This window comes from Nicotiana tabacum, chromosome 4 (assembly GCF_000715075.1).
Source record: "Nicotiana tabacum cultivar K326 chromosome 4, ASM71507v2, whole genome shotgun sequence".
NCBI classification, from domain to species: domain Eukaryota; kingdom Viridiplantae; phylum Streptophyta; class Magnoliopsida; order Solanales; family Solanaceae; genus Nicotiana; species Nicotiana tabacum.
This window is the reverse complement of record NC_134083.1, coordinates 137384235-137528413: the sequence shown is the minus strand read 5'-3', so window position 1 is coordinate 137528413 and position 144179 is coordinate 137384235. Positions and strand designations below refer to the sequence as shown.

Genomic DNA, 144179 nt, shown 5'->3' with positions numbered 1-144179 from the left:
CTAAAAGGATTAAAAATAAATAAAAGCGGTAATGCATAAACGATTTTAAACATGTAATAATCAGGAAATTAAGCCAAGTATTAATTGTAAAGCAACCGTACTAAAATCACGAGACTCGAGAGTGCCTCACACCTTCTCCCGGGTTAACATAATTCCTTACCCGGCCTTCTGTGTTCGCAGATCATAAATAAGAGTCAATCTCCTCGATTTGGGATTTTAAAATAAAACGGTGACTTGGGATACCATAATAATTATTCCAAGTGGCGACTCTGATTAAATAATAATTTTATTTCGAATAATATCACTTTATTTGGAAAAACTCCCTATCCCTTGGGAAAAAAAAGGTGTGACAGCTCTGGAGACTTTGCTAGGGACCGAACCCAGAATCTCTGGTTCAGGGTTCAGAATTCGAGCTTAGATGACTTTTATACTTGGCTTTTGTTTATTATCCGATCTTACGTGTTTAGGCCTAATGTGCTAATTGCCTCCCTTTACCGCTTTGATATTGCCTTGAACTATATATAAAACTGTTACGACACCCTTCTTATCTCTGAGTCTTCTAAATCTTCTGCGAAGCATGCGCTTCGCGTGGTTTCTTTTCTGTTAGAGTTATATCCCTAATTTTTGAACGAGGATCGGACAAGTTGCAAAGCCGGTGAAGCTTCTATATTCCCGGTATGCTGTCCCCCCGGCTCGAGTTGTCCGCTCGGGTAGGCCAAGTCTAGAACAATACACCCAGGATTTAAACTTAGAATAACATAACCTCATGCCGGATCCCTAGTAGGTACGTTTGTTTGTATCACATATATTTGACTTTGGGGGCTCAACACAGGGGTTGGGTCTGTCTAGGACAGGTGTACCCAAATCAAAAGACCATCCTGATGTATTTTAACGTGCTACTTGTGCATTTATTTATTTCGGCTTGCATGTTGATCGGTTTCTGAAAATCCAAGAGTGAGGCAAGTGAGAAAAATTTACCCGGTTTCTGAAAATTCAGGTAGTTGAAAATCCCGAAACTCTGCCGAAATTTTAAAAAAGAAAGAAAGAAAGAAAAAGGATTCATTTAAAAAATAAGCCAAATATTTTCAAAAAATGGTTCATGTTTTTCTTACCGAACTACGCGAGTCTGATTCTCACCGGATGTGAGATACATAGACAAACCTCATCGGTTCTGGCCCCAATTTTTAAAAACTTCAAAAATATTTTCTTTTTCCTTAATTCCCTCTTTAGAATTCTTTCGTTGGAAAATCTTAAAAAAAAAAAAATTAAATCCAAAAATATTTTCCTTCTTTTCGAAGTCCTTCATTCGATAAAAAAAAAAAAGAAAAAAAAATTCAAATCAAAATCCAAAATATTTTCTTCATTCTTTAGAATTCATTCTTTTTAAAAAATAAATTTTCAAAATTCCATAAAAATAAAAAACTCCAAAAAAACAATATTTAAAAGTATTTATAAAAAAAATTAAAAAAAGAAAAGAAAAATGGGTCAGTCTATTCCCGATCTTTCCGAACTACGCAAGATGTGATTCATATTCCCACATGATACGTAGGCAACCCATATCAAGTTCGATCGAATGATTTTGGAAAAAGAAGAAAGAAAGAAAATCGAGTGAAAAAAAAGAAAGAAAAGAGTGACAAAAATAACAGAGAAAAACAAAGAGCCAAAAAAAACCAAAAAAAATCCAGAAAGAGAACTCTGTGTCTAGTTTGACAAAGAAAACCGCGAAAAATTTCCGTGAATATGCTGTCAAATGGCGCGAGCAAGCCGCCAGGGTAAAGCCTCAAATAGATGAAGCAGAAATGGTTACGGTCTTACTACAGGCCTAAGAGGCGGACTACTTCCAGAACATGATGTTCGCTATGGGTAATCCGTTCACCGAGGCTATCAAAATTGGGGAGATGATCGAAAATGGTTTAAAAACGGGCCGAATCTTGAGTCATGCTGCCTTTAAGGCCACATCACATGCCGTTATGAATGGTTTGGGGGGTTTTGATGAACAAAAACGGGAGAGAAGAGGGAGGCATGGTGGCTTCAAGCTCGGGGGAGGGGGGGGCACATGTCATTCAACCAATCATATATGCTTCCTAAGGTTCCACAACACTATTATCCCCATCAAGATACTTCTTTTGCCGTGGCACCGCCTCCCTATGCGATGATGAACGTGCAACCTTACCCACAACCATAACATTATCCACAAAATCGAGCTCCACCTCCCAGAAATGCCCGTCCCTACCAAGATCCATATAATCCCCAACAATATGTTTCCCAATATAATCCTCGCCCTAGAGAGCCCCTCAGAAGGAATTAGTTCACCCCTATTGGTGAATCATATTCAAGTTTGTTTCAAAAACTAATTGGGCTAGGTCTGCTGCAGCTAGTGGCCCCGAACCGGCCAAATCCCGAGTCCCCTTGCACCAAGCTGATGCTAGATGTGAATACCATTCTGGAGCAGTGGGACATGATACAAAGGACTGTTGAACCCTCAAAAGGGCAGTTGAAGAATTGATGATCCATCATTGAAAGCCACAGTAGCCATTGCCGCGGCAGAACAGAAACCTAAAAACAAGCGCCAAACCTGAAAAGTTCTCTGTCAGATGGGAGTCTTGGTAACCGGGCTTGCTATCTTTTATGCGTCTGGATTATTTCAGGGTGTAATCCGGACGTTTTACTTTTATTGTCTTACTTTCTGATGTAAACCCTTCTATCTTTAAATTTTTTTTAAAAAAAATCAAATCAAATGAAATTAATATTTTATTGTTTAGGAATGTCTTTTTTCTTAATCTTGTCACATTCCTTATTCTCTTTAAAGTTCTGTTAATGCAGGTTTTAATAACATGACATGCTTGCGGACTTCATGCCCAGATCCTAAAATATTGTCAGACCTCGAAATAATGAATCAAGAAGCAGAATGTGTTGAAGATAAGGCTTGTAAGAAAATAAATAGAAAATTGGAACGAAGTTGAGATTCCCTCTCTTCGGATCATTGTTGAGGCCGAGATTGAGGACAAAGATTGGGTCAAGAACCGATCGATCAATTGTACTAATTGATGAAAAATGATTAGCCGCAGTTTGCCACGGGCAGTTGTACCAACAAAGATGCCCGTGTCTACAACAAGAAAGTGCAGCCCAGGAAATTTGAAATATGACAACTCATTCTGAGACATATCCTCCCGCCTCATGAAGAAGCTAAAGGAAAATTGGCTTCAAATTGGAAAGGTCCATACATTGTAACGAGAGTACTGCCAAAAGAGAACGTTGTATCTGGGAAGCATCGAAGGAAATGTCCCTGAAACAACTATTAACGCAGATGCAATCAAAGGTACTATGTGTGATCCTATATATAGCATTAATATTCTCTGATTGGGATGACGAAGGCTTTCATTCTCGCTACCCAAACACCATTAACCTTTTTTGCCAACCCTTTGAGCCGGTTACCTTTCATTGATTACCCTCTTTGGAACTTGAAGATGTTATTAAAAAAAAAAGAAATACGAAAGAGAAGAAAAACAAAACAAAGAAAAAAAAGGAAGAAGAAAAGAAGAAAAAAATGAAAAAGAAAAAGAAACAAAGGAAAAGAAAATAAAAAACAAAGTTCCTTGAACTACGTTTGACTTGATTCCGAAAGGATACGTAGGCAGCCTCTCTCTGGGGTTCAGTCACACCAAATAAAAATCCTCATTTCCCCAAAAGTTAAAACTGGGCAGATGTTACAATGGTTCGGCGATGGTTTCGCCTAAAAGGTTCCAAAGTTATAATGCAATCCAAATCCTTTTTACCCAAATCCTTTTCAAGTCATTCCGATCAATCAACGAGAATGTTCAAAATTGGAGGATACAGTCATTTGGATCTGATGCAAACCAAAATGAGAGAAATGAAAATGAGAGAGTCTTGTTAGTGAAAACCCGCAAAGGGCACTATAAGGCGATGGTGAGAAGAGAAATGAGAGAGGTAAGCTAGTGAAAACCCATAAAGGGCACCATTGATTGAAAAAAGGATCCTCACAGTCACTGGCACCGACATAGTCCTGGCACCATTGATTGAAAAAAGGATCCTCACAGTCACTGGCACCGACATAGTCCTAGGCAAGGTTTCTTGGTTTCGAGCAAAAATTTGTGATAAATTTCTTAGAGTCGGACAGTTCACACAGATCAGGCATCCAGTCCAAAAGGCATGTCATGTTCATTGAAGTCCGCATGTACTCCAGATAAGTCCTTTATCTTCCCCGAAAAGGACACCTCTTGTCTAAATTCATTATCCATTCCATTATTTGTTTTTCTTTGAATCCCTTTCGGTCTAACTCTGTTACAAACTAAGGCAAAGAAGGGATGACAAGACTGATTTACAGGGTTCTCATTTGATACAAGCCAATATGCAAAAGGGCACCCAGCCTCGACAGGGGCATCAAGTCGACTCCGACTGGCAATGATTGTCGATGCCTCGAAGTCAAAGACTCTCGAAATAAGAAAAGCAAAATCAGATGCCCACAAAGGCAAAATAAAGTTGAAAAGGTTAAGTCCCACGTGTCTAACCGCCTTGGCAAAGTTTGAAAAGCCAAAGGTTCCCCAACGCTCTGAAGTTAAATTTAGAGGAAAGAAGTGAAAAGCCTACAAAGGCAAAATGAAGCTGAAAAAGGTTAAGTCCCACGCGACCAACCGTCATGGTAAAGTTTTAGAAAAGCCAAGGGTTCTCTGGGGCCAGAAATGAAGTCGGTATTCAGGGAACAACCAGTTGCAGTTGAAAGTAGCATCAAAGAAGACTGGCCGAGATCAAGTGACTGAAGCACTCTAGGCCGCAAAGCCAACCATTGTTTCAAACTGACAAATTGTTCTTTGTTTGAACCACAGGAAACAGGTGTAATCTAAAGCAACCTTGCAAGAAGCAGGTGCAACCAAAAAGAAAATCACGCGGAGACTGAAATAGCTCTGCAGCAACAACCATTCCAAAAAAGGGAAGTCTTCTCCAAATTCTTTCCCGCATTTTACTCATTCTCTTTAAAAATAAATATGATGAAAAGAAAGAAAAGAAAGAAAATTCAAAATCATGGTAGTATAGGGTCTCCACTCCCTAGTTGATGTTTTTAGACATAGGGTCTACACTCCCTAGTCGCTTGTCCAACATAGGCTCTCCACTCCCTAGTCTGCTTTTACAACATAGGGTCTCCACTCTCTAGTCTTTTTTTCCAACATAGGGTCTCCACTTCCTAGTTGATGATTATTTTAGACATAGGGTCTCCACTCCCTAGTCGTTTTTCCAACATAGGGTCTCCACTCCCTAGTTGATATTTTTAGACATAGGGTCTCCACTCTCTAGCCGGTTTTTCCAACATAGGGTCTTCACTCCCTAGTTGATGATTATTTTAGACATAAGGTCTCCACTCCCTAGTCGCTTTTCCAACATAGGGTCTCCACTCCCTAGTTAATTTTATTTTAAACATAGGGTCTCCACTCCCTAGTCTCTTTTCCAACATAGGATCTCCACTCCCTAGTTGATTTTATTTTATACATAGGATCTCCACTCCCTAGTCTCTTTTTCAACATAAGGTCTCTATTCCCTAGTTGATTTTATTTTTAGACATAGAGTCTCCACTCCCTAGTCTGCTTTTCCAACATAGGGTCTCCACTCCCTAGTTGATGTTTTTAGACGTAGGATCTCCACTCCCTAGTATTATTTTCAACGTAGGGTCTCCACTCCCCAGTTGATTTTATTTTAGACATAGGGTATCCACTCCCTAGTCTGTTTTCCAACATAGGGTCTCCACTCCCTAGTTGATTTTGTTTTAGACATAGGGTCTCTATTACCTAGTCTCCTTTCCAACATAGGGTCTCAACTCCCTAGTTGATGTTATTTTAGACATAAGGTCTCCACTCCCTAGTCTCTTTTCCAACATAGGGTCTCCACTCTCTAGTTGCTTTTATTTTAGATATAGGGTCTCCACTCCCTAGTTGATTTTATTTTAGACATAGGGTCACCACTCCCTAGTCTCTTTTCCAACATAGGGTCTCCACTCCCTAGTTGATTTTATTTTTTAGACATAGGGTCTCCACTCCCTAGTCTCCTTTCCAACATAGGGTCTCCACTCCCTAGTTGATTTTATTTTTAGACATAGGGTCTCCACTCCCTAGTCTCTTTTCCAACATAGGGTCTCCACTCCCTAGTTGATTTTATTTTAGATATAGGGTCTCCACTCTCTAGTCTCCTTTCTAACATAGGGTCTCCACTCTCTAGTTGATGTCATTTTAGACATAGGGTATCCACTCCCTAGTCTCCTTTCCAACATAGGTTCTCCACTCCCTATTTGATATTATTTTAGACATAAGGTTTCCACTCCCTAGTCGATGTTATTTTAGACATAGGGTCTTCAGTCCCTAGTCTCTTTTCCAACATAGGGTCTCCACTCCCTAGTTGATTTTATTTTAGACATAGGGTCTTTATTCCCTAGTCGCCCTTTCCAACATAGGGTCTCCACTCCCTAGTCTCTTTTCCAACATAGAGTCTCCACTCCCTAGTTGATTTTATTTTATACATAGGATCTCCACTCCCTAGTCTCCTTTCCAACATAGAGTCTCTATTCCCTAGTTGATTTTATTTTTAGACATAGGGTCTCCACTCCCTAGTCTCTTTTCCAACATAGGGTCTCCACTCCCTAGTTGATTTTATTTTAGATATAGGGTCTTCACTCCCTAGTTGATTTTATTTTTAGACATAGGGTCTCCACTCCCTAGTTGATTTTATTTTAGACATAGGGTCTCGCTCCCTAGTCGGCTTTTCCAACATAGGGTCTTTACTCCCTAGTTGATTTTATTTTAGACATAGGGTCTCCACTTCCTAGTCTTCTTTTCCAACATAGGCTCTCCACTCCCTAGTCTTCTTTTTTCAACATAGGGTATTCACTCCCTAGTTGGTTTTATTTAAGACATAGCGTCTCCACTTCCTAATCTTGTTTTCCAACATATGATCTCCACTCATTAGTTGATTTTATTTTAGACATAGGGTCTCCACTCCCTAGTCTCTTTTCCAACATAGGGTATCCACTCCCTAGTTGAATTGATCTTAAATGCAGGGTACACTACTCCCTGATATCTTTGCCAATATAGGGTATCCCATTCCGTGGCCACATTTTCTCAACATAAGGTACACCAATCCTTAGTTGAGACATCTTTTTGACAATAAAGGAACACCATCCAAAAAAAAAATAGCATGACTTTTTCGGGGTACACCACTCCCGGCCTTTTATTGCATTTAATAAAGAAGTAGTTTAGAATTTTGTTACAATAACTCATGAAATTTCCCTAGTGAAACAGGGGCAGAAAAATTTCGTTCGTTTGTTTGTTTTGGTATCTAAGTAGGTTTTACCTCGAGGCACATGGTTTTAGATGACCAAAAGAAGAAGTCTCAATTCAGAATTAAAAAAAAAAGAAAAAATTAGTGAATCCAAAATACAAAAGTAGTTGAAAAGATATGAAATGCTCAAGACATGACTGAAGCCACGAGCATTGGAGTCCCGTTTTGATTAGAAAAAGCTATAGAACAATGAACTAGAACTTACAGCTAGCGAGCATCAAGGTTTAGATCAGAGTCTGCATGAAGAACCGGTCAAGACTCAAGATCAAGTTTCAGAAGACTCATAGATATCAATCTTGTAACTCATAACTGATAGGCTTGTTTAGTTTCTTTTTTATTTTGATATAATAGTAGGACCGCGGATCGGAGTCTCGACGGAACCTCACTCGACTCCTCAACTCATCATTCCACCATTCTCCTTGAACTACACGCGACCTGAATCCCCTATAACCCAGGATATGTAGGATGTCCAAAACCAGGACTCGGTTGCATCCTATCTTTTATTTCTTTTCCTTTTGAATAATGGTTTGGTCAAAAATTAGTCACATGGCTCACCTAATCTTTGCCTAAAAACTCTTCATATTTCCAACCAAAGAGGGGCAGTTGTGAGCACCTAATTTTTGACTATATTTGAATTTTTATCACCTTCTACTATGTAAATATTTTCAAAAATTTAATATATATATTTTTAGCGTTGTTACATTTTTTATAAATAGGGTAAAAATTAATAATAATTTAAAAGGTCAATTATTACTATTAGTATTATTTATATTTTTATTTTTATTTTATCCAAAAAAAATTAAATATATATTTTTTAAATTTCGGATGGGAATAAAAAAAATAGAAAAAGTAGAAATACAGAATTAAAAAGTAAAAGTAAAACTAGGTGAAAATTGTTTAATAAAAAAGTAAAAGAAAGTGGAAATTTTTTTTAAAAAAGTAAAAGAATGTGCAAATTTAAAAAAATGAAAAGTAAAAGAAAGTTGGAATTAAAAAATAAAAGTGAAGGTAGCTGAAATTGTTTTAAAAAAAAGTAAAAGTAAGTGAAAATTAAAAAAAGAAAAGTAAAATAAATTTAAAAAAAAGTAAAAAAAGTGAGAATTTAAATATAATAAAAGTAAAAAAGTGAGAAATTAAAAAGTAAAAGTAAAAAAAAGTGGGAATTAATTATTTTTAAAAAGAAGAAAAATAGGAAGTGGGAATTCTTTTCAATTAAAAAAATAAAAAAATCCAAAAATTCCGAAATCTTTTCTATAAATAGAAGAGAAATGTGAGGAGAAAAAAAAAGAGAGAGGAGAGAGAGAAAAGAAGGGAGGAGGGAATTGAGAGAAATATATTTGCTTATTCTACGCTAAGAGAATTTCTATTCGTGTCATTCTTTCTTTCGAAAAATCCAGCAATCTATCATCAAAATCCAACCCCGAAACCAACTGGAAATCAAGCTTAAAAGCACGACAAAAACGAGCTAAAAACCCAGCGAAACAGTCCCCTTTTGTACAGAAAATAACAGCTCCAAAGTTGAGTCGTCGAGTTCGAGCTCCGTTTGTCGATTTTGGTCGAGGCTCCATTTGCGTCCTTGTCCATTATCCGAGCTTCAAAACAGTATTATAAAGGTCCATTTCTCCCATCATTATTTTGTTAAGATATTATACTTGAATATATAATTTGATCTTATTTAGCTTCATGAAGATTGAAATATTTTTCTGTATTAATTGTTAGGTCTCATTAGTTTTGTTAAATTTTATTAATTTTTTGTTTGATTAATATGAAGATTGATGAAAACATGATTTTTGGGCACGTAGTGAATGTTTGAACTTTGAAGATAAAATCCATGTCTGCTAGTTAAAATTGGAAAATGAGGTTTGGACTTTTAAAAAAAATATATGATTGGGCCCGGTGGTTGGGCTTTGCTTAATGAAGCATGTACTACTGCAATTGACTAATGAATAGTGGAGTAGTTTGATGAACTAGTAACTGTGCATAATCATTAATTGGCGTTAAAAAGCTAATTGTGCTATGATTAATTTTAAGTTATCTCGGCAAGAATAATTAAGAGCAAAAGCTGATCCTTTTCCACAATTGATTTCATAATTCATTGCCTCACAATAATCTCAAACTTAGGAGTTGAGCAAATTATGAACATCGTAGCTTGTTTTAGGCGCAATTAATAATAAATCATCGTGACTATGGGTACGGTTCCCGTGGCACGATCACGATACGTAAATCCCAACTCAAGTGCGCGTTTCACGCGACTTGACCACAACTTTAAATGATAAAAATAAACATATTATGAATCACGGGTGCGTTTCACGTGGCGTGATTTGCAATATATACCAACATAACGAGTGCGCGACAACGCGACTTGTTCAAATAAATTCCATAAATACTAAAAGGATTAAAAATAAATAAAAGCGGTAACACATAAAATGTTTTAAACATGCAATAATCAGGAAATTAAGCCAAGTATTAATTGTAAAGCGGTCGTGCTAAAACCACGAAAGTCAGGAGTGCCTCACACCTTGTCCCGGATTAACAGAATTCCTTACCCGGTCTTCTGTGTTCGCAGACCATAAATAAGAGTCAATCTCCTCGATTTGGGATTTTAAAATAAATCGGTGACTTGGGATACCATAATAGTTATTCCAAGTGGCGACTCTAATTAAATAAATAATCTCATTTCGAATAATGTCACTTTAATTGGAAAAACTCCCTATCCCTCGGGAAAAAAGAGGTGTGACAATAATCACTTTGTTTGTTGACTACGCTTGACCCTTTGCGCTCGGAAAGAGGAAGATGTGATCCTCTTTATCTTCAAATCTTCGTTGAACTTTGTAACTTAAAAGACATCACGAGAAATTCATAATGACCATAGCGAGTCCTGAATGCCGTCTTTAGAATATCCGAGTCCCAAATTTTTAACTGGTGATACCCGGATCTCAAATCAATTTTGGAGAATACCCTCCCTCCCTGAAGCTGGTCAAATAAATCATCAATACGCGGCAAAGGATACTTATTCTTGATTGTAACTTTGTTCAACTGCCTATAGTCGATACACATCCGCATAGTACCATCTTTCTTTTTCACAAATAGAGCTGGTGCACCCCAGGTGACACACTAGGCCTAATAAACCCCTTATCAAGAAGTTCCTGAAGTTGCTCTTTCAATTCTTTCAATTCAGCTGGTGCCATACGATACGGAGGAATAGAAATGGGCTGAGTGCCCGGCACCAAGTCAATACCGAAATCAATATCCCTGTCGTATGGCATACCCGGTAGGTCTGCAGGAAATACATTCGGAAAGTCTCGCACTGCCGGTACTGAATCAACAGTAGGAGTATCTGCATCAACATCTCTCACAAATGGCAAATATGACAAACACCCCTTCCCAACCATACGTTGGGCCTTCAAATAAGAAATTACCCAGCTGGGAACATAATCTAGAGAACCTCTCCATTCGACCTTCGGCAAACTCGGCATCGCCAACGTTACGGTTTTTGCATGACATTCCAGAATAGTATGATATGGAGACAACCAATCCATACCCAAGATTACATCGAAATGAATCATACTAAGCAATAAGAGATCAACTTTAGTTTCCAGTCCCCCAATAGTTACCAACATGACCGACACACACGGTTTACAATAATAGTATCGTCCACCGATGTAGATGCACGAACAGGTGAAACTAAGGAGTCACAGGGAATATCCAGATAATGAGTAAAGTACGATGATACATACGAATAAGTGAAACCAGGGTCAAATAATATAGAAGCTTCCCTGTGGCACACTACGTCAATACTTGTGATCACTACATCTGAAGCAATGACATCTGGCATGGCAGGAAAAGCACAGAATTGGGCCTGACTGCCACCTGATCAGCCTCCCCCTCTTGGGCAACACCTAGCTGACTGACCCCCACCCCGAGCTGGCTGGGCGGGTGGCGAAGTAACTGGTGCTGAAGTCATAGTCTGATTCCTCTGCTGCACTAGACCTCCCGAGCAACGAGGACACTGCCTCCACATATGCCCAAACTCCCCACACTTAAATCAACTCCCCGGTACTACTGGTGGTGAGGACTAAATCGGGCCCCGAGAACCAGAATAACCGCTAGAAGCACCTGATGCAAATGAACCCCGAACTGAAGGAGCACAGGACGAACTCTAGGCTGGAAAGGCACTGTGAGATGACTGACCCTGATGAGAACTGTATGAACCATGGCTGGATGATGCATCATAGTGAACTGGACGAGTCGTCTGAGTGTGTCTATAAGGACGACCATTGCCGTGGTAAAACTGACCCCCTGAAGGAACACCGGTAACCACCCGGTCCAAGAGGCCTCTTGGCCTCCCTCTCACCACGCTCCTGGCTACGGACTACCTCTATCTGCCGAGCAATGTCAACCACCTCGTCAAAAGTGGCACCAAATACCCTCTCCCTACTCATAAGCAACCGCAGCTGATACATGAGGCCATCAATAAACCTCCTAATCCTCTCCCTATCAGTGGGAACCAACCAAACTACATGACGAGCCAACTCAGAAAACCTCATCTCGTACTGGGTCACAGACATGCCATCCTGTTGAAGCTGCTAAAACTGTATGTGTAGCTCCTCCCTGCGAGACTGCGGCACGAACTTGTCCAAAAAGATAATAGAGAACTCCTGCCATATAAGTAGCACTGCACCGACCGACTTGCGCCTCTTATAAGCCTCCCACTATCTGAAGGCAGCCCTAGAAAATTGAAAAGTAGTGAACGAGACCCCACTAGTCTCTAGAATACCCGCTGTCTGAAGCATCCACTGGCACTTATCCAGAAAACCCTGAGCATCTTTTGACTCAGAACCGCTAAATAATGGAGGTTGAAGCCTCCCAAATCTCTCAAGTCTCCTCTACTCATCATCAGCCATAACGGGGACTACCGGGGCCTAAGCAGTTGCAACCGACTGGGCTGGTAGTGCCCTCGATATCTGAAGTCCCTGCACTACCTGCTCTGGAGTACGGGCAACAGGGGTATGAGTACCTCCCCCGTCCTGAGAATTAGCTGTTGCGGCCTGAACCGAAACCACCTGAGCAAGGCAAGTGCAAATAATCAATATCTGTGCTAGAGCCTTCTGAAGGCCTGGAATCACAATAGGCACAGCTAGTGCCTGAGCTGGCCCCACCTGCTCAACTATATCTGGAATCTGCTCTTGAGCTGGAGCAACTGGTGGTGCTACAGGTGCTGCTCTAACTGCTGTACGAGCTACACCTCGACCTCTACCTCGGCCCCGGCCTCTCGCGACCCTAACTGGTGGCATTGGTGGTTGACCGTCCGATCCGGTAGTATGTGCCCTCACCATATGTGAGAGAATAGAATAACAGAAATTTAGATTCTAGAATCAACAATTCGCACGACAGAATACAAGAAAGTGAAATTTTCCTAAGGGTTCGACAACCTCTCAAAAGATAAGTACAGACGTCTTCGTACCGATCCACAAGACTCTACTAAACCTGCTCATGACTCATGAGACCTATGTAACCTATCAACTTGTCACGACCCAAAATCACGCCTGTCGTGATGGCGCCTATCTCAATACTAGGCAAGCCGACAACCTCAATAAACCATAATTTCCACAAAGTTTGAAAACATAATATATAAATTCAATACAAAAAATTCTCACAAATACTGACATAAACACTCCCAAAAACCGGTGTCACTGAGTACATGAGCATCTAAATGGTAACAAAGTTTGACTAATAACAACACTGTCTGAAAATATAGAACAGTACAAAACTGAAAGGAAAGAGAATCAAGGTCTGTGGACGTCAATAAGCTACCTCGAAAATCTCCAACAGATAAAAACTCCGAGAAACTAGCAGCCGCTGTGTCCAGAAGTACCTGGATCTGCACACGAGGTGCAGGGTGTAGTATGAGTACAACCAACTAAGCAAGTAACAATACTAAATAAAGAACTGAAAGTAGTGATGAGCTTCACAACTAACTCCAATTAGAATAATTTCCAACATAAGAAGGTAGGCATGCTTTCAAGCTCCACATTTAAGGCCCAAATAGTAATTTCATATCAAGTTCAAATGAAACAAAAGATAATGTCTTTCAGAAGTTTCCAAAATAGTGATATATGACAGCTGAAGTGCAACAATAATATATCAATGCATCCTCTCAGAGCAACAGTCACTCCATCCTCCCATTCACTCCAACCACACAATCACTCTTTCCTCATAGTCACTCATTCCTCTCAATCACTCAGCACTCACACTCAGTAGGTACTTGCGCTCACTAGGAGTATGTACAGACTCCGGAGGGGCTCCTTCAGCCCAAGCATTATAACAAGCCAATCATGGCATATAATAATGAAACATGCTGCGGTGTGCAGCCCGATCCCATAAATATCCTCACAATTAGGCCCTCGGCCTCACTCAGTCATCAATCTCTCCAGTCTCTCGGGCTCTCAGAAATCATGATAAGCAGCCCAACATCAATGATATGATGCATTAATAATGAACAATAGAGACTGAGATGTCATATGAAAGTGAAACCGTGACTGAGTACAGAACAAAAATTTAAAAGATAATTCAACATGTACACGACCTTTGTGGGTTCCAACAGTGTCAACACGTGGTTTATACATGATTTATAGTTCAATTTGTCTAATACGTGAAAAAATGCACGGAAAAGAACAGATTATTCAACTACACAGTTTCATGGAATTGACTAAGTCACAATTCCTATGGTGCACGCCCACACGCCCATCACCTAGCATGTGCGTCACCTCAAAACCAATCACATAACACATAATCCGGGGTTTCATACCCTCAGGACAAAATTTAGAACTGTTACTTACCTCAAACCATGAAATTCTTTATTCTGCAATGCCTTTGCCTCGCGAATCGGTCTCCAAATGCCTCGAATTTAGCCACAAATAATTCGATTCAGTCAATACAAATTATAGGAATTAATCCCATATGAAAATACTAATTTTCCTACAAAAATCCAAAATTGCACCCAAAACTCGCCCGTGAGGCCCACATCTCAGAACCCAATAGAAGTTACAAAATATGAATTCCCATTCAACCACGAGTCCAACCATACCAATTTTATCAAATTCCGACATCAACTCGACCTCCAAATCTTAAATTTTTATTTTGAAATCCCTAATCCCAAATCCTCTAATTTCACCCCAAAAATACGTAATCTAGTCGAAATACTCAATGATAATCCAATATTATTGATTAACAATGATCACAAGTGACTTACCTTAAGTTTCCCGTGAATTCCCTCTGAAAATCGCCCAAAAACCGTGCTTGAAAGTCCAAAAATGACAAAAATGTCGGAACCCCTATGTTTTGTAATCTGTCCAGGAGTTCCGCTTATGCGGAAAAACTAACCGCATGTGTGGTCCCGCTTTTGCGGACATACTTCCGCTTCTGCGCATGCTTCGCTTCTGCGGACAAGAGTCCGCTTCTGCGAAGGAGCTTTCCGCTTCAGCGGTCTTGCCCAGCTCTCCTTGCCTCCGCTTCTACGCAACTAAGCTCACTTCTGCGAGCTAAATTCCGCAGGTGCGGTTACACCAAAAGGCCAAAATTTCCAGCAGTTGTTTAAGTCCAAATTTCAGTCTGTTAACCATTTGAAACTCACCCGAGGCCCCCGGAACATCAACCAAATACACCAACAAGTCCTAAAACATTATACAAACTTAGTCAAAGCCTCAAATCATATCAAACAATGCTAAAAACATGAATCATACCACAATTCAAGCTTAATGAAATTAATAAATTCCAACTTCGACGTTCAATGCCGAAACCTATCAATTCAACTCCGATTGACCTCAAATTTTGCACACAAGTCATAAATGATATAACAGATCTATTTCAATTTCTAGAATTAGATTCCGATCCCGATATCAAAAAGTCAACTCCCCGATCAAACTTTCAAGCTTAAATGTTTGTTTTAGCCATTTAAAGCCTAATTTAACTACGGACTTTCAAATAATTTTTCGGACACGCTCCTAAGCCCAAAATCACCATACGGAGCTATTGGAATCATCAAAACTTCATTCCGAGGTCGTTTACACATAAGTCGATATTCGGTCAATAATTTCAACTTAAGCTTTCATCTTGGAGACTAAATGTCTCAATTCATTTCAAAACCCAATCGGACCAGAATCAATTATTCCGGCAAGTCATATAACAATTGTAAAGTATAAATTGAGCAGCAAATGGAGGAACTCTTATAGCTAACGAAAATTGTTCCGCTTGATCCCACCTTGATATGACAGGGATCCCGCCGGAAATAACCATTCACAAGCTGAGCCTGGACCCAAAGTTCCACCCGGTCAAGTAGAAGAGGAGACCCCTATCTAAGGTCAAACATGCTTTCATCAAGGACGAGGTATCTAAACTTCTTAAAATATGGTCCATCCGGGAAGTTAAATACCCGGACTGGTTAGCAAATGTAGTAGTAGTCCCCAAAAAGGGGAACAAATTAAGAATGCATGTGAATTATAAAGATTTGAATAAAGCGTTTCCTAAGGACTCTTTCCTTTTGCCTAACATCGATCGCATGATCGATGCGACGGCCAGCCACGAGATCCTCAGTTTTTTCGACGCTTATTTCGGGTACAACCAAATTCGGATGGACCCGGGTGATCAGGAAAAAACTTCCTTCATCACCAAGTACGGCACCTACTACTATAACATGATGCCGTTCAGACTAAAAAATACCGGCGTCACTTACTAACGCCTAGTAAATCGGATGTTCGAAGAACAAATAGGAAAAAATCAATGGAGGTTTACATTGACACTATATTGGTTAAGTCCCTACGAGCAGAGGACTATTTAAAACATTTGCAGGAAACCTTTAGCATATTGAAGAAATACAATATGAAGCTGAACCCGGAGAAATGTGCATTCAGAGTCGAGTCCGATAAATTCCTCGGATTCATGGTATCCAATCGGGGAATCGAGATCAACCCCTATAAGATCAAGGCCATCGAAGATATCACTATTGTGGACAACGTGAAGGCCGTACAAAGGTTAACTGGACCTATAGCCACCTTGGGATGATTTATTTTGAGGTCATGAGACAAGAGCCACTGCTCTTCTCACTGTTGAAGAAAAGAATAACTTCTCATGGACCCCGGAGTGCCAACGGTCCTTGAAGGAGCTCAAGCGATATTTATCGAGCCTACCTCTGCTTCACACGCCGAAGACAGACGAACAACTATACATGTTCTTGGTAGTACCAGAGATAGTGGTTAGTGGAGTCCTGGTCCGCGAAGAGGAAGGTACACAATTTCCAATTTACTATGTTAACAGGACTCTTGGCGAGGCCAAAACTAGGTACTCTCACCTAGAAAAGCTGGCGTTCACTTTGCTAAGCGCCTCTAGGAAGCTAAAATCGTACTTTCAATGTCACCCCATATGTGTCGTAATCAATTACCCATTGAGGAATGTAATGCATAAACCCAAGCTCTAGGGATGGTTGGCTAAATGGGTCATAGATATCAGTGAGTATGACATCGAATATCGGCCTTGGACCGCCATTAAGTCTCAAATTTTGGCAGACTTTGTGGCCGACTTTACACCGGCCCTAATACCGGAGGTCAAAAGAGAGTTGTTGTTGAACTCGGGGACTTCTTCAGGAATCTGGACCCTCTTTACGGACGACACCTAGAACGCGAAGGGGTATGGACTTGGAATTCTCTTGAAACCACCTGCAGGTAATGTAGTTAGACAATCTATTAGGACTGTAAAGTTAAATAACAATGAGGCCGAGTATGAGGCCATGATTGCAGGTCTCGAACTTACCAAAAGCTTGGGGGCAGAGGTGATCGAAACTAAGTATGACTCCCTCCTTGTGGTAAACCAAGTTAATGGGACGTTTGAAGTCAGAGAGGAGCGAATGTAAAGATACCTGGATAAACTGCAGGTAACGTTACATCGGTTCAAAGAGTGGACTCTACAACATGTGCCTCAGGATCAAAATAGCGAGGCCGATGCCCTTGCTAACTTGGGATTGTCGGTCGATGACGATGAGTTCCACTTGGGGGCGGTCGTACAACCCATGATATTGGTAGTGGAAGAAGGTCATGCTGAGATAAACTCAACAAGCCTAACTTGGGACTGGAGAAACAAATATATAGAATATCTGAAGACCGGAAAACTACCTTCGGACCCTAGGGAATCGAGGACTCTGCGTACGAAGGCGGCTTGGTTCAACCTGTCCGAAGATGGTACACTGTTCCGGAGAACGTTTGATGGCCCACTCGCAATATGTCTAGGACCCGGAGACACCGAGTATGTTCTGAGAGAAATCCATGAAGGTACCTGCGGAAATCATTCGGGCACTGAATCGTTAGTTCGGATAATAATCAGAGCCGACTACTATTGGATCAACATGGAAAAGGACGCGAAGGAGTTCATACAAAAATGCGACGGATGTCAAAGGCATGCTCCGATGATTCATCAGCTCGGGGAGCTGTTACATTCCGTCCTGTCGCCTTGGCCGTTCATGAAATGGGGCATGGACATCGTCGGCTCCCTTCCATGGGCACCCGGTAAGGCTCAATTTATATTGTTTATGACTGACTATTTTTCTAAATAGGTGGAAGCCTAGGCGTTTGAGAAAGTCAGGGAGAAGGAAGTCATTGATTTCATCTAGGACCACATAATATGTCGGTTTGAAATGCCGACCGAGATCGTGTGTGACAATGGGAAGTAGTTCATCGGTAGTAAAGTAAGCAAGTTTCTCGAAGATCAAAAGAATCTTGTCAACACCATATCACCCTAGTAGGAACGGGCAAGAAGAGTCCATGAATAAAACCATACTCCAAAACCTTAGAAAGAGATTGACCGACGCCAAAGGAAAATGGAAAGAAATCTTGCTAGAAGTCTTATGGGCTTACCGTACGACCTCGAAGTCCAGTACCTAGGCGACCCCATTCTCGTTGGTCTATAGAGCCGAAGCTCTAATACCGGTCAAAGTCAGAGAATCGAGTCTTAGGTTTCGATATGCAACTGAAGAATCAAACAACGAGACCATGAATACAATCCTGGAACTGTTAGATGAAAGGCGCGAAGCCGCCGTCTGGATGGCCGCCCAAAAACAACGGATCGAAAGGTATTACAATCGAAGAGCAAACCTTCAACACTTTAATGTCGGGGACTTAGTGTTGAGGAAGGTCACATTAAACACCCGGAACCCAAACGGAGGAATGCTGGGACCGAACTGGGAAGGTCCGTATCAAATTATCGAGATCATGCGGAAAGGGTCGTACAAGCTCGGAGCAATGAACGGTGAGCGACTACCGAACAACTGGAACGTAACTCACTTGAAACGATATTACTGCTAAGGTACGACCCCGTTTACTTCTTTTATTTATTTACTAACACTTGTAGGTAACCGTCAAAGAACGATACAATTGTTTAGGCCTGAAAGCACGCATTACACTCTTTTTCCCTTGAACCGGTTTTGTCCCAAATGGGTTTTCCGGCAAGGTTTTAAACGAGGCAACAATAGATCGTGCTAACTTAGAATCAAAGATCGGTTGTCAACAGTATTCGAGGCTTCTCTATGATCGACCTCGAACACTAGGGGGCATCACATTCAGATAACGATAATGGCAAGGAAAGAAACTCTGTGCTCGAATAATCTAGGCTCGATCGATAGGATTTGCTGTATGGGCCAAACGGTCGAATGAACCTTGCCCACATAGACTGCCCAAGCCCTGACACAAATCTTGAACACATGTGTAACTTTGTATATTACGCACAAAATTGAAAAGAAGTTTCTACCTTGCGGATAAAATTTTTGCCCCTTGAAAATTTTTCTTTCTTAAAATTGATCCCCTAAAGACCTCGAGCCTAAAGGATACCTCACTCGGGGACTGCTGCCCAAGGCAGATTCGGATAGCCCGGAATAATGAAGCACGGGGGCACAAATCTTATTTAGCAGTGCCTGAACTTTAAAGGTTACGACCACCCCCATTCGGAAACGGTTATCTCGGTTAAGTCTGGATGACTCGGGGTGAAAAGCCCACTGGGAAACACCCGAACTAGAAAGGCTACAACCATTTTAAAATGGCTCGGAGACGTCCGAGACCCGTAACCAAAAAAAAGGGCCTTCAAAATTTCTATACCGGGTCAAAAGGCTACCCTAGGAAAGTTGTAATCTAAAAACTTCTAAATATTTTGGGGAAAGCTTCCGGTAATACCGAGCCCCTCACGAGTCTTAAACACAATAACATCGAGATCAAGACCTGTTCGAACCTCCGAACAAGACCTAATTATTACGTGCTAAGGCATTCAATATCTTTACAAACATAAGGAAAAAGGTGAAAGGAAACGAGCTTAAAAACTGTCGAATGGGAAAAAAGAGCCTTATATATATATATATGAAAAGATCTTTACAAAGTCCAGACGACCTCAACAAAAAAGTACAAAAGTACAAACACAAGAAAAAATCTACAGGTACTTAAATGGCTTGGTCTCCACCGGAGCCCGCCTCGTCGTCGAGACCATCGAAATCTTCTCCGCCACCGGATCCGTCCGAACCCTTGAAGTCTTCTTCGTCCTCGGGATACTCCAGCTTCTTGTCCTTGGCCTCGGCCTCGAACCCCCTAGCATTTTCGACCTAGGCCGACAAATCAAAACCCTGAGCATGAACTTCCTCGGGGGCCTCCCTTCGGGACTACCACTTCACATACTCGGTAATATCTTTCAGGCAGTCATGGGCTGCCTCGGCATCGGCTTTATACTGGGCCACCATCTCGTCGGCATCGGCTTTGGTAACTTCAACCACCGACTTGGCCGCCTTATGCTCCTCGGCAAGGGTCTCTCGATTAGAAACAAGGGTCTCTCGATTAGAAATAACCGAACTTAGCTGAGACTGGAGCTCCTCAATCTTTTGGGACCGTGCCTCAGCCTTCTCTCTAATCGCTCGAAGCTGGACCTCCGCCGAGGTCAACTGCGCCCGGGCAGTCTTCTTTTTCGAGGCTAGGCGGTCCATCCTACCTCTTCACTCTTCGGCCTCGACCTTGACATCATCCATCTTGGCTCGGAGCTGGTCGATTCGATCAATCTTCTATTGAACCTGCGGGTTCTGACCATTAGACATAGTTTCTAGCTCATCATCACTAACTTCTAAAAAATTTACATGTTCAACTAGGTCGGCACGTTCTTTCCGAGCCGCTTCCAACTCAGCTCGAAGGATCTTAGCCTCTCCTTCACGCTGCTCACTGAGAAGTTTGTATGTATCTCTCTTCTTAGTAAGCTCACTGACTTCGGCTTCGAGTTGGTTCAACTCATCCCGGTACCGGAGGAAAATTTCATGGTAAAACACCGAGGCCTACAAATGCGAAGAAAAATATTAGGATTATCAATGAATTGATTCAAGTATAAAAGGAGAAATTGAAATCATTGAGAGTTATCTAAAGTTACCCGGTTCAGCACATGTTGTGCTTCGTTGAACAGGCAGCACGCATCTACCTCGTTCATTTTGGCCTGGTATTCTTCGGTCACCAGGCACCGGAGGTAACTAGCCACCCCTACAGGGGCAGAAAGAACCCGGGCATCCTCCGAAACGGTAATGACAATGGACTGCTTCCGATCAGGATCCACACTCGGGGTAGGGAACCAGTTGACCAATTTCGTGCTCGAGTTAGGTCCACCTGCCCCCGAGGTCGGACTCTTCCTCGGTACCTCTATGTCACCCAATACGGTGACATCTTCTGTGGCGGTGGAATCCACGCCATCAAAAAATCAGCGAAGGGAGTCATCCGCTCCGTGGGCCCCCTTGTTGGGATGCTCTTTCACTTTTTGAGCCTCGTTGTACATGGACTCAGAGAATGAGGGCGACTTGGTGATGTCAATCACACCGAGTGCTTCCTTTGGGGAACTGCCCGTATCCTGGGAAGCCTCGGCCCCGGTCCCCTCGTCGACCTCCCTGGCTTGAGGCAGATCGGCCTCACGGATATCTGGTTCAGTAGCCCCCTGCTTTTCGAGCTGCGACAGCTCACGGACCATTAGAACAAAAGTTTCTTTTTTTCGGATCCGTCCCTCATCTGATAGAGCGAATCTAAAGCTAGTGCTCGGGCGCTGGTGCTTTCTTTTGACTTGCACACCATCCTTCTCCTTGTTTTCTTTTTCTTCGAGCTCGGGGAACTCGAATCCCTCTTTTTTTTCTTCTCTTCGGCCTGTCTCGGAGCAGGGGACTCGGTAGGTAAGTCCTCGCCACAGGTTGGAGGCCTCAGCTCGACATCCTTAGATAAACCTGCAAAAATGAAGTAAAGATAGTAAGGGCTTAATGTTAAAAGAGGGATCTTAATACTACCTACTAGGGAAAGAAGTCTCACCACAGGAACGAGCCTCCCAACGGCTCTTAGAGAGCTTGCGCCACGAGCGCTCGGAATAGGGCATCTGTGATACGATACCCTCGACCCACTCCTTGAGTTGAGGGACAGCGTTTGGGACCCGAGCAGCGGCTGCACCACCACAAAGCACCGATAAGAAAAAGAGAAGTAAGTGTAAAATCGACATTTGAAAGCAAATCGTACTTATGTGAGGTATTACACTTCTCGGGGAATGGCCTGTACTCGGCTGAGATTAATTCTGAAGTCCTCACTCGGACAAAATGACCTTGCTAGCCCCGATCCCGGTCCTCATCAATACTTGAGAACGGGGCTTTACTGGCACGTCGCACAAGCATTATCAGTCCCCCCGGAACATTCGGGGACTGTATAAGCGAAGAAGATGGTCGATGGTGAACGAGCACCCATCTATTTTGTTTACAAAGAACAGGAGGAGGATCACAATCCTCCAGAGCGATGGGTGAATCTGGCATAGGCACACGTTGTACCTTCTGCAAAAATCCAAAATGACCGGATCCACCGGGCCCAATGTAAAGGGATAAGTGTAAGCACTTAGGTATCCCTCGACATGGATGGTAATGTCTTCATTGGGGTCGGGGACCACTATGTCTTTATCGGCCCAGTTGCAGTCTTTTCGGACCGTGGGGAGGATCTCTTCGGTGATCGAGTAGATATATCTCAAGACCTTCTCACACCGGTCTTGTACGGAGGAAGGCTTTACGACCTTGAAATCGACATTGACCGAGCATCCCCCGGCGATGAATATTTTCAAAGGGGGTTTAGGTACTGGTTCATCGACGGCAGCACGCGAAACGGTCTCCTCAACCTCAGTAGCCGGTCGCGAAGTTGAAGGAGTTTCTTTCTAGGGAACGATCTTGGAAGTCTTTGCCATTTCTTTAAAAAATGGAGGAAAGTTTGAGAAAGGTGGAAAAAGAAAAGAATATTGAAGGATTAGACTTGTTGTTTTGAGATGAAGATGGGTAAAAATTCTTGCAAAGGGACTCGAATAACTGGGGTAAAAGTGCTAAAGAGTATTGAAATCTTAAAGATACGAGGGTAGAATGTTTGGATGTAAAGTTAAAATGAACAAATGTGTGGGTATTTATAGTAGTTCAATGGTGTTTTGCATCCAGGGACGGCCGACCGGCGGCTGACATGCATTTAATGCCATTACGACTTGACTCACGAGACGTTTCAGTTATTTTGTCATTCCTGTCACGGTGTATCAAAGTAAGAATCAAAAGCTCATGCCGTTTCTCGTCGTTTACTCTCTGAAAAATGAGGGGACTATCTGTATACGGGTGAAATCGAGCTCATGGTGCATCCTAGCATTTGATAAGATAAGCCAGGCTCGAGATATGGCAATAAGGGATCGAAATCGAGCCAAAGTCCCTCCGGGCTAGATCCCGGGGGCATGACGCCTGCCTTCGAGAATATCGAGGCCATGATCTCAGAATCGGTCCTAGCCTCGGACGACTTCGAAGAACGTTGTCACACAATCCAGCATAGCCAACAAAAGGCCAAAATATCTGTGACCGGCCGAATGTTATGGCAAGAATCTCGGCATGTATCGATAAGGAACCAGCAATCAACGAATTAAGAGATTCTTTTACCTTTTATAGAGTTGTACCTAAAATAGGACTCTCCTATTATATAAAGGGGGTCTAATAATTTATTTGACACATTGTAACATGCACTAAAAAGCAAATATATTATTATTTTCTTTGTCTCCGGCTCTTGTTCTTTTTCATCTATACCGGTCTTGGTGAGCTCGGTTCAAGAGGGACTATTTTATTAAGGCTGAAACTATCCAACTCGTATGGTTTGAATTTATTTTGTCTTTGCTTATTCAATAACAATTCAATTTATCGCTTTGTATCAAATTAATTCGCGTATCCTTAAAATCACTTATAAATTTAATTATTATCCTATTTTGAAGGTAAACAAGCTTCAATAATGTCATAGTATAAAGTCACAATAAAGTATACTTACTCTATATTATTTATGTAGGACGTTATCCAGTACTTGAAGAGATTGAAAAACAACGTTTACTTACTTATGAGAGAAAGTTTTGAGAATCTTTTTCATAGAATGTAATTGTAACAGATTCGAAATAGACTAATATTTCGCAGAGAGTAACTTCTAAAGTGTTGTTGATGATGTAGAGTTTGGTTTATAATAAACAAAGGTTTAGTGAAAAGAACTAACTAAAAATGGCAAAAGGCTAAAAAAAACCCAATCGTTTGGTAAATGATTTACTTTTATGTTACGTCTACCTATTCGTCCAAAAATATATATAATTGTATCTCTTGGTCTAAAATTATCCTCGCGATTGATGGAAATTTTTGTGATTCCCTTTTTAATGTGTTGGCAGACATAATTGGGCTACGTGGCTCCCTTGTCTAGATCAAATTTAACCCGCTCCAGATTTAAACCTACCTGGTTTATTGGACCAACCCACTGTAAAAAACCCCATCTTCCTCGCCTCTCCTTCAAAAAAGTAGCCACAACCTCCATAAAATGCAACAACCACCAAGCTTCCAAAACTAGTAATCAATCACCCGAAACACCATCAAAAGCCACCACAACTCCAGCTGAAAACAACCGCTATCCACCATAAAAATAGCTATGTAAACTCATCAAAAATCCTCCATTAATGCAACTCCAAAAACCAGTTGCATCACACCGTCAAAATCAGCCTCAAAATATCTTCTTCTTCCTTCAAAACACCACCATTTTAGGTTCATAACCTAGTTGATGATTCTGTTAGAGTTTGTGTTTTTTTGGCAAAGTTGTAACCTGTCGCCGGAAAATCAAACTCCGAAAAAGCTTCTCCCCCTCCTTCCTTTGTCTCTTTATATTCTCCATCTAATCCACTTCTATTTAGAAATATTAAATTAAATTTTTAAAGAAGAAGATGATTCCGACTCTGACAAATCTAAGCCCACGGTGAAGAAGTGGTAGTCCAGTGGTGTTTTTGTCACGACCCAAAATCTAATCATGGTCGTGATGGCGCCTATCGTGTTACAAGGCAAGCCTATTTCCCAAAATATTACTACTAAATCGATTATAAGAATTTAATAAAATATTTCCAATATTTGAATTTTTCATAAACTAAATCAACTCTAAATATAATTATAAAAAATATGAAAACGAGCCCCAAACATCGGGGTGTCACTAAGTCATGAGCGTCTAAATCTATGAACTAAGAAATAAAACTGTCTAACTGTCAATACAATCCAAAAGAAGAAATGATAAAAGGAGTAACAAGGTCCTGCGGACGCTAGCAGCTACCTTGCAGTCTCCAACGATAGCCGGCCTGAACCCAACGATCGTCGCGCTCTAACTCACCTGGATCTGCACATAAAGTGCAGGGTGTAGTATGAGTACAACCGACTCAGTAGTAACAGAAATAACTAAGGAACTGAGTAGTAGTGACGAGCTAAGTAGAACAATTCAATTATTTCTTTATCACAATTTAAAATAAACAGAAATAAACAGGTAAATTCCATCAACTCAATAAATGCTACAAAGAAATTAACAGGTAAATGCAGCAACAACAAAAGTAAATGCAACCTCACAGCAATGTCACTCCATCACTCAGCACTCGCACTCAGCACTCAATACACTCAACACTAAATAGGTACATGCGCTCACTGGGGGTGTGTACAGACTCCGGAGGGGCTCCCAAAGCCCAAGCGCTAAGCACGGATAACTCACGTGCTGCACGGACAACTCACGTGCCATAATATCAATCCCTGGATCTGCACGGTCAACTCATGTGCTACGCGGACAACTTACGCGCTATGGTATCAATACCTGAATCCGCACGGATAACTCACGTGCCTCATCAAATAACTCACAACAGGCCCTCGACCTCACTCAGTCATGTACCTCTCTAGCCTCACCATCATCAACAAATAAGGGAAACACAAGCCCACGTCAAGTATCACAGCATATCAGCAAAATAATAGGGACTGAGGTAAACATGTACAATAATATCTATGACTGAATGCAAATAATGTGAGCATGAATAAAGCCTAAGCATGATCTCTAATATGGATGCAAACAAGTTTAACAACAAATAAACACATAACCACAGATAATAGTCATTAGGCCTCACAGCCTCACGGGACTAACCAAATCTCAATCCCTCGCGGTGCACACCCACATGCCCGTCACCTAGCATGGTAATCACTTCCAAACAATCACGTGATGTCAAATCTCCAGGTTTATACCCTCAAAGCCAGAGTTAAAACTGTTACTTACCTTAACAGCGTAAAATCCTACTCCGGGATGCCCTCGTCTCTGGACTCGGTCTCCAAAAGCTCCGAATCTAACCAAAATCAGAATACTACTATCAACATAGGCTAAAGAATCGAATTCCACAATAAAAACTACATAAATAGGCCAAAAATCCGATATCGGCCAAAACCCGGCCCCCGGGCCCACGTGTCGAAACCAGTCAAAAATGGTAGAATAACAAACCTCGTCCTCACCCGAGTTTAACCATATAAAATTCGTCAAAATCAGATTTCGTTTGGTCCCTCAAATCCTCACTTACAACTCTCCAAAACTCAAGCCCTAACTCCCTCAATTTTACCGTAAACCCAATACTAATTTCATGACTAATCAGTAAAAAAATATCATAAACGCGTGTAACTAAACCCAAGCGACTTACCTCATTGATGTCTCTTGATTGTCTCTTGAAAAACACTGCACCAAAGCTCAAAACCGTTCAACAGTGGTGGAAAAAGTGCAAAAATTCACGAAGTGCAACTTATATAGGTTCTGCCCCAGGGATTCCGCACCTGCGACCCCATATGTGCATTTGCGGTCCGAGGTGCGCACCTGCGCATTCCACTTAACCGACCAGGCTTCGCACCTGTGGCAGATCCCTCGCACCTGCGGGCTCGTATGTGCGATCCTCTCTTCGCATCTGCGACTAAGCCCCAGACCTCCATCTCTGCATCTGCGAGCCTCCCACGCACCTATGGCTCCCCATCCGCAGGTGCGGCCATACCAGTAACATTACACCAACAACTTCAGCTGCATTTTCGAACTTCCAAACTCCCTGTTACCTATCTGAAATCATCCCGAGCCCCTCGGGACCTCAACCAATAATTCCAACAAGTCATATATCACTACCCGAATTAGTCGAACCTTCGGAACACCCAAAACAACACCAAAATATCAAATCAATCTCGGATTCAAGCTTAAGAACTTTTAAACTTTTAAAATTCGCCAACGACGCCGAAACCTATCAAACCACGTCCGAATGACCTCAAATTTTGCAAACACATCACAAATGACACTACGAACCTACTCCAACTTCCGGAATTCCACTCCGACCCCGATACCTAATTTTCCACTGCCGACCAATATCACCAAATTTCTAACTTTCGCCAATTCAAGCCTATTTCTACCACGGACCTCCAATTTATATTCCGGACACACTCTTAAGTCTAAAATCACCCAACGAGGCTAATCGAATCATAAAAATCCACATGCGAATTCATTTACTCATAAGTCAACTTCCGATTGACTTTTCTAACTTAACTTTCTAACTAAGAGACTAAGTGTTCATTTCATTCCAAAACTACTCCGGACCCAAACCTACCAGCTCGATGCAACTCAACGCAACTGAACAACACATAAATAGGCAAAAATGGAAAAAATAGGGTTACAACTCTCGGAACGACCGATCGGGTCATTACGATTTTTTTTTTTTTGTGTTCAATGGAAGAATCTGGTCGGAGATGATGAAAAATGAACGGAAAATGGAATCTAGAAAAAAAAAGGAAAGAGAAAGGTAAAAGAAATTAAAAGAAAAGAGGGCAAAAACAAATTTTACTTGCCTAAAAATAACCAAGTTTCGGAAGGAGGACGACAAGTGGACAACATGGTGGGTGAGGAGACGAGTTGGGTGAGGATTCTGTTTTCTTTCTTTTTATTTTTTTTTCAAAAATATTTTCAATCTGGTCGGGCGAGTTTTAATCTGGAGCGGATTAAATTTCATCTGGACAAGGGAGCCACGTGGCCCAATTACGTGCTGCCAACACATTAAAAAAGGGCCACATAAATTTTCGTTAGTCGTGAGAGTAATTTTAGATCACAAGATAACGTTATATATATGTATTTTTGGACCAATAGGTGAACGGAGCGTAAAAATAAATCATTTACCCAATAACATAGGTACTTTTGGCCCTTTTCCGAACTAAAAATGAGAAAGGTAAAAATGTAAAGTAAAAAGGAATATCAAAGTCATTAACAAAACACCTAATATAGTTAACTTTTCTGTTTTTTTTTTCATTCCCTCCTTATTCTTAACAAACTTCAAAAGCTTTCCTTTTTTTCGTTTTTTTCTTCTAGTGATTAGTTGGCAAGACACCACGTGTATGTTTTAATAGGTTGGTTGTTATAAGTACCTGCTTATGGCAAAATTTCTCTACCAAAAAGTATAAATATGTTCATCAAATAACAAAAAATACTCTGGGTACTCAGAACTTGCAATTTTACTATGTACTTACCATTTAGTCTACCCAAGTACTGGTTTGGATTTATTTTTCTTAATACTCTCTTCAGTTTAGTTTGTATGCGGGTGTTTAATTGACTAACTTCTAAGAGAGAAAAAAAAGATTTGGCTCATCACCTCAATACACATACAATATAATAAAAGAGCATTTGGTATATTGGGGTTTTCAATAAGTCATATTAGCTATAGGAAGATATTAAACGAAACAAGAGTGGTACAAAAGCAACCCAATTTCTTTTTTTAATAAAATATGTATTTCCACATATATATACGACAGCTTAAGTTCTATTTATGGATATTGTAAAAAGATACTTAAACGATCAAAATAATTGCAACACAATAATAGGTAAACGGGTCTAAATTATATATACCGATAATATAATAGTTACACTATTAGTAAGAATTTAACCAAATTCATTACCATTTTTACTAGATTATAAATTTTAATAAATAATCTGATCGTATAAATGTTTTACTGTGTCAGTATATAAAATTTCACCTCTAAATAAATTTCACAATAAACTTTATTTGATAGTCACATAATAATAATAATAATAATAATAATAATAATAATAATATTGTAAAATATCTTTGCAATTTGCATGGTCGATTTATATATTTCTTTCCTTCCCCAGCTTTTAGTTTCTTCTCTCTCTACAAGATATCGTTATAAAAGGGAATGCGTGTAATGAGAACATCTATTCTTTCTCTTTCCCTCTTTTATCTGTTCTGTTCTTCTTTTTGTATTCCTACCCCTTTTCTTCCCTTGCACGTATTGAACCATTTTTTGATCCTTTTGAAGCTCACCTCTACTTGGGTATTAATTGGGATTTTTTTTCTTCTTAAAATATCTTTACGCTTTATTCCTCTTTGGTAGAAAAGTGGAGTTAAAGTTAGTGGGGTATTAATATTGTTTCTGTGATCGTTAATCCAGTCTTATAGTTTGTGAATTATTCATTTCATTAACTATTATTTTCATTGTTAAAAGTTCATTGAAACAGGTGAAATTGATTGGATAGACTGGAGAATTGGATACGGGGTAGTGAAGTATTTGTAAAGAAAGATATTAGGGATACAAAGAGGGGGACTGGGGAGTGATTGTGATAATTTTGGTGTGGTGGAGTGCTTATTGAATATTTTGATTTGGATGGGCTCCTGCCTTTCATTTGAAAGCAGGAGCCCAATCCTCGGATCTACAGTATCTGCAAAGGAAGAACAGCTGCAGAGAATTATGTTGTTGAATGGGTCGAGCGAGGTGGCTTCACTCTTCACTCAGCAGGGGAAGAAAGGACCTAATCAAGATGCCATGATTGTTTGGGAGGTTAGTCACTTTCTTCACCTCACTAATATTTTTTAAGTAGTGACAATAAGTGCTTAATTTGCAAGATCCTCCGGTGTTTTACCTGATACCACTGAGCTTAAGCCCCATGTATCTTTAATATAATATAAAGAAATATTAAAAGAAGGTCAAACTACATATAAATTATAAAAATTTCAAGAAAATATGAAATAAGTGAAATATATATTGAACGGTTTCATCTTAAAATGCTAGTCAGAATCAGCAATTGACCAAAAAAACTAACTAGAACTGTTTCATCTGAAAGCAACTAATGAGACTTTGAAAAAAAGTTTTGTAGAAATTTATAAACTAACTTGAAAGAGAAAAGAACTTGAAAAGAAAGAAAAATGAATAAGTAATCTACAAATAAAAGCGTAAAAACAAAGCAAGTGATGAAGGATGAAGCGTTTTTGCTTTGTAGTTTGCAAATTGATCAGGGAAACGAAGAGAATATAAAATCTTTTGACCTTTGAGTTTTTAAACTTCTTAAAATTTAATAACAAGCTAATTTTTGTATTTTTTTTGTTTTAAATTAAAAATTTATTTAGCAATTTCAACTCTAATTTGGAAAGTTTTCTGCGCTTACGCCCCAAAGCAAGAAAATGGGGCTTACGCCTCGCGATACTTTTGCCTCCCCAAATCTCTACGCCCCACCCTAGGGTTTGCCCCAGAAATGCCTTTTTAAACACTGGTGGTAACATCGTAGCGTTTGATGTGCGGGTTAGGTGCACGTTACGAGCTCGAACCTTCCACAAAAGCTTGGTATTTAAGTGGAGAAGGGTAGAGCGGCAATGCCCATTATCCACCAAGTTTTTAACCGTGTGCCACTGGCCCTCAGAGATTTCTCGGTTATAAAAACAAGGTGTTTTGTTTGCAAATATTTATGAATCAACAGCATATGCATCCATCATGGCTGCAGTTAAAACGAGTTGTAGGGGCTAAAACACTTATCTTGTATTTATCTTTCTATCACAGTATTGGTGGCTAGAGATGGTTGTTTTTGCTTCAGCTTGTGTTGTAGTTAGAGGATTATGTTTATGTGTGTATTTAATTTCAGAATGTTAAATACCCCCTTAGCCCTCCAGCATGTATAAATCATCAGCTTCCTGAAAATGTGTTGGAAATATAAACAAATAGTTTGGTTTGGTTTTTGTTGCGTGTTTATGTGTAATTGTTAGGATGTACTTATATGCTGTGTTTCCCTCTCACGCTCTTTTTCATTTTGTTCATTTTTTTGTGACTAAGTTAGGATGTATTCCTCCTTTTTCAGATATCTTTGTAGTTTCCCCTAGTCACGATCCTGTCTCACTATAACCGTTGAAAAGCATTTCCTGATTTATCGTATAATAAATATTTCAGAATTTTGGTTCCAGAGCAGATACAGTTTTCTGTGGTGTTTTCGATGGCCATGGTCCTCATGGTCATTTTGTTGCAAAGAGAGTCAGAGATTCTCTTCCCTTAAAGCTAAGTGCACACTGGGAAGTTAATATAAAAAATGATGATGTTGTAAGAGAGACTAGTGCAAATACCCTATACTCTGCGGATGCTTCCCTTGTATCTGCTGATGAGGAGTCGAGGGTTTCAATTGATGTTGACAAGACTGAAAAGCAACTGGAGGTCCTTCACACATTGAAGGACTCATTTCTGAAGGCTTATAAGTTTATGGATAGAGAACTGAGAGGATATAACCGTATCAACTGCTTCTGTAGCGGAACAACAGCAGTTACCCTTGTTAAGCAGGTCTGTCAACAAATTCAGAAAGTTGAACCTTGCTACAGTTTTGTGCTATGCTATTCTGAATATAAACCTATATTTCTTTTTCCTGTAGGGTCAGGATCTTGTAATTGGAAATATTGGGGATTCTAGAGCTGTACTTGCTACGACAGATAAAGATGATTCTTTGATGGCTGTACAATTGACAGTAGATCTTAAACCTAACCTACCAGGTGCATATAATCCTATATCTTGCTGCCTGCATGTTTTTTTCTTTTTTCTTTTTTTTCTGATTAAAAAACAAGGTTGAATATCTTGCTGCCTGAATGTGGCTTTCTGAATTTCATATTTGCGTCAAGCAATTCATGAAATTACGACTTATCCTCAGCTTTTATTATAACTTATGGCTGTCTAGTCTTAATTCTTTTGTCAACTCTTACGACTAATCTATGAGGTTGCAGTAATACAATTAAGTAGCCTATGGCCATTGATGTTGATCGATTCCATTTAGTTGGGCAAAAAGATCAGAGCCCCCAAACAGTTATGTCTATGTTTGACTCGCAAGCTTCTTCCTTTTTTCCCCTTCATCCTTTTTATTGCCTTATTCTATACACACTTCAGTTTCACCGGCTTCCATCAATTGGAAAATCTGTCACACTATTGGTTTTTTGTCCACACCAACCTTTCAACCTTTGGGATAGTCCAAATTATGAACCTAGTAATTTGAGGGTTACAGCTGTTGTTTACAAATTTAATGGTCAGTTAGTGCAGATATGGACTATGTTGCTTGGACTCTCCAAAAATGTTACCAGGTGCGTGTCGGATTCTCCAAAAGTAGTCATTTTTGGAGGATCCGATACGGGTGCGGCAGCATTTTGGAGAGTCCGCGCAACATAAGATATGCATTCTGTTGATGGTCAATATGATGAATGTAGATGTTTATCCTAGATAATATTACATGAAAGAACCTGCGCATCTGGTGAAAGATGTCATGCTTCTATGGGTTCATCTAGTGGCTGAATAGGATGTTTGGGATTAGAAAAAATTGTTGTCAGAGTTGGAAAGAACTAAAGCGTCGAAACAAGTGTACTAGTCGGAAACTGAAAGTCCTTCTAGTTTGTTGATTGAAATATTTTAGAAAGACTGTAATCTCATCTATAATGGTACAGGCTCATCCTAACAGCACTGGTTAAGTAGGTTATGCTAGTCAAATCATCTGCTTTATGGCGACCCTCTTGTATGTTTTTGCAAGTGCTGATCAAATTACCACACGAATATGATGAGCTGTTTTGACAAATCAGAATTTCTGTTAGTGACAGACAATGGTTAAATTTTGTTGGCTTTGCTCTGTTTCTTTATCTGATCTCATTTACTAAATCACCGTCGTTTTAACATGAAGAGTCAATTTTGCAGATTTATATTGACATCTTGAGAAGAAATGTGTAAATTACTTTCGCTTTACAAATGACCACCTATGGACTTCAATTAGTTGTACATTGTTTATGAAAACATAATCATCTAAACCAGATTGCACGCAATACAGTTACCCTGATTTGGAAAGTATAAGAAAGAAAAGGAAAAGAAGGATTAGGAGTATCTACTTTTATGATTCGAAGCTTAATGAGATTAATTTTGACTAGTCAGGTACTTAGCAACAGTCATTTTACAAGTGGATGAATTTAGAGATAAAGCAATATATGCTTTCTTCAGGAAATAAATGCTTATGTTCGTTAGGATTGAAGCACCTACATTATAGTATTCTTGAAAGCAGAGTCCTATTTTTGCATTGTTGACTTGGACTAATGCAATTGATCGCTCATCGTATATTTTTTGTATTAAATACTTCTGTCCAACTTTACAGCGGAGGCAGAGAGGATTCGGAAATGTAAAGGGCGTGTATTTGCTCTTCGCAATGAACCAGAGGTTGCAAGAGTGTGGTTGCCGAACAGTGACTCACCTGGACTAGCTATGGCACGTGCATTTGGAGATTTTTGCCTCAAGGATTTTGGCCTCATTTCTGTGCCTGAAATTTCATATAGGTGTTTAACAGAGAAAGATCAGTTCATTGTTCTGGCAACGGATGGGGTACGAGTTTCTTGTTATTTGTTGCAAAATACTTAATGTGACTTATATTATCTCCTAGTCAAAAACTAATTTAGATGACTATGACAGATTTGGGATGTGCTTTCAAATGACCAAGTGGTAAACATTGTGGCTTCAGCTTCACCACGTTCATTTGCTGCTCGATCACTCGTTGAAGTAGCTGTACGAGCCTGGAGAACTAAATACCCAACCTCTAAAGTTGATGATTGTGCTGTTGTCTGCCTCTTCCTTGATTCGAACTCAATTGACTCGTCTACTGCTTGCAGCACTAAAGACGATGGACAAGACTGTCTTTGATGAACTGAGTGAAGTTGCAGACAATAGGAATGATTCCTCTGGTCCAACTGTGCTGGATCATTCTGGGACTGTTCGAGAAGGTGAAGAAGTTTCAGAAGCAGCCTCAGATCGCGAGGTGCATTGCCAAGGTTTGTTCCGACAATGAAGAAAAGAGAGCTGCTGGAGGAAGCAACAGAGGGTGGAATCTCCTTGCAACTCTGAATTTATTTGTTTAAATGATTTTTCAGTTTCTTTTGCCTTTTTTCCATCCCTTTATATGGCTTCATTTCTTTACTGCAAAAAGAAAAGAAAAAAAAAAGAAATATTTGATTTTTTTTCTGGACCGGAGAGGTGGGCCCGGCTATATTAGTGTGTTGGTGATCATCCTTTTATCCAGCTTAAGTAGAATTGGAAATTTTGTATAATCCAAGTTGTAGTCTTCTTCATTCTTGGCTTTCTAGTCTCTTCTTCTTTTTTTTTTTTTTTTTTTGGTTATGGGGCTAGATCTTAGATTTTGGATTCTTTTAACTACCAAATGGTATTTAGAACTTTATTGGAGAGCTCGTCACATCGGGTTTAGCTAGTGCGATTTACAGTTCCAGTGTGATTTGCGAGCTTTGCACGATGAGCAGGTTACCTAATGCGCACCCGAAGAATAGCAGCTGCCGGTTTCCCTGGCAATTTTCCAAAAAAAAAAAAAAAAAAAAAAATCCCGAGAGGTTTCAGTTGTACACATGATTTCACATTGAAACAAAATGATGAATACGAACCAACGGGAAAAATCATGAAGCATGTTTTACATATGTCAATTGACTATATCTTGTATCACATTTAAAAAGAAAAGTGACATAAAATTAGAAGGAAAAAAAGAGAGGAAATATTTGACATTAGCATTGCGAATGGTTCCTATATGTTTAAAAGCAGAGAAGAAAATCTGCTGATATCAGTTTTCATCAAAACCGTTTCTTTTACAAGTTAATATAAAAGAAGTGGATTAAAGAATCATGCTGTGGAACCTTTCAATTGTTGTATGTAATGGTTTACTCCAATGTACAGTTTTTCTGATGTTCTCTCAGTTCAACAAAAAGCAGAGAAAAGAGATGATTGACAAGAAGAATGTAAAAGCCATTCTTGAATCCAAATTAGACGCTGATGAAATCTTGTGAGCACCCACAGTATACACATTTCCAGAAGTTTCGTCTTTCACTTTAATGCTCGACGAGCCTGAAATCAACCCCCAAAAAAATAATATTTTATTCAATACCAACAACAACAAACCCAGTGTAATCCCACAAGTGGGGTCTGGAGAAGGTACTGTGTACGCAGACCTTACCCTCGGTTATCGAAGAAAGTGAAGCAAGAAAATGCATTCAAATAAGTGGGAAGCAATACTCACAGTCATATTGAGTCCAACCAATGGTCTGTTTCTCAAGATCATACAGAACAAGCTTGTTTGATAACAGAAGATCTGCATCAAAATGTTAGAAAAGTTAAACTTGAATATTCCATCAAGATGTCTATCAATATTGTCAACTTGAGCTCAATTATGACAAGTTGCACATTTGCCACATATTTTTTGTCTTAAGCAAAATAAAATGAAAGAAAAAATATTTATCCAAGCTAGGTGTCTGAGACAAGGTGAAGATTCATGGAATTCATACATAGTTGAACACTTCTAAAGATTACTTTAGAAGATATGCCATCAAGCAAAGCAGGAGAAGGGGTAAAGTGATACCTCCTAACAGATAGATTTCATTTCCATCCTTTCCCTGCGTTCCCTCCTGCCAACCAATGCACCATTCATTATCCTGCAAAATGTAACCAGAGGATAACTGAGATGACGATCTCCGCAACAAAAGAGGTTTTTTTATTCATATGTCATCTGAGCTACAAAAGACATGTTGATGGCTTCCCCTGCAGCCTAACAGCATTAGACATGTATCATAGGATTAGACATATACTGCCAACAACAACAACAAACCCAGTGAGAATCCCACCAGACAACTGATATACCATTTAAATAATAGACTTGTATCTACCGTGTTAACTGAAGGGGAGCCTTGGCATAACTGGTAAAGTTGCTGCCATGTGACCAGGAGGTCACGGGTTCAAGCCGTGGAAACAACCTCTTGTAGAAATGCAGCGTAAGACAACGTATAATAGATTCTTGTGGTTCGGCCTTCCCCGGACCCCGCACATAGTGGGAGCTTAGTGCACTGGGCTGCCCTTTTTTATCTACCGTATTAACACATAGATAACCAATTATCGCAATGCTGAATAGAGATAATAGGAAAGAAATCTACGGCCTATACCAAAGACGATCATGTGATTATTAGTTTCTTGGATAGGTAAAACATCATGTAATCAAGTAAAGAGAGAGTTGGAGAAGTTGAGCATAGTTAGATTACTTACGCGAACTTGGAAAAGATAATCATGGGGATAAGCTGTCAAAGAAAGATTTCCCACAAACTGAAATGTTACAGCTGGGAAACCATCGTCAACACTGCACCAGGAGATTAGAAAGATTTCTCAAAATATCAGGTTGTAAAGAATGATAATAAATTTTGAAACTAACATGAGAAGTTAGAACCTTACTTTCCGCTGTAGATAAAGCAGTCAAAGTCTCCGTCAAGATGATGAGTCTTCAATTGTGGTTGTTTTGACATCAGCTATAGGAGCAACAACAACAACAATAAAAAACCCAGTGAGTTCCCACAAGTGGGGATCAGCTATAGGAGCATAGAGTCAAAAATCGAGCAGTTAAGGGGAAATTAAAGGACCATGTACCCATGCATAGTTGCTATATACACCATCCAAGAAATAACAGACTTAGCAGTTTATAGATTGCTGAAGTTACCTTGTTCATGAGAGCATTATAGGCCTTGCTCGGAAGATATACTAAAGTTGTCCCGCTGTCAATTATTGCTTTTTTACTGGATTTCGACTCAAACAGGGAAGTCGGGATGTCTAGAACTTCTCTACCAACCTCAATATCCTTCAGAGAAACAGTATAATGTGCCCTAAAGAAGAAGAGAAGCATTTTAGCACAATAAACAAAGGAAATCAGCATTAATCATCTGGTCTCCACTTAGTATGTTTTGGTTCTAACCAGATGTGCTACTGCATAAAAACAATTCTCCCTTTTAAAAACAAAATAAATATAAATGAAATTGAAGGAGAGACTCGGCGCAGCTGTAAAAGCTGCCATCAAGTGACTAGAAGGTCACGGGTTCAAGCCGCGGAAACAGCCTCTCACAGAAATTCAAGGTAACTCAATAAAATGGCTTGCTTATTTTCAGTGCAATAGTTGAGATCCTCTCCATTTATATGGTGCAGAACAGGAAAAAATATTCAGTTTCACAGTAATGTTTGGTACAAATTATTTTTCTGTCTGCATGTCTTATTTGTTCAATTCTTTTCCCTTTATTTTTGGGGAGGGGGTGGAAACTAAAAGTGCATACCGATTTGGGACTAATGGTGCTGAATTTACTTTTGGCTCAACTACTTGTCCAATAGCAAATATACCACCTCCTTTAACTCCGTCCAGGCAATGTGCGAACATTTTTTTCACCGTTCCAGCTGCAGCTAACTGTGAGATGACAGACGAATTTGCTTCTCCAAAACCAATTATCCCATCAACCGCATTAGTAGATGTACCTAGGTCTCCAGATTGTTGAGACGAACACCTGTCTTGGATCAAAAACAGGTAATACAAACACGTCATCACAAGATGAACTATTTGCCTATGCAGACTATAATATCAAAGAGTAGAGTAGCATTATTTTACATCTAAATTTTGAATCAAAATACTGTGATTTGGAAACACAACTTTATTATGCTTGATATAGGGAAATGAAGAAAGGCACTATAGATCTTCATTGTATTGAACTGTTAGCGATCTTGTACAAGTATGATAGACTTAGAGACTGCGAACTCATTCATCGGTGCATTCACTGCATTACCATTATATACATTAAGAAGAGGAGAAGGATCATCATACATAATATGATACACAAATCACATTATCTTTCCGGTGACTATCCACGTTCGTGTTAGTGTCCCACATCGACATCGATGGGGGTGTGTTTTCTATGTCTCCTTTATGGTCTTGGGCAATTCTCAAATCATGTGCTAGCTTTTGGGGTTGAGTTAGGCCCAAGGCCCATTTCTTTATCATAGTATCAGAGCCAGACCCATCACTGTTTACCCGATGTTGGGCCCCTATTTATAGTGTCCACGCTCCAGATGTCTAATCCTAGGCGTGCGGGGGTGTTAGTGTCCCACATCGGTGGGTATGTTGTTTCTATGTCTCCTTATATGGTTTTAGGTAATACTCATCGCATGAGCTAGTTTTTGGGGGTTGAATAAGACCCAAGGTCCATTTCTTTATTAGTTCTAAAAATCCTTTTCACGTATTTCCTTCTCCAATTCATATAACTTCATTTAGGATAGTACAGCTTAGATGTAACATATTTAACACCTACGTTCCCAGATCTCCGACTCAACAGAGGTTTGAAGCTTAACAATCATAACTTAGTTAACAAACAAATATCTACTTCAGTTGATTAGTCCACGCGGCATAGTATTACTTGACCTCCTAATGTATGCTACAATTACAATGTACCTGCTTTACTATATCACAAAATACAACAGAATTCGTTTTTAGCACGACTGACTAAACCATCATGCTATGGACAAGTTCAAAGACATTGAGAAATGGAGTATACAACTCGGTTGGAGGATTGGTTTGACAAACTGAGTCGATACTTAGAAAAGCTTATAAACATCAAATTCGTGTACACAATAACAAATCAAAAGTTGAAACTAGATTAGTAAGTCAAGTCGATGCGTCAGATTACTTGGAAAAAGAACAGCATAGGTAGATTTTTAAGTTACAAGGATTAAACATACCCAAATGCTACAGTTCCCTGTAAGGATGATGTTTTATAGTCTCCCGACACTTGATCCAAATAGATGTTATCTTTTACAAAGTATCCTCCAGTTGAGCTGCCATCTCCATAAGTAACCAAATATTCACAGGGCTTTCCCACCTTGCATTCAGAGCTGTCTGCATTGAACATAGCACTGCAAACATCTTGCTCGCAGGTAATAGATTTCCCAGTTGTTGAAGCTTGTAAGTCGTATTGCACTAAATCTATCTGTTAGTGTGACAAATAACTGAATAATTATTCAACATACGTCAAGAAATTTACGATACTCGTTTCGTTCTAGGATCATACCCCGAGTTTGCTTTTCGTAGGACATCTGAGACAACGTGCACAGTTTACCCAAAAAAGGTCACTTCCAGTATCGACCTGGACATGATAGTCCTTTGAAGGTGTCCCAATTGAAAGCTTAGTGAAATATAGCCTGCATCCCTTATAATATGAGTAAAATAAGTAACCACAATAATTCATATTCATAATACTATTCAAATTATCAATCAAACTAACTTTTTCACAATTAGTACTTTAATATTTTTTTGTTTACTCGCAAAAATCTACTGGCCCGACTAATCTTGGCTCACCTTGTGTATGGCTCACTAAAGGGGAAGTCTAGATCATTGATAATACTACCCCTGTTCTTATTTAGTTGTCAAGATAAATTTTTTACACGCCCTTTAAGAAACTATTAATAAGAGTAATTTTACTAAGCTACCCTCTTTAATCCTTGATCGTATTAATCTATTTCTAATAAATAAGGAAACTTGTTTACATGCCTCTTAACTCTATCAAACCTATTGCTAAGGGTAAAGTTAGACAGAAAAATTATTTATTCTTGATTTTCTAAAATGACAAATAATTGAAGATAACTGATTGTAGTAAACATATTACTCCCCCCGTTTCAATTTAGATGAGGTACTTTATTTATTAGTCCGTTCCGAAAAAAATGATACATTTATATATTTGGAAACAATTTAAATTTAAACCTTTTATCTTAGTGAGAAGTTGTTATAGCCACACAAATATCATGGTCTCACAAAACTTTTATGCGTTATATTTTTAGGACGATAAATTTTAAAAGTCTTCTCTTTCTTCCTTAAACTCTGTGTCAAATCAAACTATCTCATGAGGGAGGGAGTAACTAAACGAGAACAGAGAGAGTACATAATTCAAATTAACATATTAAATTTTGGCATGTCAAACACCTTTGTACAAAATAGGATAACTCGGTTCACTAATCTCCCGCTATCCGCAGGGTCTAGAGAAGGACTGGACCACGAGGGTCTATCGTATCCAGTCTTACCTTGCATTTATGCAGGAGGCTGTTTTCAGGGTTGGAACTTGTGACAACCTTACAAGTTACGACAGGGTTCCAAAATAAAGCAGGGAAAATATGTAGGAACGAGGAGGAACTCACGCTGCACCGGTGGGACTGCCGTTGCCACCCAACTGGAAGTCGGCGGCGGCGAGCATTCTGCCGTGACGACGGGCATCGTGGTCTTTGAGATCCTTCAAAACAGACTTTCCACGCCCGCCAAATTTATGCTTCACATTGAAAACCACATTATTCTCCCCCTTCACACCTACCTCATAATCACCACCCAACAAAACCAACAAAAGTATCAAATACCCATTTCTCCTCAGATCCATTATCTTCACCATTATTACAACAAATTATAATATCTCTAACATACAAAACTGCGCACGTATTCTGTTTTGTATATAACTTATATATTATGCAACAATGTCGTCGTCGTGTATATATATGTTTGTAATTTTTGTATGTATGTATGAATGAATCTTTAGAGCAAAGGGAAAGAAAAAAATTCTTGTTATATTTTTTGGTTCTATTGGCGTGAGAAGAGGTGGGGGGTGAATGAGGGGAAGGGTAAAGACCAAAGGAAAATGGAAGCTGGGGGAGGCAAACAACAACAAGAAACGAGAGATAGAGATAGGAATCAACAAAGGAATGACAAGTGGATTGTCCAAATTTCAGCAAAAAAACGTAAGAATCGTAGCGTCACCTTGTGTTTCGTAATACTTGGAAATTTTCTTAATGCCTTTCTCTCTCTAAATGCGTATAAATACCATATGTTCTCTCTCTCTACAAATATGTATAGCTCGATCGAGCTGCATGGGGAATAGCGTTTGTCGTGTTGATTTTGTGTGCTTTACATTCTCTCGTTCCTCGCCCGACTTTAGAAGAAATAGGAAAGAGTATTAAATTAACGGGATAATGCATGAAATCCTTCCCAATCTATGACTATATTACCAACTATATACACCTTTTGTTTTGTTGGATTCTATTATCCTCTTGAACTTATTTTTTTCGAAATTTATTTAACATTATATGCTTATGCCAAATAAGCCATAAGAAAAGGTCCCAAACGTTAAACTCAACTATTTTATTTGAACCCATTCTTTTATCACTCCTCCTAAACTTAATCTATATGTCGTTGTTGAAGAGCTTCTATTGGTGGTGCTGAATTGAAGAGGTGAGTTATAATCTATAGACTATAAATTACTAATCTTTAGTCAATTCGAGTTCATAACCTTTATTTTAGAGTTTGAAATTTTTCCCCAATTTTTATATATTAGAAATTAGGGCTATGAAATGGCAAATACCAACTTGAATAGACTTCGTATGGACGATGAAGACCCAATGCTCAATGTTGAAGTGCGATGCAAACATGAAATACTGTTGCAAATGCAGACTTCTTGGTCGAAGCGTAATCCGGGCAGAAGATTTTGGTCTTGCCCCTACTAAGGTGTATGTGTTCATTTCTAGCCCATCTATTGTGGTTGATTAACTTGTGTTTTGTCATTAAATTGATTTCAATTTATGAAATTTTCAGGCCATTAGTTGCAAATGTTTTCAATGGAGGGACAATGAAGTTAACAAAAGATCGAAATTTATTCTTCCAAAATTTTTCAACAAAATTAAAGAGATGGAAGAAGATTTGGTGCGTTATGACAACCTCAAGATGCAGTTGGTTGAGCTTGAAAGTATGAAAAAGAAAAGGATTTGGTGTTGGTTGAATACGAAGTTTATTTTGTGTATTACGATTTGTCTTTGATGTTATGTGTATCAACAGCCTAATCCAAGTTGGCAACTTAGAGAGTGATCAAATGGAGCTGCAATAGCAGTTATTTGTGTTATAGCAATTATTTAAAAGTGATCGGTTAAGGCCGTAACAACTCTGTTTTGTTGTCATTGTGGTATGTAACTTCATTTTGGTATATGCTATGTGGAAGTTAATTATGTATAAATTGCTCACTTGATATGATTGATTCCCAGATTCTTTCAACTACTATGTATAAGTCACATTGAGCTTTTATGTAAATGGCAATGCAAGACATCACTGAATTTCTTAGAAATAAAACTGCAACATTCTATAAATACCACCAAATTCAGTCAACAAAACATCAAATGTACTAAGACAATATTTGAAAACTAATATATTATCATTCTAAAAGGATAAAAACTGTAGATTGCAGTCAACAAAAAAAAAACCAAACTCTGGCTTAGGAGAAATAATGTTTGCTTGTAGTCAACCAAAAATATCAAAAACTTATTTGCTTGCAGATTGTAGTCAACAAAAATAACCAAATCTACTGGGGATGTGAAGAACTGCTATTCTGGCTTAGGTTGTTTGAACCACCAGTCCTTGTTTGAATTCTATGTTGCCCTCTAATCTCTTAAAGCCTTCTTGTTGTGATTGTTGGTTTCCTCTTCTATTTCAGTTTACTACTTGGTTTGAAATAAATGTCACCAATTATATTAGCTGATCTTGTTATCATTGTTGGACCAGTGGATACTATTCTGGTACTTGGCATGGATACTATTCTGCTACTTGGCATGCCAGGCTACAGAGAAAGAATAACTCAATAAGTTATCACAAATATGCAAAACATATTGAATATCACAAATATACATATACACTTACATTCAAAGTTTTGAAGCCATTTCAGCTTGAAACACACCCATTCCCATCACTCTTAGCCTTTTAAATTGTTTTGTATTTTTCACACCATTTTCCTTCCTCTATTTAGTGTAGCAGTAGAGGCATTAGGTGTAGCACATGCATTAGGTGCTTTAGATATACTAGGTGCAGAACATTCAAACCAACTGGCAAGTGAATGATGAGCAGTAGATGTTACATTAGGTGTTGATGGAGTTGCATTCTAAGATCCTCCTCTTCCCCTACCTCTACTAGCTGTAGTTGCATTCCTAGATCCTCCTCTTCCCCTACCTCTACTACCAGTAGATGTTGCATTAGGTACTACGGAAGTTGTATTGTTTGATCTGCCTCTTCCCCTTCCTGTACTAGCTGCTGCAATAGGTGTAGTTAATGAAAATTCAGCAGCAGAAGTTACAGTACTTGAAAATTCAGCAACAGTAGAGGCATTAGGTGCAGTAGATGTTGATTTTCTAGGTCTTCATCTCCCTCTTTTTGCAGGAGGTTCAACTTTTACATTTATTGGTTTCTAACAGATAATAAACAATTAGATATAGTGTTTGAATTTTTTTTTTAAAAGTGCATACAGTTAGATATACTATACTACCTTTGGTCTACCTCTATTTCTTCCTAAACTTGATGCTTCTGCAGCACTAGAAGTTATATTTGATGGTATAGCAACAGTTCTTGAATATGATGGATCTCTAGCACTTTTAAGACATCCCCTCTTGTTGTGACCACTACCCTTGCAGATGCTACACCTCATGACAATTTCAGTTTTAGACAACTTTTTAGATTTTTTTGTTTCAGTTGCCTCTTTTCTCCTAACCTTTTTGGGCCTACCAGGCATACTTTTCACCACTTGTGGTGCAATAAGAGGGCTAGTAGATGTATACCATATTTTCATACTATTGAGTGGTTGAACGAAGTGAGAATATGTCATCAAATATGTCTCCTTCATTAGCAATTATCAACATAGTCAGTTGGTTTATACCCTTTATAGTACATCGCAGCTATGACATGTGGACATGGTATCCCCTTCAACACCCAGGCCCTACAACTACAAGTACTATTTTTTAGGCAAACACTGTGTTGGTTTATTCCCTCCCTAACCTGATATCTTGTATCTCCATTAAAAATAATTGTACACCTCATTGACTTTTCAATATTTTCCTCTAAGACCTTTAATGCCCTTGGAGAAATATTGCAGGATCAAGTATTTGCAAATTCCCTTAACTTAGCTATCTTAGTCATCATCTTGACTTGTATTTCTTCAAGCATGGTAATAATGGTCTTGTGCCTTGCAGTTAGGATCCAAGCATTAAAACTTTCAGCCATATTATCATCTATTGCATCACACTTGACTTCCATATTAAAATACACCTTACACCAAGTGTCTTTGTTATAGTACAAAAGATCATCAACTATGTTCTTACCCAACATACTGAGTGATTTTAGGTTTTTCTTGAATTCAGCCTCATATGTACTTCTAGTACACTTCTAGAACAACATTCTCCTCTGAATCCCTCTCCAATTCTTTGACCAATTTGCAAGGATGTGCCTGACACATATCATGTGCTCACAAGCTGGTATAATATCTTGAATTGCTGCTAGAAGTCCCTACAGAAAATGAAATTGGTTAGTAATCATACATGAAAACAGAAAAAAGAATATCAAAAAAGCTGGAATGATATACCTTTTGCATGCCTGTAATCTAAGTGAAACCCCTGCCATCTCCTAATCCCAAATCATCCTTAAGAAAAGACACAAACCATGTCCAGGTATTTTTGTTCTCAAATTCCACTACTGCCCAAGCAAGTGAAAGCATTTGGTTGTTGCCATCCTTAGCCACAACAACTAATAACTGCCCTTTACTAACTCCCTTCAAGAAACAACCATCTAAACTTATGCATTTCCTACACCCCATGAATGTATTCTTCAATGCACTAAAACAAATGTAGAAACTTTGAAATACTGTCTTACCAGATTCATTAGCTTCACCAAGTTTCACCACACATGTACTTTCAGGGTTGGTCCTTAACAATTCATCCATGTAATCAAGAATTCTTTCAAACTCAAGAATATGGTCACCCATAATTTCTTTCAATACTTTGGCTCTTGCTCTCCTAGTTGTGGTCTTGCCAACATGCACTTTAAACTTCTTCCTAATTAACTCTTGTAACTTGAACACTCTTATATTTGGTTGTTCAGTTATTTTATCTTTAAACACTTTAGCCAGGTATTTATAATTGCACAGGTAATTTCTGGTGGCCCTATTATACTTGTGAACTGGATTATAAGTCCTAAGCACAAAATTATTACTTGAAGTGTCAAGGCTTGCATACAATAGCCATGAACAACTATCCTTGCACCTTATATTGACTCTTCTTGGCTCATTCACATACTTTTTTTACCTGAACCCTCCTTTGAACTGCATACTTGGCTGCTGCATCTCTAAATTCATCCACATCTGCAAAAATTATACCAAGCTGTCACACAACATTTTTAGTTATTGGATCATAAACTACCTTCTTTGTAGAAGAAGATCTTCTTGGTAGATTTATCCTAACTTCTTCTCCATCTTCAACCAACATTCATCTTCATCTGTTTTAAAGTTACATGCATCAGAACTTGGGTAATATGGTTCATCATCCCCTATCCTACCTTCTATAATTTTTTTTACTTGTTTCAGTTTCATCAAACCCCAGATCTGGTCCGGCTACACCATATGGAACATTATCAGGGTCAGCAGGAGCTCTCTCCTTTCTTTTTCTTCTCTGGAAAGACTTTCTCTCAGCCCTAAAATCTATGAACTCTTCATGTATATCACTGCTATAATCCTCTACACCATCATCAAAAAAATCACTATCTTCATAACTTGAATTATCTTCAGTTGAGTTATCAGATTCCTCCTCAGTTGAGGATGAAGTTAGATCTGGATCTGGAAGAGGAGCTACTGGATCAGTAGGTGTAGGTGAAGCTGCAGTTGCACCATTTAAAGTCTCCTCACCAACCCCAATATTTTGACTAGCACTTGCTTCAATGATGTCACGACTCCAAATTTCCTCTGTAGGATGTCGTGATGGCACCTAGTCTCTAAAACTAGGTAAGCCTAACAATGCGGAATAATAATAAATATCTGAAATAAATAAACTACAATTCAAAAAATTTCAACCCCCAAAACTCGGTAGAAATAAATCACAAGCTTCTAAGAATTTATTCTCAATGTCTCTATATATCAAGGTCTAAATAAAATATAAGGAAGCAACATAAAATGATAGAAGGGGACTTCGGAGTCTGCGGACGCTGGAAGATATACCTCGAAGTCTCCGTGCGCAGGTAACTCACTGACGTCTAGGTTGGTAAGATGTACCTGGATTTGCACAAAAAGATATACAGAAGCGTAGTATGAGTACACCACAGCAATACCCAGTAAGTGCCAAGCCTAACCTCGGTAGAGTAGTGACGAGGTCAGGTGAGGCCCTACTGAAATATAATAATGGCATGATAAAATATTTAACAATATAGTAAAATAAAATGACATTGGAAATGAATCAAATAGTATGTCACATTTAATGACACCAAATAATTGCAAATAATATCTCATGGAATCAAAACAGAATTTCCTTCAACTTTATGAAAATCACAATAATTAATCGAAGGCAACTATGGTCATAAATCAATATCAACAAGGGCACTACCGAGGTACCGCCTCGTAGTCTCAAATTATAAATAATTTCACAATATCTCATTTTTCTTATGTCACTGCGGGAGCCTTCACAATTTATTCAAAGAAAATATTTTTTCCGAAATAGCCTCCCGCATTTTAGCCACCCTTATCACACCGCATGACTTCTAGTAGTCACCCCTACTAGTCACGCATATCAAGCCACCCTTATCTCACCGCATGCGTTTCAATATCCAAACCTTATACCACAATGCATATTAATATCACAATATATCACAATTTATACCTCAAGTGCCCAATATTTTAATTTTCCATAATAAATCAACAATATTTTTCAATAATAAAGAGCTCACGGCTCATGCCAGAATAATCCAACAATAATATTATTTCCACAATAAAGAGTTCACGGCTCCATCACAATGAGTACCAAAAAATCTTACGAAAATATTCAAGAATAAATAAATCAGGAAAATAATATTTCAAATTTTTTAATACGTTGCTTCAATATCAAATTTAAAAATGTCAAATACTTCATATTAATAATATTTAATTTAAAGAAAATAAATAATGCACAGTATAAAAGAAACCAAGTTTCAATTAAACAGGTAAAACAATTAGCAGAAAAAGGTCAAACAAATTAAAAATATATATCACAGATCAATGGTGAAGAATATAACAAGATAAAATAATTTAATAAATGCGCAACAATGATCTACACAATTTAAAAATATAATCCTTCATATTTAGCCCGTGTACACACTCGTCACCTCGTGTACATGACTTTCAACACATTTCAATAATCACATTAATATCAATTCTAGGAAACATTTCCCCCACACAAGGTTAGACAAGTCACTTACCTCGACTTGCTTCAATTTAACCAAGTATTATATTTTTTCCTCGATTTTCTGACTCTGATCGACTCGTATCTAGTCATAATTAATTCGATACACTCAAAAAAAATTATAGAAATTAATTTCATAAGAAAATATTACATTTTTCAATAAAATCCGAAATTAGCTCAAAAATTGCCCGTGGGGCCCAAATCTCGGAATCCGGCGAAACTTACAAAATCCGACAACCCATTTAATTACGAGTCCAACCATACTAGTTTCACTCAAATCCGACTCCGGATCGACACCGAAATCTCAAAAATTCGTTTCTATGAGATTTCTAAAATTTTCCAAATTTCAATCTCAAAACACTAATTAAATGGTGAAAATAATGATATATTCGTGTATATTGACCAAATCCAAAAAGAATCACTTACCCAAATATTTTTCCTTGAAAATATATCAAAATTTCCTCTCCTCAAGCTCCAATTCGTCAAAAAGGCAAATGGGACGAAGTCCCCTATTTTTATAACTTACAGATTTGTCAGGGAGCTCGATTTGTCAGGGAGCTCGATTTTGTCAGGGAGCTCGATTTGTCAGGGAGCTCGATTTTGTCAGGGAGCTCGATTTTGTCAGGGAGCCCGATTTTGACAGGGAGCTCGATTTGTCAGGGAGCCCGATTTTGACAGGCAGCCCGATTTTGACAGCATTTCCAGCAGAAAATTTGCAGCAGCTTTTGCAGCAGTTAAGTCCCACTTTTGATCCGTTAACCATCTGAAACTCACCCGAGGCCCTCGGGACCTCAACCCAATACACCAACAAGTCTTAAAACATCATACAAACTTATTTGAAATCTCAAATCACATCAAACAACGCTAAAATCACGAATCATGCTCCAATTCAATCTTAATGAAATTTAGAATTTCCAACTTCTACATTCGATGTCGAAATCTATCAAATCAAGTCCGATTGACTTCAAATTTTGCACCCAAGTCATAAATGACATAGCAGAGCTATAAAAATTTTCAGAACTGGATTCCGACCCCGATATCAAAAAGTCAACTCCCCGGTCAACTTCCAAACTTTAAATTTCTATTTTAGCCATTTCAAGCCTAATTTCACTACGGACTTCCAAATAAAATTTCGATCACGCTCCTAAGTCCAAAATCACCATACGGAGCTGTTGGAATCATCAAAACTCTATTTCGGGGTCATTTGCACATAATTCGATATTCGGTCACTATTTGAACTTAAACTTTTAATTCTTTTCATCAAAATTTCGTATCTCGGACTAAGGACCTCGGAATTTGATTCCGGGCATACGCCCAAGTCCCAATTCACGATACGGACCTATCAGAACTGTCAAAATATTGATCCGAGTCCGTTTGCTCAAAATATTAACCAAAGTCAACTCAGTTGTGTTTTAAACATCTAATTCACATTTTAATCCATTTTCACATAAAAACTTTCCGAAAAATTTTACGGACTGCGCACGCAAGTCGAGGAATGATAAATAGTACTTTTCTAGGTCTTAGAACACATAATTAATTATTAAATTTAAAGATAACATTTTAGATCATCACATTCTCCACCTCTAAAACAAACATCCGTCCTCGAACAGAGTTAGAAAAAGTACCTGAGGTGGTGAATAAGTGTGGATAACAGCTGCGTATATCAAGATCGGTCTCCCAAATCTCCTCCTCGACCGGATGACCCCTCCACTGAACCTTCACGGAAGCAATGTTCTTTGACCTCAGCTTTCGAACCAGCCTATCTAAAATAGCCATTGGTTCTTCAACATAAGATAGATCCTTGTCCAACTGAACTGAACTGAAGTCTAACACATGAGACGGATCCCCGTGATATTTCCGAAGCATAGAAACATATGGAATACCGGATGAACTGCAGAGAGACTAGGTGGTAGCGCAAGTCTGTAAGCTACCTCTCCAACTCTTTCAAGAATCTCAAAAGGCCCATTATACTTAGGGCTCAACTTACCCTTCTTCCCGAACCTAAGCATGCAAATAAAGCCTAAGCATGATCTCTAATATGGATGCAAACAAGTTTAACAACAAATAAACACATAACCACAGATAATAGTCATTAGGCCTCACAGCCTCACGGGACTGACCAAATCTCAATCCCTCGCGGTGCACACCCACATGCCCGTCACCTAGCATGGTAATCACTTCCAAACAATCACGTGATGTCAAATCTCCAGGTTTATACCCTCAAAGCCAGAGTTAAAACTGTTACTTATCTTAACAGCGTAAAATCCTACTCCGGGATGCCCTCGTCTCTGGACTCGGTCTCCAAAAGCTCCGAATCTAACCAAAATCAGAATACTACTATCAACATAGGCTAAAGAATCGAATTCCACAATAAAAACTACATAAATAGGCCAAAAATCCGATATCGGCCAAAACCCGGCCCCCGGGCCCACGTGTCGAAACCAGTCAAAAATGGTAGAATAACAAACCTCGTCCTCACCCGAGTTTAACCATATAAAATTCGTCAAAATCAGATTTCGTTTGGTCCCTCAAATCCTCACTTACAACTCTCCAAAACTCAAGCCCTAACTCCCTCAATTTTACCGTAAACCCAATACTAATTTCATGACTAATCAGTAAAAAAATATCATAAACGCGTGTAACTAAACCCAAGCGACTTACCTCATTGATGTCTCTTGATTGTCTCTTGAAAAACACTGCCCCAAAGCTCAAAACCGTTCAACAGTGGTGGAAAAAGTGCAAAAATTCACGAAGTGCAACTTATATAGGTTCTGCCCCAGGGATTCCGCACCTGCGACCCCATATGTGCATTTGCGGTCCGAGGTGCGCACCTGCGCATTCCACTTAACCGACCAGGCTTCGCACCTGCGGCAGATCCCTCGCACCTGCGGGCTCGTATGTGCGATCCTCTCTTCGCATCTGCGACTAAGCCCCAGACCTCCATCTCTGCATCTGCGAGCCTCCCACGCACCTATGGCTCCCCATCTGCAGGTGCGGCCATACCAGTAACATTACACCAGCAACTTCAGCTGCATTTTCGAACTTCCAAACTCCCTGTTACCTATCTGAAATCATCCCGAGCCCCTCGGGACCTCAACCAATAATTCCAACAAGTCATATATCACTACCCGAATTAGTCGAACCTTCGGAACACCCAAAACAACACCAAAATACCAAATCAATCTCGGATTCAAGCTTAAGAACTTTTAAACTTTTAAAATTCGCCAACGACGCCGAAACCTATCAAACCACGTCCGAATGACCTCAAATTTTGCAAACACATCACAAATGACACTACGAACCTACTCCAACTTTCGGAATTCCACTCCGACCCCGATACCTAATTTTCCACTGCCGACCAATATCGCCAAATTTCTAACTTTCGCCAATTCAAGCCTATTTCTACCACGGACCTCCAATTTATATTCCGGACACACTCTTAAGTCTAAAATCACCCAACGAGGCTAATCGAATCATAAAAATCCACATGCGAATTCATTTACTCATAAGTCAACTTCCGATTGACTTTTCTAACTTAACTTTCTAACTAAGAGACTAAGTGTTCATTTCATTCCAAAACTACTCCAGACCCAAACCTACCAACTCGATGCAACTCAACGCAACTGAACAACACATAAATAGGCAAAAATGGAAAAAAATAGGGTTACAACTCTCGGAACGACCGACCGGGTCATTACGATTTTTTTTTTGTGTTCAATGGAAGAATCTGGTCGGAGATGATGAAAAATGAACGGAAAATGGAATCTAGAAAAAAAAAAGGAAAGAGAAAGGTAAAAGAAATTAAAAGAAAAGAGGGCAAAAACAAATTTTACTTGCCTAAAAATTTGACCTCAGCTTTCGAACCAGCCTATCTAAAATAGCCATTGGTTCTTCAACATAAGATAGATCCTTGTCCAACTGAACTGAACTGAAGTCTAACACATGAGACGGATCCCCGTGATATTTCCGAAGCATAGAAACATATGGAATACCGGATGAACTGCAGAGAGACTAGGTGGTAGCGCAAGTCTGTAAGCTACCTCTCCAACTCTTTCAAGAATCTCAAAAGGCCCATTATACTTAGGGCTCAACTTACCCTTCTTCCCGAACCTTATCACACTCTTCATAGGCAAAACCCGGAGTAATACCCGCTCACCAACCATGAATGCAACATCGCGAACCTTCCGATCCGCATAACTCTTCTGTCTAGATTGGCCTGTACGAAGTCGATCCTGAATCAACTTAACCTTTTCCAAGGTATCCTGAACCAAGTCCGTACCCAATAGTCTAGCCTCGCCCGGTTCGAACCAACCCACTAGAGACCAGCATCGCCTACCATACAAGGCCTCATACGGAGCCATCTGAATGCTTGACCGGTAACTGTTGTTGTAAGCAAACTCCGCAAGTTGTAAGAACTGATCCCAAGCATCCCCAAAATCTATCACACACGCACGAAGCATATCCTCCAGTATCTGAATAGTGCGTTCGGACTACCCGTTCGTCTGAGGGTGAAATGTTGTACTCAACTCTACCCGAGTACCCAACTCACGCTGTATTGCCCTCCAAAACCGTGAGGTAAACTGTGTACCCCTGTCAGAGATGATAGATACAGGTACACCGTGAAGTCTGACATTCTCGCGAATATATACCTAAGCCAGCTGCTCTAAAGAGTAAGTAGTAATCACATGAATGAAATGAGCTGATTTGGTCAGCCTATCCACAATCACCCAAACTGCATCAAACTTCCGCTGAGTCCGTGGGAGCCCAACAACGAAGTTCATAGTGATCCGCTCCCATTTCCATTCTGGAATCTCTAACTTCTGAAGTAATCCACCCCATCGCTGATGCTTATATTTCACCTGTTGACAATTTAGACACCGAGATACATACCCCACTATGTCTTTCTTCATCCGCCTCCACCAATAGTGTTGTCTCAAGTCCTGATACATCTTTGCAGCACCCGGATGAATGGAGTACCACAAACTGTGAGCCTCCTGGAGAATCAACTCATGCAAGCTATCCACATTAGGCACACATAGCCTGTCCTGCATCCGTAATACATCGTCATCTCTAATAGTGACTTTCTTGGCATCACCGTGCTGAACTGTATCCTTAAGGACAAACAGATAGGGGTCATCATACTGGCATTCCCTGATACGATCATAAAGAGAAGACTGAGAAACCACGCAAGCCAAAACTCGACTCGGCTCGGAAACATCCAATCTAACAAACTGGATGGCCAAGGCCTGAACATCCAAGGCCAAAGGCCTCTCTACTACCGGTAAATATGCTAAGCTGCCCAAACTCTCTGCCTTACGACTCAAGGCATCGGCCACCACATTGGCCCTCTCAGGATGATAGAGAATGGTGATATCATAATCCTTAAGTAACTCGAACCACCTACGATGCCGCAAATTAAGATCCTTCTATTTAAGCAGATGCTGTAGACTCCGGTGATCGGTGTAGATCTCACAATGGACATCGTACAAATAATGCCGCCAAATTTTTAAGGCATGAACAATAGTTGCTAACTCCAGGTCATGTACAGGATAATTCTTCTCATGCACCTTTAACTGTCTGGACGCGTAGGCAATCACCATACCATCTTGCATCAACACTGCGCCGAGACCAATACACGACGCATCACAATACACAGTATAAGATCCTGTACCTGTAGGTAATACCAATACTGGGGCTGTAGTCAAAGCTGTCTTGAGCTTTTGGAAGCTCTCCTCACATTTCTCGGTCAACATGAACGGAGCACCCTTCTGGGTCAATTTGGTCATAGATGCAGCAATAGAAGAGAAACCATTTACAAATCGGCGATAATACCCAGCCAAACCAAGGAAACTCCGGATTTCCGTAACTGAGGACGGTCTGGACCAACTTTGCATTGCTTAAATCTTCTTTGGATCTACCTTGATCCCCTCGCACGAAATTATATGACCCAAAAATCCCACTGAATCAAGCCAGAATTCACACTTTGAAAATTTTGCATATAACTTCCTTTCTCTCAAAATCTGAAACACAGTCCTCAGGTGTTGTTCATGATCTTCCCGAATCCGGGAATACACCAAAATGTCATCAGTAAACACAATGACGAAGGAATCAAGATAGGGATGAAATACACTATTCATTAAGTGCATAAATGTTGCTCGGGCATTGTTTAGCCCAAAAGACATCACAAGGAACTCGTAATGACCATACCGAGCCCTGAAAGCAGTCTTCGAAATATCTGGCTCCCGAATCTTCAACTGATGATAGCCTGAACGCAAGTCAATTTTAGAGAATACCCTGGCACCCTGAAGCTGATCAAATAAGTCATCAATACATGGAAATGGATACTTGTTCTTCATTTTAACCTTGTTCAACTGGCGATAATCAATACACATCCGCATAGAACCATCCTTCTTCTTTACAAATAAGACAGGAGCACCCCACGGCGATACACTAGGCCAAATGAAACCCTTATCAAGAAATTCATGTAACTGTTCTTTTAATTCTTTCAACTCTGCTGGGGCCATACGGTATGGTGGAATAGAAATGGGCTGAGTACCCGGTAATAAATCAATACCAAAATCAATATCCCTGTCGGGTGGCATACCCGGAAGATCTGCTGGAAATACATCAGGAAAATCCCTTACTACAGAAACTGACTCTACAGTAGGAGTATCAATACTAACATCTCTCACATAGGTCAGATACGCATCACACCCCTTCTCAACCATTCGTTGAGCTTTAAGAAATGAAACAACCCTGCTAGGAACATGATCCAAGGTACCTCTCCACTCTAGCTGCGGTAGACCCGGCATAGCCAATGTCACCATCTTAGCGTAACAATCAAGAATAGCGTGATAGGGCGACAACCAATCCATGCCCAAAATAATATCGAAATCCACCATACTGAGCAATAATAAATCAGCTCTGGTCTCAAAACCACAGATAACAATTAAACACGATCGATACACACGGTTCACAATAATGGATTCACCCACGGGTGTAGATACATAAACAGAAGAACTCAAGTAATCACGTGATATGCCCAAATACGGGGCAAAATAAGATGACACATAAGAATAAGTGGAGCCTGGATCAAATAAAACTGATGCATCTCTATGACAGACCGGAATAATACATGTGATAACAGAATCGGATGCAACGACATCTGTCCTAGCAGGAAGGGCATAATATCTGGACTGGCCTCCCCCTCTAGGGCAACCTCTACCTGCCCGACCTCCACCTCTAGCTGGTTGTGCAGGTGGAGTGGCAACTGGTGCAGTAATCATGGCCTGAGAAGTCTGAGGACCCTGTGGAATAGGTGGGGCCTGAGAAATTTGTGGAGGTGCACCCCTCCTAAATCTGGGGCAATCTCTCATAATATGATGAGTGTCACCACACTCAAAACAAGCCCTCGGAGGACGTGGCTATTGGGACTGGCTCGGGCCTGATCGATTAGACTGTCTGCTGAAAGCACCCCGTACAGAAGGTACAGAAGACACTGGTGGTGCATAATATGGAACCTGAGGTCTGGGAGTAGTCTGAATACCACTGGAAGCTGGAAGTGCTGAATGAATAGGACGACTCACATAACCTCTACCATGACGGGCTGCAACTAGGGGACGAGAATTATTATATGTTCCAGAATCTCGGGGTCTCTTAGCTTCCCTCTCTTCCCTCTCCCGAGTCTGCATACCTTCCAATCTTCTAGCAATTGACACCGCCTGTTGGTATGTGATGTCCATCTCTAGCTCTCGGGCCATACTGTATCTGATACTAGGGTGAAGACCCTTAATAAATCTGCGAACCCGCTCTCGAACAGTAGCAACTAAGGTTGGTGCATGCCTAGCCAAATCACTGAATCGGACCGCATACTCTGACACGGTCATAGAACCCTGGCGCAACTGCTCAAACTCTGCATGCCATGTATCCCTAAGACTCTGAGGAACATACTCCCTTAAGAACATATCCGAAAATTGAGTCCAAGTGAGTGAATATGCCTCAGCGGAACTATCCAACTCATATGCCCGCTACCACTGGTAAGCTGCTCCTCTAAACTGGAATGCCATAAAATAAACCCCACTGGAATCCATAATACCCATAGTACGAAGGATACGGTGACATTCCTCCAGAAAACCCTGAGCATCCTTTGAAGCTAAACCGCTGAAAGTGGGAGGGTGGTACTTTTTATACCTCTCGAGCCTGAGCTGCTCCCCCTCTGAAACTGCTGTCCTAATCTCAGACCGAACTGGGACAACTGGCTGCACTGGTATAACCTCTGGGGCATGGTCAACTTGGGCCCGTGGCTCTGGAGTACGGGCAGCGGGAGTCTGCACTCCTCCCCCAGCCTGAGATGTGGCAAGAGCAAGTGGAATTAATCCTGCCTGAGCTAAAATGCCAAACATGCTCAAAAACTGGGCAAAGGTCTCCTGAAGTGCAGGAGTAGTAACAGGCATGTCAGGTGCCTGCTCTCCAACTGGAGCTACTAGTGGCTCTGGTGCAGCAGCTCATGCAGGTGCTCTGGCTGCACCACGTGGTCTTCCTCGGCCTCTGATTCGGCCTCTGCCCCGTCCCCGGCCTCTTGCGGCTCCAACAAGGGGCGCGGGTGTTTGATCATCAGATCCAGTTGTGCGTGTCCTCACCATCTGTGAGAGAATAGAAAGATAATTGTTTAAAATTTTGAAGTCAACAAATACGCACGATAAGGAATCAAAGAAGTGAATATTTCCTAACAGTTCCATAGCCTCTCGAAGAAAAGTACAGACGTCTCCGTACCGATCCGCAAGACTCTACTGAACCTGCTTGTGACTCATAACACCTATGAACCTAGTGCTCTGGTACCAACTTGTCACGACCCCAAATTCCCTCTGTAGGATGTCGTGATGGCACCTAGTCTCTAAAACTAGGTAAGCCTAACAATGCGGAATAATAATAAATATCTGAAATAAATAAACTACAATTCAAACAATTTCAACCCTCAAAACCCGGTAGAAATAAATCACAAGCTTCTAAGCATTTATTCTCAATGTCTCTTTATATCAAGGTCTAAATAAAATATAAGGAAGCAACATAAAATGATAGAAGAGGACTCCGGAGTCTGCGGACGCTGGCAGATATACCTCGAAGTCTCCGTGCGCAGGTAACTCACTGACATCTAGGCTGGTAAGATATACCTGGATTTGCATAAAAAGATGTGCAGAAGCATAGTATGAGTACACCACAGCGGTACCCAGTAAGTGCCAAGCCTAACCTCGGTAGAGTAGCGACGAGGTCAGGTGAGGCCCTATTGGAATATAATAATGGCATGATAAAATATTTAACAATATAGTAAAATAAAATGACATTGGAAATAAATCAAATAGTATGTCACATTTAAAGACACCAAATAATTGCAAATAATATCTCGTGGAATCAAAACAGAATTTCCTTCAACTTTATGAAAATCACAACAATTAATCGAAGGCAAATATGGCCATAAATCAATATCAACAAGGCACTACCGAGGTACCACCTCGTAGTCCCAAATTATAAATAATTTTACAATATCTCATTTTTCTTATGTCACCGCGGGAGCCTTCACAATTTATTTAAAGAAAATATTTTTTCCGAAATAGCCTCCCGCGTTTTAGCCACCCTTATCATACCTCATGACTTCTAGTAGTCACCCCTACTAGCCACGCATATCAAGCCACCCTTATCTCACCGCATGCATTTCGATACCCAGAACTTATACCACCGCATGCGTATTAATATCACAATATATCATAATTTACACGTCAAGTGCCCAATATTTCAATTTTTCATAATAAATCAACAACAATATTTTTCAATAATAAAGAGTTCACGGCTCATACTAGAATAATCCAACAATAATATTATTTCCACAATAAAGAGCTCACGGCTCCATCACAATGAGTACCAAAAAGTCTTACGAAAATATTCAAGAATAAATAATTCAAGAAAATAATATTTCAAATTTTTTAATACGTTGCTTCAATATCAAATTTAAAAATGTCAAATACTTCATATTAATAATATTTAATTAAAATAAAATCAACCTTCAAATAATGCACAGTATAAAAGAAACCAAGTTTCAATTAAAAAGGTAAAACAATTAGTAGGAAAAGGTCAAACAAATTTAAAATATATATCACAGATCAATGATGAAGAATATAACAAGATAAAATAATTTAATAAATGCGCAACAATGATCTACACAATTTAAAAATATAATCCTTCACATTTAGCCCGTGTATACACTCGTCACCTCGTGTACATGACTTTCAACACAATTCAATAATCACATTAATATCAATTCTAGTGGAAATTTCCCCCACACAAGGTTAGAAGGGTCACTTACCTCGACTTGCTCCAATTTAACCAAGTATTATGCTTTTTCCTCGATTTATCGACTCCGATCGACTCATATCTAATCATAATTAATTCGATACAGTCAACAAAAAGTATAGAAATCAATTTCATAAGAAAATATTACATTTTTCAATGAAATCCGAAATTAGCTCAAAAATTGCTCGTGGGGCCCACATATCGGAATCCGGCAAAACTTATAAAATCTGACAACCCATTCAATTACGAGTCCAACCATACCAGTTTCACTCAAATCCGACTCCGGATCGACACCGAAATCTCAAAACTTCGTTTCTATGAGATTTCTAAAATTTCCCAAATTTCAATCTCAAAACACTAATTAAATGGTGAAAACAATAATATATTCATGTATATTGACCAAATCTATGTTAGAATCACTTACCCAAATATTTTTCCTTGAAAATATATCAAAATCGCCTCTCCTCAAGCTCCAATTCATCAAAAAGGCAAATGGGACGAAGTCTCCTGTTTTTATAACTTACAGATTTGTCAGGGAGCTCGATTTTGTCAGGGAGCTCGATTTTGACAGGCAGCCCGATTTTGACAGGCAGCCCGATTTTGGCAAACAGCCCGATTTTGACAGCATTTCCAGCAGAAAAATTGCAGCAGCTAAGTCCCACTTTTGATCCGTTAACCATCCGAAACTCAACCGAGGCCCTCGGGACCTTAACCCAATACACCAACAAGTTGTAAAACATCATACGAACTTATTTGAAACCTCAAATCACATCAAACAATGCTAAAATCACGAATCATGCTCCAATTCATTCTTAATGAAACTTAGAATTTCCAACTTCTACATTCGATGTCGAAACCTATTAAATCAAGTCCGATTGACCTCAAATTTTGCACCCAAGTCATAAATGACATAACGTAGCTGTGAAAATTTTCAGAACTGGATTCTGACCCCGATATCAAAAAGTCAACTCCTCGGTCAACTTCCAAACTTTAAATTCCTATTTTAGCCATTTCAAGCCTAATTTCATTACGGACTTCCAAATAAAATTTCGATCATGCTCCTAAGTCCAAAATTACCATACGGAGCTGTTGGAATCATTAAAACTCTATTCTGGGGTTGTTTGCATATAATTCGACATCCGGTCACTATTTGAACTTAAACTTTTAATTCTTTTTATCAAAATTCCGTATCTCGGACTAAGGACCTCGGAATTTGATTCCAGGCATACGCCCAAGTCCCAATTCACGATACAGACCTACCGGAACTGTCAAAATACTGATCCAAGTCTGTTTGGTCAAAATATTAACCAAAGTCAACTTAGTTGTGTTTTAAACATCTAATTCACATTTTAATCCATTTTCACAAAAAAACTTTCCGAAAAATTTTACATATTGTGCACGCAAGTCGAGGAATGATAAATAGTACTTTTTTAGGTTTTAGAACACATAATTAATTATTAAATTTAAAGATAATATTTTGGGTCATCACAAATGATCCTATACCTTTTATTAAAATTTGAACCAGATTCCTCTCCACCCCATGTGCTCGACATATACTTCCAAAATAGCTCCATTTTGCAAGAACTGTACAATTCTTGAAAGCTTCATGTCTTTGTTTATATTTTCTATAATACCACAGTTAGGTGGCCTAACACTAAATGTGCAACTGGTGATGTACCCTAATTATTTAATATAGTCCAGCAGATCAAAATAAGATATTGTATCCACATCAACATTCACTATTTAGAAATTACCCCACCCACATATCTTGGTTCCCCACTTTCAACCTCTAAGACCCCAACATGAAACAATCTCAAAGTTATAAATATAAACACACTTATACATGAATGCAAATAAACAATAACAATAAATTTAGACAAATCCCCAACAACAAACTTATTATGCCGAAAAATAGGGCAGTACTAGAAAACTATCAATTTACTTACAACCAAGAACATATCTGATGTTTTATACTTCAATATCATACAAGAGGGGGGTGATTTGTATGGTGTCCAATTTTTACGTGCACTAATTATGGAAGGGACTGGTTCTTATATGTGTTCTTTATACTACTATTGCGAAAATAACAAATACGAAAAGTAAAGAACACAAGTATTTTTACGTGAAAAATACCCGGCTCAAAAGGTAAAAAAATAACGAACTACTACTCAGTAGGATTTTCCCAATATTTTACTAAATCACTAAGCCAAAACAGCATTTACAAAAATCTTTGTAAACCTAAGGATTACCTTTAATCCCGTTGTGGCAACCAGCCTCTAACTGTCGTGACAACTTCAAGTTAACTCTAACATGAATACTCAGAGTACCTAATACAATTGCCTCTAGATAAAGCTAAAAGGTACAATTTGAAAAGCCCTACTACAATTGAACTAAGATAAAAGACAGACACTTGGAATTGGTTCTTCTATCTGGTTCATGTAGCTTTAGGTTCGCACACTTGAATCACACAAGAATTGTTTGCAAAATACCTTGCTATTTTGCTCTCAACTCACGTTTAACTTTAGCTTTGTGCGTGCCAGTAGAATGAGAACATCCTGTAATATATAGAGTTAGTAGAATAAGAAATAACTAGAGTTATAATGCTATACTCTTCCTTGGTGGAAGAGTTCTAGTTATCTTCAACTTTTAACTCCTCTCTTATCTTGGATAAAGTTCTCTTCGAGTAAGGAGTCCTTTTCCTTATCATTTATGCAACTTTTTTGATCAGGAGATATCAGATATAACAACTTAAGCTTATCTCCTTCATGTGCATCCCTTATGCTCGAATCTGCCCGTGTTTGTGTACACTGTGTATGGACCTGGTTCATGCTTGAGTTCCTTTGTCAATCATCAAAACAAACTTCACTTGGGCCAACAAATTCTCCCTTTTTGATGATGACAAACTCTATGCTTTTCATAAGCATAGACCCTGTGTAAACTTAGCTCAACATCAACACAATGTTAGAACACTTTCCATTTTAAAGTCACAAATCATCAAGGACCAGGTTCATTAGGTTATAAACATCATAGTCCAAAGTAAAAACTACAACCTATCTTCCCCCTTTTGGCATCATCGAAAAGTTGCATAATTATGTTAGATAACCAGATTTTAATAGAAATTACTCATGGCCATTGGGGCTACTTCAAATGAAATCATGGAGTCAAGTATCATTTATCAATCTAATGATATTAGTCAACTAAGAAGCATCAACAAATAGTTAGAGCACAAAAACAGTTGATTATCATTGATACTAGTCATCCACAAAGCATAAAGAGAAATAAAAATATTGGATCATGAGCAAAAAGATCAACAAAAAAAATCTCATTCGGGTCACTGGTTTGTCTAACTAGGCTAGGAAGGTTTTAAGGCTGGGAAGGACCAGCTTCTTGGTTCTTGGCTTAAAGCAATTAGAGCATATCATGAAGAATACAATCATTCTTCTCTTTTTCCTTTGCAAGCTCAGCTCTGAGAGCATCTCTCTCAGTTTCTACTTCTGCCAACCTCTTCTTCAGCCTTTCAATTTCAGTATCCTTAGCCCCACTTTCTTGCCCAAGGCTCGCACTTTGTTGTTCACATGTACCTTCTTGGATGAACCAGGTTCTTTGGGAGTGGTGTGGACTTCATAGTCACAAGCAGTCAAAGTGTTTGCCCCAAAGTGATCCTTGCTTGTACTAACTTCCCATTTCTTGATGGGTACCTTGAAGTGTGCGAGTACAGCCATAAGAATGAACCCATAGGGTATGGCATGAGTTTTGGTGCCAGTCAGAAACCTATCGAGAAGCTGGATGATAAATCCAGGCCAATTGATTTGCCTCCCACTGTCCAGACATTCCATAAGGACCAGGTCCATGAATATGGCAATGTGCCTCCTTTTCTGCCTAGGTAGCATAACTTTGTTAACAAATTCGAACAGCACTTTGTGGGGTGGATTCATCTCACTTTTGTATATAGCCTTGGGCTCAAGCTCTTCTTCATTGTCACCAAACTTCCTTATAATGGAAAGGGCAGTAGGGAGATTCTCTAGACTTGTCCATTTAAGTTTCTTGTAATCATTATATCCTACAACAGGTACACCTAAGATCTCTCCCAATTCCTTGTCATCAAAATCCATTGTTACCCCCTTCACCACACTGGTGACTTTGTTATTTTTTATCTCACAGTTTGCCATGAACTCCACAATTTCAGTTCTGACAAGTTTTTCATCCATCTGAAGGACCATGTCCTTCCAACCCTGCAATTGTAACTTTTCCAGCAGCATCACCATACATTCCTCCTCCAAGTGCCTGGGGAGTCTACCTTTCAAGATGGTTCTTTTCCCAAACTTAACCATCTTGTCCTTCTCTTCATCAGATTCTTCTTCTTGTTCTCCACTCCACTCTTCTTCTTCCACTATTTTCACTTTTCTCGACTTCAAGGCAGACCTGGTTCTTTTAGCCAAGGTAGCGGTCCCTACAGACTTTGTCTTTGAAACAAACTTCTTTGTGGAAGTATTGATCTTCTTTGCATTTGGAGTCACAACCTCTATTTCTTCTGCCTCCTCTTCATCATGAAGAACCAGGTCCATCTCCATAATTTCAACTGCCTCAATGGCCTCAACCACCTTCTTCTTTCCCTTAGCAGCAGCTTTTCTCTTACTTTCTTCTAGGGCCTTTTCTAGTTCAGCCTCACTTTGCTTCTTATGACTCCTTGTAGCTCTTCCTCTTGTATGAGGAGTCTCTACAGGGATAGAAGAGGCATCCTTTCTCTTCTTGTTTACCCTAGCAGTATCAGGAACTTTAACTTCTTATCCCCTTTTCTTTTTAGGATTGTAACTATCATACACTTTTCTCAGTAGGTCCCGAGGGGTTCCTGCACAGAAGGAACATGATCTTGAACCTTCTTCCCAAATCTAACCAACCCCTAAGCAGCTTCTCCAGACCCACTTTCCCATTTTTCTCTCACACTTTGTTCTTTTCCAGCCGATTCCTCACACCATACTTCCATAGCTCTTGTTTCTTCAGTCAAACCAACAGGAATGGGTGAAGATTCAATCTTCACCCACTCCTTTTCCCATCCCCTCACATTGCCTCAAGAACCTTCTATCCTTTTTTTTTCTCTTTTTAATTTTACCACCAATCTTCTTAAACTCAGCAATCTCTACCCCAGCCACAGTTTCTACCAGAACAAATCTAATTTCCAAATTTGCAGCAACATCAAAGATTACTTCAGATATAACTTTAGGACCAGATGTTACCTGCTCTGTTTCAGATGAAATAGTTTCTTCCCCCTCAGTTGTAGACTTAAAAGAGTCTTCAAATTTTTGGGGTTCATCTCCCTGAATTGCCTTCAACTGTTCATTGATTTTTTTTATTTGTTCTTTTCCAGCAACAACCTTGCGAGCAGCCATATTGAACCTTCCTTTCTTAGAGGTGGGTTTGGTTGAAGGTGTGATGGATGGTATGGGTGTAGTGTCCTTGGGTGGTGATGAAGGATTCTCAAAAGGGTTTGCCATTACTGTGTTTAGGTATGAGAGAAGATAAATATGTGTGTGTTTGGGAGATGAGAGAGGATAGAGAGAATTATTAAACGGCTTAGAGATTTGAAGTGAAGAAATTACTAAGGTCTGATCAATATAAAGAGAAAGAGATTAATTGGGTAACAACTACTTTTTCAGAAGTTCAGAGGTCTAACCAAACTGGGAGTCAGTTTGAAGAGGCATTTATGATTCTCCCTAGAATCTAAGCACTTATTGCGTTTTTGGGACTCTTTTTTAATGAAACTGGTTCATTTCATAAAAGGATAAGCTCAAGGAGGTTAGGATTAAATGGGACTCTCCTTTTGATCATAATCCAAATATAATTATTTCAAAATATGCAGAGTGGAGAGAACATACCATATAATCTGGATGAACCAGGTTCTTCACTGAGAACTCTTGTGTAAGTCTGAATTTTCTTACAAAAATTCACAGATTTGCTAACCAATTTTTGAGTTAGAACTAGTTCCTTTTAGGTGATCTTAATCATCCCTAATTCTAACATATTCCTTTTAAAGTAATCTCTACTTAGAGCTTTTGTGAAGATGTCAGCTATTTGCTTGTCAGTAGCACAAAATTCCACAGTGATCAAACCTTTTCATAGTTGTCCCTCAAAAAGCAATGCCTAACATCTATGTGTTTAGTTCTTTTGTAATGAACCGAGTTCTTTGTCATACTCATTGCATTGGTGTTATCACAAAAGATGGGGATACAGCTTACATCAATTCCAAACTCCATTAATTATTGTTTGATCCACAACAATTGAGCACAATATGAGGTAGCAGCAACATACTCAGTTTCAGCAGTAGATAAAGCCACAAAATTTTACTTTTTGGTGGCCCAAGACATAAGACATGAGCCAAAAAAGTGTGTCATACCTGAGGTGATCTTCCTATCCAATCCACAAGAAAACATGCATAATTAGCATCAGCATATCCCACTAAGTTGAAATTACTATTTTTTGGATACCATAGACAAAGGTCAGTGGTGCCTTTTAGGTATCTCAAGATCCTCCTGACAGCAGTCAAGTGAGACTCCTTTGGATTTGCCTGAAATCTAGCACAAAGGCCTACACTAAAATAATATCAGGTCTGCTAGCAGTAAGATATAAAAAAAGAGCCAATCATTCCCCTATACAACTTCTGATCAACAGATGAACTAGATTCATCTACATCCAATTTTGTGGTTGTTGCTATAGGAGTGTCAATTTCTTTGGAATCTTCCATTTTAAACCTTTTAGGCAACTCTTTCACATACTTCTACTGATGGATCATAGTTCTATTTGAATTTTGTTTAATTAGTAAGCCTAAAAAGAAATTAAGCCCACCCATCATACTCATTTCAAACTCACTCCCCATTAGTGTAGCAAATTCCTTACTTAATTTATCAGTAGTTGCTCCAAAAATTATATCATCAACATATATCTGAACTACCAAGAGATCTTTACCTTTTTCTTTCAAGAATAAAGTATTGTCAATTTCACCTCTCTTGTAGCCATGCTCAAGCAAGAATTTTGATAATCTTTCATACCATGCTCTTGGAGCCTACTTAAGCCCATAAAGTGCCTTGTCAAGCTTGTGTACATGATTAGGACATTCCTTGCTTTCAAAGCCCGGAGGTTGCTTGACAAGCACTTCTTCCTTTAGATAGCTATTGAGGAAGGCACTCTTGACATACATCTGATGGAGAGTGAATTCCATATAAGCAGCAAATGCTATAAGGAGTCTAATTGCCTCCAATCTTGCAACAAGAGCAAAAGTCTCATCATAGTCTATGCCCTCCTCTTGACTATATCCTTGAACCACCAATCTTGCCTTGTTCCTTGTAACTGTTCCATCTTCGTCAAGTTTGTTTCTGAAGACCCATTTTGTGCCAATTACTGATCTGTCTTTGGGTCTTGGTACCAGATGCCAAACTTGACTTCTTTCAAATTGGTTGAGTTCATCTTGCATTGCATTCACCCAGTCTGCATCCTGTAAAGCCTCAGTAACATTTTTAGGTTCACTAAGATATAAAAAAAAAAAAGCATCAAAAGCACAAAGATTCTTCAAAGAAGATCTGGTTTTGATTCCAGAGGTTGGATCAGTAATTATGTTCTTAATGGGATGAGAACTTTGATATTTTTAAGGTTTCACAACCAGCTGATTTCCCCTAGATGTTCCTTCAATGTATTGTTGTTGAGGAACAGGTTCATGGACAGGTTTTGTAATGACCCGACCAGTCGTTTTACTTTTTAGAGCCATGTTCCCATAAATAAGACTCCTCATACGTGCTTATACTGTTTTATGACTTGTGGGTATGGTTGGTTTGGGATTTGGAAGGGTTCGGGCTGAAATCGGAACACTTGGTTCCTTAAGGTAGGCCAAAAAGGCTAAGTTTAATTCGGTCAACGCTTTGTGAAAACGACCTCGGAATCAGGATTTGATGGTTCCAATAGGTTCGTATGATGATTTTGGACTTGAGCGTATATTCGGATCGGGTTTTGGATGACCCGGGAGCATTTCGGCGCCTAATAGTGAAAGTTGGTTCTTTGATGGTCTTGAAGTTCTTTAAATTTGGGTTGGAGTAGGTTTTGGTTTTATCGAGGTCCAAATGGAATTCTGAGACCTGGAATAGTTCCGTAATGTCATTTAAGACTTGCATGCAAAATTTGGTATCATTCCGAGTAGTTTAAGTATGTTTCGGCGCATTGGGAGTAGATTGAAGAACTTGAAGTTCATTTATTGATTCGATTTGGTTTTGGGGTTTGATTCTTGGTTTTGCTGTTGTTTTACGCATTTTAAGAGTTCGAGCAAGTCCGTATTATGTTTATAGACTTGTTTGTATGTTTGGACAGGGCCTCGGGGGACCCGGATTCCATTCGGATGATGCGCGGATTGAGTTAAGACTCAAAAAGGGCTGCTGGTGCACCAGTTCTGGTGTACCCGCACCTGCAAGCTTTGGGCCGCAGGTGCGTTGGTTGTGTCGTAGAAGCGGTTAGAGAACGTGTGGCCATGTACCGCAGGTGCGAGTCCTGGTGCGCACCTGCGAACGCGCAAGTGCGGATCAAGCCGCAGGAGCGGCAATCCCCTCCACATAAGCGACCCTCGCTGGCTTGAGGAACTCCGCAAAAGCGAGCTAAGCACCACAGGTGCGGTACCGCAAATGCGGCCAAGGCACCGCATATGCTAAAAATCGTTGAAGGCAGTAGGTTGTTTTAAATCGGGGTTTGAGCATTTTTGCTCATTTCTTACACTTCTTGGGGGCGATTTTAGAGCTGGATAGAGAGGTATTTTCATCAACTAATTCAGGTAAGTAATTCCTATCAAATGTGAGTTAAATACATAGCTTATGGGTAGATTATAACATGTAAATTAGTGGAAATCATGGGTGTGAAAACCTAGATTTTTAATAAAAATGAGATTTAACCACGAAATTTGTTATGGAATTTAGTAAAAATCATATATTTGAGTTTATGAGGTTATGGGTAACAACTTTTTTCGAAAATTTCCAGAATTCGGGCATGTGGGCCTGGGGGTGAATTTTAGGGATTCTTCAAATAGGCTTGGGAAATCACTTTGATAGTTAGGATATGAACTTATGAACATGTATTGATCATTTTTATATAATATTTGACTAGTTTCAACTCGTTTGGCACCGAATTGAGGGTTTGAGCACAATCTCGGACCGGAAAGTAGGCTTTGAGACGAGGTAAGTCTCATTTCTAACCTTGTAAGAGGGAACTTACTATAGATGAGTTGGTTAATATGTGCTCCTATTTGTGTGGGGGCTACGTACGCATGAGGTGGCGAGAGTCCGTACGTAGCTACCAATTATGTTATTGTCCGGGGTAGCGTAGGACCCATATCATGCTATACTTGAAATGTTTTCCCCTACTTGATAACTTAATTGCTTAACTCATATTGAAATTTGATAAAAGAATTTTAAAAGGTTAAATTTCACATACTCGAAGTTGTAAATGGGAAACTTGATTGTTATTGAGAATTCGTATTTCTATGAAGTATTTTCTATTTGTGGAGTAGGCTGAACGCCTCGGTAGTAGATAGATACATCTATGGTTCGCGTCGTTCGACCCTCGACAGTGCACGGTTTAAATATTCTTATGTTGGATTGGGCCGTACGACCTCGGCATGATTTGCGCATGATAAATCTTTGGAACTATTCATAATTGATATTGCTCCGATGTCTTAAGATATAAATTATTAAATGATAAAAATAAATTCGGGACTTAATATTTGTGAAAGGATTATTTACTATTTCCTGCTATTGAGTTTTCAGTATCATTCATGTAATTCATGCTTAATTATGATTCTGACATATTATTGTTAGCCCATAGTAAGTGTCAAAGTCGACCCCTCATCACTACTTCTTCGAGGTTAGACTGCATACTTACTGGGTACATGTTATTTATGTTCTCACTCTACATTTCTGCACTTAATGTGCAGGATTTGAGGTAGGTGCATCTGGGTATTAGTCTGGCACGCACGCTTGATCCCTATTACGAGATTACACGGTGAGCTACCTTTCGAGCCGTTCTGCAGCAACCGTAGTCTTTCTTTTGTTATTGTTCTGTCTATTCCATTTCAGACAGTAGAGTAGTAATCTTTTGTATATTCTATTAGTAGCTCATACTCTTGTGACACCAGATCTCGGCACACATTAGTAGACTCGTGGTCTTGGTTTATTTCATGGTTATGATTACACTCAGTTGCTTTCGCTTTATTTATTTTAATATATGTTTTTTTTCTTAACTCGTTTAAATAAAGGAAAAATTTCATTACTTGGAAATTTATTAAAAAGAGAAATCACGTGGTTAGTTCATTGTTGGCTTTCCTAGCGACGATGTTGGGCGCCCTCACGTCCTATTATGGAATTTGGGTAATGAAAACATGGTATCAGAGCACTAGGTTCACGTAGGTCTCACAAGTTATGGGCAAACCTAATAGAGTCTTGCGAATCAGCGCGGAGACGTCCGTACTTATCTTCGAGAGGCTATAGGGTGTTAGGAAACTACTCTTTATTCATCTCCTATCGTGCAGTTGATGGTGTACTAAGTTTCCTCCTCCTATTCTCTAACAGATGGTGAGAACGCGCACGACAGACGTTCCAGACCCGGGAGGGCCTGCTCCTCCTATTGCTAGAGGCCGAGGCAGAGGCCAGAGGAGGGCACCAGCCCGAGGTTGGGAATGAGGACATCCCAGAGTTGCCCCATCCATACCACCAGCTGATCCAGTAGAGGATCCCATTGTTGAGGAGCTGGGCGAGGTGCCCGCAGCGGAGCCAGCCCCGGTAGATTTCATGTCAGCACCGGGCTTTCAGGAGATCATGGGCCGCATGCTGCGGTTCATGGATACTATGACTCGGGCTGGTTTATTTCCAGCGGATCCAACCACATCTCAGGCAGGAGGGGGATCACAAACCCCTACTGCCCAGGCTCCGGGGCATGCAGCTGTCGTATATCAGACCCCGGGTGCACTACCCGTGGGCAGAGCCCAATCAGTTGCAGCAGTTGCACTTGAGCCTAGACCAGCTGCGGTCAGCGAGCCGCAGAAGTTATTGGATAGATGGACTAGGCTACACCCTCCTGTCTTCGGAGGTGAGCGACATAAGGATCCTCAGGACTTCATTGATCGGTGCACTGACAGACTGCACAACATGGGGATATTGGAGTCCCATGGGGTGGATTTCACTACTTTCCAAATGGAGGGCAAGGCCCGTAAGTGGTGGCAGTCTTATCTTCTCGGTAGGCCAGCAGGTTCTCCTCCCATGACTTGGGACCAGTTTACACGCCTATTCTTGGACAGGTATATTCCACCCTCTCAGAGGGATGAGTTGCGGTTTCAGTTTGAGCAGCTGCAGCAGGGTCAAATGTCAGTGACCGATTATGAGGTGAGATTCTCTGAGTTGTCTCGCCATGATCTTATGATACTTCCTACTGAGGCGGAGCGGGTGCAGAGGTTTTTTGCGGGGTTGCACTCAGGTATTCAGGCTAATATGGCCTGGGAGGTTAAGGTGGGGACTTCCTACCAGCGAGTAGTGGAGATTGCTCGGAGGATTGAGGGTTACCATCAGAGGGGTAGAGAGCAGATGCAGCGGGACAAGAGGGTCCGTTATTCCAGCGCCTATTTCAGTGTTATGCCAGAGAATTCTTACCGCCCAAAAGCCATTCAGGGTTCTGTCAGTGGTTATTCAAGCCATCAGGGCCAGAATTCAAGATAGCAGATCACCGCACCGAGAGGTTATTTCGAGTGCGGGGATCCCACTCATATGCGGAGGTTCTTCCCTAGGCTTCGGGGCAAGGCAGTACAGCAGGGTCCTCAGCCCATGATTACAGCACGGTCTGTCCTGCCACCCAGAGGCGGAGGGCAGGCGGGTATAGGTCATCCTAGAGGTGGAGGCCAGGGAGGTCAGCCAGCTACTGTTCAGTCATGCGGAGGCCAGCCAGCCGGCGCCCCAGCTAGGTTCTATGCTTTTCCGGCCAGACCAGATATAGTGGCCTCAGATGCCGTGATCACAGGTATTATTTCTGTTTGCGGTAAGGATGCTTCGGTATTGTTTGATCCAATGTCTAAATATTTATATGTGTAATCTCTGTTAGCTCATTTCCTGGATATTCCATGTGGGTCCTTGGGTACTCTTATTTATGTGTCCACTCCTGTGGGAGATTCTGTTATTGTGGACTGGATCTATCGGTCCTGTGTGGTCACATTCTGTAGTTATGAGACTAGAGCGGATCTTCTGTTGCTTGATATAACTGACTTTGAGGTCATCCTGGGCATGGACTGGCTATCCCCATATCACGCCATCCTTGATTGCCATGCCAAGACTGTTACCTTAGCGATGCCAGAATTGCCTAAATTGAAGTAAAAGGGCTCGGCTGTCAGTACATCTAGTCGGGTTATCTTTTTTCTGAAGGCTCGACATATGGTCGAGAAGGGTTGTTTGGCTTATCTAGCATATGTTCGTGATACTACCGCAGAGACTCCGGCGATTGATTCAGTACCAGTAGTCCGGGAGTTCCCCGATATGTTTCTTTTTTACCTTCCAGGCACGCCACCAGATCGTGATATCTATTTCTGCATTGACTTGGATCCAAGTACCTAGCCTATATCTATCCCACCGTACCGTATGGCTCCGAAATAATTGAATGAGTTGAAGGACCTGCTTGAGGAGTTGCTAGCAAAGGGGTTCGTCAAACCAAGTGTATCCCATTGGGGTACACCAGTGTTATTTGTGAAAAAGAAAGATGGGACTATGCGGATGTGCATTGATTACTGCCAGTTGAACAAGGTTACCATTAAGAACAAGTACCCGTTGCCGCATATTGATGATTTGTTTGACCAGTTGCAGGGTGTTAAGGTGTTCTCTAAGATCGACTTAAGATCAGGGTACCATCAGTTGAAGATTCAGGACTCAGACATTCCAAAGACTGCTTTCCGTACTAGATATGGCCATTATGAGTTTCTAGTGATGTCCTTCGGCTTAATTAACGCCCCAGCGGCATTTATGGATTTGATGAACAGGGTGTTCAGGCTATTGATTCATTTGTTATTGTATTCATTGATGACATCTTGATCTACCCGCGCATCATGGAGGAGCACGAGCAACACTTGAGAGTGGTGCTTCAGACTTTGCGGGAACAGAAGTTATATGCTAAGTTCTCCAAGTATGACTTTTGGCTAGATTATGTAGCATTCTTGGGGCATGTTGTATCAGGCGAGGGTATTAAGGTGGATCCCAAGAAGATTGAGGAAATTCAGAGTTGGCCTCGTCCTACTATGGCGACTGAGATCAGGAGCTTCTTGGGGTTAGCAGGTTATTATCGCCGGTCTGTGGAGGGCTTCTCATCTATTGCAGCACCTTTGACTAGATTAACACAGAAGGGTGCTCCGTTCCATTGGTCCGATGATTGTGAGGCAAGCTTCCATAAGCTCAAGATAGCTTTGACTACAACACCAGTTCTAGTGTTGCCTTCCGGCTCGGGGATGTATACGGTGTATTACGACGTTTCACTCATTGGATTGGGTTGTGTATTGATGCAGGAGGGGCGAGTTATTGCATATGCTTCACGTCAGCTGAAGCCCCATGAGAGGAATTATCCTGTACATAATTTGGAGTTGGCCGTGATTGTTCATGCTCTTAAGATCTAGAGGCATTGCCTTTATGGGGTGTCCTGTGAGGTTTACACTGATTATCACAGCTTGCAACATTTGTTTAGGCAAAGGGATCTCAATTTAAGGCAACGCAGATGGCTTGAGTTACTGAAGGATTATGATATCACCATCCTTTATCATCCGAGCAAGGCGAATGTAGTCGCGGATGCCTTGAGCAGAAAGGCAGAGAGTATGGGTAGCTTGGCATTCATTTCAGTAGAGGAGATACCACTAGCTTTGGACATTCAGTCCTTGGCTAACAGACTTGTGAGGTTGGATATTCGAGCAGATCAAGGCTCACCAGTTTAATGATCAGCACTTGTTGGTTCTCAGAGAGACGGTACTACAGGGTGGTGCCAAGGAGGTTAATATCGGTGAGGATGGTGTTCTGCGACTCCAGGGTCGCCTATGTGTTCCTAATATCGATGGCTTGAGGGAGAGGATTCTAGAGGAGGCACACAACTCTCGATATTCTATACATCCAGGTGCTACGAAGATGTATCGCGACCTGAGATAGCATTATTGGTGGCAGCGAATGAAGAAAGACATAGTTGAGTATGTAGCTAGATGCCTAAATTGCTAGCAGGTTAAGCATGAGCACCAGAGACCAGGTGGCCTACTCCAGCAGATGACCATACCTGAGTGGAAGTGGGACGCATTACTATGGACTTCGTAGTTGGGTTGCCGCGGACTTTACAGAAGTTTGATGCAGTTTGGGTCATTATTGACAGATTGACCAAGTCGGCACACTTCATTCCCAGTTGTGACTATGTATACTTCAGAGAGGTTGGCCCAGATTTATATTCAGGAGATAGTTCGGTTGCATGGTGTGCTTGTTTCCATCATATCAGATAGAGGCCCTCAGTTTACTTCGCATTTCTGGAGAGCAGTACAGAGTGAGTTAGGGACCCGTGTAGAGCTCAGCACAGCATTTCATCCACAGACCGACGGGCAGTCAGAGCGGACAGTTCAGATCTTGGAGGGCATGCCTAGGGCATGTGTGATTCACTTTGGGGGGCAGTGGGATCGATTCTTTCCTTTGGCCGAGTTTGCTTAAAACAACAGTTATCAGTCCAGCATCGAGATGGCTCCATTTGAGGCTTTATATGGTCGGCGATGTCGTTCTCCTATCGGGTGGTTTGAGACCGCCGAGGCCAAGTTATATGGTACTGATTTGGTAAAGGACACCTTGGAAAAGGTAAAGTTGATTCAGGAGCGACTTCGCACAGCACAGTCCAGACAGAAGAGTTACGCGGATCAGAAGGCGCGTGATTTATCATTTATGGTGGGGGAGAAGGTTCTCTTGAAAGTCTCGCCGATGAAAGGGATTATGAGATTCGGGAAGAAGGGCAAGTTGAGACCAAGGTTTATAGGCCTATTTGAGGTGTTGAGACGAGTTGGGGAGGTTGCTTCTGAGCTTGCTTTCCCTCCCAGTCTATAGGGAATTCATCCGGTTTTCCACTTGTTATGCTCTGGAGGTATCATGCCAACTTGTCACATGTGTTAGACTTCATCACAGTTCAGCTAGATAAGAGCTTGGGTTATGAAGAGGAACCAGTTGCCATGGTTGATAGACAAGTTCGCCAGTTGAGGTCCAAGAAGCTTTCTGCGGTAAAAGTCCAGTGGAGGGGCCAACCAGTCGGGGAAGCAACTTGGGAGGCCGAGGAAGACATGCGAAGCAGATATCCACACTTATTTAGCACTCCAGGTATGATTCTAGACCCGTTCGAGGACGAACATGTGTTTAAGAGGTGGAGAATGTAACGACTCGACCGGTCGTTTTGCTTTTTAGAGCCTCGTTCCCCTAAATAAGACTCCCCATACGTGCTTCTACTGTTTTATGACTTGCGGGGATGGTTAGTTCGGGATTTGGAAGGGTTCGGGTTGAAATCGGAACACTTAGTTCCTTAAGGTAGGCAAAAAAGGCTAAGTTTGAATTCGGTCAATATTTTGAGAAAACGACCTCGGAATCGGGATTTGATGGTTCCAATAGGTTCGTATGATGATTTTGGACTTGAGCGTATGTTCGGATCGGGTTTTGGATGACCCAGGAGCATTTCAGCGCCTAATAGTGAAAGTTGGTTCTTCGAAGGTCTTGAAGTTCTTTAAATTTGGTTTGGAGTAGGTTTTGGTGTTATCGAGGTCCAAATGGAATTCCGAGACTGGGAATAGTTCAGTAATATCATTTAAGACTTGCACGCAAAATTTGGTTTCACTCCGAGTAGTTTAAGTACGTTTCGGCATATTGGGAGTAGATTGAAGAACTTGAAGTTCATATATTGATTCGATTTGGTTTTGGGGTGTGATTCTTGGTTTTTCTGTTGTTTTACGCGTTTCAAGAGTTCGAGAAAGTCTGTGTTATATTTATCGACTTGTCGGTATGTTTACACCCCATGTTTTTGTACGTGAAAGTATGTCGTAAGTCAATTGATATAAGCTTGAAAATGAGATCCTCTTTGAAAGTATATAAAGTGATTTATTGATGTTACGTCCCATTTTCGCAAGCTTTTAAGAGTTATCATTCAGGGACAAATGTTTCTAAGGGGACATGTTGTTACACCCCGTACTTCAGACGTCACTGTCATTATAAGATTATCTTATGTAAGCTCAAAAAGGACGAAATCCTTCTACAAGGATAAGAAAGATTTACCGAAGTCTTAAGTAAGTTAAGATGAATATGAGACTTGTTAATCATGATTTAAATGAGTTTAAAGTCATGATATGACTATATATGATGTTTGGATATGAAATACTCCCTCCGTTTCAATTTATGTGAACCTATTTCCTTTTTAGTCCGTGCCAAAAAGAATGATCTTTTTCCCTATTTGGAAACAATTTAGCTTTATGCAATGATTTATAGCCATACAAAATATATGTGCATCATTTTACACCACATGTTTAAAAGTCTTCTCTTTTTTTTAAAACTCCGTACCCAGTCAAATAGGTTCACATAAATTGAAACGGAGGGAGTATAAAGTTTGGGAAAAGTTGGATTTAAGTTACGGAAAACTTGAGCTAAGATTTGCTTTGTAACGAGCCATTTTGAGAAATTAATTCGTAAGCTTTATGATGTCATTTTTGAAAATATATCATACCAAAATTAAGGTATTTGAACCTAGTTTCTAACGGTACAAACCATTTATTCATACGATATCGGGGTAGAGAAATATGAATTTTTAAAGTACGGTCGCCAAGTCACGCTGCCGCACTTCGGAGAAACTGGCAGGTTTATAGGACATGTTGCGAGGCAGTTTTCTCCTAATATATTGAGAGTTACATTATATTGAATTAAATCCCCATGTGTTTAGTTTCTAACGCTGCAAACCGTTCATCAATACGACATCGGTGTAGAGAGATATTTGCGTTTTTGCGAGACTGTGCAGGAGGCCCCTATGGGACCCACTTGGTCGGGGCCCGACCTTCACTTATTCTTATCTCGTTTTTGGGATGCGCTTTGCTCATTTTTCGTCGTCCTTCCAGACTCACACTCTCCAAACCCTCCCAAACAGTTCCCCAAAGGCTCCAAACAAATTCCAAAGGAATACACCATAATCAAACATCAAAAGTTAGCCTAAGTGAATAAGAGAGTCTCTATGGTATCGTGATGTGATTAAGGGTGGTTGTAAGATAAGGGAAGCTTTGGTTCGAGTTTTTCCAGATTATTTAAGGTATGTATAACACCCTATTTCTTGGAATTAATATTATCTATGTGTTGGTTAAGTTATTGGATGAAGATTACAAGATAACACTTGAAAGGGGAAGAGTTGTTGTTATCTTTTGTTGGGTTGTTTTAAGGCTATATATATATATATGGCTGAAATTTCAAGTTTAAGGCTATATATATATGTTGTTATGGCTGAAATTTCAAGTTGTATCTACTGCCTAAGGTATGTAAATCATGTTCTTGGTTGTGCTTAAGGTTAATCATGTGTTGTTTGAGTTAAAATCTTCAAGATAGTAATTGACATGGCATAAGGAATCGTTATCTTTTTTTTGTGGGCTGTGTTAAGGCTATATTTATATAGTTGGTTGTGGCTAGAAATTGTTATAAATAGTGGGATTAGGTTGTGGCTTCTGTTGTTAAGCTTATCTATGTGCTAATTCAGCGGATTGAAGAAGATAACATGAAAAACAAGAGGTTGACAATAAAGGTTAAAGTGCTAGGCATGTGGACTATTTTTGAAGATTATTCTTTTGATGTTTTGGGATGAAAATTATATAGTAAGCATAAGTATGATGTTATACAAGTTGTAGGCAGATTCATGGAAAATGAATTGGAATAAATTATATTTTTTGTTAATTGTAAATCGAGTTTGCCGCTCAAAATGGTTGTTGAAGTAATCATAGAGCTTATTGTGAATTATATTGTTGTTGTTTGGGTTGTTTGGTGATTTTTAGTAAATTATGGGATGTAGTAAAAACAGGGGAGGTGTTGTCCATTTTCTTGTAGAATATTAGTTTTGAAATATGAGAGTTACAATGTTTATATGATGACGACGAAGTCGGGTTAATCATTGTAGACGTAAGAAGATCATATTGAGCCTGGTTGACGATTGGAGAGAAGATTACAAAGGTATGTTAAGTCTATCCCTTCTTTCCTTTTGGCATGATCCATATGATGCAACAAAACGAGCAAGCACGCAACTTTCACAAATGATTCTATTCTTAGAAGTACTAGGGGTGTCTGTGTTCTTGATTCCCCATGTGTCCTATTATTCTATCATCTGTTCATGGGTCTCAGAAAATACGTAAGTTGATAAAGTTTATTTCATGATATTAACCGAAGGCATATTGATCTTATGATATTTCGAGAGATCTTACTGACTTACTTCATTATGCATTACATTCATTTATACATGTACATTGACCCATGACTAGATGGCGTTATATACGCGTATATTATATGTATATGGGATATGGAAAAAGTTTATGGCGTTATATACGCACCACCACCTGATCAGCTGGTATACGTTGATGATTTTGCCCAGTGGCTGAGATGATATGATGGGATGCCCTTAGTGGCTGGATGATGTTATGTACGCATATACCTATGCATGGTATGGCATTTATACGCACATGCATGACATTATAAATTTTTCATGATTCACAGAGCTATTCAGAATTACAGGTTGAGTTCTTTACTCCATATTTCTTTCATGTCTTTTATATACTGTTGTCATGCCTTACATACTCGGTACGTTATTTGTACTGACGTTCCTTTTGCCTGGGGACGCTTCATTTCATGCCCGCAGGTCCTGATAGACAGTTTGAGAGTCCTCCTAGTAGGCTATCAGCTCAGCGGAAGGTGTTGGTGCACTCCACTTGCTCCGGAGTTGCCTATTTGGTCAGTATGATTTGGACATGTATTAATTGGTATTGTGGGACCCTGTCCCGACCTTTATGATGTTATATACTCTTAGAGGCTTGTAGACAGATGTCATGTATATGAATATTTGTATGGCCTTGTCGGCCTATGTTATGAGTATACAAATGATCATGTCAGCCTTATAGGCTCGTACGTCATGGGTATAAGTTTTCATTACATGTTGGGTCGTCCTATGTCGAGTATTTCCTTTTGTTTTAATTCTAGTTATCTCATGACGGCCTTTCCAGTTCATTTACCCATGATAGTATGATAAGAAGTATACGTTACATTGGTACTCGGTTGAGTTAGGCACCGGGTGCCCGTCGCGTCCCTACAGTTTGGGTTGTGACACCCGGATGCCATTCGGACGATGCGTGGATTGAGTCAAGACTCAATAGGGGCTGCTGGTGCACCAGTTCTGGTGTACCCACACCTTCGAGCTTTGGGCCACAGGTGCAAGCCCGCAGGTGAGTTGGTTGCGTCACAGAAGCGTTTAGGGAACGTGTGGCCATGTACCGCAGGTGCGACTCCTGGTGCGCACCTGCGAATGCGCAGGTGCGAATTTAAAGAGCACAGAAGAGGATCAAGCCGCAGGAGCGGCACACTTGCCGCAGAAGTGGGACCGTAGGAGCGGCAATCCCCTCTGCAGAAGTGACTCTCACTGGTTTGAGGAACTCCGCAGAAGCGGGCTAAGCACCGTAGGTGCGGTACCGCAAATTCCGCCAAGGCACCGCAGGTACAAAAAATCGCTGAAGGCAGTGGGTTGTTTTAAATTGGGGTTTGAGCATTTTTGCTCATTTCTTACACTTCTTGGGGGCGATTTTAGAGTTGGTTAGAGAGGGATTTTCATCAAATAATTGAGGTAAGTAATTCCTATCAAATGTGAGTTAAATACATAGCTTATGGGTAGATTATAACATGTAAATTATTGAAAATCATGGGTTTAGGTGAAAACCTAGGTTTTTAATAAAAATGAGATTTAACCAAGAAATTTGTTATGGAATTTAGTAAAAATCATATATTTGAGTTCATGAGGTTATGGGTAAGAACTTTCTTCAAAACTTTCCGGAATCCGGGCACGTGGGCCCAGGGGTGAATTTTAGGGATTCTTCAAATAGGCTTGGGAAATCACTTTGATAGTTAGGATATGAGCTTATGAACATGTATTGATCATTTTTATATAATATTTGACTAGTTTCGAGTCGTTTGGCACCGAATTGAGGGTTTGAGCACAATCTCGGACCAGGAATTAGGCTTTGAGACGAGGTAAGTTTCCTTTCTAACCTTGTAAGAGAGAACTTACCCCAAAGGTGAGTTGGTTAATATGTGTTCCTATTTATGAGAGGGCTACGTACGCACGAGGTGACGAGAGTCCGTACATAGCTACTAATTATGTTATTGTCCGGGTAGCCTAGGACCCATATCATGTTATACTTGAAATGTTTGCCCCTACTTGATAACTTAATTTCTTAAGTCATATTGAAATTTGATAAAAGAATTTTAAAAGGTTAAATTTCACATACTCGAAGTTATAAATGGGACACTTGATTGTTATTGAGAATTTGTGTTTCCATGAAGTATTTTTTATTTGTGGAGCGGGCCGAACGCCTCGGTAGCAGATAGATGCGTCTATGGTTTACGTCGTTCAACCCTCGGCAGTGCATGATTTAAATATTCTTATATTGGATCGGGTCATACGACCTCGGCATAATTTGCGCATGATAAATCTTTAGAACTATTCATAATTGATATTGCTCCGATGTATTGAGATATAAATTGTTAAGTGATGAAAATAAATTTGGGACTTAATATTTGTGAAAGGATTATTTACTATTTCCTGCTATTGAGTTTTCAGTATCATTCATGTAATCCATGCTTAGTTATGATTCTGACATATTATTGTTAGCCCATAGTAAGTGTCAAAGTCGACCCCTCGTCACTACTTCTTCGAAGTTAGACTGGATACTCAATGGGTACATGTTGTTTATGTACTCACGCTATACTTCTGCACTTAATGTGCAGGATATGAGGCAGGTGCATCTAGGTACTAGTCCGGCACGCACGCTTGATCCCTGTTACGAGACTACATGATGAGCTGTCTTTCGAGCTGTTCTGCAGCAGCCGAAGTCTTTCTTTTGTTATTGTTCTATCTATTCCATTTCAGACAATAGAGTATTAATCTTTTGTATATTCTACTAGTAGCCCATACTCCTATGACACCAGATCTTGGCACACACTAGTAGACTCGTGGTCTTGGTTTATTTCATGGTTACGATTGCACTCAGTTGCCTTCGCTTTATTTATTTCAATCTGTGTTTTTTTTCCTTAACTCGTGGTCTTCTTTTGATAGTTCATTGTTGGCTTGCCTAGCGACGACGTTGGGCACCCTCACAGCCTATTATGGAATTTGGGTCATGATAGGTTTCCTCGAGGTTTGAGGATCAGTTCCTCTTTATCCAGTTCCCCCATGTCAAGTTGCCCTGGGTGGAAGGACGTGTTCCATCTTCTGTTCCTTCCTCTGGTGCAACTTCAGTCTGGGTTGTGGTTTCATTTGAGTTTCTTACCAGCCCAATTGCTTCATCATCATGTTCTTGCCTCTCAGAAAGAATGTTAGTTTCATCAAAAACCACATGTACACTTTCTTCTAAACACATAGTTCTTTTGTTATAAATCTTATAAGCTTTAGTATGTGAAGAATACTCCCTCATCACTTTTGGGATCAAACTCTCCTAGGGAGTCTTTACCATTATTGTGCACAAAGCACTTGCATCCAAATGCCCTATGATGGGATATGTTTGGCTTTCTCCCTTTAAGTAACTCATAGGGAGTCTTCTCAACAAGAAGTCTAGTCATGCACTTATTTATGATGTAACATGCAGTGTTCAGAGCTTCTGCCCAAAAACTATGGGGCAGTTTACTAGAAAGAAGCATAGTCCTAGCCATTTCTTCCAATGTCCTATTCTTTCTTTCAACTACTCTATTTTACATAGTCCTAGGAGCAGAAAAATATGATATATGCCATGCTCATCACAAAATTCAGCAAATTTAGCATTCTCAAATTCAATACCATGATCAGACCTAATTGATGCAAGTTGATTACCTAGTTATTTCTGAGTTTTTCTAACAAAAGAAGTGAACATGTCAAATGCTTCATCTTTAGATGTTAAAAATAATGTCCAAGTAAACCTAGAGTAATAATTAACAAGTACCATAACATATCTCTTACCACCTCTACTCAATGTTTTCATTGGTCCACAAAGGTCCATATGGACCAGTTCGATCGTCCTGGTGGTGCTTACCACTTTCTTGCTTTTGAAAAAGTCTTACCTGCTTCCCCCTTGCACAATCCTCACAAACTTTATCTTCCTTGAACTTAATGTTAGAAAGCCCTATCACCAAGTCCTTGGAGATTAGTTTGTTGAGCTTACTTAGACCGGCATGTCCAAGTCTCTTGTGCTAAAGGAGGGGATCATTATCCAACACACTTAAGCAAGTGAGTTCATTTTCTGAAAGTGTGGACAGATCTACAACATATATGTTGTTCGCTCTTTTTCCGTGCAAAACTATCTTATCAGTGGTAAGATTAATCACAAAGTATTTTGTAGAGGTGAATGCTACCATGTTACCTCTATCACACAATTGTGATACACTTATTAGATTGTACTTTAATCCATCTATCAAGTAGACGTTCTCAATAGAGTGAGAATTAGTCTTACCTACCTTTCCAACCCCAATGATCTCACCTTTCTTCATATTTACAAAGGAGACATTACCTCATTTAAGGTCCTCAAGTGAAAGGAATTGGTTCTTGTTTCCTGTCATATGCTTTGAGCAGCCACTATCCATGTACCATATTTGGCTGCTCCCTTACAATTAGACCTGCAAAAGGAAATCAGGGATCAGTTTTAGGAACCCAAACTAGTTTGGGTCCCTTTCTATAGGCAAAAGGATGAATCAAATTCTTTTTAGCCCAACTTGGTAGCCTATTCTTTCCTTGAACAAATTCTTTGTTCTTTTGACTAGCCTTTTCTTTTGCAGTTCATTCACTTTTATAGTGACCTGTTTTACCATAGTGTGTGCAAATCTTGTTCTCAGGAAGTGTGAGGTACTTGCTTTTGGGATCCCACTTAGGTGACAGGTTCCCAAACCCATGTCCTCTTCTGTTGCTACTATGGTGTTCTTGTAGCCATGAAAGTGCATCGGAGGACCTGTTCCATTTATAAGTTTTGTCTAGCTCATGCTTGACCTTGCTTAGATCTTCCTTTAGGATTCTTACCTGCTCATCCATTTCATACAACTCATCTTTCATTTTTCCTACATTTTCTTCTAGAGTGAGTTGTGTGTGATCAGCTGTCTTTTTGCCTGTTCCTAATTTCAGTTTTAGATTTTCAGATCGAAGCTCTAGGATAGTTGAGTTAAGTGCATGAACCTAGCTCTTCAATACAGTATTTTCACTTACAGTTTCACTAATCCTAAGTTCCAGGTTTTTGCACTTAGCTTTCAAAATCACACATTCTTTAGATAATTGTTCCTTTTCATGGTTTACAATTTCAGATTCGTCAATTAGTTCTAGAAGTAACTCAGATAATCATTCTTTAGACAATAATTTAATCTTGTCTTTGAGATAAATTACACTTACCTCAGTTTCTTCATCAGAATCTCCAATGGCCATAAGTGCTTTTTCATCCTCATCATTATCATCGGAGCTTTCATCTAAGCTTTCTCCCCAAGCAGCGACCATAGCCTTGGTTGATCCTTTGTTGTTGCTTTTCTTGGGTCAAACATGTTCCTGCTTCTTGTTCCTTCGTTCAACTCTTTCCTTCTTCCATTCAATTTCCCATAAAGGACAGTTCTTGATGTGGTGATCAGTCTTTCCACACTAGCAGTCATCATTTGCTTGCTTCTCAAGAGCTTTTGACTTGCTATAGCTTCCACTTCATGAAGGACCTTTTTCTCTCATCAGGTACTTCTTGAAGTCCTTGGTGATCATAGCCATTTCATCATCTTCTAGATCGGAACTTTCAGTGATTCTGAGTGCCAAGCTCCTTACCTTCTTGGTACATCCATTTTCATGGTTTGTCTCCTAAGTTCATAAGCAGTGAGATTTTCAATTAATTTATCGAGTGGGAGAGTGGCAATATTCTTTGATTCCTGAATGACAGTGATTTTGCTCTCCCAAGAGATAGGCAAAACCCTAGTCAGTATCTTCTCGACTTTATATTCTTCAGGAATAATCCTTCCAAGAGACTTTAGTTCATTTGTCAGTGTAGTGAACCTTGTGTACATCTATTAAATGGTTTCTCCTTCCTTCATAGCAAAGTTCTCATATTGAGAATACAGTAGAGTTCCATTGGATCTCTTCACCTGAGGTATTCCTTCATGAGCCACTTGCAATGTGTCCCAGATTTGTTTAGCAGTAGTACAGCTTTGGATTCTGCTGTACTCATCTAGACCAAGTTCACAAACAAGCCATTTCTTGGCTTTAGCATTCTTCTCTCATTTCTTCAAGTCCTCAACAGTGCAATTCGCTCTTGTCTTGGCACCTCTACTCCTTCAGCATTTATCTTCAAAGTAGCCAGTGGACCATCGGTGATAATGTCCATAGCTCATAGTCCTCTCCTATAATGTGATCTCTCATCCTGTTTTTCCACCAAGAGTAGTACTGGTCGTTAAAGAGTAGTGGCCTGGCAGTGGATTACCCTTCCCAATTTTCAGGTGGTGCACTCATGTTGATCTTCTCCTAACGTATAAGCCTCTTCAAGGAGAACCTACTCTGATACCAATTGATGTTTTATACTTCAATACCACACAAGAAGGGGGTGATTTATGTGGTGTCCAATTTTCACGTGCACTAATTATGGAAGGACCTGGTTCTTCTATGTGTTCCTTATACTACTATTGCGAAAATAGTAAATGCAAAAAGTTAAGAACACAAATTTTTTTACGTGAAAAATACCCTGCTCAAAAGGTGAAAAAACACGACCTATTACTCAGTAGGATTTTTCCAACACTTCACTAAATCACTAAGCCAAAACAATATTTACAAAAAAAATTATAAACCTAAGGATTACCTCTAATCCCGTTGTGGCAGCCAGCCTCTAACTATTGCGACAACTTCAAGTTAACTCTAACTTGAATACTCAGAGTACCTAATACAATTGCCTCTAGATAAAGCTGAAAGTTACAATTTAAAAAGCCCTACTACAATTGAACTAGAATAAAAGACAGACACTTGGAACTGGTTCTTCTATTTGGTTCATGTAGCTTCAGGTTCGCACACTTGAATCACACAAGAATTGTTTGCAAAATGCCTTGCTATTTTGCTCTCAACTCACGTTTAACTTTAGCGTTTGTGCGTGCCTGTAGAATGAGAACATCCTGCAATATATAGAGTTAATAGAATAAGAAATAACTAGAGTTCTAATGCTATGCTCTTCCTTGATAGAAGAGTTCTAGTTATCTTCAACTTCTAACTCCTCACTTATCTTGGATAAAGTTCTCTTCGAGTAAGGAGTCATTCTCCTTATCATTTATGCAACCTTTTCGATCAGAAGATATCAGATATAACAACTTAAGCTTATCTCCTTCACGTGCATCCCTTATGCTCGAATCTACCCGTGTCTATGTACAATATGTATGGACCTGGTTCATGCATGAGTTCCTTTGTCAATCATCAAAACAAACTTCACTTGGGACAACAGCATCAGTGTAAACATGCAAAATCAAAACTTTAGTATTAAAATGGACATGCAAACCCCTCAGATTCAAAATCAAAATCTCATAATTTTGTACAGTGACAGATTTATTACAAAATCTTAAACTACTAAAAAATCAATTAAATACGGTAAAGAACTAACCTTTAGTTTTGGATTGTGACGTATAAATAGCTAATGGTTCTGCACTGACCTTGATTGTAACACCACAGTATCAAATTAAACCCTAGATTGTAACGTCGTACTGAAATCGAAGACGATAAACCATAAAAACAGAGACTACATACTTCTTTGCATTATATTAGAGCCGATTTTGCAATAGAATAAAGAGAAAATTATGATTGGAGTGATTTTATGGAAAGAATCGAAGAGGAGAGATTGAGAATTTGGTTTGGACTATAGAAAAGGGAAGAATATAAAAGAAAGAATGAATGGGTGTCGGGTTTAATTAATGAATGGATTTAATTTAGTTAAAAATAAAAAGGGGAGTAATAAAATAAAAGGGAATTGGGTGGGACCCATTATCATGTGTATACACCAATAGTATTATAAATGGGGGTCGGATTTAATTGAGCATATAATGTTACATAAATTCTGGAAAAATAAGTTCAGGGGGGTAATAGGACCCCCGAAAAGAAAAGGTGTGTAGTTGGTAATATGGTCATAGGTTGGGGAAGATTTTATGCATTTGCATAATCCGATCATTCATAAATTAATTTTAGATAATTGTTTATGATAAATATTAATAATATTTTGATAAATATAATAATTAACTTACTATTACATGTCAAATTATATTAATATATAAAAATTATTTAAATTGATAGCGTATATAACTTAAATCCGTTAGGAAATTATTTGGGTCTTTTTTTTGTATTTTTAATTAAAAGCATACGACATTTGTTTGTCTTAACAACAGAATAAAATATTGACTGTCCAAAGGCATCTTTTGGTTAAGCTGAGCGGTGTCATGTAGCACAATTTTATTGAAAATTTTACAAAATATAAAGATATACAACATGCAAAAATATAATTTCAAAACAACTAACTTTAAAGTGACCCCACTTGACCTGAATCATTTCTTGGTTCGACTTTAAATATCTTTTAACCTTATTTTTTAGTAAAAGATTAGATATTAGGTGTAGTTTTAAGTATTTTATCTTTCCATTTTAATATGGCACAATGTATATTTTTGCTCTCAAAATAATAGCCGATATATATATATATATATATATATATATATATATATATATATATATATAATACATACTTTTTGGCTAGCGAATGAAATTAGTTTTGGCCGACCTGTCAATTTTATATATTTCCCTTTTTCTAAATGTTTTAGCCTTATTATTTAGTAAATGATTAGTGTTACTCCCAAATACACACGCAAGTATACTCGGTCAACAAGTAATAAAGTGATGAATAGAGTATCAAACCCAAAAAGACTTATCGCGAACTTCTTATCAATTCAACTAAAATGCTGTAATCTAATCGAGTTACCAAGATTGAGATTTTGTTACTAAATTACTATTGCAAATATTAAATAAATAACTAATTACGACAACCGAGAACTTTTAAGAATTACTTCAGTAGAGATAAATAATCCAGAGTTGTGACGGTTCACTAAACCTATTGATTTTTAGTTAAATCCCCCCCGATCAACTTGAATTTTTTATGGTTGCTTATTTACTAGATTTTCTTTACTCATAATATTTTCCTGAATTACTACTTGCATATCCAAGATAGATTAACGCCTATATGCATATGAAATTAATCTACCAAGGATGCATTGCGATCATGGTATTGAATTGAGTGCAATGAATTGATATATTCTTATCCTAACCACAAATCTTCCCTCTATCCCTAGGGATAAAATTACGCTCTCAATAATTCTTATCTATTCTAAGAACGGCTTTTTCAAGCATATCATAAATAGTTGATGAAACTTAATTGTTGGCCAACCAATCAAGCAACTATACACAAAACTAAAAAACCAACAATAACATAGAAATCCGTATTAAAGGAGAAAATAATAGTCAAATGTCATTCACAACCCAAAAATATAAAACTTAGTCACACATAGTCACAATAAGATTACACAAGTATTTTGCATAATAAAGTTACCAGAAAGAGATGAAAGATTGAAGAACTCGATGATCTTTGATTAAAAGTTGCTCCACACGATCCGCTTTTATACCGGTTAGGAACGTGTTGAAAAGAAACCTTTTTCTTTTTGTGCCGCAAAACTTTTCCGGATTTGGGAGCCCTGGTCATCACGGATCGGTGGCCCATGCGCCTTTTTTTTCCAGTATCTGCCTTCACCTGCGGATCTCCTGCTCGGCGGTGGAACTGCTTCAATTTCTGTCCAGGCACCGAGTTTCAGTGGCCTGGACGCCGAAGATGACCTTCCATTTTTTTTCTTCTTTTTTCACTTCACTAGTATGCAGGGGCGGCTCGATATATTTTGTGGCCTAAAACCAAATATTAATATGAGGCCTTTTTTTATAATTTCTATCTTAATTCAATATTTTTTTAAAGAAAAAAAAAGAAAAATTAACCCAAATAGTCGTCCATCTAATCTGTTAAACTAAAACTAGCCAAGTATGTGTGTTGTATATATATATATATATATATATATATATATATATATATATATATATATATATATATATATATCGGCTAGAAAAAGTCCTTCAATTAGTAACTATTATTGAAAAATGAGGCCCTAAAAAATTGGGGGCCTAAAGCACTTGCCTTAGTAGCTTGTGCATTAGAGCCGGCCCTGCTAGTATGCATTTGATACATGTTCGACACATGTATCAAACATGTATTACATATGTATCTCACACACAGGTATACATGAATATACATATGATATACATTCTATACACATATGAGCACAAATGATACACAGTGCGATACACATATCATATTTTTCTATGTTCATTTTCTACCTCAAATTTTTATTTTAAACCACTTCAAAACTCCATCAAACTATCCCCAAACTGAGATTCAAACTCCTTAAGATGTACCCAATCTATTCCAACAACACCCACTCAAAGGAAACCAAAAATTTAATTTTTTGCTCCAAATTAGCTAATATAGTAATATTTGACTAATATTGATAATATTTTAGAGCAAAATTCATTTGTAGCCACTCGCTACAAACTTGTACCATTTGGTAGCCACAAAATTTTAGATACATTTAGTAGCCTAAAAGATATTGGAATGGTCAGCCCAAATTCCACCAACCCCACCGCATCTACCTTTTCTTTTCTACAAATGATCAGACATCCATACAAAAAAAGCTCCAACGTTGCCCTACCGCTATTGCTGCGCCGCCGCTACCGCCATGGCACCGCTACCACCTCCACGCACGGCTGCCACCGCATCGTCCTACCCACATCCCAAAAATAATAGATCATCAAAAAGAAGACTCACGCACTCCTGGACCAGCCTCATCCACCCCAATTTTACCACCAAACCTAAAGAATTAAGGACTAAAAGAGGGGGGAAAGTGTGAGAAGAAGAAAAAACAAAAGGCAGTATAAACAGACAAATTGAACTTAAAAGAAATAAGATCTAAAAGATAAAAAGAAATAAAGATTGAGTATTTATGAGAGAAAAATTATACACTTTATATAAGGAAGATATATTAATTATTTGCTTTATATATAATTATAAATTCTATGTGCACTGCATATATACATTATATACTATTATATACTTTATATACAAAATTATTAAATTTATATAAAAAATGTATATGTATTATATAAGTGCAGATACACCTTTCATATAAATGTGCATACATAATATATACACATTATATACAATATTCTCAACACTCAATGTAGCCACTGTAATCTTTCACGCTCATTTTTGTATAATATGTGTATACTAAATGTATATATACTATTATATACTTTATATACAAAATTATATCAACATTGAATTTGTATAAAAAGTGTATATGTATTATATAAGTATAGATACACCTTTCATATAAATGTGCATACATAATATATACACATTATATACAATATTCTCAACACTCAATGGTAGCCATTGTAATCTGTTACGCCCAATTTTGTATAATACGTGTATAATAAATATATCATTAGCGTAAAATATATACACATTGATTATACACCATATTATGCCATTATTATATACTGATTACACAATGTATAAATAAAGGAGCACTGACGATAATGGAGGACAGTGAACATAGTGGCTATTTTATTTTCTCAATTTTTATCTTCTTGTAAAATTCATCCGAAAAATTATCATGCAATATTATATCTGAAAGTGGACAGAAAGCGAAGAAAGAGGCAACCACCGCCAGGCTTTTGCCGGAAATTACTCAAAGAAGGTAGATATTTTTGCATCTAAGTAAACGAGGAGGAGATCTCAAAGAAAAAAAGAAAAGTTTAAAAAAGATGTATGTTGGTGTCGCTATAGGAGAAGAAAAGAAAAAAGAAAAAAAAGGGAGGGAGTGAAGAAGGGAAAAGATAAGAAGAGAGGGAAAGATGGAAGTCGCTGGTAGATTGAAGAAGGGAGAAGAAGAGAAGGGGGGGGGGGGAGGGGAGGAGTAGGCGACTGAAAAAGGAATAAGTGCATTGGGAATAGTAATTATAATTTGTCAATAAATTGGGCCTAAAGGCTATTTCCTGTCCATTGGGAAAAATATGGGCTAATAAAATTTTCAGGGACTATAGAAGGTCATTTTCTCAATATTTTATGTAGTGGCTATTTTTTGTACTAATTTGCTTATGGGCTAACATAACTGGTAGTTTCACTTTTATAGAGAATTACTTCGAATTAAAATCAGCTTTGGTTAGGATTTAGGCCTCATGACCGCCCCTTTTTACACGCTTGATCCTTTTTTAACTATTATTTAAAAAAATAGCATCATTTATTATTTATTTTATAAAGAGCACTTTTTTTCATTATTAGCATATTATAAAAGTTAAGCTCAATATTTAATAAGTTAACCGACTCACTAATCACAAAAAGTTTTTTTTTTGTCCATCTCCATTCTCCCTTTCCAACATTCATCTTCTTCACTCCATTTTTGAAAATCTGATGCATATGTGAATGCCACCTAAATTCAAGATGTATTGATTTATACGTCTTTTATACTTTGTATATCAAGTATCACTTTAATTCAAAATATATTTTTATGTATATAATTTTTGTATATTTATTTGTGAAGTGCCATCTTATTTTAAGATGTATTTTTAATGTATATTTCAAATATATTTTATATGTCAAGTGCCATTTTAATTCAGGATGTATTTTTTATGTATATATTTTTTGTATATTTATATGCCATCTTAATTAAATTTAAGATATATATTTTTATGTATATTTCACATGTCTAAGTATCATCTTAATTGAAGATGTATTTTTTATGTATATTATTTATATATTTTATATGTGTTAATTCAATATATATATTTTTATATATATGTTTTGTATATATTAACATATATTATTATCGAAGTAAGATCTTTATGTTAATAAAGGAAGAAAGAAGGAAGAGAAACTTAAGAAAGATAATTAAAAAGAAAACGAATGGAACAAATTTGGAAAATATATTGATTTCGGCAGAAAACAAAATTAAGAAGATGAAGACAAATAAGGAAAGCTAATAGATAAAGAGAGAGAAAAAAAAGGCATAATTTTTGTACAAAGAATTATTGACTTCAAATTGCTTATGTTTACGGATTAATAATTAATATTCCTATTTTAATGGAACTGTGTGCTACAAATATAAATATTTTCCTGCCACAACTATAATATTGGGTTTCATGCTAAGAATTTGTTATATTTTTTTTAAATTGTGACAGTTATGTAAAGTTCTCCTCTTTCTTCTCCTATATATATAAGTTCTTTTCGTTGGGACACTTTTTGATCATAATACTACGGGGTCATTGTCACACCTCCTTTTTACGGGGAAAGTAGTTTTTTTCACTTTAAGTGACATTATTGAAATGGAATTAGTTTAATTAATTTAAGAGTCGCCACTTAGAATAATTATTATGGTGTCCCAAATCACCGGTTTATTTTAAAATCTCAATTCAAGAAAAATTGACTCTATTTAAGTCTGCGAAACACAAAAGACCGGGTAAGGAATTTTGTTAACCCAGAGAAGGTGTGAGGCACTCCCAAGTTCCGTGGTTTTAGCATGGTCACTTTGCAAAGTATATTTGGCTTAATTATCCGATTATTATGCGTTTTAAACTTATGTGCATTTTTACCTTTTACCGCTTTTAATTACTTGATTGTTAAATTATGGAATTAATCTTTGAAACGAATCATGTGTATGTGTATCTGTTTTGTTTATTGTGCTAAAATCATATCACGCGTACGTGTACACATTTCATAACGGTTAATTATTATTAATTTTGTTTCGCCAAAGTTGCGCGAACGCATACCTTGGTTTTAATTTGAAAGTCATAATTATATCACGCGGACGTATACATGATCACGATAATTCAATTAGTGCGCGCCTAAAAACATACTAACGTATTCATGACTTATTTATTTCCTAGTTTTGAGATTGTTGTGAGGCATGACTATAAAAATTATTGGGGAAGGGATATAGATTAATCACTAAAACCATTTACGCGACCAAACACATTGCACGATCGCTACAGAATAGTATCTAGTTTGGGGCATGTATAACGATTTTGGAGCTAATAGATATCGACATAATATCAAATTGCCTACAACACCTACTTTACTATATAAAATAGCATCTAACAATGATAAAAGGCGCCATGGTTGTAATAAACAGAAAATTTTGCTAAGACTGATATTATATTGAGGGATGGATAATCATATAACTCTACATATGGTTCTCCTATGAAACAGCTAGAGATGATAATAACAGTAACTAAACCTCAAATACTTAGTTTAAACCCCAAATAGAACAAACATTACTAAAATATTTAATGAGATAGGTCGGTCAGACCCTCGTACTTAATTTGCGTCATGATTTACGAGCAAAACAGTGAAGGAAATGTGTGCTATTTGTATTTATGTGTGTATGATCATGGGATTGAGGGAATAAGGGGATGAGAATTGGGAATGTTACTATTTATTTATTTTTGTCTTTTTTGTGTGAGTGAGTTACGTGAGAGTCATGGGATGTGTGACTCAGCTTTTAAGATAAAGTTTACTGCCAGAATTTTTGGAAAAAGTTATGGGAATTTAATTATATTTTTTTTGTATGTTTTCTTTTAGAAGTAAAATTCAATTAAAATATTAACACAAGAATATTAACCAACTAACCTTAGACTATATATATATATACTTGTGAATTTTTCTTTGAACAAATCTTATACTCTAAGAATGTGAATATTTTTGTAGTTTTTAATATATATATATATATATATATATATATATATATATATATATATATATATATTTTAAAATAAAACCTATTAAAAGTAAGATAAAAGTTTAAAATATCAAGATGCGACCTAAAATAAATATTTACACTAAAAATAGTATAAAATTTTGATGTGGTCAAAAATTAGTTGTTCACAGTCATTTGTAGGATGTATAAGAATAGTACTGAATATGGTGTATTAGTAAGATTAGTAATATTGAGATTAATTATGCTGGATTATTATTTGGTGTATTAAAGGTTTTGGAAGGATAGTTCTGTATATATGGATGCGGTGGAAAGAAGTAAAACTATCCTTAAAATTATTCCAGTTAAATGGATGACATGCTTAAGCTTAATACGGATGGGTGCAACAAAGGTATTCCTGGCCTAACAGAAGGAGGGGGAAGATTTGATTATGGCCTTTTACTCGTTCTTTGACATATGCACTAACAACATAGCTGAGGCAAAGGCAATCTTTATTGGCTTGAATTGGTGTTTGGAAAATGGCTATAAGCAATTACAAATTGAATAGCTGGAGAAGAAAACAATGAAGCAACTATGCTTTCTCACACTGCTATAGGGAAGCCAACTGCACAGCTGACCTCTTGGCTAACTCAGCCTTCACATGAAATCTTCTACCTTCTTCATGGAAACTAATTCTTTGCCAAGGAAAGTGAGAGCTACTTTGAAGATTGAAAGAGACCAAATAATCAATTTCAAGAGTTAAAATAGCACTGGCTAGCCAGTTTTCGGACTGGTAATTAAAAAATAGTCAGTGTTTGTAAAGTCACTGAAAAACTGAAAAATAGTCACTATTTTGCTGCAACACGGAAAGTTCCGACATAATATACTAGAGATTGGAGCACATGTGTATGAACTTACAGCATATTATGTTGAAACTTCAGCACATTATGAAATTCCAGCATGTTATGTTCGAAGTTCGCATGTAAAAAATTCGAACTCCAGCATATTATGCTAGAATATTTTTCGGATTTTGAATAGTATTTTTGTTCAGATTTATCTTCACATGAAAAGTGACGAAATTTCGATTACTTTTGAAACTATGGCTATTTTTCAATTATCAGTTGTAAATATGGTTATTTCTGAATTTTAGCCATTTGAGGATTAGGACAAAAAAGAACATTTTTAATGTGTAATTTTTATTATTTTTTGCTTCTTTTCCTTTTGGTTTCTGGATACAAACTTTATAGGATAGAGTTTATCTCATGCTTATCCGTATATTAAAAGTCATGGTATTGCTAATGACATAGTTTGCTATGTATAAGAGTATATAGCTAATACAAGTATTAGTTATACATAGGTTGAAAAACACTACCAAATAAGGGATTAATAATACCAAAGCCAGTACATTTATATTTTCCCTAATAAATCCTACCAAACGATCCTCCCCCACCAATAACTAAGATTGCTCGGGGTTGGATAATCTATCAAATGCTGATTAAGTGTTGTTCTTTGCACTTTTGAGTGTTGTCTTCTTGGGATTTATCTTTCAATCTTGCACGTTTCATACTTAGGGGGTAAAACATTTCTCGTTCTTGATATCTTTGGTTTTAAAAGAAGATGATTATAAACTTACTCTTTTATATGTTGTCTTTAGTTACTCTTTTAGAGGTTAACAAATAGGTAAGGTCTGAGGAGGGTAGTGTATACGCAGACTTTACCCCTACCTAGAGAGGTAGAGAGGCTCTTTTAGAGGTCACGTTCTTATTTATCTATTCTTGTTCTAATTTCTTTGTTGAAGGTTAACACTTTAATAGACGTTTTTTTCTTAACAGGATCTTGACAAGAATTTAGAGCATGAAGTTCTTGAATTCTTTCTTGAATTATCTAAGTTTCAGAGTTTCTTAGAGACTCAAATTCATGTTACCAGTCCATGCTCAGAGTAAGCACTTGATCCACAGAAAAAGGTGGGGAAAACGAGTTTTGGAGCTTAAGAAAGGTTTAGCTACCTTCTCTCTTGTTGCAATAGATCCCAAACAACTTACACAATAAACGTCTAAACTGAGTTTACAAACTCAGCTTTGGGAAAACTTCAAACGAACGCCAACAACTTTTTCATAATCAAGAGAACTAGTACTTCTTCTCTTCATTGATATCAAACTTAAAAATAAAGCTGTTTCATAACCTGGAGGGTATGTCAGGATCAACTGATAATTACATGAACAATCTTCATTTGGTACACTCCCACTTACACAAAAGGCAAAATCTGCCCAAGTTTTCGCAAGGCATTGTTGAATAAACTATGATCCATCACATTGTTAGATGCAGACTGCAGCATTTGGTATCTAAATAAGAGAAGATTAGACCATGTAATGTACTAAAGGAAAATAGAAAAGAAGAAAAAAGTTTCCTCTATCAGTGCTAGGTGACACAAACTGTATATATGGTGATATCTTTGCATCTGGTATGTACTTGGCCTCACCTGTGCACTCACTATAGACACTTGCAACAATTTTCCTACAGGCAGATCTTACGGTTCATGTAGAAAGATGGTTGGAAGACTTGCTATAATTATCTACATAAGAGACATGAAAATGCGAGCTTGATCAGAGTTCTTATGTACAAAATACCTCTCATATGATTCGATACTTTTACTGGTATCTTGACGCCTATTTCCGTGGTAAAACCAGGTTTATAGCTTTGCTCAACAAGATAGCCTTTTCTTCACTTTGACCTTCTTTCCAGACTTTGAACTTACAGGCAGAAGGAGTCTTCTCGACCCAACGTTGAAGCAATGACAGTGAATACTTTTCATTTTGGCCAGAAATATGCCATACACGCATGTCTGGATCATCAGCTACAACACCCAATTTGGCCTCATCATCACTACTCAAATCAACAACTTCAATCCTTTCCAGCTCCTGACTTTCTACTGTTGTTGGTGCCATATTACCATACAGTTGCTGATTTACCTTTTGATCATTATTGCTAAGCGAAGCGTCTACTTCAATTTGAGAAGCTGCTTTAAGCTCTGAGATTTCTTGCAGTAAGGATGTTTTTGATCTGTTTGGATCAGTTGCTGTGAACTGATGAGGCTCTTCTAAAACATTAATTTCAGCCTTTTCTTCTGGAGAGTATGCATGATACTGCTGTGCGTTCCTTTCTGAAAAGTTAGAAAAGTATGTTACAAAAACGATTTTTATTTACAAAAAATACATAGAATATTTTCCAAATTGGTTCTGTAATTTAAGTTTGAAAATGCTTCAATGTTACCCACTGCACGCATCATTTTGTACACAACAGGAAAAACAGCTTTAAAGATTGCTAAACTTGGAGTTCCACTTGTCTAGTTCTATGCAAATAACCAAATGTTCGGCAAAAAGATTGTCAAGGGGATAGAAGCTTCTTTAAATTGTAAAACACAAACTATATACATATGAGCAAATACAACTTTAAATCAATTCAATCTTGCTAATCTGAGCTACCTAAAACAATATATTGTAATTGGTTTTAATATTACAAAGAAAATATGGAACTCAAATATCAAGGTAAGAATTTCAAAATCGATGGACATTTTGTCTTCTTTGGTGCCGCTGAGATGAGAGCTAGTAAAGGTTAGATAAGAGCTCACAAATTTTCTTATGAGGCTACAGAAAAATTTCACTAAAGAAAAAGAAATTCATCAAGTTCTTAACCTCTAGAATATAATCATACCTGAGTAAGTTTCTCTATCTTCCTGTTTACCATTGACAACCTTGGAAGGGGTTGTCTCACGTAAGCATTGATGCTCCTGCTCGTCATGGATCTTGTGCTCAGCCAAAGGTTCAAGCTCTGCTACATCAGGAGTCACTCTGGGAAAATTATGTAGCAATAGCGACTGTTCTGATGGATTCTCTAGACGCTTTTTTTGTTCCATATACTCACAAAATGTAAAGACAAAAGGGGTTAAGGCAACAGTTTCCTTGTTTAGACGATTTGAGCCACACCTCAAGCTCTAAGGAGGGAAAGAATGACGAGAAACAGTGAATAGAAACAATGATCCACATAAAGTCATACCAGCAAGTGATCACAAGAAGCTTTGGTTCCAACTCCAAGCCAATCTTCCGACCTTATTTTTTTTTAAATTACTCTATTACAGAAAACATACAGCTGTTATCCCTTTAATTTGTAGTTTGGACAGGGCAGAAAAGGATATTGGTATCTCCATCCTTTCTCATTTGCTTGATCAATGAGTTTCTCCAACAAAGATAGCTTTCGAGCAATCCACTGACATTAAAGGGGAGGGGTAAAAAAACCAATAAGAACAAAGGTGGGATCAGATATCTATTGCAAAACACATTGATGATAATATAGCAATAAACAGTTGGCATTGGCATTTTCATGTTACTTTGCACAAATATAACTGCGCTGTGAGCTCTTAAGTAACAAAGTCAAGGAAAGTGGAAACATGCAAAATATAAGCTGGTAGAATTCAAAAGGTGCTTGATACTTGTGGAGATAATAAAGCCTTTTCTATCTGGTGCTTTACAATGATATTTTACCATACAAGGCATGCCTGAAGGTTGGATGTAGAGCATCAGGCCCATAAAGGAATATGCAAGCTATAGAAAATAGTAACATGAAAACATCAAAAAACGTAGACATGTAGAAAGTCACTCTCTCACCATCTCCCTTTCCCCGCTAAGATATTCATTTATGCATGGATAGATATATAAAAGCATATTCGTACAAGTTATTAGGATGGAACTTACTGAAAACGAAACCCAGAGTCTTAAAAATTAAAAAGTTGAGGGGAATGTTAACTCTTACAAAGCAGATTGTGAACCAGTCTAAAGTAGAAGTTACATAGCGTCAGTGGGAGCTTGCAAATTAAAAGAGCAAGAGCTTAAGATATTGTGATCTGTTTTGCATGATCATATCCTGTAATCTCACAACAGTAGAGGTAAAAAGTACATACAGCTAGAAGCCTAGAACCTGCCGCATTCAAGCAGGGGCGAAATAAACTACCATGATTTTTAAGAATATTTTACTAAGATTGTAACTGTACATGCTTTGTGATATCCTCATGGAGAACTCTAGCCCTTTGTTCGAGCTCCACCTGCAAAGCAGTATCTAGGGTTATGGTAATTCTAAAATCTGGAATATATATGAATATGCATGTTGTGCCAAACTCAGTGATTTATGCTTTGTTTTTTGTTTTTTTGTTGTTGATAAAGGTAACAGTATATTCATCAGCATAAAGCACTAAAGCGTGTGCTGGAAACCATTAAAAAAAAAAAAAAAAAAAAAAGAGACCTAGTTATATCTTTCCAAGATTCTTCTTAAAAGGACTAAAAACTTTAATGAAGTCTAAGTTTCATCTACACAAATTTTTACACCAAAATGAGAGGACAAAATACAGTTAAGCTTAATTTTCTCTACAACAACTCCTCCTATCAAAACACCAATCATTTCTTTGTAATGAGATAAATATAGAAGGATTCCCCACATATTGAAAATATAACTACAAAGAAAGGTTCATACACTGGTAAAGGAGGAGATTTGTAAAAACTGTAATGAAGTCTAAGTTTCATCTACACAAATTTTTACACCAAAAATGAGAGGACAAAATACAGTTAAGCTTAATTTTCTCTAAAGAACTCCTCCAATCAAAACACCTATCATTTCTTTGTAATGAGATAAATATAGAAGGATTCCCCACATATTGAAAATATAACTACAAAGAAAGGTTCATACACTGGTAAAGGAGGAGATTTGCCTCACTTTCACATGGGCAAGAGTCACCATCCTATCTACCCACTAATCAATCCCATCGTTCAGCTGACTTTAAACAGTTGTGGTGAATAATATGTTCCATTTTCAGTTCTACTCTATCTTTAATACTTTCAATTAATGCACTTCTGAACCAAGTCTTGTCTTGTTCATTTACAAAAACTTATCCATATAACATATGAAGATGACAACTAATACTTATATTCCCTTGTTTATTTCCCTAGCTGCTTCCCAGTTCCCATAACTGGCCATTAAACCAGTTGGACATAGAAGATGCATTCTGCCATGGTGATCTCCTAGAGGAAATGTATATGGAGCAACCACCTGGTCTGTTGATCAAGGGGAGTACGAGAAAGTTTTCCATTTGAAAGAATCTTTGTATGGTTTGAAGCAGAGTCCCGGTTTGGCAAATTTAGCGACGTAGTACAAGAACTTGGATCGAAGATGAGCAAATGCGACAACTCAGTCTTCAATAGATGGTTAACAGTTGGTTGTTGAGATATTATGTGATTTGCATAAAATCATGATAATTTGATTAGGAGATGTTATGTGATTGGCATAGAATCATGATTATTTGATTAGGGATCTTACGGATTTGATTAGGATTTTATTATGTAATTATACACTTACCAAATATGTACACTTTGTAATAGCTATATTTTCCCAATCAAGCTTTGAGGGAATAATCAAGCTTTCTGCCTAAGTCTCAGTCAGTACAGTAACGGTTGGTACTATCCCTCTGGTTGTTTATGTTGACAATATTGTCAACAAAGAAGATGGTTTTACAGGAATTTCTTCTCTCAAGTTGTTCTTATATGCCAAGTTTCATACAAAAGATTTGGGCCAGCTGAAATACTTTTTAGGAGTAGAAGTAACAATAAGCAAGAAAGGGATCTTGTCTCAACAGAACGTATGTACTTGATCTGCTTGCAGAAGCTGAAAAGATGGGAGCCAAACCATATAGCACACCGATGGTTCCTAATGTACAATGATGGTGATCCTTTTAATGATACGGAAGGATAGAGAAGGTTAGTTGTTTTAATTGAACTACCTCACAATGACCTGTCTAATTGTCGCCTATGCAGTTAGTATTATCACAGTCAATTTATGTCCGCACTTACAGTCAAACATTGGGCAGCATTAAGACAGATCCTGTGTTACTTGAAAGGAGCTCTTGGCCTTGGCAAGTAGTAAAGCGATCACATGCATACTCAGCGGATGTTGATTGAGCTGGATCCAGAACTGATAGAACATCAGGGTAGGGCTACTGCTTCTTTGTTGGTCAAAATCTGATATCATGGACGAGCAAGAACCAAAGTGTAGTATCTCGATCTAGTGTAGAACCAAAGTACGGGGTTATGGCTCAGTCCAGATGTGAAATGCTTTGGATACAGAACCCTTTAGATAAAGTTGGTTTAAAGCCTTTGTCAACAGTGTGATTGGATGTGGTAACATTAGCAGTCCAATTATGTGCAATCAGGTATTGCCTTTGCTGCTCACCTTAATTCTTGGATTGTTGATTCTGGTGCAAATAGATACATGACAAGCTCTTTTAAAGGCATTCAAAACCATTCTCCGTGTCTCAAAGGAGATAATATTAAAATAGCCAATGGTTCTTTAACACCTATATTTGGAAAAGGTTCTGTCGTTTGTACTCCTAATATTAAACTATCATACGTGCCCCATGTCCTTGAGTTCCCTGTCAATCTTTTATCTGTTAGTGCCATCACCAAAGCTATAAACTGTAAAATCGAGTTCTTTCCCAATCATTGTATTTTTCAGGATCTTCGAACACGGAAAAAGATTGGCAGTGGCAGATCGCATGATAACTTGTATATATTAGATGGAATTCAAAACTCGGGTCAAGCCTTTTTTGGGGAAAGGAAGGATGTCAACCAAGAAATAATACAGCGGTATAGACGGTTAAGACACCCATCATTCTTTGTTTTGAAGAAGTTATATCCCGGTTTGTTTTCAAGGACTCCATTTGAATCTTTGTTCTGTGATGCGTGTGAATATGCCAAGCATACCAGAAACTTTTATCCTGTGAGTGATAATAGAAGCACAACTCTGTTTATGACTATTCATTTTGATGTAGGGGGTCCTACCCAAACTGTTTATTTGTCTAGTAGTCGATGGTTTGTTACTTTCATCGGTTGTTGCACTAGGATGACTTGCATATATCTGTTAAAAGCCAAAAGTGAAGTTTTCTCTTGTATTCAGTCATTTTATAAGATGATTTATACTCAGTTTGATTGCAAAATAAAATCTTAAGAACTGGCAATTAGCAGCGAATACATGGATAAAAGATTTTGTGCTTATTGGGAGTCCAATAGGATAGTCCATCAGACTAGTTGTCCTTACACTAGTGCACAAAATGGGTTGTTGTAAGAAAAAATAGGCATTTGCTAGAAGTAGCAAGATCTCTTATGTTCACCATGCATCTACCAAAACCTTATTGGGGGATGCTATTCTAGTGGTTGCTTATCTTATCAATAGAATGCCACTTAAAACCCTCAATTTTCACCACTTAAAACCCTCAATTTTCAAAGTCCTCTAGAAGCTTTAAAGGGTAAGAATGAATATACTGTTCTTTTGGGTGTGTTTGCTTTGTCCACACAAGAAATTTTGGGAAACTTGATCCTAGAGCTATAAAATGTGTTTACATTGGGTATTCTCCGACACATAAAGATTACAAATGTTATCATCTCTCTCTAGGAGATCTTTTGTTAGCATAGATGTTACTTTTTGAGAATCTGAGCTCTATTTCAGTATTACCTCATCACCTCTTTAGGGGGAGAGTAGTAAGGAGGAAGAGGTGATTCTACCTAGTTTCATTATTGGACCTCTTGATGACATTGTCACATGGGAAAGTGAAATTGGGGAAAGAATTCAAAGGGAGACTATTGGGCGTTTGGATAGGCCTGATTTGAAAACTTACTCAAGGAGAAATAGAGTAGAACAAGCCATCATGCAATCTAACGAAGCTGAACCTTCTTCTACTAGATGAACCTATTGCTCACAGAAAAGGAGTCAGATCTTGCACCATCAAACATACTTTATCTAATTTTGTCTCCTATCATTCTTTGTCCTCCTCCTATAGAGCCTTTATCTTGTCTATTTTCTGTGTCTATTCCCCAGAATTGGAGGGAAGCTTTTGCAGATCCTAAATGGAAGCAGCTATGATTGAAGAAATGAAGGCCTTGTCAAAAAATGAGACTTTGAAACTTATCACTTCACCATCAGACAAGAAGTTGGTTGGCTGCAAATGGGTCTTCACTGTGAAGAACCCATTTATCTTGTGCAGCTAATCTTGATTGGGACTTGCAACAGTTTGATATAAAGAATGCATTTCTTCATGGAGACTTAGAAGAAGAGGTGTATATGAAAATTCCTCCTGAATTTGATACTGCACAAAGTCAAGGAAAGGTATGCAGATTGAAGAAAGCCTTGTACGGACTTAAGTAATCTCCTAGAGCTTGGTTTGACAAATTTTGCAAAGCAATGATTTCCTTTGGTTACCAACAAAGCAATGTTGATCACACTCTTCATAAGACATCATAAGAGTAAACTCACTCTTCTCATAGTTTATGTTGATGACATATTAATGACAAGAGATGACAAAGAGGAGATGGCCCGATTGAAGAAGTTGTTGGCACATGAATTTGAGATCAAGGATCTAGGAAAATTGCAGTACTTCTTAGGAATTGAGGTTGCTAGATCAAAAAGAGGAATCTTTTTTTCTCAGAGGAAGTATATTCTGGATCTCTTGAAAGAAACTAGTATGACAGGTTGCAGACCCGCAGAATCGCCCGTTGAAAGCAATCATAGGTTACAAAGCGGAGTTGGAAAGTCGGTCGATAAGGAGAGATATCACAGGTTGGTTGGAAGACTCATTCATTTCTCCCACACTAGACAAGACATAGCCTATTCAGTTAGCATGGTGAGTCAGTTCATGCATGATCCCCGAGATTCTCATATGCAAGTTGTCTTTCACATTTTGCGATATCTGAAGTCTGCTCTAGGGAAAGGTCTACTTTTCTCCAAACATGATCACCTCCAAATAGAAGCCTTTACAGACGCAGATTGGGCTGGATCTCTGAATGTCAGAAGATCTACATCTGGTTATTGTACGCTCGTAGGAGGAAACTTGGTTACTTGGAGAAGTAAGAAGTAAAGTGTAGTTGCTAGATCAAGTGCGGAGGCAGAATATAGAGCTATGGCCCAGGGTATTTGCGAACTGCTTTTGGCTACAAAAGCTACTAGAGGAATTGAGACTGTGAAAAAGGAAAACTTTCCTTGTACTGTGGCAATAAGTCTGCCATAAGTATAGCTCATAATCCAGTCCAGCATGACCGAACAAAGCATGTGGAAATTGATTGACACTTCATCAAGGAAAAAATTACAAATGGTGTCTTGAGTGTGTTTCATGTGCCATCGGAAAAACAATGTGTTTACCAAGGGTCTCAACAAACGGACATTTCATACATTGTTTGTAAGTTGGGCATGTGCGACATCTTTGCACCAACTTAAGAGGGAGTGTTGATTGGCTTAATTATTAGAAAAGATTTGATTCTGATTGAGATTTGATTTTATTCATGTAAATTGACAGTAATTTAGTTTCTTCCTAAAATAGTCATAGGACCTAGTGTATAAATGCATTTGCTTAGGGACGTAAAAACTAAAAAATACACGAAAATACAAGAAGTCTTTTCTTCTTCTCAAAAATCTACAATACGCAATACATATAATAATCATATTCCATGTGGGACTCTATTTATTTACAGAACTACTAACTATCTAAGAGAAAAGGAAGCCAAAAATGAAGTGGACAGCTTGCTAGGCAGTATGGGACAGAGAACCAAAAATGAAGACAATACCAAGTAGATTTAATATTTGTTGCGACTCGGGAGACCACGACTGAAAAATACCTCACCACCCTCCCCACAAGTAGAGATTCATTTTACATCATTCATAATACGAGAAGGATTTAGAATTTAAAATCTTCACTCGATTCTAACTAGTATGAACAAAATTCTTAACACATAAATTCCTCCATTACCTTGTTATTTTACAGTCAGACATGTTTTTCTTTGAAAAGGAAGCCAAAAATGAAGCGGACAGCTTGCTAGGCAGTATGGGCTAGCGAACCAAAATGAAGACAATAGCAAGTAGATTTAATATTTGATGTGACTTTGGAGACCACGACTGAAAACTACCTCACCACCCTCTCCTTGCAAAATGGTTATGGAGGTATAATTTGGAGGAAACAGCTTTAAGAAGAAGGGTGATACAAGAGAAGTATGGCCATGGAAGACTTTGGTGCACCAAACCAGTATCATCCCCATATGGAGTCGGTGTATGGAAAACAATTCGGGGACAATGAAGGTTCATTGCTGATCATTCTATTATCAAGGTTGGAAATGGAAGACGAGTTCTCTTCTGGTGTGACACATGGTTTGGGCACACTCCTCTAAACGATCAGTTTCCAGACTTATATAACATTGCTGCGAACCCAAGAATTTCAGTAGCAGAAGCAAAATCCACACATGGGTGGAATATTATTTTCAGAAGGAACTTAAATGACTGGGAGTTGCAAAGTGTGGCAGAATTCTGGGAGACCTTAGAAGCCTTCTAAGGTCTCCCTGAAGAGGAAGATGTTTTAATGTGAAAGGGTCACAAATCAGGAGCCTTTTCAGTGAAATCTGCTTATCATTTCATCAACATTACTACAAATTTGGAGGGTCAGGGCGCTCACAAAAGTCTTATGCTTCACATGGTTAGTAGCAAGGGAAATTGTTCTAACTCAGGAAAATCTTATTAGGAGAGGAATACAGCTGCAAGCTAGGTGTAGTCTTTGTGGCAAAGATGGAGAGTCAGTTTCCCATCTCTTTATACACTGTCCAGTCACTACTCAACTTTGGCATTTCTATCTTAATTTGGCTGGAATCTCATGGACAATGCCCAATAACACTGCATATCTTCTAAGTAGCTGGAACAATGGAGGTGCAAATATTAAACAGAAGAAATGGTGGAAAGTAGTTCCTGCTTGCATCTGGTGGGTCATATGGAAGGAAAGGAATGCTAGAGTTTTTGAAGATAGGCCTAGCTCTTACCAGAAAATTAAGCTTAATTGTTTTTTGTTATTTCATTTTTGGTGCAAAGAGAGCTATAGGGAGGATGCACATTCTTTACTAGCTTTGCTAGAAGAAATGTAATCGATCAAAATAGGCTACGCAGTCTCAGATCTTTTGGGGCCTGAATGTGGCTCACACAATCTCTTGTAAATATTTTACTCTTTTATAAAATTTGTTACCATTATCAAAAAAAACAACACAAGGATTTAGAATCGAATAAAGATTGTAAATCACTTAGCTATTCCTGGATTCTCCATTGTGATTTGAGATACCAATTTATAGCGCTAAGAGCAATAGAGATGAGGCTGGGAACCACACTTTCTCTAAGGTGTAACTGGAAAGAGCACTTCTTTTTTCAGATGATTCAACTTTCTTTTGGGTGAAAATTTCTAAATAAGACATTCACACATTAAAAGGTTTCTGGATTAAGATTAAAAGTAATAAATATATCAAATAAAAGGCAATAAAGCACCTACCACAGTAAGCTTTTTAAGTAATCCAGCTTTCACCTTCTCTCTTAAATCTTCACATTCTTCCTGACAAGGAAATGCCAAAAGTAAAAATACATTTAAGGGACAGCCAAGAAGGCTCCTTAAGCACACAGGAACACACGTAACAACTTAAAATTTTACAAAGAGTAGATGCTCTGTCCTATGCTGAATCCTGTAAAAGTTCTAGAAGGCAATTAAAGCGATAGAACTTGAGATCAAGGAGGATACCAATGTAAAATCATCATCTGAAAGCATGCTCAAGCAAGTATCTCTGAACGTATTTGAAACTTGAAGAAAAGTCTCATTTTTGCCCTTACCAATTGAGCCTTGCTTGATGCCTGATAATGCAAAGCAATATCGGTATGGAAAACTTCAGGTCTTAAGAAAGATGTAAAGAACGAAGAGATCTGAGAATGAATTGCATGATTATTCCCGCAAGCATGTTGAGGTTTTTATAGTGTTTACAAGTAATCCTAAAAGGAAACAAAAGTATGCAAGTAATCCTAAAAAGAAAAGAAAAGTAACTCCTAGTAATTCCTATTCCTTTTTTTTTTTTTTGATAAGTCTACTAATTCCTATTCCTATTTACATACTTATATGGATTCTAAACCTTTGCTATATATACAAGGAATAGGATCTTATAATATTAATAATATTCTAATTCTTAACAAAAGATAATGGTCTTAAGTATAAGTCGGACCAGAATAACATCTCTATGATTTTTTTCTTATTAATCCTTTCCCAAAATTATTTAAATTGCTTCAATCTTTGGTTTGTGTCAGTTTAGTTTCAAGCTTTACCTTCTCAAAGACAACTATTTTTCACAAGGGTTAGGTCTAGCGGCCAATAAGCTGGAGTGGGCCATGGCCAATGGTAGACCAGGGTCCAGATCTAATTTCAAATAGAGAGAAAAAAAAAAGCTAGCTGATTCATTACCCTCTATCTAAATCTTGGGGGACGGATTTAATCGTAGCTGTATTGTGCAATGGCTTCTCAGCACTTCCAGAACAAACAGAGATGCTAAAGAACTCAAGAAGAACAAAAGTTCTTGAACAGATTTTGCAAGGACAGTGTAAACAGAGAGAAATATAGAGAGGGAACCTGCAAATTCTTTATTCGGATCTACAATTCAATTAAGAATCGTATTTATACACAAGATGATTCCCTGGCTAAGGCCCAAAGCAAATAATATCTATCACTAGGGGTTGGCTCTTGCAACCTTGGGTGATGGTGAGGCAAATCTCAATTCAAGTGAGTTTAGGCGAATCCCATATCTTTGAGATGATGGTGGGGCAAATGTAAGTGAGGACACTGAGTCCTAAGGGGGTGTATGTGACATTCTAGGCAAATCCCACATTGACAAAACACGGAAAAAATGTTGGGTATATAAGGAAGCAAGCCTTAAAACTCTAATGACACATTTTAAAATTGTGCGAGCCAAAGCCCAAAACGGACAATATCACTAGTGGATTGGGCTCAACCTTGAGGCCATTAAGCTTCAAAGTTAGCAGTGCAGTCATAAAGAGTTAAGATGCTTGAACAAGTTATCCATGTCATGAAAATACAAATTATACTAAGCAAACAATCTTAAGGAAATATGGGAACAACCTAGTCAAAATTGATATCATATTAGCAAAAAATTGGGAAAGAAAGTATCCTCATCATGCATTTTTCAGACTTCTGCATAGCATTCTACCAAAGTGTCAGCAACTAATTAAAACTAACCAAACTATGAAGTCGTTTGTTAAAACAACCTGTGATTTGCACAAGCTGATGAGAGTTTCTCTGGCTGTAATCGCATGGATCTGACTTCACCCGAACAAAACTTCCTATAATCTTGTTTTCATTTGATTGCAGCAGCTTGATCATCTCCAGCACCAGGCTCTTCTTCAAATAGACAAGTTTGATATTTTCAGGGACCAAGGCTGCAAATTGACTCGGAGCTGGAGTAAGATACTTCTTTGTCAGTTTCTTGTTTGGATCTGACTTTTTGCCCATTTCAGAAGCCACCAATATTTCCCTGTCATTTTCTTCAAGAACATCATCAAGCTCCTCTTCTTCCGAATTCTCCTCATTTTCGGCAAAGTGTACTTCAAGGAGCTTATATATTCTGCCTATGTTAACCTTTTTCTTACCTAAGACTGTTTGTAATCTAGCATCACAAATTATCCTCCTCTTTTTTACTGGATCACAAAGATCATGTTTTTTTACATAGTTATTTATTAGTAAGGACACATCATGTTGGGATAATGTTTCACTAGTATCTTGACCAATAAACTGAAGAAAGTCAACTAGAGCTTTTGACCCCCATCCAACAAATTCCTTTTTCTTCGATTTGACTTTTCGTTGCAATTTTTGTTGCTGAAGTTTATATCTCTTCTTTTTACATCCTCGCTTGTGAGGTTTCCCATCATTCGAACCTTCATAGTCAGAAACCAGCTGCTCATCCACTTCTTCACTACCTTCATCTGAATTAGAGGTTGGTTGGTACTCATTGTCCCTGTTCAGTCGATCTTTAGCAGCAAAAAGACTGCTTTTGTCAAATCTTTCTTTTTCCTTGACTGTTTCATAATACTCTCTAAACAGGCCTTCATATGTCTCCCGGTCTCTAAGGTTGACACTTTCCTGGAATGTAATAACCATTCACACAGGAATGACAATCAAATACTTACCAAGAAGAAGGTAAAAATATGAGCAAAAGAGAGAAACAAGATAATAGCAATAATAAAACAAGACTCCTGTAAATGCATGTTACCATTTAGATGATTGCAATGAGTAGAGAGAAGCAAAATCCATGCAAAATCTACTTGTCAACTTGTTTTCTTGATAGAGACAGTAATCTGTGTAATTCTGCATATGCACCTAGGTGCCTATTTACAAATAATAAGTTCATTCTTCTGGTAAAATTCAGGACAACTGATCAACATTAACATGTCAACAGAAAATGGGCATTATCATACATAACACTTTCTTAGCTCATCTCCATAGTGTGTAAACTTTCCTTTGAAGGATATCATATTTAAGCATGCATTGCGGAGTTGCTAAATACAGGGTGAATCACAATAGTTAGTTATAACTATTGTCACCTCACTTCTACTTTGGTAGCTTCCTTCAGTAGCCTCCAAATGCAACCTGGGAACAATGGAAGAGTTTTGCCACCAACTAATAATTGCTCTACCTAATAATTTAACTGAAAAATTTGCTCCATCTAATAGGTGCAAAACTAGCTAATCACTATAGCCATACCCCTTTTGTTAGCTCTTTCTAGAGCAATACCATTACCAAGCTTAATTTGGCTGTTAAATAGACGGTGTAACACAAGTCATCAATTACAACAACTATCACCTCCCATGCTGCTCGATAGACTACACTTGCTCAAGTGACAGGAAGCCTAACATGAGAAAATTTTAGGAACCAACTACATGACTATTCAACCCAACACCCCTCAAATTTAGCTAATGATAGTCCCATGCATACATCCTTCTTCTCTTGTTAACGCTGGAAACTTTCAACTTCAATATTTTGCTTTTATTTCCTTCTCTTATGAATAAAAGACAAACGTATTTGCTTTTCTAAATTGTCATACTGTGAAGCTTAGAGCTCTAGACATTGACTTATTGAATTTTGTCAATTTCCCATGAGTTGCACAGATAACATTCCATAACAACAGTCAGCAATTAATAAGTAGCGACACATGTAGTTTGAGAAATAAAGGCATAATTGTCATCCATACCCCTTCAGAATCAACATCCATGTTTTCTTCCACAAGTAAAGCAAGCTTTAAACAGTCATTGCAGAATCCATACTTCCCTTTAATATGGGCAAATTCTGTATAAAGGATGCAGCGATTGCATAGAGCATTTACACAGCAATAACAATGATAACTTGAACTTCTGTGGCAAAATAAGCAACTGTGCCATCCTGGAATATAGTAAGAACGTCATTACTTTGAGCCAGCTATTATCAACATGAAACAACATTGACACTAAGGAATAAGATAACTAATGGAAGAGTAAATAAGAACTCAAACCCAACAAATTCCAATGTAATCTGATGTGTTTCAGATAGACATGATACTCTTATGTACTTTTGAGTTTCAGCCAATCTTAGTTGTATGGATAAATAGAAGACATATCTTGGCCCTCGGGCCAAAAAGTTGAATTACACTCTGATTATCTTCACTGCTGCAAAAAATAGTAATAACCCTCCCTCCCTCTCTCTCTGTGTACCTGCGGGTAACTGTTTTATATCTGTTTATACAGATATGGTGAGACCATCAAAACGAATAAAATTAGTAAATTACTTAGCCTGATAATAAATAAAAAGTAGGTTAAGATCAGAAAATAAATTTTAAAAAATAGACGATTTCACTATGCCTTTGCACATTGGTGAAGAAATACAAGCTTTGAGAAGCTTCCCAGCAAAAATATTGCAATCCTCCTATGTTCAGACAATTTGCAGAAAAAACTCAGAAAAGATTAGCATGTAACGGTGTTGCTAAAGGTGAAAAATAGAAATGCACCAATTTCCATGGAGCTTTTAGTGCAAAGCTCTACTAAAACAAGAGCTTTAAGGATGAAAGATGCAAATGAAGAAAACACACACACACACACACACACACATATATATATTCAACGGAAGAGAAACTAACTAAAGCACAAACAACATTTTTTTTTTAAAAACCAACTTGAGCACAAACAACTATTACGCAAGTATATCAAACAAAACTCATGTAAATGAACTTCAAAAATCATTTTTACATTCTAGTCAAAGGCATCGATACTTTTTTAAGTTTCTAAATCAGGTCTACTGACTAATTTCTTTTACTAAATCTCTAGTTTCATACTCCAAATCAAATAATTATGTTTGCTTAACAAAAACAACATAAATGTATATATACACACACATATATATAAAGAGAAAGCCGATATAGAACCCTGGATGATTAGGGCACATGCCTTAGCGCCTTTGGGCATGCACTAAATCGCTGTCTAAGCAAGACGAAATGTCTTTTAAGTTTATGCACCTCTTAGCCTTTAACAACAATGGCTAGTAATTTACTTCATCATTTGTACTTGACAAAATCAATATAACTAATTATCTCTTAATGCCACAAATTCAGAAACATTATTTTAATTGCATTTTGCGTGTTTGATTTAGCTCGTACATCGATCAACCATGTAATTTGCTGGAATTTTGCTTTTTCGTGATTTACGTGCTTATCTTATTAATTTATAAAATATTAAAATTAAATATCCTTAGGGCTTCCTCTCAATTTCGCCCTGTGTCGGGTAAAACACCCAGCTTAATGCCCTTGTATTTTAGAACACTACAAATATTGGGTAACAAATCACTTTTCTCTAGTATCTCCTTTTGACAGTTTCTTCCACCAGTCATATTGGCTAATGGTAAACCATGGCAACTAGAATTGGTCAAGTCACACCACTTCCTTTTTTAACCTTAAATTATGTACTTTATGTTCCTAGTAATCCATTTTCATCTTATATCAGTTAGCCATTTAAGTCGTACATTAAACTGTTCTGTAACTTTCTTCCATGATCCAATAGTCACACACGACAGCGATGGGGCACAGGTGATTGGCACCAGTGATGAAGGACTCTATTACCTCACCCTTGCTAGCACTTCTACTCCCAGTTACTGATTCTCCGGAATTACTCCATTGATGACTAGGACATCCTAGCTAATCCAAACTTCAAAAGATGGTATCTTGTTTGTCTAAGTTGTCTATTTTGAAGTGTGAGTCATATCAAATTGGAAACACACCTGTTCCCAGTTTCCTCGTCGTCCTGATAATAAAGTATTCTTCTTTTTCTTTAGTGACATCTGACATTTGAGGCCTTATTTGAGTTGGTTCCACTTTGTATTTTGTTTTTTTGTTAGTGTCATTGATGACTACTCCAGATGTACTTGGATTTTCTTAATGAAACATTGTTTTTTTTATAATGGTAACATTTTTTATAAAAGAGTAAAATATTTACAAGAGATTGTGTGGGCCACATTCAGAATCAAAAGATCTGAGACTACGTAGCCTATTCTGTTCGATTACATTTCTTCTAGCAAATCTAGTAAAGAATGTACATCCTCCCTATAGCTCTCTTTGCACCAAAAATGAAATAACAAAAAACAATTAAGCTTAATTTTCTGGTAAGAGCTAGGCCTATCTTCAAAAACTCTAGCATTCCTTTCCTTCCATATGACCCACCAGATGCAAGCAGGAACTACTTTCCACCATTTCTTCTATTTAATATTTGCACCTCCACTGTTCCAGCCACTTAGAAGAGATGCAGTGTTATTGGGCATTGTCCATGAGATTCCAGCCAAATTAAGATAGAAATGCCAAAGTTGAGTAGTGACTGGACAGTGTATAAAGAGATGGGAAACTGACTCCCCATCTTTGCCACAAAGACTATACCTAGCTTGTAGCTGAATTCCTCTCCTAATAAGATTATCCTGAGTTAGAACAGCTTCCATTGCTACTAACCATGTGAAGCATAAGACTTTTGTTGGCGCCCTGGCCCTCCAAATTTGTTTCCATGGCCATCCTTGAGTAGGATTAGAAGTAATGTTGATGAAATGATAAGCAGACTTCACTGAAAAGGTTCTTGATTTGTGACCCTTCCACATTAAAACATCTTCCTCTTCTGTGAGACCTTGGAAGGCTTCTAAAGTCTGCCAGAATTCTGCCACTTTGCAACTCCCAGTCATTTAAGTTCCTTCTGAAAACAATATTCCACCCAAGTGTGGATTTTGCTTCTGCTACTGAAATTCTTGGGTTCACAGCAATGTTATATAAGTCTGGAAACTAATCATTTAGAGAAATGTGCCCAAACCATGTGTCACACCAGAAGAGAACTCTTCTTCCATTTCCAACCTTGATACTAGAATGATCAACAATGAACCTCCATTGTCACCTAATTGTTTTCTATACACCGACTCCATATGGGGATGATACTGGTTTGGTGCACCAAGGTCCTCCATGGCCATACTTCTCTTGTATCACCCTTCTCCATAAAGTTGTTTCCTCCAAATTATACCTCCATAACCATTTTGCAAGGAGACTGTTGTTCTGTGCCTTTAGGTTTCTGATACCTAAACCACCTGCCTGCTTTGAACACAAAAGAGTATCACATTTGACTAAGTGAATAGTCTTTTTCTCACTATTTCCTTGCCAAATAAAATTTTTTCTTAGGGAATCAATCTTTTTCCTCACCTTACTTGGTATTGGGAATAAGGACATCACATAGGAAGGCAGTGCATCTAAGACACTATTCACCAGAGTCACCCTACCTCCAAGTGACAAGTATTGACTCTTCCATGTTGAAAGTCCTTTTTCACTCCTTTCAATCACCCCTTGCCAGAATTCTTACGACTTGTTTTTGGATCCCAAAGGAAGGCCTATATATTTAGTAGGTAGGTTCTCTATTCCACATTCCAAGATATTAGCCAAATTCTGTATATTTGGAACTTTATTTACCTGATATAGCTTACTCTTTCCCTAGTTAACATGTAAGCCTGCAACAGCTTCAAAGGTTGTTAATATCAGTCTGAGATGAAGCATCTCTTCTGGTTGAGTTCCCATGAAAATGAAAATGATAGAGTCGTTTTTGTCTGTTAGACACCTTGAACCTATTGATCCATCCATTTGACTTTGCAGTGTTGATCATCTGATTCAACCCTTCCATTGCCATCAAAAACAAAAAGGGGGATAAAGGATCCCCTTGCCTTAACCCCCTTTCTAAGAGAAAAAACTTTGGGGTGAGCCATTAATCAAGATAGAGAATTTTACAGTGCTAAGACAGAAACGGATCCAGTTAATCCACTTAGTTCCAAAGCCCATATCAGACATTAATCTCAGGAGTAACTTTCAGTTGACATTGTCGTAAGCCTTCTCTATATTCAGCTTGCATAGAACACCTGGGATTTTGCTTTTGAGTCTAGAGTCAACCACCTCATTAGCAATAAGAGAAGCATCCATGATTTGTCTTCCTTTTATGAAAGCCATTTGATGACCTCCAATGAACTTGTTAATTAAAGCCATTTGATGACCTCCAATAAGCTTATTAATTACAGTCTTCAGCCTTTCAGTTAAGACTTTGGCTATAATCTTGTAAACACTTCCAATCAAGCTAATTGGCCTAAAATCTTTAAGTTATCTAGCCTCATTCTTCTCAAAGTATTCATTAGAGTGCAAATTCTTAAGGGTCAACATGACATCTTCCTTGACTGTTTGGCCAGCATTTCTGAAAAAAAACACATGGTGAAGGCATCAGGGTCCTGGTGTTTTATCTTAAGCATAGGACTTGAGGCATTCCACCACTTCCTGTTCTTCAAACTCTCTTTGTAAACATAAACGTTCCTCCTCTGTTAGAAAGGTCCCCCTATCAAGATTGTAATTTGGCCTCCATATTTCAGGTTCAGCAGCGTACAACTTTTGATACAAGTCTATGATTTCCTTCTTGATTTTTTCAGAGTTTGGGGTCGTTTGCCCTTGCACCTCCAGCTTATCAATGTGATTTGTTAGTTTACAGATATGTATAGTGTATTTTTGTCCCACATTGGAAGAACAGTAATATCTCTTTGTAGTGTATAGCTATAAATAGGGACCTTTTGTATTGTATTTATTATCTAATATCAATAATATATTTTCTCCTGTGCTTTCTCACATGGTATTAGAGCGTTAGTGAGAAACCCGTCGTTGTGCATCATTCCAGCGACTTCCGGGAAGAAAGACCTCTTCGCCGTGCAATTTTCCGGCGACTTAGAAGGCTGTCCGTAAGCAAATCACTTTTTGTTGGTGTTGTGCAAAAACCAATACCACCACAAGACTCCTCAGGCTCCGGTGACCAAACCCAGTCAACCCCACCGGAAAACAAACGTCCACGCGCCCTCACGCGCCTGGAAAAAAAAATTCTGGCGATATCTGACCCACGCGCCGGAGCGTGAGCACTGTTCCGGGCAGATTTTGAAAAAGTTCCAGTTGAACAGTAGGATCGCTTGGTAATTCCGATCCTACCCTCACTGGTTTTGTTTCATTCCGATAACTTTGAGTTTTTCCGTTAGCTACAGTAGATTCCGGCGTGAACAGTGTTCCGGCGCAGAACAGTGTTCTGTTTTTACTGTTGTAACCAGTGTTTTCAAGCTATTTTTTTAGTTTTCTCACCGGAGTTACTTATTTCTACTATTTCAAGTTAACCCTACTACTACAAATTGTAGCGACATGGGAACCGATACTTTGAATAGTCAGATGGTTTCTTTAGCAGATTATATTGAGTTCATTCAGTACAAAGCATGTAAGCAGACATCTCGTAGCGACATGGGAACCGATGCTTTGAATAGTCGGATGGTTTCTTTAGCAGATTATATTGAGTTCCTTCAGTACAGAGCATGTAAGCAGACATCTTCTGAGATAGCTTCTGTTGTTCAAACAGGTAATAGCGTGACTTGTTTCTCCCAATCTTCATCCTCTGAATCTTGGGTCATTGATTCAGGTGCATCAGATCATATTTCTGGTAACAAATCTCTTTTCACTACTATTTCGTATTCTCAATCTCTTCCAAAAGTCACAATGGCCAATGGGTCTCAAACCATGGCAACTGCAATAGGTCAAGCAAGCCCACTTCCTTCCTTACCTTTAGATTCAGTCCTTTATGTTCCCAATAATCCTTTTAATATCATAGTTGTTAGTCGCTTAGCCAAATCATTTAAATGCGCTGTTTTATTTCTTGATGACCATGTTTTTATACAGGAACGCAGTACGGGCAGATCATTGGTACCGGGCGTGAATCAAACGGACTTTATTACCTTATCCTTGCTAAATCACATGGACTCACATCTTGTCTTCCTTCTACAACTTGTCATGTTACTGATTCACCAGATTTATTACATAAACGGTTGGGACATCCCAGTTTGTCAAAACTTCAGAAAATGGTATCTGGTTTATCTCACTTGTCAGCTCTAGAGTGTGAGTCATGTCAGCTCGGTAAGCATACTCGCTCCCATTTCCCTCGGAGTCTTGATAATCGAGTAGAGTCACCTTTTACTTTAGTCCATTCAGATGTTTGGGGTCCTAGTCGGGTCAGTTCCACCTTGGGATTCTGCTACTTTGTCAGTTTGATTGATGATTATTCCAGGTGCACTTGGATATTTTTGATAAAAAATCGATATGAGCTGTTTTCTATTTTCCAGACCTTCCACGCTGAAATTCAAAATCAATTTGGGGAATCTATTCGCATATTTCGTAGTGATAATGCCCGAGAGTATTTGTCTTCCCCATTACAGCAGTTTATGAAATCTCATGAAATTATTCATCAAACATCTTGTCCGTACACATCTCAACAAAATAGGATAGCTGAAAGAAAGAATAGACATCTTATTGAAACTACTCTTACCCTACTCATACAATCTCATGCTCCGTTGCTTTTTTGAGGGGATGTAGTTCTTACATCTTGCTATCTTATTAATCGTATGCCATCTTCAGCTATCCAGAACCAAGTTCCATTCTCTGTCATGTTTTCCAACTTACCTTTGATCTCTCTTCCACCTCGTATCTTTAGAAGTACGTCTTTTGTCCATAACCTTATTCCAGGAACAGATAAGTTAACTCCTCATGCTCTTAAGTGCGTATTTCTGGGTTTCTCGAGAACACAAAAGGGATATCGATGCTACTCTCCTGACCTCCAGCGGTACCTTATGTTCGCTGATGTTACCTTCTTTGAAACTCAATCATACTTCACAGGTTCAGGTCATCACTTAGATATTTCTGAGGTACTACCAGTTTCATCTTTTGGAGATTCAGTCACTCCAGCTCCACCACCTACAGCTCCAGTTGTAGCTCCACCACCTATAGCTCCAGTTGTAGCTCCACCACATATAGCTCTGGTTCCACCACCTACAGCTCCAGTTGTAGCTCCACCACCTATAGCTTCAGTTCCTCCACATAATCCAGTTCAACCTTCTGCAGCTCCACCACTCTTGACTTATCATCGTCGTCCACATCCAGCATCAGGCCCAGGTGAATCACGCCCCGCATCAGATTCTGCACCTACTGCGGACTTGTCTCCTCTTAGTCAACCAATTGCACTCCGCAAAGGTGTACGATCCACACTTAATCCTAATCCCCACAATGTCGGTTTAAGTTATCATTGCCTGTCGTCACCTCATTATGCTTTTATATCTTCTTTGTCCACTTTTTCTATCCCTAAGTCTACAGGTGAGGCACTATCTCATCTAGGATGGCGACATGCTATGATTGACGAGATGTCTGCTTTACATGAGAGTGGCACTTGGGAGCTTGTTCCTCTTCCTGCAGGTAAGTCTACTGTTGGTTGTCGTTGGGTTTATACAGTCAAAGTCGGCCCGGATGGCCAGGTTGATCGGCTTAAGGCTCGTCTTGTTGAAAAAGGATATACTCAGATTTTTGGGCTTGATTATAGTGATACTTTCTCTCCCGTGGCTAAAGTAGCATCTGTTCGTCTCTTTTTGTCCATGGTTGTTGTACGTCATTGGCCTCTTTATCAGTTAGACATTAAGAATGCTTTTCTCCACGGTGATCTTGAGGAAGAAGTTTATATGGAGCAACCACCTGGTTTTATTGCTCAGGGGGAGTTTAATGGTTGTGTATGCAGATTGCGCAGGTCACTATATGGTTTGTGTGAGAAGGCACGGGAGAAAATATGTTATTAATATTGGATGATAAATATAATACAAGAGGTCCCTATTTATATCTATACACTACAAGGAGATATTAATCCTCTTCCAATGTGGGACAAGACTACACTATACATATCTATAAACTAACACTCTCCCTCAAGCCGGTGCATACACATCATATGTACCGAGCTTGTTACACATGTAACTAATACGAGAACCAGTAAGAGACTTAGTGAAAATATCTGCTAGTTGATCATTCGACTTTACAAACTTTGTAACAATATCTCCTGAAAGTATTTTTTCTCTAACAAAGTGACAGTCGATCTCAATGTGTTTAGTCCTCTCATGGAACACCGGATTTGACGCAATATAAAGAGCAGCTTGGTTATCACACACTAGTTCCATCTTGCTGATTTCTCCGAACTTTAACTCCTTGAGCAACTGCTTGACCCAAACTAACTCACACGTCGCCATAGCCATGGCCCGATATTCGGCTTCGGCGCTAGATCGAGCAACTACATTCTGTTTCTTGCTCTTCCACGAGACCAAATTACCTCCTACTAGAACACAATATCCAGACGTAGAACGTCTATCAAAAGGTGATCCTGCCCAATCAGCATCTGTGTACCCAACAATCTGCTCGTGGCCTCGATCCTCGAATAGTAATCCTTTGCCTGGAGCTGACTTTATATACCGAAGAATGCGAACAACTGCATCCCAGTGACTATCACATGGAGAATCCATAAACTGACTTACAACACTCACCGGAAAAGAAATGTCAGGTCTAGTCACAGTGAGGTAATTCAATTTGCCAACCAACCTCCTATATCTCGTAGGGTCTCTAAGAGGCTCCCCATGTCCAGGCAGAAGCTTAGCATTCGGATCCATAGGAGAGTCAATAGGTCTGCAACCCATCATTCCAGTCTCCTCAAGAATGTCTAAGGCATACTTCCGCTGTGAAATAACAATACCTGAGCTAGACTGAGCGACCTCAATACCTAGAAAATACTTCAATCTGCCCAGATCCTTAGTCTGGAAGTGCTGAAAGAGATGTTCCTTCAGATTAGTAATACCATCCTGATCATTACCAGTAATAATAATATCATCAACATAAACCACTAGATAAATACACAGATTAGGAGCAGAATGCCGATAAAACACAGAGTGATCAGCCTCACTACGAGTCATGCCGAACTCCTGAATAATTGTGCTGAACTTACCAAACCAAGCTCGAGGGGACTGTTTCAAACCATATAGTGACTTGCGCAATCTACACACACAACCATTAAACTCCCCCTGAGCAACAAAACCAGGTGGTTGCTCCATATAAACTTCTTCCTCAAGATCACCGTGGAGAAAAGCATTCTTAATGTCTAACTGATAAAGAGGCCAATGACGTACAGCAGCCATGGACAAAAAGAGACGAATAGATGCTACTTTAGCCACGGGAGAGAAAGTATCACTATAATCAAGCCCAAAAATCTGAGTATATCCTTTTGCAACAAGACGAGCCTTAAGCCGATCAATCTGGCCATCCAGGCCGACTTTGACTGCATAAACCCAACGACAACCAACAGTAGACTTACCTGCAGGAAGAGGAACAAGCTCCCAAGTGTCACTCGCATGTAAAGCAGACATCTCGTCAATCATAGCATGTCGCCATCCTGGATGAGATAGTGCCTCACCTGTAGACTTAGGGATAGAAACATTGGACAAAGAAGATATAAAAGCATAATGTGGTGACGACAGACGATGATAACTTAAACCGACATAGTGGGGATTAGGATTAAGTGTGGATCGTACATCTTTGCGGAGTGCAATTGGTTGACTAAGAGGAGACAAGTCCGCAGTAGGTGCAGAATCTGATGCGGGGCGTGAATCACCTGGGCCTGATGCTGGATGTGGACGACGATGATAAGTCAAGAATGGTAGAGCTGCAGAAGGTTGAACTGGATTATGTGGAGGAACTGGAGCTATAGGTGGTGGAGCTACAACCGGAATTGTAGGTGGTGGAACTGGAGCTATAGGTGGTAGAGCTACAACTGGAGCTATAGGTGGTGGAGCTACAACTGGAGTTGTAGGTGGTGGAGCTGGAGTGACTGAATCTCCAAAAGATGAAACTGGTAGTACCTCAGAAATATCTAAGTGATGACCTGAACCTGTGAAGTATGATTGGGTTTCAAAGAAGGTAACATCAGCGGACATAAGGTACCGCTGGAGGTCAGGAGAGTAGCATCGATACCCCTTTTGTGTTCTCGAGAAACCCAGAAATACGCACTTAAGAGCACGAGGAGCTAACTTATCTGTTCCTGGAGTAAGGTTATGGACAAAACAAGTGCTTCCAAAGATACGGGGTGGAAGAGAGAACAAAGGTAAGTGGGGAAACAAGACAGAGAATGGAACTTGGTTCTGGATAGCTGAAGATGGCATACGATTAATAAGATAGCAAGATGTAAGAACGGCATCCCCCCAAAAACGCAAAGGAGCATGAGATTGTATGAGTAGGGTACGAGCAGTTTCAATAAGATGTCTATTCTTTCTTTCAGCTACCCCATTTTGTTGAGATGTGTACGGACAAGATGTTTGATGAATAATCCCATGAGATTTCATAAACTGCTGAAATGGGGAAGACAAATACTCTCGGGCATTATCACTACGAAATGTGCGAATAGAAACCCCAAATTGATTTTGAATTTCAGCGTGGAAGGTCTGGAAAATAAAAAACAGTTCAGATCGATTTTTTATCAAAAATATCCAAGTGCACCTGGAATAATCATCAATGAAACTAACAAAGTAGCGGAATCCTAAGGTGGAGCTGACCCGACTAGGACCCCAAATATCTGAATGGACTAAAGTAAAAGGTGACTCTGCTCGATTATCAAGACGTCGAGGGAAATGGGAGCGGGTATGCTTACCAAACTGACATGACTCACACTCTAGAGCTGACAAGTGAGATAAACCAGATACCATTTTCTGAAGTTTTGACAAACTGGGATGTCCCAACCGTTTATGTAATAAATCTGGTGAATCAGTAACATGACAAGTTGTAGAAGGAAGACAAGATGTGAGTCCATGTGATTTAGCAAGGATAAGGTAATAAAGTCCGTTTGATTCACGCCCGGTACCAATGATCTGCCCGTACTGCGTTCCTGTATAAAAACATGGTCATCAAGAAATAAAACAGCGCATTTAAATGATTTGGCTAAGCGACTAACAACTATGATATTAAAAGGATTATTGGGAACATAAAGGACTGAATCTAAAGGTAAGGAAGGAAGTGGGCTTGCTTGACCTATTGCAGTTGCCATGGTTTGAGACCCATTGGCCATTGTGACTTTTGGAAGAGATTGAGAATACGAAATAGTAGTGAAAAGAGATTTGTTACCAGAAATATGATCTGATGCACCTGAATCAATGACCCAAGATTCAGAGGATGAAGATTGGGAGAAACAAGTCACGCTATTACCTGTTTGAACAACAGAAGCTATCTCAGAAGATGTCTGCTTACATGCTCTGTACTGAAGGAACTCAATATAATCTGCTAAAGAAACCATCCGACTATTCAAAGCATCGGTCCCCATGTCGCTACAATTTGTAGTAGTAGGGTTAACTTGAAATAGTGGAAATAAGTAACTCTTGTGAGAAAACTGAAGAAATAGCTTGAAAAACACTGTTTACAGCATGAAAACAGAACACTGTTCTGCGCCGGAAACACTGTAGCTCGCCGGAAAATTCCAAAGTTGTCGGAATTTGTTGTAACCAGGATGGATAGACTCGGAATTCCTTTGTGAGCAAGCTGTCCTGAAGAAATATTTTCAAAAAATGGCCAGAAACGTCACTGTTCACGCCGGAAAAATATAAAAGTGGCCGGAATTTGATTTGAATTAGATGGGTAGGCTCAGAATTTTGAGGAGAACACACTGTCATGAAGAAGCTTCGCGAAAAAATAGCCGGAAAGTGGCCGGAACCCTCGCCGAAAAAGTTGTTTCCGGCGCGTGGAGGAGCGTGGCGGCTTTTCTGCCGGATAAAATTTCAAGGGGTTGGTAGTAGGAGGGTGATCTACCTGATGGTGGTGTTGGTTTTAGCACAACACCGACAGAAAGTGACTTTCACTTAGACAAGCCTTAGGTCACCGGAAAAATTACACGATGACTAAGTTCTTTCTTCCCGGTTAACGCTGGAATGACGCACAGCGATCTTTTCTCACTAATGCTCTGATACCATGTGAGAAGGCACGGGAGAAAATATGTTATTGATATTGGATGATAAATACAATACAAGAGGTCCCTATTTATAGCTATACACTACAAGGAGATATTACTCCTCTTCCAATGTGAGACAAGACTACACTATACATATCTATAAACTAACAGTTTGAAACAGTCTCCTCGAGCTTGGTTTGGTAAGTTCAGCACAATTATTCAGGAGTTCGGCATGACTCGTAGTGAGGCTGATTACTCTGTGTTTTATCAGCATTCTGCTCCTAATCTGTGTATTTATCTAGTGGTTTATGTTGATGATATTGTTATTACTGGCAATGATCAGGATGGTATTATTAATCTGAAACAACATCTCTTTCCGCACTTCCAGACTAAGGATCTGGGCAGATTGAAGTATTTTCTAGGTATTGAGGTCGCTCAGTCTAGCTCAGGTATTGTTATTTCACAGCGGAAGTATGCCTTAGACATTCTTGAGGAGACTGGAATGATGGGTTGCAGACCTATTGACTCTCCTATGGATCCGAATGCTAAACTTCTACCTGGACAGAAGGAGCTTCTTAGAGACCCTACGAGATATTGGAGGTTGGTTGGCAAATTGAATTACCTCACAGTGACTAGACCTGACATTTCTTTTCCGGCGAGTGTTGTAAGTCAGTTTATGGATTCTCCCTATGATAGTCACTGGGATGCAGTTGTTCCCATTCTTCGGTATATAAAGTCAGCTCCAGGCAAAGGCAAAGGATTACTATTCGAGGATCAAGGCCACGAGCAGATTGTTGGGTACACAGATGCTGATTGGGCAGAATCACCCTTTGATAGACGTTCTACATCTGGATATTGTGTTCTAGTAGGAGGTAACTTGGTCTCCTGGAAGAGCAAGAAACAGAATGTAGTTGCTCGATCTAGTGCCGAAGTCGAATATCGGGCCATTGCTATGGCGACGTGTGAGTTAGTTTGGGTCAAGTAGTTGCTCAAAAAGTTAAAGTTCGGAGAAATCAGCAAGATGGAACTAGTGTGTGATAACCAAGCTGCTCTTCATATTGCGTCAAATCTGGTGTTCCATGAGAGGACTAAACACATTAAGATCGACTGTCATTTTGTCAGAGAAAAAATACTTGAGATATTGTTACAAAGTTTGTAAAGTCGAATGATCACTTAGCAGATATTTTCACTAAGTCTCTTACTGGTTCTCGTATTAGCTACATGTGTAACAAGCTCGGTACATATGATGTGTATGCACCGGCTTGAGGGGGAGTGTTAGTTTACAGATATGTATAGTGTATTCTTGTCCCACATTGGAAAAGGAGTAATATCTCTTTGTTGTGTATAGCTATAAATAGGGACCTTTTGTATTGTATTTATTATCTAATATCAATAATATATTTTCTCCCATGCTTTCTCACATGATTATATCTCCTATGTGCATTAGCCATTTTGTGGAAGAACTTCGTATTCTTGTCCCCTTATTTCAGCCATAAGGCTGGACCTTTGCCTTCATGCTGTCTCTTCATGCTTGGCTAACTCCTGAATTTCTAACATGAGGCCAGCCTTTTCCAGTAATTCTCCTTCAGTGAGCCTTTTGTTTTCTTGAATCTGATCAAAGACTGAGATGTTACTGAGAATTGTCTTCTTCCTTTTCTCTAGATTGTCATACTCCTTATTCCACTCTTTTATCTTAGTTTTGAGGAGCTTTAATTTGGTGGCTAGCACAAAATCTGGCCTACCAACAATCACAAATGAATTCCACCAAGTCTGCACTTTTGAGTGGAACTCTTCAACATCTAACCACCAATTTTCAAATTTAAAATAAGATTTGCTGAGTTCTCATTCCCCACATTTCAAAGAGAATGGTGTATGATCAGATATTACTTTTGGGAGAAGGCTCTGTCTAATAAAACTAAATTCCTCATCCCATTCCATATCTATTCTAGAAGCACATTCAAAGTTGTCACCTTGGTTCTAGGTGAACTGGCCCCCAGAAGTGGAGGATCAATCAATTCCAGTTCTTACACGGTTTCTGAAAAATCTGTCATTGCTCTACTGTATGGGTTCCTATTTTCCTTTCATTTGCAAATCTAGTGGTGTTGAAATCACCACATACCACCCAATTTCTATTACATAATCCTTTCATAGCACCCAACTCTAACCAAAGATCTTTTCTTTCCACTATCTTGCATGGAGCATATACCCTAGTCAAAGCCCATAAGAAATTATCTAACACAGAGCTAAAGTTACAAGTGATAGAATATCTTCCCTTTTCAACTAGTTCCCCCTTCCATTCTTTCTTATCCCACATAATTAAGATGCCTCCCCTTGTCCCTTCTGTTTCTAGCTATATATGATCAATCCACCTACTGTTACCCAGTTGTTTTGCAATACCATCACAGTCCCCCTCAATCTTCGTTTCTTGCAGACAGTAAATGTTTGCCCTCCATTCTTTGAAAGCTGACACTGTATCTTCTTTCTGGTTTCTTTTGATGTTACTGTTGTATAGTCTCGTGCCATCTTCTTGTGCCGAGGGTCTATCGAAAACAGCCTCTCTACTCCTCCGGAGTAGGGGTAAGGTCTGCGTACACACTACCCTCCCCAAACCCCACTTATGAGATTTCACCGGGTTGTTGTATAAAGCACCATACCACTTATCTTCATAATTTTAGCAATTTATGAATTCTCGTGGGATTATCCATCAGACTGAACCACTCAACAAAATAGGGAAGCTGAGAAGAAAAATAGGCATCTCAGTGAACCACTTGCAACTTGCTTCTACAGTCATATGTTCCGTTGCGTTTTTGGAGCAATGCAATTCTCACTGGCTATTAGTTGATTAATCGTATGCTTCCTCTGCCACCCAGGATCGTGTTCCACACTACGTCTTGTTCACAATCTCCTCATTTTTCTCTTCCTCCTTGTGTGTTTGATAGTACTTGTTTTGTTCATAACCAAACTCCTGGACGTGATAAGTTAGTTCCTCGATCCATCAAATGTGTCTTGGCTTTTCTAGAATTCAAAAGCATCATCGTTGCTATTCTCGTGAAGATACCAACTTAATTGGCACATGATGTCAACATATGTTACATTTTTTGAGATTCAGCCTTAATCAACTCTTTTTTCTTCTAAGAATCAGGTACATGTCCTAGCTTCCTCTCCTTCTACAGCACGCCACTACTGACATATTATCATCATCGCCAACATCCTCCACCAAGTGAACATGATTCACGGCATGTACCGAATTCTTCTCCAGCGGTGGATCCATCTCCTCCCGCTAACCCTCCTATCCTTGTTAAAAGGTATACGCTCTACTCGTAATTCTGGTCCAAAACACATGTTTGAGTTACAATTGATAGTCACCAGTACACCATGTCGTTATTTCATCCTTGTCTAGTGTTTCTATATCTTAATCTGCATGCAAAGCTCTCTGATCGAAGCAGAATTAGCTTTTGGGGATACAAGTGGTGTGGAGAGAATGTGTAGAGCATTGCCTTCCCCAACTTATACAGAATTTCGAAGCAGAAATACTTGACAGTGCAACAGATTCAGAGGATACAAGAGGGGAAATGATTTGGGATCTTAGATTCAGAAGGAATCTACAAGATTAGGAGATGGGCGAGTTCCTAAGCCTTGTAGAACTCCTTTACAAACAGAATATATCACATGGCATGCAAGATAGGTGGAGATGGGACATCAGTAGAGATGGACAATTCTCAATCAAATCATATTACTGTAAGCTTTTGGTGAGAGATGAAGTGGATTTTCCACATCTTTTGATTTGGATACCTAGAGTGCCTAGAAAAGTGTGATTCTTTGTGTAGTTGGCAGCTAGGGGAGCAATACTGATAGCCGAGAATCCAAGGAACAATAGGATCATGCATCTCAGTTGGTGCTATATGAGTAGGTGCTCGGGAGAAAATGTTGATCATCTCTTATTACATTGTTCAATTGCTACGCGCCTGTGGTGGGAGGATCTGAGTTGGTTTGATATACGGTGGGTTATGCCGAGTTCAGTGAAGTAGGCATATCATTGCTAGAATTTTAAAAGGAGAAAGAGAAGTCCCAAGGCATGGGATGTAGCCCCACTAATATGAGAGTGTTGGAAAGGGTCAAGAGAGATTTTGTACATGTGAGGAGTAGTCTCTTGCCTCTAGTTTCTTTTCGTTGCAATCATGAAGTCCTTGTTTGTATGGATGAGTGGATGACTTTTATAGAGAACCATATTTTAGTGTAGGTTTCTCTAGTTTCTGGTATACTTCTTGTATACAGGGATTTTTCTACATTAATAAAATTATTTACCTAGTCAAAGAAAAAAAAGCTCTCTATCATCCAATTTTGAAGCAAACTATGATTGGGGGGATATCTAATTTACACCCAGTGGTACCTGGAAACTTAGTGTAGGTTTCTCTAGTTTCTGGTATACTTCTTGTATACAGGGATTTTTCTAACATTAATAAAATTATTTACCTTGTCAAAGAAAAAAAAGCTCTCTATCATCCAATTTTGAAGCAAACTATGATTGGGGGGATATCTAATTTACACCCAGTGGTACCTGGAAACTTATTTCTTTGCCCCCAAGCAAATCTACCGTCAGTTATAGGTGGGTGTATATAGTGGAAGTCTATCCAAATGGTTAGATTGATCGTTTAGGGCTCGTTTGGTGGCAATAGGGTATACCCAGATATTTAGCTTTAACTATGGTGAATATTTTTCTCTTGTTACAAAAATTACATTAGTTAGGCTTTTCTTATCCACGACAGTTGTTTGCCATTGGCCCCTTCATCAGTTAGACATCAAAATGCTTTTCATTCATGTTGATCTCGATGATGAAGCATATATGGATTATGGAGCAAACATCGAGCTTTTTAAGGGGAATCTAGTGGGACTTGTATGCCGATTGAGCCGATCTTTATATGGTTTAAATCAACCCCCTTGAGCATGGTTTAGTTAAGTTTAGCACAAATATAAGGAGTTTGGCATGATTCGAAGTTAAACAAATCATTCTGTATTGTATACCTGATACCTCTAATTTGCGTATCTATTTGGTAGTGTATGCTGATGATATAGTTTTCACTGGCTCTAGAAGGTATTGACAGCTTGAAGGAACATCTCTTTCAACATTTCCATACCAAAGAGCTAGGTAAGTTATGATACATCTTAGGTATTGAAGTAGCTCAGTCCAGATCAGCCATTTTCATCTGAAAGTGTGCTCTCGATATACTTGAGGAGGCAAGGATGATAAACTGTAGACCTATCGATACACCTATGGACCCAAATGACAAGTTTCTTCCATGTCAGCGGAGCCTCTCAATGAACCTAGGAGATACGGGAGATCATTTGGGAAATTGAATTCTCTCAATATAAGACGATCTGATATCTCCATTTCAGTGAGTATGTCAAATTCCAGATTCTCCATGTGAAGCTCATTGGAATAAAGTAGCATGTGTTCTTCGGTATATTAAGTCTGCTCTAGGAAAAGTGCTACTTTATGAGGATTAAGGACACAAGAAGATTCTTGAACATACAAATGTTGATTGTTGCCGAGTCTACCTCTGATAGACGCTCTACCTTTGGATATTGTGTTCTAGTTGGAGCAAATTTAGTATCTTAGAAAAGCAAAAAGCACCTTGTGGTTGCAAGATCCGTGTTGAAGCGGGATATCAAGCCATGGTTGTTACGAGTTGTGAACTAATAGGGATTAATCAATTACTGAAAGAATTGAAGTTTAGAGAGACCACTCAGGTAGAACTTATTACTGACAATCAAGTTGCACTCCACATTTCTTCAAACCCAATATTCCATAAACCCAATATTCCATGAGAGGATCAAGCACATAGAGATTGGTTCAATTTGCGAGAGAAGATACTTTTGTCACAAGATTTATGAAATCCAATGATTAGCTTGCTAACTTATTTATCAATCTCTCCTAGGTTCTCGAGTTAGTTATACATGTAAGAAGCTCGGCATATATGACATGTATGCACCAACTTAAAGGAGAGTGTTAAGTATGTACATAGGGTTAGTGGGCCCACATTGGACAAGTGTAAATTACTAACTCTCAAAACATATGTATAAATAGATAGAGGCGTAAGGTGTAAATACCACGCATTCCCATATATTTTTCTCTCTCATGTTCTATATTTCTCACAACAACAACAAACCCACTATAATCCCATAGGTCTATATTTCTCAAAACTTGGATTATTTTATGAAGAATCACTCTAAAGTGTTTTTCCACTTTGTGCCTTTTTATGTTGAAATCAAAACATAATTCAATGTATCTACCCATATACCGAGAAGTTATAATGCTAAAGAATACATGAACTTTGTTTACTCATAGCTTCTTGTTCTCTCTTGAGATGTTCATTCGTCTCGGTGACTTCATCCAAGCATATACAATAAAGTAAGCAATACCTAATATAATGCGGGCCAAGTCAATGGAGTAGGAGATCAGTCCATATTGCTCTTTATTTTAATGAATACATGGTTAATGGCTAGAAAATGAATAGCTCGTTGCCTAAAAAGTACAATTCTTTTTCATTTTTCACTTGACTATTTGAAATGAATAACTTAGCAAAAGAAGAATCTCCAGACACACAACAAAAAAGAGAATATTGCAGTATCAGATTTGCTTGAAGAAAATAGAACAAGAGCTTACCGCATGTCCAGCGTCCATCACTTGTCAAAAATGAGTCATCTTTCCCCACACATAGAGGGTGATACGCTTTCAGGCATCGCCTGCAAAACCATCAATATGTTTATTAAACACTAAAGAGAGAAAATTGGTCATGAACCAAGTTGTGTAGTAAACTGCAGGGGCAAAAAGGTAAATTAATTAAAATGCATGCAAACTTCTTTAAAAGGGAAATATAGTCCCTAACGGAAAGAGTGAGAATGATTAAATTAGCTGAATGCCGCTTTTCTTATGGACTGTTTGTAGAAAACCTTTTTATACATTTGTCAAGTTAGATCACGAGCTTAGTTATTACTACCAATTAAACTCTATCAATACTTTCGAAGTAAAAAAGGTGTCATACTCTTTAATGCATACAAGTTATTTCGTCTCTGCTTTGTGGTTCACAATCCTCAACATGGTTACAGTTGTTCTCTGGGGAGTGGATGGAGAGACAGACAGAAAGAGAGAGGTGTATGGAGTGTTTGGATTCATACATGTCAATTAGACATGGAAAAAATGAGTTGAAAAAACAGATCGCATACAAAGGAAACTAGAATACGTTCAACTTGTTTAACATTTTAAATTTGGTATTTATTTGAGTAAGCAAGAAGAGCAAGAACAACATCACTTATTATTGGCGCTGCAAATTAACTATCAAATTTTAGGCTAATGCGTTGCTTCTACAATTTCTTTGTTTAAACGTCAAATAGGAGACTGTAAAGGGGTACTGACTGAAAAGATGAATGGATTGCTCGTGTAGACAATCTGTATGACGAATCAGATCAAGATCCTCTTTTGATTCCTCGAGAATTGATGCTTTCATTGATCAACGAGACAGGGAGGGTGGAGTTCCTCCCCTAATTTTTCTGTAGGGTCATTCTTGAACCAAAGAAATTCCAAAAAATTTTGATTGGTAAAACCAAATAAAATCCAAATTATTTCTAAGAACCTGAACATGACGACACCACTAAAAAGTGGTAGTAAATGGTATAACATCTGTTAAAATATAAATCAGCTTTTTTTAAATTAAAAAAAACATCAACAACAACAAACCCAGTGTAATCCCACAAGTGGGGTCTGGGAAGAGTAATGTGTACGCAGCCTTACCCCTACCTTAGAAAGTAGAGAGTTTGTTTCCGATAGACCCTCAGCTCAAGGAAAGACGAAAAAAAAAGCAGTAACAAAAAAAGAGCCTTGTGCAAACAGCACCATAGGAGTTCAAGACGACTCCACCCAACATTGAGCAAACTCATTTGAAATTTTAGTATGTGGCTTGGTTCTAGGACTCTCCTTAGTCCCTAAATCACTTCCAATACACCTTCTACACTTATTGCCATGTACATGTGATATAGTGCTAGTCCATAGGCTCTTTTACCATGTAATACATTACTTCTAATCATCATCGGCACACTTTGAAGTCTTAAAACCTTATGAAACTTTTAGGGACTTTACAATGGGTTAGAAAGATAAGGTCCAATTTTTGTCTACTTTCATCCCTAGAGATTTTCCTATGAAAGTCTCAACACTTTCCTCCGTTAGAGAAACTTCAGCAGAGGTAAGAAGAGGAACATATATCTTCTACTTCTACCATTCCCCACTACTCTTATATTTTAGATAGTGCTCCCTATTGTCTACTAAAATAGATTCCCACATTAAATCTCTCCAAAAGTTTAGACCTTCTCAGTATGGAATTGTAAGTACTAAGCACAAAGCATAACAAATAACAAACCCTAACTACAATTGATTAGCGAAACTACCAGATGGAACACAAATCACTGATGAATCTAGACAGAGACTTTCCTCTGCTAATAAATAACCCCCTTTTCAACCCTTGACAAATACGGTATCAGAGCCGAAACTCTCTCAGTACGATGGTGGGGCAAACCTCAGCGAGTACGCTAAGTCCCAAGGGGAGGTGAATGTGATGCCCATGACGGATGGGGGTCTGATGAGGGCGGGTCAAGCAGGACTGGCAGGCTTCTAGGTTGGCAAGCTTCTGAAGAAGGGGTGCACATATCATCTTAGGCGAATCTCAAATCGAAATGGGAGTATGTCAGTGGAGGTTCGATGATGGCATAGCCCAAGGGACAAATCCGTGCAAGCCTAGGGCCAAAGCGGACCATACGTGTCATAGGCTTGGGTCGTCACAAATTTTCTCTCCTAATAAATAATCCCCTTTTCAAACCTTCAAGGTTAAACCCCATAGAAATAAATAAGCCCCTTCCTCCAAAAAACTTGGAAACTCCTCTTATTACTAACTCTATAAACCCCATAAACCCTCAACCTACTGCAATGAAACCAAGCCTTTGATAATCCTAAGCAAGTTGAATATACAACTATAAAGGTTGTTTTATCAGCTCACTCCTTAAAACAAATACCACCACTCAAGACAACTTAAATACTAGGAAAAGATTTCAACTCTATAAGCCTAGAAGATGAAATGACAAACAAAAATTGTTTGACCAATTTTACTCCTTTAACTTCTGAAGATAAAATTAGATTATAAAGAAATCCGAAAAATGCTCTAATCGTTAAGGTCCCGGGAAGATAATTGCGGTATAACTACCTTAAATAAAACGGAAAAGGGCCAAAACTGCCCATAACTTATTCGCTGAGGTATAAAAATACCCTTCGTCCACCTATTCTGTAAAAATTGCCCCTAACGTCAACTTTCCGGCTCACATACCCGGAAAAACTAACAACCCTATTTTGATTAAGAAAATTTTTGATTATTTATTATGTGTCAATTTCCTATTGAATTACCCCACATCCACTTATTAGCCCATTCCATGATCCAAAATACCCATGACCCGCTTTTTAAAATGCCCTTACTTCACCTCTTAACTTCTCCTCTTCCGTCCCTGCCCTCCCACTCCACATTTTCTCTAATCATCCTCCTCCACCCAGATATTTCGGCCTTAATTTAATTTTAATTAACATCTTTTATTATATCAATTTTCTGAGTGAAATCTGGTATTCTTTGGAATTAAATTAATGGTTTATTTTAAGATTTTATGGTTTAATAAGTTATCTTTCTACCAAAGCTATATTTGTTGTGCCACCAACATGATTATAGTTTTTTGGAGTTAATTGAAATCATGTGAGCATACTAACTTCACAGTTCACCGGCGGTGATTTGGTTGGGAAACTGTCGGCGGTGATTTGGTTGGGAAATTGTCGGCGGTGATTAAGTTGGGGAAGATGAAAAGGGAAAGGGGTATGGGTACCAAATAATAAATTAATAAAAAGAAAAATAAAAATTTTGACAAATGAAACCTAAATAATGATTGGATCATGAGTCGGGTATGGAATCGGGTGTTTGAAGGGCTAAAAAGGGTTTAACGGGTTAGAACGACTAAGATGGATCGTGAGTGAGTTATTTACGGATCAGATCTGGGTTAGAGTGGAATTTTTAATTTTGACCAATAAGCAATTGCCACGTCATATATAATAAAATAATTTTTAATTCAACAAAGGTCCGTCAGAAATAAGGGCATGAATGTGCCAGATTTTTAACGGTGAGGGAAGTTTTGCTAAAATAGGTGGACGAACGGTATTTTAAAACCTAAGCGAATAGGTTAGGAGCAGTTTTTGCCCTTTTCCGTAAATAAAAAATTAATTCATTCTTGAAACCAAAAAAAAATAATTTAATCGATCTTGGAATTATGATTTCTATCTGATTAAATTTAGCAAGTCTGAAATTTATACCAAAGCCTTGCATGGGCCATGGTTCATACTTCATAGATAACAGTTTCCTGACAATACAAAAATGGGAACCAACATTTGTCGCCTCAGATCAACACTTTATATCATATATAGCCATCTGGGCAAGACTGACGGACCTCCCCACAGAATTTGATGACTTAGAAATTCTTTCTAAAATAGGATATATGATTGGATAGTTACTCAGGATCAATTACTGCACAAAGTCTACACGTCGAGAAAAATATGCTTGAATATGCATCCAGGTTCCATTAGAAAATCCTCTACTAACTGATGTTTTATTGTCCGTCATAAACAAAAGATCTCTTATAAGGGCTTCAACAACATTTGTCTTAAATGTAAAAGGCTAAGTCACCAACTCTAAATTGTCCATATGTCCAAGAAACAAGCAAAACACCTCCAAATCTAGACACTAATCCAAGCCTGGCACTAAATTTGATAATGTCCAACACTGAAGAACCACAATCAGATTGTGCTTAAAGCCTTAAACTTCAAAAACAATAAAGTAAACCATACTACAAAGGGTAACTCTAGCCTTAGTTTGAAAAGCAAAGAAAATAAATCCAAATCTGACTACTTTTACCCTAATGAAGTAGCGGGAACTAATAACAAAGTACACCATAAACCTACTAGTCAAGAACACAGAAACTTTGAAACTTTGAAACCCACTGAGTCTTAAAAGAACTCCATACAACCTGAGGCAACAGTCACCAACTATACAACTACTACCTTCATCGAAACAACTACTTTCATCGAAGTCCCAGCAACAACTACCTTCATCGAAACAACTACCAAATAAGAGCAACTCAACCCAAAAAAAAAGAGCAACTCGACAAACTCCCTCGTGCTAGCCTCCAACCCCAATATCTATACACCACCCCAACTCAACAATTTTAACTTTATATGTAGCACCCAAGGGTACGGCCTAGTGGTTAATGAAGTGGGTGAGAACCATGGAGACCAAAGGTCCAAATCCTAGCGGAGACAAAAACACTAGGTGATTTCTTCACATATATCCAAGTCTTAGTGGATAGAGTTACCTGGTACCTATTGTTGGTAGGAGGTGACAGGTATACCGTGGAATTAGTCGAGGTTCGCGCAAACTGGTCCGCACACCACGGCTATCAAAAAAAAATCCCTGTTGGAGCTAGGAATGAGAGGCAATCCCTCAATCCAGATTCAAATCCCAAGACCTCAGAACTTAACAGAAGGCCTATTGAATGGTATAGCCAACCTGAACCTGAACAACTTGGACCAAGCTGCTTGGTCGAACCCCCTCTTCATGACATTCCCAACACCAACACCTTCCCAAGATCTCTCTGCTCTTGAACAACTTCCACCTCTGGAGTCTGGCTCCACTATCCAAACTGTAGTAGAGGATTCACTTCTGGGCATTCTTTTGTATGAACAGAAACAACACTCCTACAACCCAATGGAAACCAACGTGCAACAGAACAACATGAACAACTTTGCAATGCCAATCCAAACCACTCAGGTCAATTTATCTTTGCAGCAACCAAATGCCGCAGCTCCTCAAAACAGTCAAGCAGGTCCCAGCCGGCAACAACCACGATCAGATCAACAAATAAGCGGACAAGAACCTCATCAACCTAACCCAAGGCAGGAGAAAACAAACAACAACTCGAGCTTCCTAAATTCTGGGATGAGCGCCTTATCAATAGTACCATTAATAAACCCATTTCTCACGTTGAAATTATGAGCGGGATCAAAGGTATGTGTACTAATAAAACTAACATGTTTAATTCTATCCTTCCATGGTACTCCTTAGCACCTTTTTGCTTATGGCATAATTGGCTTAATAGAAACAACAATGTATTTGATAATAATAGGGATAACATTAAATTCAAACAACTTCTTACCGAAGCTATTGAGTTCCATACCCTTGCAGAAAGCTGTTCAACTTTAAAAATTATCCATTTCAATGAATATTAAGTGGAACCTTCCAAAAGAAATTTCTTTATGCTTAACACGGACGGGCGGTGCAACCTAATTCTGAAACTGGAGGACTTGGTGGGTTTATACAAAATCATAAAGGACTTTGGATGAAAGGCTTCCTTATGAAAACAAGGAAAACAAATCTCACAGGAGCTGAAATCCTGGCTCTACTATGAGGACTAAAAATGGCTCTTCAATACAAATTTATTATCGTCCTCATAGCTCGTCTTAGTTACTGAATTCGTAATTAAATATGTTTATATATTTTATAAATTTTTAAATACAAATACAGAGTTCAAGCAAAGATTACTGGGGAAGCCAGGCAGTGGATAGCCTTGCTAAAACAAGGTTCAAGCAGAATGGAGAAGAAGTTTTTTTTTCCCCTTTTTGACACCCCTCCCATTCAGTAATAGAATATTTTGATTCAGATTTAAAAGGGACTATTTCACTAGAAAAGTCCCTAGTTGTAATATGATATATATATATATATATATATATATATATATATATATATATATATATATATATATGCGGAAAGAATTGTTTTCCTCCTTTAATATGCGTAAAAGGTATAGAGCAGTAGCCACAGTGAAGTGAGCCTTAAGGCTGTTGAGAAGGAGACACTTCTCCTTCGTGCTTCCTAGGATTGCATCACCACCCACCAAGAGCCAAGCTTCCCGCAACTAAAACCTAGTAAAGTTCTCCGGCTTACGACTCCACACGCGCCCTCACGCGCGGCCCAGCTCCGGCGAGATCTCAGCCACGCGCCGGCGCGTGTGGCTTTCTCAGGCCAGATCTCGCTTTTTCTTCTTCAGACAGCCTCTTCGCGAGGCTTTTCCGAGCCTACCCATCCTAGTTTCAACAAAATCCGAAGACTTTTTCTTTTTACGGCGACGCGTGTGGCTTTTTCCGGCCAGATCTCACTGTTTCTTCTTCAGACAGTCTCATTGCGAGGCTGTTCCGAGCCTACCCATCCAAGAATCTCCAAAATCCGACGTCTAAAACTATTTTCCGGCGACGGGTAAGGCTTTTTCCGACCATATCTCACTTCTTCTTCTTCAGTCAGCCTCTTCGCGAGGCTTTTGGGACAGCCGAATTTAGATATGATGGATTCTACTGAGAGAAGCTCTTACTTCTCTCTAGAATCTAAAAAACTGGAAAACATGTCTTTCATCAAAGCTGCCTCTTGGCCTGCCCTAGAACTTGGGGGAAGATGCCATCGAAAGCTCGACGTAGGGCAGGAGCCGCACTTCTCGTTGTCTGAGAGCACACTCTCAGGCGCAAGGGTTTCTTGGAATCTTGTCTGATTGGGTCTTTTTCCAAATGGGTTGGTTCTCCAGAGGCTGTTAGGAACTGGGCAGCAGAGGTATGGAACGTCAAGGACGGGTTGAAAATATCGCAACTGGGGGACACGCAATATCTCTTTCAATTTGTCGACGAGTCTCAAACTTCAGAAATTCTTGTCAGAGGAAATAGGTGGTTCGATGGGAACTTCTTACAGCTAGACAGATGGGTGGAGCACGATGGGTGTCTCGACCCTCGTTTCTCCGGCGAAACGTTGGTGGTCAACATGGTGGGTCTCCCGGTGCATCTTTGGTGTCTTGACCTATTCAAGAAGATTGGGGAAATCTGTGGGAGTTTTATTGATGTCACTTCCAGCCTACACGGTCTCTCGCGAGTGAGGATTGTGATGAAGAAAGGGGCAGAATCCTTGTCTCTACTGTGGTGGAGGATGGCTACTTGAATTATAGGGTTTGGTTGAGCCCTGAATTTCGCCCTATCTTTATGCCTGTGGATGTGGTAGTGGCGGGAGAAAAGGGAAGGTCAAATAGAAGGGATGGGAGGGGAAATCAGTCTCTAAAGTGAGGGGAGGGCTCACCAGATCAGTGGACTAAGCCGGAATCAGACATTAGATCGAAAAGAGACGGGGGGTTTGAATTTGGGAGAAGAAGACAATTTTATCAGGAGGAAAAGAAGTGAATGCCCCTAGGTTAGTGATGCGAGCTAGAAAGGCAGAATGGGTCGGTCCTCTTTTAATTATCATAGGGCCGGGCAAGTTTTCAGCAAGTATAGGCCTGGGCCTCCACACATGGGTTCTAGGGGGAGACTTTAACACTATTAGATTCCCGGAGGAGAGATTAGGGTGTAGTCTTATTTCGAGGGCTATGGAGGATTTTTTTGGCTTCATCAATGATCACTTTCTCGTTGATCGTCCTCTGTCAGGGGAAAGGTTTACTTGGGCCAGGGCGGAGGATTCCAATTCAAGGTCTAAACTTGATAGATTTCTGATATCGCCCTCTTGGGATGAGCTGGTGCCGAATGTGCTGCAGATTCCTTTACCTAGCGGATCATTTGCCTATCTTGCTAGATGGATGCAGAGGGAGTGGGTGCGTGCTCCTTTCCGATTCGAGAACATGTGGTTGAAAGTGCCAGGATTCGGTGACAAAGTGAAAGAATGGTGGACAAGCTACGGGGTATCAGGGTCACCTTCATTCCGTCTTTCGAAGAAACTTAAATTGCTCAAGCGAGATATTATTAGGTGGAATAAGGAGGTTTTTAGGAGGGTAGAGGTTAAAATGAGGAAGCTTATGCATGAATTGGGGGAATTAGAGAGAGGGGAAGGGGCGAGGGAGCTAGATGAATCTGAGAAAGCGAGATTGGGGGAGGTTAAGAGGGAAATAGTCGAATCAGCAATAGCTCATGAGACTAGTTGGCGGCAAAAATCGAGGGCGCTCTGGTTAAAGGAGGGAGATTCGAATATCAAGTTTTTCCACAGGGTTGCAGTCGCTAATCGAAGGAGTAACTTCATAGAGTCCTTAGTTGTGGATGGGGTGAGGATTGAGGGAGAGAAGGAGGTAAAAGGGGCGATAGTGGGGTTTTATAAGAACTTATACAAAGAGGAAGTTAGTTGGAGGCCTACTTTGGGGGAATAAAGTTCAACCACATAGGGGAGGGAGACAGTGAGTAAAGGGCTTTCGAGGAGGAGGAGGTGCACGAGGCTGTGGCGAGTTGTGCTGGTGATAAGGCCCCTGGGCCTAATGGTTTCTCCTTGGCCTTCTTCCAGCTCTGTTGGGACACCATTAAGGGAGAGATGATGGAAGCCATTGAATACTTCCACGTGAATGGTGTTTTCGAGAGAAGTATCAATGCTTCTTTTATTACTATTGTGCCTAAGAAATAAGGTGCATCTTTTATCAAAGACTACAGGCCTATTAGTCTCGTGGGGAGCATTTACAAGATTATTTCTAAAGTGCTCTCCAACAGACTCAAGAAGGTTCTTGACGTATCTGTTTCGTCCTCCCAGAATGCATTTGTGGAGGTAGGCAGATCCTGGACGCTGCTTTGGTGGCAAATGAACTTGTAGACTCCAGAAGAAAAAATAGAGAACCTGACTTACTGTGCAAGTTGGACCTTGAGAAGGCTTTCGACCATGTCAATTGGGAGTTTCTGGATTTCATTATGATGCGGATGGGGTTTGGGGTAAGATGGAGGGGATGGATCAAGTTCTGCATTTCCTCAAATTCTCTGACCTGGTTAATGGTAGCCCGTGTGGTTTCTTTGGCAGCTCCAGGGGTCTCAGGCAAGGTGACCCCCTATCCCCTATGTTATTCATTCTAGTGATGGATACTCTGAGTAAAATGATGGATCGTGCGGCGGGCGGAGGCTTTTTGAGAAGATTCTCAGCTCCGATCGGGGTGCTCAGTGCCCGAAGAGTCTCTCATTTGCTTTTTGCGGATGACACCCTAGTTTTCTGTGATGTCGATATGGATCAATTGACCTACCTGAAGTAGGTCCTGCAGTGGTTTCAGATAGTATCAGGACTCAAAAGGAACCTCGGCAAGTGTGAGATTTTCCCGGTGGGTGAGGTTGCCAACATTGATGCTTTGTCTCATGTTCTCAGATGAAGGTGGGCTCTCTTCCCACTACTTACCTGGGTCTCCCATTGGGCGTTTCGCATAAGGATACTACGGTTTGGAATCCAGTGATTGAAAGGGTTGAAAAAAGATTAGCGGGCTGGTAGAAACGGTACTTGTCAAAAGGCTAGCGCTTATTAAAGCACTTTATCGAGTATGCCTACCTATTACTTGTCCCTGTTGCAAGCTCCTGTAAGCATCACAGATAAACTGGAGCGGCTTCAAAGGAATTTTCTTTGGGATGCGACGGATGGAACTAGAAAGTTTCATCTAGTGAATTGGCAGACAATCACTTCCCCAAAGAAGTGGGATGGACTTGTAGTAAAAGATCTTAGGGTATTCAACAAAGCTTTGTTGGGGAAATGGCTGTGGAGATTCAGGGTAGAAGAGCATGCTCTATGGAAGGCGGTCATAGTAGAAAAGTACGATTCCACGGGAGGGGGTTGGAGGACCAAAGCAATCACAGCACCTTTTGGGTGTGGCATGTGGAGGAGCATCATGAAGAATTGGAAGCCTTCAATGGCAACATCACTTACAGGGTAGGAGATGGAAGGAGAATCACCTTTTGGAATCGCATGTGGTGTGGAGAGGATACTCTGAGGGTCTCTTTCCCCACGTCTTCAGAGTTTCAAACCAGAAGGAATTGATGGTCCAACAGATTCGCAAGGAGCATGAAGGGGGTAGTATGGGACCTCTCATTTAGAAGGAACATGCAAGATTGGGAGATTGTGGAGCTCCAAGATTTGTCGGCACTGCTATATATGCAAGACAGGTCCCAGCCATCTTGTGATTCTTGGAGATGGGGTTGCGTGGCGATCGTTTGTTCACCGTAAAGTCCTTTTACCAGAGTATGTTGGTGAGAGAGGAGGTTACTTTTCCATACTCCTCGATCTGGATTCCTAAGGCGCCCACGAAAGTGTATTTTTTTGCATGGTTAGCGGCGAGGGGAGTGATCTTGACTGTTGAAAATCTGCGAAAAAAAAAAGAATTACACTTGTTAGTTGGTGCTACATGTGTAAAAGCTCAGGGGAAGAAGTTGATCATCTTTTGTTGCATTGCCCTGTATCCTCGGGTTTGTGGAGGGCAATCCTGAATCTTTTTGGTATTCAATGGGTGATGCCAAGCACTGTAAAGGAAATATTATATAGTTGGGCCGGTTTCCGTAGAAGAAGCAAGCAAAAGGCGTGGAAGTTCGCTCCGTTAGCTCTCATGTGGATAGTTTGGGGGGAGAGAAATAGGAGAGCTTTTGAGGGGATTGAGTCTCTTTTTTCACATCTTAAAAATAGTATTTTATCTTTGATCGCTTTTTGGTGCACTCATATAGCCCCTACTTGTGTAGAAGATTGGGCGTCTTTTGTAGAGAATCATGTTTTGATATAAATTCTCTACTTTTTGGTATAATTCTTGTACACGGGAGTTTTTTCTCCCTTTTGATTAATACAATTTACCTTATCAAAAAAAAAAAAAAAAAAACAATATATATATATATATCCAAAAAACATATTTGTGGTTGCACCTTTGTATTGCAGTCAAGCTAGCATTCTTGGTTAAACCCACTTACCTTCCCGTGGGAGCTTGTTGACTCTATTCCTACTTTTACTTGTTTAGTAGGTCGTGTTTGTTATGAATCTACACACACTACATGAACTCTCTCCTGTCAAAGTTATTTATTTAGGTTGGTTATGGACAACGTGTAGTTAAGGTTGTGAATTTGTTAAGCTCTATTTGTGATGAATACATCATTTGATATTGATTAAGCAACTTTGAGTATTTATATGAGTTGATGAATGACGAGATTGTTGCTAACAGTTGGTTCACTAAGTGGGCAAGCACACTCGGTGTCTGTTATGGTCCATAGCTTAGATTGTGACAATTTTTTGCATGAAAAAATATTTTAACATCTTATGTGATTAAATTTAGAAATTAGAAGATAGCAAAAGCTGTTTCGCTTAAAAAGCCTAGACTCATTAAATGGTTAAACAAAAAAAGAAATGTACTTAATGGTCTAAGGTCTAAACCATTCAAATTCAGACCTCCCTAAAGTGTAAAGTGAACACAAACAGAGTGTAAATCCTTCATCTTTTTAAAAGAGACAGTATAGGATTCACTAACAATATTAAGTAATGAGACACAATAACATTCCCGGTAAATTAAACAACTGACTACAAATTACAAGATTGTTGGAATAAAAGATTTACCCATAATCACATATTAGCAGTTGGCCACCATCTTTGCAAACAAAACACCAGTCTTCCGCTATTTCTTCCTTCCTCAAGCTCTTATTTTTCTTCCTCTTCGTCATCACTGTTCCAAAAACTACTTTAGCTCATAGAATTAAGAAACCAGAATGCAGATATGGAGATCTTATTTTCTCTATTGCAAGAGAATTAGCAATATTACATGCAGAACAATATACAGCAACAACCTAGTATAATCCAACTAGTGGGGTCTGGGGAGGTTAGTGTGTACGCAGACCTTACCCCTACCCTGGGGTAGAGAGGTTGTTTTCGAGACACCCTCGGCTCCCACCCTCCAAGAATTCCCCACCTTGCTTAGAGCAACTCGCTCTTGTCAACATGCATAACAGTAAATAGATTAAAAATAAAACAAAAAGAGAAGGAACTTGAGACTGATGATTAACATGGATAATCACAATCACAATACAATAAATGAAATGTTATCCAATACTTGTGCTTGTGGGAGGTAGAATAGTGTGGTCCGGACACCATAGTAGTAAATAAAAAATAAAAATAAAAATAAAAATAAAAAAGAAAAAAGAAATTTAGGCAAGAACTATGCTAAGAAATAATCAGAAAATAAACAAAAAAAAATGCAGATATGAAACTATTTAGGCACCCATCAAAGGAAAATCGATAAAGGTGGTGGCTTTGATCGAAATTTGAAAATCAGAACTACAATGCAGTATGGCTAGCTAAATCAGGTTTACTTTAACAGCTAAACAAAACAAAACCCGGAACGAAAATTTACATTTTTTTCAATTGAAATGCAGGAAACTTTACCGCTTGTGAATTTGTGATAATTGGGTTTTTGAGAAAGAGAGCAGAGCAGCTTTGGCAATGTGGTTTTGATGAGTACTGTAGGTAAGGAGAGGAATAATGATGATTTGTACAAATGTAGAAAAAATCGTGAAATGAAATACTTCTAAGGATTCTTCTAGATTATTACAAGCAATGAGTTAATTTGGTACCTCTTAACGCAAAAAAATAAGTGAATGAGTGGGTAGGATTTGTTATTTTCCATGGCAAAGCGCCGTGGCATAATAGCAGTAGCAGCCGCACTATGCGACAGTTGCAGTAGCACACTAGCACTCCTATTGGTAGAGAGATTTTCACAAGTTTTTTCCCCCTCACACCCTATTTCTTATTTATTCTCTTTTTCAAGGAAGAAAATTTGGATCTCGTTATAAAATAAATACAGTAAAGTAAACACAAGTATAAAGAAAAACTGATATATTATTCAAAATTCAAATTTATGTACATAATGAACTGGAAAATACTCTATTTATAAAAGAAAGAAAGTTGATGCGTAAGTTGTTAATGCAAGTTCTTGTGTAAGCTGCTACTGCAAGCTGTTGTGTAAGTTACTTGTAAGCTGCTACTCCAAACTGTTGTATAAGCTGCTTGTAAGCTGCTATTGCAAGTTGCTGTGTAAGCTGCCTGTAAGTGTGTAAGTTGCTACTGCAAGCTACTCTTTAAGCTGCTATTGTATCAGATATAGATAATCTTCTATCGGTGGTAATATTTATCCATAACGGAGTACCGAAAGAATAACCTTCTTCAGGAGACTTATTTTCAATAAAGTACTAAATAGATAAACATATTTACGGCGGAGTCTCATATGAATAAGCTTCTTCAGGAAGCTTCTTTCTAACGGAGTACTAAATGAACATCTATAATATACATCCATAATATAATATATCCATAACACTCCCTCTTGGATGTTCATTAAAAGATAATATGCCTCATTAAAACCTTACTAGAAAAAAACTCGTGGGAAAAATATTATAGTGAAGGAAAAAGAGTACGCATATGTAGTAATACGCATAACTAGTTGTCTCATTTAAAACCTTATAAGAAAAACCCTGTGGAAAAAAACTTAGTAAGGAAAAAAAGTATAGCGCATATTTTACTCCCCCTAATAAAAATCTTGTTTTAAATATTTGAGTCGCTGCATTCCAATCTTGTATACCATCTTCTCAAAAGTTGAAGTTGGCAAAATTTAGTGAATAAATCTGTCAGATTGTCACTTGAACGGATTTGTTGCACATCAATATCACCATTTTTCTGAAGATCATGTGTATAAAATAATTTTGGTGAAATGTGCTTCGTTCTATCTCCTTTTGTAAATCCTCCCTTTAATTGGGCTATGCATGCACCATTGTCTTCATATAAAATTGTGGATCTTTTATCACATTCCAAACCATATTTTTTTCTTGAATAAAAGGAATTACTTATCTCAGCCATACGCATTCCCTACTTGCATCTTGCATAGCTATTATCTCAGCATAATTTGAAGAAGTAGCAACAATAGATTATTTTGTGAAGCGTCATGATATAACAGTACATCCACATGTAAACACGTACCCGGTTTGAGATCAAGCTTTATGTGGATCAGATAAATAACATGTATCTGCATAACCAACAAGATCTGCACTACCTTTGTTAGAATAAAATAAACTCATATCGAGTGATCCCTTTAAATATCGCAATATATGCTTAATCCCGTTCCAATGTCTCCGTGTAGGAGAAGAACTATATCTTGCTAGTAAATTAACAGAAAATGCTATGTCAGGCCTCGTAACATTAGCAAGATACATTAGTACACCAATTGCACTGAGATATGGTACTTCGAGACCAAGGAGTTCCTCATCTTCTTCTAGAGGTCGGAACAAATCCTTATTCACTTCAAGTGATCGAACAATCATTGGTCTACTCAATGGGTGTGCTTTGTCCATGTAAAAGTATTTTAAGACCCTTTCCGTATAGGCAGATTGATGGATAAAGATCACGTCTCCTAAATGTTCAATTTGCAGACCAAGAAAAAAATTTGTCTTTCCAAGATCTTTCATCTCAAATTCTTTCTTAAGATATACAATTGTCTTTTAGAGCTCTTCTGGAGTTCCAACAAGATTTATGCCATCAACATAAACAGCAAGTATAACAAATTCTGATGCTATTTTCTTTATAAAAATGTACTGACAAATAACATAATTTATGTAACCCTCTTTCAGCAAATATTCACTAAGGCGATTATACCACATATGCCCGGATTGCTTTAAACCGTATAAAAATCTTTATAATCTGATTGAATATATTTTTCGAGATTTTGAATTTGCTTCATGTATTTTAAATTCTTCAAGAATTTTCATATAAATTTCATTATCAAGTGAACCGTACAGATAAGTTGTAATTACATCCATTAGATATATTTCAAGTTTTTCATGTAGTGCTAAACTGATGAGATATCGAAATGTTATGGCATCCATAACAGGTTAATATGTTTCATCAAAATCGACTCCAGGTCGTTGTGAGAATCCTTGTGCGACAAGACGAGCTTTGTATCTTTCAATTTCATTTTTATCATTCCCTTTTCGCATAAAAACCCATTTATGGCCAACTGGTTTTATACCAGCAGGTGTTTAGACTACTGGTCCAAAGACCTCTCGTTTAGCAAGTGCGTTCAATTCTGATTGAATTGCCTCTTGCTATTTTGGCCAATCATATCTTTGTTGACATTCTTCGACAGATCAGGGTTCAAGATCCTCACTGTCTTTCATAATGTTAAGTACAATATTATATGCAAAAATATTATCCATCACTATTTCAGATCTATTTAAATTAATCCTTTCACCAGTAGAACTTATTAAAAGCTTCTTACTCACTTGAGTCTCGGGTTCATTGATTTCTTCAGGAATCTCAGAACTAATCAGATCTTGGGTCTTTTCAAGACATCCCTTCATAGTATCGTTATCATTGGTCGATTTTCTTTTTCGAGGATTTCGATCCTTAGAACCCAAAGGCCTACCGTGCTTCAAGCGTGCTTTAGGTTCACTAGCTCTCATGCTAGTAGATGGTCCTGTTGGGACATCAATTCGAATAGACACATTCTCTACAAGGATATGTGACTTAGTTATCCTATTCAAATCAGTAAACGTGTCAGGCATTTGATTTGCTATATTTTGTAAATGGATGATCTTCTGGACCTCCTGATTACATATAGGGATACGTGGATCAAAATGAGATAACGATGAAACTTTTCACATGATTTCTCTTTTGATTTCCTTTTTCTCCCCCTAATTGTGGGAAATTTATTTCATCAAACCGACAATCTGGAGATCATCTATTTACATAAAAGGGTACGTGGATCAAAATGAGATAACTATAAAATTTTTCATACAATTTCTCTTTTGATTTTCTTTTTCTCTCCCTCTAATTGTGGGAAATTTGTTTCATCAAACTGACAATCTGCAAATCAAGCAGTAAATAAATCTCCCGTCAATGGTTCAAGATAGCGAATAATAGAGGGTGATTCAAACCCAACATATATTCCTAACCTTCTTTATGTGCCCATCTTACTGCGTTGTGGTGGTACTACTAACACATATACAACACATCTAAAAATTTGTAGATGGGCAATATCTGGTTCATAATCAAAAACTAATTGTGACGGAGAATATTTATTATAATGTATCGGTCTGAGACGGATAAGTGATGTTGCATGCAAGATAGCATGGCCCCAAACAGTAGTGGACAATTTTATTTTCATAAGTAGTAGTCTTGTTATCAATTGCAGGCATTTAATAAATGACTATGCAAGACCATTTTGAGTATGAACATAAGCTACAGGATGTTCAACTTTTATCCCAATTGATAGACAATAATCATCAAAAGCTTGAGATGGGAATTCTCCAGCACTATCAAGGCGAATAGCCTTTATAGGACAATCTATGAATTGTACCCTTAATCGAATTACTTGGGATAATAGCTTTACAAACGCCAGGTTGCGAGATGATAGTAGGCACACATGAGACCTCTTGAAGATGCATCTATTAGGACCATAACATATCTAAACAATCCACTTGGTGGGTGAATAGGTCCACATATATCCCTATATATATGTTCTAAAAAGGCAGGGGATTCAATGCCAACCTTTATTGGTGATGGTCTAGTGATCATTTTGCCTTGATAACGAGCATCACAAGAAAATTCATTATTTATAGGAATCTTCAGGTTCTTTAATGGATGCCCACTCGAATTTTCAGTAATTTATCTCATCATTATTAATCCAAGATGGCCCAAACAGCCATGCCAAAGCACAAAAATATTTGAATCAGTAAACTTCTGGTTTACGATAGAGTGTGCTTCAACTGTACTATCTTTGAATAGTATAATCCAGAAGATAGAGTTAGTAACTTTTCTACAATGCACTTCTAGCCATAAATATTCTTTGTAATACAAAGATGTTCCATATTCATTTCATCTATCATCTCAATATGATACTCATTTCGGCGGATATCTATAAAACTCAACAAGTTTCTCCGGGACTCGGAGGAGAATAATGCATTGCCTATTATAAGTTTTATTCCCTTAGGCATAAATATAGTGGCTCTTTCGGAGCCTTCAATCAAACTTATATTACCAGAAATTGTTGAAATATTTATTTTTTCCTTATGCAAATAAGAAAAGTATCTATGATCCTTGAATATGGCATGAGTTGTTCCACTATCAATTACACAAATACCTTCATTATTGGTCTTTGATCCAAACATAATTGAGGATTATCCATATTTTTCAAACTGACATAAATAAAATATATTACAGTAAACATCATTATCAAAGCATAACTTTTATTTATGTATAACAATTACATAACCATACTATCTATTATAAACAACCAAAATTAAAATATTTACATTTCTACAGATTCACCACCGATCACATGACTTGTTTCTCCTTCTGGGAGTGCAAAGTAATCAGCTACATCCAAATACATGGAGTCTAAACTATCTTCAGAAATAAAATTTGCTTTAGTATTTTTCTCTGTCTTCTTTAAGGAGGCTTGATAAAGCTCAACCAGGTGCTTTGGCGTATGACATGTACCTGACCAGTACCATTTTCCTCCACATCTATAGCATGTATTTTTTGCATTTGTTGTTTGCACCGCTTCATGCTTTTGTTTCTTCCTTTTCCACTGCCGGTGGTGAGGAGAGTTCTTTGGTGCATTATCATTAACATGATTAGAGTTTCTTCCCCGACCACGGCCATGACTGGGGCCACGACATCTTCCACGCTTAGCTTTGTGGAAGTTCATCTCATTCACTTCAGGGAATGGACAAGAACCAGTTGGTCGACTTTTATGATTTTTCATTACTAGCCCATTATATTGCTCGGTTACAAGAAGATGTGAGATAAGTTCAGAATACTTTTTGAATCCTATCTCTCGATATTGCTGTTGCAGAAGCATATCTGAGGCATGAAAAATGGTGAAAGTTTTCTCCAACATATCATGATCAGTAATATTATCACCACATAATTTTAATTGGGAAATAATTTTGAATATAGCAGAATTATACTCACTGATAGATTTAAATTCTTATAGCCTTAAACGAGTCTAATCATATCGTGCATGTGGAAGAACGACCATCTTCAGGTGGCCATATCTATCTTTTAAATTATTCCATAGTATGACTGGATCTTTAACAGTGAGATATTCTATTTTCAGGCCCTCATCAAGGTGATGGCATAAGAATATCATTGCTTTGGCACGGTCTTGGTTTGCTGCTTGATTTTTGTCCATGATGGTATCTGTCAGACCCATCGAATCAAGATGAATTTCAGCATCAAGCACCCAAGACATGTAGCTGTTGCCCGATATATCTAGGGCTGCAAATTCAAGTTTAGAAAGATTTGACATTATTTAGAAAAAGAAAGTCTGTACCTCTGATACTTTCAAAGTATTTGCTTGAGATGGCAGAGTCTCGTGCTGATAATATGTTATAAAATAAAGACTGTAAAGTAAAGACAAGTATAGAGAGAAACTGATATATTATTCAA

At 38.7% G+C, this 144179-nt stretch overlaps 2 protein-coding genes and 1 pseudogene across 2 annotated transcripts; 1 reads left to right on the top strand and 2 right to left on the bottom strand.

The window, feature by feature from the left end:
• Positions 1-28900: 28900 nt before the first annotated feature.
• LOC107794442 (putative protein phosphatase 2C 33) lies at positions 28901-34116 on the top strand (annotated as a pseudogene).
• Positions 34117-34539: 423 nt separating this feature from the next.
• LOC107794443 (aspartic proteinase 36-like) lies at positions 34540-40587 on the bottom strand. Its single transcript, XM_016616927.2, has 10 exons — positions 40031-40587; positions 38911-39040; positions 38582-38829; positions 37132-37356; positions 36528-36690; positions 36266-36339; positions 36083-36173; positions 35406-35478; positions 35067-35138; positions 34540-34894 (listed from the first exon to the last, which is right to left on the bottom strand). The coding sequence occupies exons 1-10, from the start codon at positions 40273-40275 to the stop codon at positions 34743-34745; spliced, it is 1473 nt and encodes a 490-aa protein (XP_016472413.1). The 5' UTR covers positions 40276-40587; the 3' UTR covers positions 34540-34742.
• A 52132-nt stretch (positions 40588-92719) lies between these two features.
• On the bottom strand, positions 92720-138462 carry LOC107826003 (uncharacterized protein At5g08430). The gene is made up of 12 exons (XM_075252501.1): positions 138314-138462; positions 138126-138200; positions 137304-137409; positions 125495-125574; positions 106692-106879; positions 104713-105583; positions 103187-103296; positions 102944-103003; positions 95606-95656; positions 94754-94824; positions 94273-94487; positions 92720-93721 (listed from the first exon to the last, which is right to left on the bottom strand). Exons 3-12 carry the CDS (start codon positions 137405-137407, stop codon positions 93228-93230), a joined length of 2244 nt encoding a protein of 747 aa, XP_075108602.1. The 5' UTR covers positions 137408-137409; positions 138126-138200; positions 138314-138462; the 3' UTR covers positions 92720-93227.
• Positions 138463-144179: the final 5717 nt, after the last annotated feature.

Coding starts and splice junctions, on each gene's coding strand:
- LOC107794443 (XM_016616927.2), bottom strand. CDS start 40,275: ATGGTGAAGATAATGGATCTGAGGAGAAATGGGTATTTGATACTTTTG. Junction 37,357..38,581: donor CAGGGAACTGTAGCATTTGG/GTATGTTTAATC, acceptor GATCCAAGACAG/GTGTTCGTCTCAACAATCTG. Junction 34,895..35,066: donor TGGTTGGACTCAATATGACT/GTGAGTATTGCT, acceptor GGTTGATTTCAG/GCTCGTCGAGCATTAAAGTG.
- LOC107826003 (XM_075252501.1), bottom strand. CDS start 137,407: ATGACGAAGAGGAAGAAAAATAAGAGCTTGAGGAAGGAAGAAATAGCG. Junction 94,488..94,753: donor GAGAAAGGATGGAGATACCA/ATATCCTTTTCT, acceptor TTTTGTCTTTAC/ATTTTGTGAGTATATGGAAC. Junction 93,722..94,272: donor AGATAGAGAAACTTACTCAG/GTATGATTATAT, acceptor CTAACTTTTCAG/AAAGGAACGCACAGCAGTAT.